This window comes from Phasianus colchicus, chromosome 33, assembly GCF_987193195.1.
Source record: "Phasianus colchicus chromosome 33, bPhaCol1.hap1.1, whole genome shotgun sequence".
Classification (NCBI taxonomy): Eukaryota; Metazoa; Chordata; class Aves; order Galliformes; family Phasianidae; genus Phasianus; species Phasianus colchicus.
This window is the reverse complement of record NC_143468.1, coordinates 1378394-1515791: the sequence shown is the minus strand read 5'-3', so window position 1 is coordinate 1515791 and position 137398 is coordinate 1378394. Positions and strand designations below refer to the sequence as shown.

The following is a 137398-nucleotide window of genomic DNA, read 5'->3' as shown; positions in this document are numbered from 1 at the left end:
GTCAGCGCTGTCCCCACTGTGTCCAGGAGGACCCACGGTGACAGGAGGACCTCACAGTGTCAGCACTGTCCCCAAAGTGACAGGAGGACCTCGGTGACAGGAAGGACCTCACAGTGTCAGCATCGTCCTCAAGGTGACAGGAGGGCCCCACGGTGTCAGCAGGACCTCAGGGTGACAGAAGTGTCCCATGGTGACAGGAGGACCTCACAGTGTGAGGGTTTCACGATGACAAAGGGACTTCACAGTGACCTCATGGTGTCAGGAGGACCTCAGGGTGACAGAATTGTCCCCACGGTGACAGGAGGACCCCATGGTGACAGCACTGTCCTCAAAGTGACAGGAGGGTCCCACCGTGTCAGCGCTGTCCCCACAGTGTCCAGGAGATCCCCATGGTGACATGAGGGTCCCCCCAGTGCCAGGAGGACCTCAGGGTGACAGAAGTGTCTCCATGGTGACAGGAAGATCCCATGGTGTGAGCGCTGTCCCCGTGGTGACAGGAGGACCCACGGTGACAGGAAAGTCCCAATGGTAACAGGAGGACCTCACAGTGTCAGCACTGAACCCATGGTGACAGGGGGACCCCACGGTGACCTCATGGTGACAGGAGGACCTCATGGTGTCAGCGCTGTCCCCAAAGCGACAGGAAGGTCCCATGGTGACAGGAGGACCTCAGGGTGACAGGAAGGTCCCCACAGCAACAGGACGGTCCCAATGGTGGCAGGAGGACCTCAGGGTGACAGAAGTGTCCCCACGGTGACAGGAGGACCCCACGAAGACCTCATGGTGACAGGAGGACCTCATGGTGTCAGCGCTGTCCCCATGATGACCGGAGGACTTCAGGGTGACAGGAGGTCCTCACAGTGACAGGAGGACCCCACGATGACCTCATGGTGACAGGAGGACCTCACGGTGTCAGCGCTGTCCCCGCGGTGTCCGGGAGGACCCCCCAGTGCCAGGAGGTCCCCAGGGTGACACGAAGGTCCCCCCGTCACCCATCGTCTCGCTCGGCCACGCGGCGGAACACAGCTGGGTACGTGACCCCCCCGCTGCGCTGCACCTTGCGGCCCTCCTCAGTGCTGGTGGCCAGCAGGGGAAGCACCGGGTCTGTGGCCTGGGGGGGCACAAGGGGGGGGGCTGTGAGGGGGGAGTGTGGGGAGGGGGTGTTGTTATGGGGGGGGGGGCAGCGTGGGATGAGGTGTTGTTGTGTGTGGGGGGTGGGATAAACAATGGGATGGGGGGTGCTGTTATGGGGTGGGGGGAGAAACAATGGGATGGGGTGTTGTTATGGGGGGGGCACAGCACTGGGGTGCTTTTTTGGGGGGGAGACACAATGGGATGGGGTGTTGTTATGGGGGGGGCACAGCACTGGGGTGCTTTTTTTGGGGGGGAGACACAATGGGATGGGGTGTTGTTATGGGGGGGGCACAGCACTGGGGTGTTTCTGGGGGGGGAGACAATGGGATGCGGTGTTGTTATGGGGGGGGGGGGGGGAAAACAATGGGATGGGGTGTTGTTATGGGGGGGGCACAGCACTGGGGTGTTTTTTTGGGGGGGGGCACAGCACTGGGATGGGATGCTGTGATTGGGGGGGGGAACACTGGGATGGGGAGTTGTTACGGGCAGGGCACAACAATGGAATGGGGTGTTTTTTGGGGGGGAGGAGGGGGGCACAGCACTGGGATGGGGTGTTTTTTTTTGGGGGGGGGGCGGGGGGGGGCAGTGCTCACCATCTCATCCGGCGGCACCTCCTGGAACAGTGGGTGAGCTCTGAAGTGCTGCAGCATCCATTGGTGAACCTCCAGCACGTCTGTGATGGTGTACAGCAAACCCTGCCCAGCACGGAGGTCAGGGGGGGAAACGGGGGGGGGACAAAGGTGGGGGGAGAGAAAGGGGGGAAGAGAAAGGGGGGAGGGATGAACGGGGGGGGACAAAAATGGGGAGGGATAAAAGGGGGTAGAGAAAGGGGGACACGGGAGGGCAAAAGGGGGGAGAAGGGGGGGGCAAAATGGAGAGGGACAAAAGTGGGGGAGAAAAGTGGGGGGGAGAGAAAGGGGGGGAGGGATAAAAGGGGGGGGGCAAAGGGAGGACATGGGGGGGCAAAGGGGGGACAAAGGGGGGAGGGATAAAAGGGGGAGGAGAAAAGGGGGGGAGAAAAGGGGGACACGGGAGGGCAAAAGGGGGGAGAAGGGGGGGACAAAGGGGGGGGCAAAGTGGGAGAGGGAAAAAAGTGGGGGGGAGAGAAAGGGGGGAGGGATAAAAGGGGGGGGCAAAGGGAGGGCATGGGGGGGCAAAAGGGGGGGCAAAGGGGGTGACAAAAGGGGGATGTGGGGCAGGGGGGCAAAGGGGGGGAGAGGAAAGGGAGAGGAACAAAGGGAGGGATGTGGGGGGGGAGGGATAAATGGGGGGGAGAAAAAGGGGATGTGGGCAAAGGGGGGGGACAAGGGGGTATCGTGGGGGGGGCGAGGGGGGAGAGAAAAAGGGGGGAGGGGCAAAGGGGGGGGACATGGGGGGAGGGAGGAGGGGATGGGGGGATGTGGAAGACATGGGGGGGGACAATAGAGAGGGACATGGGGGGACATGGGAGGGAGGTGGGGGGGTCACATTGGGACACGGGGGGAATGTGGGGCGGATGGGGGGGGATACATTGGGACGTGGGGGGGGACATGGAGAGGGACGTGTGGGGATGGGGGGGAACGCAAGGGGGGGTCACAGAAGGGGACAAATGGGGTCCTTGGGGGTATGGGCGGAGGGGATGGGGGGGTGCAGAAGACATGGGGGGGGATGTGGAAGGGAAATGCAGGGGATGGGGGGGGAGAAAGGAGGAGTAAAATGGGGGGGGACACACAGGGGTGAGATGGGGGGTGGGGGGAAGGTGGGACATGGGGGGAATGGGGGGGGGAATGCAGGGGATTCATGGGGGGGGAAGAGGAGGGGATATGGGGGGGTGATGTGGGGGGGGACACAGGGAGGGGATGTGGGGGGGGTGACAGGAGGGGATGTGGGAAGAGAGACACTGGAACATGGGGGGGGTGGGGGGGGGGCTCAAGGGTGGGGACATGGGGGGGGGAAGGGAGGAGAAAGGAGGGGGAGGGGGTGGACATGGGGGGAGTTGTGGGGGGGGCACAGAGGGGGACATGGGAGGGGAATGCGGGGGGGATGTGGGGGATTCACGGGAGGGGGACGTGGGGGGGTGACATGGGGGGACACAAACAGGGGACACGGGGGGTGACATGGGGGGGATGTAGGGGGGACACGGAACGGACATGGGGGGGGATGTGGGGGGGGGAATACAGGGAGGGCGGGGGGCTGACAAGGGGGGGGGCTGACAATGGGGGGGGGGGAACATGGGGGAGACGACGGGGGGGGGGGGGGGATGCAAGCAGGACGTGGGGGTGGACCATGGTTGGGGGGGGGGGGGCGACATACTGGAACACAGAGGGGACACGCGGGGGGGGGTGTGTGTGTGGGGGGGGGGGTGGGTGACACGGGGGGGGCACAGCAGGGCGGGGGGGGGGCAGTGCTCACCCCGGGGCGCAGCACGTAGCCGTAGTCGGCCAGCAGCGCCGTGCTGACGATGCGCCATCGGTGTTTGGTGCGTTTGAAGTGGGGGTCCGGGAACAGGAAGAACATCTTACTCAGCTGGGGGGGGGCACGGGGAAAAGGGGGGGGCACAGGGAGGCGGGGGGGGGGGGCTGCTATCAGCCATGCGGCTCCCTGGAGCCACGAGGGCACCCCTGGCTGCCCCACAGCTGCCCCACGGGACCCCCAGGACCCCCTGCCCTACCCCTGTGCCCCCCCTCTGCTCCCACTCATCTCCCTGCACCCCCCCCCCCGCACCCCTAAAACCCACCCCACAAAAAACTCCCCCCCCAAACCCAAAGACGTCCCACCAAAGACCCCTCCCCAAAACCCCCCAAATCTCCCCCAAAGATCCCCACCCCCCTGAGACCCCCAACCCCAAACTCCCCCCCCAAGCTCCCATCCCAAAGACCCCCCCGCCAAAGAGCCCCCACAAAGACCCCCCCCAATGATCCCAAGCCCCTCCCACCCCCAAAGCCCCCCACCCCCAAATCCCCCTCAAACCCCCCCCCAAAGACCCCCAGCCCCAAACACCCCCCAATGAGTTCCCCCCAAGACCCTCACCCCCAAAGATCCCCCCACAGCCCCTCCCCCCAAAGCCCCCCCAAACACCCCTACCCCCAAAGACCACCAACCCCAAATCCCCCCCCAGAACCCCCCCAAAGCCCCACGCCCCCAAATCCCCCTTAAAGATCCCCAACTCCAAATCCCCTCCAAAGCCCTCCCCCAAAGCCCCCCCCAAACGCTCCCCCAAACACCCCCACACCCAAATCCCCCCCCCAAATTCCCCACCCCTAAAGCCCCCCACCCCCAAAGCCCCCCCAACATCCCCTCCAAGGACTCCCACCCCCAAATCCCCCCAAAGCCCACCCCCAAAAACTCCCCACCCCCAAACCCCCCCAAAAGATCCCCCCCAAGGACTCCCACCTCCAAAAGCCCCCCAAAACCCTTCCCCTGCAAATCCCCCCACCCCCAAATCCCCCACCCCCCAAATCCCCCCCAAAGATCCCCTCTGAGGACTCCCAACCCCAAATCCCCCCAAAGCCCATCCCCAAAATTCCCCACCCCCCAAATCCCCCCCCAATGATCCCCCCCAAGGACTCCCACCCCCAAAAGCCCCCAAAACCCTTTCCCCCCAAATCTCCCCACTCCTAAAGCCCCCCCCCCCCAAATTCCCCAACCCCAAAGATCTCCTCCAAGGACTTCCACCCCCAAATCCCCCCAAAGCCCACCCCCAAAATTCCCCACTCCCAAAGCCTCCCACCCCAAATCCCCCCATGATCCCCTCCAAGGAATCCCACCCTCAAAAGCCACCCCCAAACCCTTCTCCCCAAATCCCCTCATCCCCAAATCCCCCCCCCCAAAATTCCCCACCCCCAAAGCCCCCCCAAAGATCTCCTCCAAGGACTCCCACCCCCAAATCCCCCCTAACGATCCTCCCAAGGACTCCCACCCCCCAAAACCCCCCAAAACCCCCCAAAACCCTTTCCCCCCAACCTCCCCACCCCCAAATCCCCCCCAAAGATCCCCCCCAAGGACTCCCACCCCCCAAAGCCACCCCAAAACTCTTCCCCCCCAAATCCCCTCACCCCCAAATCCCCCCAAAGCCCACCCCCAAAGTCCCCCACCCCAAATCCCCCCTAACGATTCCCCCCAATGACTCCCACCCCCCAAAACCCCCCAAAACCCTTTCCCCCCAAACTCCCCACCCCCAAATGCCCCCAAACATCCTCCCAAGGACTCCCACCCCCCAAATCCCCCCAAAACCCTTCCCCCCAAATCCCCCCACCCCTAAATCCCCCCCCCCAAAACTCCCCACCCCCAAAGATCCCCTCCAAGGACTCCCACCCCCCAAAGCACCCCAAAACCCTTCTCCCCCAAATCCCCTCACCCCCAAATCCCCCCAAAGCCCACCTCCAAACTCCCCCACTCCAAGTCCCCCCTAACGATCCTCCCAATGACTCCCACCCCCCAAAACCCCCCAAAACCCTTCCCCCCCAAATCCCCTCACGCCCAAATGCCCCCAAAGCCCACCCCCAAAATTCCCCACCCCCCCCAAAGCCCCCCCAAAGATCCCCTCCAAAGACTCCCAACCCCAAATCCCCCAAAGCCCACCCCCAAACTCCCCCACCCCAAATCCCCCCTAACGATCCTCCCAAGGACTCCCACCCCCCAAAACCCCCCAAAACCCTTTCCCCCCAACCTCCCCACCCCCAAATGCCCCCAAACATCCCCCCCAAGGACTCCCACCCCCCAAAGCCACCCCAAAACCCTTCCCCCCCAAATCCCCTCACCCCCAAATCCCCCCAAAGCCCACCCCCAAAATTCCCCACCCCCAAATGCCCCCAAAGCCCCCCCCAAACTCCCCCACCCCAAATCCCCCCTAACGATCCTCCCAATGACTCCGACCCCCCAAAACCCTTTCCCCCCAACCTCCCCACCCCCAAATCCCCCCAAACATCCCCCCCAAGGACTCCCACCCCCCAAAGCCACCCCAAAACCCTTCCCCCCCAAATCCCCTCACCCCCAAATCCCCCCCCCGAAATTCCCCACCCCCAAAGCCCCCCCAAAGATCCCCTCCAAGGACTCCCACCCCCAGAAGCCCCCCAAAACCCTTCCCCTCCAAATCCCCCACCCCCAAATCCCCCCCAAAGGTCCCCTCCAAGGACTCCCACCCCCAAATCCCCCCAAAGCCCACCCCCAAAATTCCCCACCCCCAAAGCCCCCCTAACGATCCCCCCCAAGGACTCTCACCCCCAAAACCCCCCAAAACCCTTCCCCCCCAAATCCCATCACCCCCAAATGCCCCCAAAGCCCACCCCCAAAATTCCCCACCCCCAAATCCCCCCCAAAAATCCCCTCCAAGGACTCCCAACCCCAAATCCCCCCAAAGCCCACCCCCAAAGCTCCCCACCCCCAAACATCCCCCCCCAAGGACTCCCACCCCCCAAAGCCACCCCAAAACCCTTCCCCCCCAAATCCCCTCACCCCCAAATCCCCCCAAAGCCCCCCCCAAACTCCCCCACCCCAAATCCCCCCTAACGATCCTCCCAAGGACTCCCACCCCCCAAAACCCCCCAAAACCCTTTCCCCCCAACCTCCCCACCCCCAAATCCCCCCAAACATCCCCCCCAAGGACTCCCACCCCCAAATCCCCCCAAAGCCCACCCCCAAAACTCCCCACCCCCAAGCCCCCCCAAAAGATCCCCCCCAAGGGCTCCCACCCCCAAAAGCCCCCGAAAACCCTTCCCCTCCAAATTCCCCACCCCCCAAATCCCCCCCAAAGATCCCCCCCAAGGACTCCCACCCCCCAAAGCCACCCCAAAACTCTTCCCCCCCAAATCCCCTCACCCCCAAATCCCCCCAAAGCCCACCCCCAAACTCCCCCACCCCAAATCCCCCCTAACGACCCTCCCAATGACTCCCACCCCCCAAAGCCACCCCAAAACCCTTCCCCCCCAAATCCCCTCACCCCCAAATCCCCCCCCCGAAATTCCCCACCCCCAAAGCCCCCCCAAAGATCCCCTCCAAGGACTCCCAACCCCAAATCCCAGCCCCAAACTCCCCCACCCCAAATCCCCCCTAACGATCCTCCCAATGACTCCCACCCCCCAAAACCCCCCAAAACCCTTCCCCCCCCCCCCAGCCCCACCTGCCCCTTGCGGAAGATGTGCGGGAGGTGTTTCATGGCGTTGGCTCTCACGCAGGCCACGTTCCCGAAGCTCCCGGGCTGCGCCGCCCTGAGGGCGCGGATCCGCTGCCGCGTGAAATCCCACACCTTCAGCCGCAGCTCCAGGCCCAGCGACAGCGTGCGGGGGAACAGCGGCGACAGCGCCACTATGGGGGGGGGGGGGGGGTCAGACCGACAACCCCCCCCACCAAGGACCCCACAGTGACCCCCTGGATCCCGCTGCCCCCCCCCCCCCATGCAGAACACAGCCCCACCGATCTGCAACACTCCTCCCCCCCCCATCCCAACCACCTCCATTCACCCCCCAGCCCCCCCCCAGCCCTATGCCCCCCCCACTGTCCCTCGCCCCCCCATTGCCCCCCCCAGGCCTGTGACCCCACACTGTCCTCTCCCCCCATTGCCCACCCCCCCCCCGGGCCGGTGGCTCCCCCACTACCATCCCTTCCCCCCCATTGCCCCCCCCCCAGGCCTGTGGTCCCCCCACTGTCCTCCCCCCCCCCATTGCCCCCCCCCCCCAGCCCTGTGCCCCCCCTTACTGTGCTCTCCCCCCCATTGCCCCCCCCAGCCCTGTGCCCCCCCCTGCTGTCCCCTCTCTCCCCCCATTGCCCCCCTCCCCAGCCCTGTGCCCCCCCCACTGTGCTCTCCCCCCCACTACCCCCCCAGGACTGTTCCTCCCCCCCTCACTGTCCCCTCCCCCCCCCATTGCCCCCCTCCCCAGGCCTGTACCTCCCCCTCACTGTCTGCTCCCCCCCCATTGCCCCCCCCAGCCCTGTGCCCCCCCATTGTCCCCCCCATGCCTGTGCCCCCCCCACTGTCCTCTTCCCCACTGCCCCCCCCAGGACTGTTCCCCCCCCCACTGTCCTCTCACCCCATTGCCCCCCCCCCCCAGCCCTGTGCCCCCCTTACTGTGCTCTCCCCCCCACTGCCCCCCCCCGTGCCTGTGGCCCCCCCCCCCCGTCCTCTCCCCCCCCCCATTGCCACCCCCATTGCCCCCCCCAGCCCTGTGCCCCCCCCATTGTCCTCCTCCCCCCCCATTGTCCCCCCCAGGACTGTGCCCCCCCCACTGTCCCCTCCCCCCCCATTGCCCCCCTCCCCAGGCCTGTGCCCCCCCCCACTGTCTGCTCCCCCCCAGTCCCCATCCCCCATCGCACCCCCCAGCCCTGTGCCCCCCCCCCGCACTGTCACCTCCCCCCCATTGCCCCCCCCCAGGGCCTCTGCCCCCCCCCCACTGTTCCCTCCCACCATCAGCCCCCCCCCCAGGCCTGTGCCCATCCTCCACTGTCCCCACCCCCCATCACCCCCCCAGGCCTGTGCCCCCCCACTACCCCCCCTCTGCCCTATTATTCCCTCCCCCCCCCAAGGCTTGTCCCCCCCCCACTGTCCCTGCCCCCCATCCCCTCCCCCCCATTGCCCCCCCCAGCCCTGTGCCCCCCCCCCCACTGTCCCCTCACCCCTATTGCCCCCCCATCCACTCCCCCCCCATTGTAACCCCCCCCTTCCCAGGCCTGTGCCCCTCCCCACTGCCCCCCTCACCCCCCCAGGCCTGTGCCCCCCCCCCCCAAACCACCCCACAACTCTGTGCCCCCCCACCCCCAGTCCTCCTGTCCAGGGCCATGCCTCCCCAAAAAGCTCCACGACCCCCCCCCACCCCCATTCACCCCCAGCCCCTCCCAGTGTTATGCCCCCCCCAGGTCCTCCCCCCAGCACCCCCCACCTTGAAGCCCCCCCCAGCATAGCAGCCCCCCCCAGGCTGTGCTCCCCATTGCCCCCACTCACACCATTGCCCCCCCAGGGCTGTGCCACCCCCCCCCAGCTCTGTGCCCCTCCCAGTGCTGTGCCCCCTCCCCCCCACAGCCCCCATTCACCCCATAGCACTGTGCCTCCCCCACCCTCACTCAGCCCCCCCAATGCTGTGTTGCCCCCCCCCCCTCCCCAAAGACGCCCAGGGCTGTTTGCCTCCCCTTTCGAGCCCCTCCAGCCCTGTGCCCCCCCCCGACTCCCAACCCCCCCAGCCCTGTGCCCCCCCCCCGACTCCCAACCCCCCCAGCCCTGTGATCCCTCCCCCAGCCCCCCCAGTTCTTTACTCCCCCATTGCCCCCCCCAACTCCAGTGCCCCCCCTTGGAACCCCCCAACCTCTATGCCCCCCACTCACCCAGCAGCCCCCCATAACCGCAGCCCACATCTGCGAACTCCACTTGGGGGGGCGGTTCGGGGGGGCCATCGGGGGGGGTCCCGGTGTCCCGGGGGGGGAAGAAGTCGGGGTACAGCGAGGCCCAATCCATGTCCTGTGGTCGGGGGGGGCTGCGGGCAACGGGGACGGCATCGTTACCCCCCCCCCTTTTCTTCCCGGGGGGGTCCGTCTCACTGCCGGTAACCCCGGGGTGGGGGAGGGGTTCCGGTGTTCCAACCCAGGCAACGGAGGAGGAATGGGGGGGTGGGGTCTCATTCCCGGTACCCCCGGGGTGGGGGGGGGGTCCCGGTGTTCCCATTCCAGATCTTGTGGGGGGGTCACATTCCCGGTGCCCCTGTGTCAGGCGTGGGGTCCCAGTGTTCCAATCCCAGCCATGGTGGGGGGGGGTCTCACCCCCGACGTAACCGGAATGGGGGTCCCGGTGTTCCATCCCTGGCCATGAGGGAGGGGGGCGGCGGGGGGGGTCTGACTCCCGGTAAACCCGGCCATACTGGCGGGGTCCCGGTATCCCCAACCCAGGCCACGCTGGGGGGGAGGGGGGGGCTCCCCTTCCCGGTACCCCCAGGTCGGGCTGTAGATGGGGGAGGGTCCCGGTGTTCCAACCGAGGCCGTAAAGCGGGGGCGGGGGGGTCGTTCCCGGTACCACCGAAGGGGGGGACGGGGGGGCGGCGGTCCCGGTGCCGTCGGACCAGGCCGGGCCTCGTGCGGCTCCCCGTTCCCGGCTTCCCCGGACGGGGCGGAAGGCGCCACCCGTTTCCCAGCCGCACTCACTGCCACAGCGCGCGGTCGGCGAGCGGGTTGGAGTGTGCCCGCTGCCGGTAGAACCGCTTCTGCGGCAGCGCCGCCGCCTCCTCCTCTTCCTCCGCCATGGCGCTACACGTGGGGCGCCGCTCGATGACGTCAGCGCGCGGCGCGGATCGGTGACGTCACTTCCGTCGGCGCGCGGCTTGCTTCCGCCGTGGGCGCCCCCCCCCCCCGTGCCTTCCCAGTGCTCCCAGTGCCCCTCAATGCCTTCCCAGTGCTCCCAGTGCCCTTCAATGTCCCCCCCCGTGCCCTCCCAGTTCCCCCAGTGCTCCCACTGCTCCCAGTGCCTCCTCAGTATCCTTCAATGACCCCCAGTGCCCTCCCAGTTATCCCAGTGCCCCCAGTACCATTCAATGACCCTCAGTGCCCCCCAGCGCTCCCAGTGCCCTCAAAGACCCCCAGTTCTCCCAGTGCCCCCCAGTGCCCTTCAGTGCCCTCCTATGCCCTCCCAGTGCCCCCAGTGCTCCCAGTACCCTTCAATGCCTCCCAGTGCCCCCAGTGCTCCCAGTGCCCTTCAGTGCCTCCCCAGTGCCTTCCCAGTGCTCCCAGTGCCCTTCAGTGCCTTCCCAGTGCTCCCAGTGCCCTTCAGTGCCTCCCCAGTGCTCCCAGTGCTCCCAGTGCCCTTCAATGCCCTCCCAGTGCTCCCAGTGCCCTTCAATGCCTTCCCAGTGCCCCCAGTGCTCCCAGTACCCTTCAATGCCTCCCAGTGCTCCCAGTGTCCCCCAGTGCCCTTCAATGTCCCCCCCCCACGCCCTCCCAATTCCCCCAGTGCTCCCAGTGCCTTCTCAGTATCCCTCTATGACCCCCAGTGCCCTCCCAGTTCTCCCAGTGCTCCCAGTGCCCTTTAGTGGTCCTCAATGCCCCCCAGTGTCCTTCAAAGCCCCCCAGTGCTCCCAGTGCCCTTCAATGCCTTCCCAGTGCTCCCAGTACCCTTCAATGCTCCCCAGTACTCCCGGTGCCGCCCAGTGCCCTTCAATGTCCCCCCCCGTGCCCTCCCAGTTCCCCCAGTGCTCCCACTGCTCCCAGTGCCTCCTCAGTATCCTTCAATGACCCCCAGTACCCTCCCAGTTCTCCCAGTGCCCCCAGTACCATTCAGTGGTCCTCAATGCCCCCCAGTGTCCTTCAAAGCCCCCCAGTTCTCCCAGTGCTCCCAGTGCCCTTCAATGCCTTCCCAGTGCTCCCAGTGCTCCCAGTGCCCTTCAATGCCTTCCCAGTGCTCCCAGTGCTCCCAGTGCCCTTCAATGCCTTCCCAGTGCTCCCAGTGCTGCCAGTGCCCTTCAATGCCTCCCAGTGCTCCCAGTGCCCTTCAGTGCCCTTCAATGCCCTCCCAGTGCTCCCAGTGCTCCCAGTACCCTTCAATGCCTTCCCAGTGTCCCCCAGTGCTCCCAGTGCCCTTCAGTGTCTCGCCAGTGCTCCCAGTACCTTTCAATGCCTTCCCAGTGCTCCCAGTGCCCTTCAATGCCCTCCCAGTGCTCCCAGTGCTCCCGGTGCCCTTCAGTGCCTCCCCAGTGCTCCCAGTGCTCCCAGTACCCTTCAATGCCTCTCCAGTGCTCCCAGTGCCCTCCCAGTGCTCCCAGTTCCCCCTCCATCCACCCCATGATGCCCCCCAATGTTCCCCCCCCATCCACGGTGCCCATCCCCCTCTGTGCCCCCCCCCCTCCCAGTCCATCCCAGTACCCCCCCCAGCCCTTCCTGGCAGTGGGGTCGGAGGGGAATTCGGTGCGGTGCTGAAACTGGAGGTGATTTCTGAGAAGGGCCCCGGGGGGTGTTGAGCAACAGCGGGGCTGCCCGTCCGTCTGTCCTTCCCGTCTGTGTGTCTCATCCATCCGTCCTTCCCAGCCGTCTGTCTCATCTGTGTTTCCCAACCATCTGTTCCCCATCTGTCTGTCTCACCCATCCGTCTGTCTTTTCCACGTCTGCTTTTCCCCGTCCATCTTTCCTATCCCTCTGCCTTCCCCATTCTTCATCTTCCCCATCCGTCTGCCTTTTCCATCTGCCCATCTGTCCATCTGTCCATCTGTCCATCTGTCCTTCTTATCCACCTGCCGTCCCCATCCATCTGCCTTTCCCATCCATCTGTCCGTCTTTCCCATGTTTGCTTTCCCCACCCATTTCTCCCATCTGTCTGCCTGCTTTCCCCATCCATCCGTCTGTCTGTCTTTCCCATTCACCCACCTTCCCCATCTGTCTGTCTGTCTGTCTTTCCCATCCACCCACCTTCCCCACCCCTTTGCTTTTCTCACCCGTCTGCCTTCCCCCGTCTTTCCCACCCGTCTGCCTTTTCCATCTGTCCATCTGTCTTTCTTACCCACCTGCCCTCCCCATCCGTCCATCTTTCCCATCCATCTTTATTCCCCAACCATCTTTTCCATCTGCCTCCCCCATCTGTTTGTCTGTCTTCCCCATCTGTCCGTCTTTCTCATCTTCCTATTTTTCCCATTTCTCTGCCTTTCCCATCCTATCTGTCTTTGTCCATCTGTCCATCTGTCTATCTGTCTATCTGTCTTTCTCATCCATCTGCCTTTGCCATCTGTCTGCTTTCTCCATCCGTCTGTCTGTCTTTCCCATCCACCTCTTTCCCATCCACGTTTTCCATCCCTCTGCCTTCCCCATCCATCCATCCATCCATCCATCCGTCCGTGTTCCCCATCCATCCGTCTGTCCACCTTCCCTATCCATCTGTCTGCCTTTCCCATCCATTTTCCCATCCGTCTGCCTTCCCATCCATCCTTCTGCCTTTCCCTAGCTGTCCATCTGTCTTTCCCATCCATCTTCCCCACCTGTCTGTCTGCCTTTCCCATCCATTTTCCCCATCCAACTACTTTCCCTATCTGTCCATCTGTCTTTCCCATCCATATTCCCCATCCATCCATCCATCCATCCATCCATCCATGTTCTCCATCCATCCGTCCATCTTCCCCATCTGTCTGCCCTTCCCATCAAATTTCCCATCCATCTGCCTTCCCATCCATCCTTCTGCCTTTCCCTAGCTGTCCATCTGTCTTTCCCATCCATCTTCCCCACCTGTCTGCCTGCCTTTCCCATCCATTTTCCCCATCCAACTACTTTCCCTATCTGTCCATCTGTCTTTCCCATCCATATTCCCCATCCATCCATCCATCCATCCATCCATCCATGTTCTCCATCCATCCGTCCATCTTCCCCATCTGTCTGCCCTTCCCATCAAATTTCCCATCCGTCTGCCTTCCCCATCCATCCTTCTGTCTCTCCCTATCTGTCCACCTGTCTTTCCCATCCATGTTCCCCATCCATCCATCCATCCATCCATCCATCCATCCATCCATCCATCCACCCACCCACCCATGTTCTCCATCCCTCCATCCGTCCATCTTCCCCATCCATCTGCCTTCCCCATCCATCCTTCTGTCTTTCCCCATCTGTCCATCTGTCTTTCCCATCCCTTTCCCATCCACCTTTCCCATCCCTCTGCCTTCCCCATCCATCCATCCGTGTTCCCCATCCATCCATCTGTCCATCTTCCCTATCCATCTGCCTTCCCCATCCGTCTGCCTTCCCATCCATCCTTCTGTCTTTCCCTAGCTGTCCATCTGTCTTTCCCGCACATCTTCCCATCCATCCATCCATCCATCCATCTGTCCATCTTCCCCATCTGTCTGCCCTTCCCATCATATTTCCCATCCATCTGCCTTCCCATCCATCCTCTGCCTTTCCCCATCTGTCCATCTGTCTTTCCCACACATCTTCCCATCCATCTGTCCATCTTCCCCATCCATCTGTCTGCCTTTCCCATCCATTTTCCCCATCCAACTGCTTTCCCCATCTGTCCATCTGTCTTTCCCATCCATCTCTTTCCCATCCACCTTAGCCCATCCCTCTGCCTTCCCCATCCATCCATCCATCCATCCATCCATCCATCCATCCATCCATCCATCCATCCATGTTCCCCATCCATCCATCTGTCCATCTTCCCTATCCATCTGTCTGCCTTTCCCATCCATTTTCCCATCCGTCTGCCTTCCCATCCATCCTTCTGCCTTTCCCTAGCTGTCCATCTGTCTTTCCCATCCATCTTCCCCACCTGTCTGTCTGCCTTTCCCATCCATTTTCCCCATCCAACTACTTTCCCCATCTGTCCATCTGTCTTTCCCATCCATATTCCCCATCCATCCATCCATCCATCCATCCATCCATCCATCCATCCCTCCATCCATCCATCCATGTTCTCCATCCATCCGTCCATCTTCCCCATCTGTCTGCTCTTCCCATCAAATTTCCCATCCGTCTGCCTTCCCATCCATCCTTCTGTCTCTCCCTATCTGTCCACCTGTCTTTCCCATCCATGTTCCCCATCCATCCATCCATCCATCCATCCATCCATCCATCCATCCACCCACCCATGTTCTCCATCCCTCCATCCGTCCATCTTCCCCATCTGTCTGCTCTTCCCATCAAATTTCCCATCCGTCTGCCTTCCCCATCCATCCTTCTGTCTTTCCCTAGCTGTCCACCTGTCTTTCCCATCCATGTTCTCCATCCGTCCATCCATCCATCCATCCGTCCATCCATCCATCCATCCATCCATCCATCCATCCATGTTCTCCATCCGTCCATCCATCTGTCCATCCATCCATCCATCCATCCACCCATGTTCCCCATCCCTCCATCCGTCCATCTTCCCCATCCGTCTGCCTTCCCCATCCATCCTTCTGTCTTTCCCCACCTGTCCATCTGTCTTTCCCATCCTTCCCTTTCCCACCCACCTTTCCCATCCCTCTGCCTTCCCCATCCATCCATCTGTCCATCTTCCCCCCATCCATCCGCTCCCCCCCCCCCATGTGAAGCCACAGTGGGGCAGAGCGCAGCACCCAGGAAGTGGCTGAGGGATTGGGGGGGGGGGAAATGGGGGGGTCCTGGGGGGAGCCGTGTCCAACGCAGCCCTCCAGGATCAGCACAGACCCACGGGTGGGGGATGGGGGGGGGGGGGGGGGGCAGGGCTGGGCACCCCAGGGTGCAGGCGGTGACCCGGAGCAGCGCTGGTGACGCAGATGGCCGGGGGGGTCGGCAGGGTCGGGTCGGGCCGGGTTGTTCATTACCATGGGAGCACACGGGGGGGGGGGGGGTTCTGTCCGTCCGTCTGTCCGTCTGTCTGTGGGCTCCGGTTATTGTTTATCCCAACCTCGCCATCACACCGCGCTGTGGGTCAGAGCGGCCCCTGCATGACTGGGGGGGGCATCGTGTGCTGGGACGGCGGGGATGGAGGGGACAAAGGGGACAAAGGGGACAAAGGGGACATTGGAGGTGTTGGGGACTTGGGGGACTTTGGGGACAAAGGAGACTTTGGGGACTTTGGGGACACTGGGGTCTTTGGGGACACTGGGAACAAAGGAGACTTTGGGGACATAGGAGAATTTGGGGACATTGGGGACAAAGGAGACATTGGGGACTTTGGGGACTTTGGGGACAAAGGAGACTTTGGGGACATTGGGGACTTTGGGGACATAGGAGAATTTGGGGACATTGGGGACAAAGGAGACTTTGGGGACTTTGGGGACAAAGGAGACTTTGGGGACACTGGGAACAAAGGAGACTTTGGGGACATAGGAGAATTTGGGGACATTGGGGACAAAGGAGACATTGGGGAATTTGGGGACTTTGGGGACAAAGGAGACTTTGGGGACACTGTGGACATTGGGATCTTTGGGGACACTGGGGACATTGGGAACTTTGGGGACATTGGGGACGTTGGGAACTTTGGGAACAAAAGAGACTTTGGGGACATTGGGGACATTGGGGACTTTGGGGACTTTGGGGACACTGGGAACTTTGGGGACATTGGGGACATCGGGATCTTTGGGGACTCTGGGGACACTGGGAACTTTGGGACTTCAGGGACAAAGGAGAATTTGGGGACATTGGAGACAGAGACATTGGGGACTTTGGGGACGAAGGAGACTTTAGGGACTTTGGGGACGCTGGGGACATTGGGAATTTTGGGGACTTTGAGGACGTTGGGAACTTTGAAGACTTTGGGGACAAATGAGACTTTGGGGACTTTGAGGACATTGGGGACATTGGAGATGGAGACATTGGGGACTTTGGGGACAAAGGAGACCCACCGGGGTGTGGGGTAGGGCCATTGGGGTGGGGACACCGTTACTGGATAGGGGACAGCAGTGGGTGACAGTGGGACGGGTTGGGGGACGCTGTTGGTGGGATGGTAGGGGTGAGATTGGGGCAGGGTGGTGACTGGGACAGGGAATGGGGGGGTGACACTGGGGTGGGACAGGGGATGTTAGGGACCGGGGTAGGGCTGCTGTGTGTGGGTGTGGGGGGGTGACACCGTTACTGGGACGCGATGGGTCCCATTCAGAGGGACCTCGAGAGGCTGGAAAGGTGGGCCTGGGTGAACCTGATGAGGTTCAACACGGCCGAGTGCAAGGTTTGGCACTGGGGCCGGAGGAATGGCAGGCATCCATACGGACTGGGAGCAGCGGGCCTTGAGAGCAGCCCTGCAGAAAAGGACCTGGGGGTCCTGGGGGGTGAAAAGCTGAACACGAGCCAGCAGGGTGTCCTTGCGGCTCGGGAAGCGAATGGGATCCTGGGCTCCATCAGCAGAGGGGTGGCAGCAGGGACAGGGAGGTGATTGTCCCCCTCTGCTCTGCTCTCGTGAGGCCCCAGGGCTGGAGCCCCCAGGACAAGAAGGACAGGGAGCTGCTGGAGAGGGGCCAGAGGAGCCACGAAGATGAGCAGGGCTGCAGCACCTCCCTATGAGGACAGGCTGAGGGAGCTGGGCTCGTTCAGCCTGCAGAAAAGAAGCTGCGGGGTGAATCATTGCAGCCTTCAGCACCTCAAGGGAGCCTGCAGACAGGAGGGGAGTCAGCTCTTGGGAAGGGGAGAGAAGTGCAGGACGAGGGGAAATGGCTGGAGTTGAGGGAGGGCGGATTTCAGCTGGATGTCAGGGGAAGTTGTTTGCTGTGAGAGCGGTGAGGTGCTGGAACAGCTGCCCAGAGAGGCTGTGGATGCCCCGTCCATCCCTGAGGTGTTGGAGGCCAGGTTGGATGGGGCCCTGGGCAGCCTGGGCTGCTGTGAAACGTGGAGGTTGGTGGCTTTGTGGGGTTGGAGCTTCGTGATCCTTGAGCTCCTCCCAACCCAACCATCCGGCGATGCTGTGACGGCAGGGATGGAGGAGGTGACACCAGGGCAGGGGGTGCCAGCATGTGGGGTAGGGCCGCTGTGGTGGGGCAGGGCAGACATTACTGGGAGAGGGGACGCCAAGGATGGAGCGGGTGACACTGAGATGGGACAGGGGATGACGGCACTGGAAGGGGGGGGCGGCAGGGGTGGAGGGGGTGACATTGGGATGGGGCGGGGGGTCAGGGACTGGGGTAGGGCCACTGGGGTGGGACGGGGGGCATCACTGGGGGGGAGGGGGCAGCGGGGGTGGAGCGGTGGGACGGGGCGGTGCGATGCGATGCGGGGCGGTGCGGCAGCTCCGGGAACAGCGGGACGCGTGCGGGGACACGTGAGGGAACACGTGAGGAGACACGTGCGGGGATCCCCGGAAACGCCAGCTCCTGCCTGTGCCACGTGACCGGAAAGTGCGGCTAGCACCGCCCCCTCCCTGACCAATTGGGTCTCACTTCCGCCAAGATGGCGGCGTCCACGGAAGTGAGGCGTGTGAGCTGCGGGACCGGGAGCGGGGAGGAAGAGGAGGAGGACGACGACGAGGATGAAGGGTCCGGCGATGAGGACGCGGCTGAGTCCGGGCCGTTGGCCGCCGTGTTCCCCCGCGACCCCGAGCTTTTTTCCGACACCTTCCTGGAGCTGCGTCGGTTCCGGTTCTGCGGCCACGTCCTCCGCATCGCGCAGCACCACGGGCCGCGGCTCGGGATGGCGGCGGCCGTCTGGGATGGGGTGAGGGGGGGGGCACCCTAAGGGGTGGGGGGTGCTGGAATTGGGGTGAGGGGGGGTTCTATGTGGCACTGGGGGGGGGAATTTGGGGATACTTTGGGGGGGGGTCTGGGGGTTTTGTCGTGGGGGGCGATTTGGAGGCGGCACCCCAAGAGGGTGGGGGGTGTTGGGGGGCGCTGAGTGTGGGGGGAGACCGGAGGGGGCATCCTAAGAGGGTATGGAGGGCATTTTGGGGGGAGGGGGGGGCTGAGGGTGGGAGTCACCCTAAGAGGGTGGGGGGTGTTGGAGTTTGGGGATGTTTGGAGTGGGGGGGGGGGATTTGAGGATGCTTTGGGAGAGGGGTCTGGGGGTTTTGGGGGTGGGGGGCAACTTGGAGGGGGCACCCCAAGAGGGTGGGGGGTGTTGGGGGGCGCTGAGTGTGGGGGAGACCGGAGGGGGCATCCTAAGAGGGTATGGGGGGCATTTTGGGGGGAGGGAGGGGGCTGAGGGTGGGGGCACCCCGAGAGGGTGGGGGGTGTTGGAGTTTGGGGATATTTGGGGTGGGGGGGGGATCTGGGTAGCACTGGGGGGGGGGGGAGGGGGGGATTTGAGGATGCTTTGGGAGGGGAATCTGGGGGGGTTTGGGATGGGTGGCAACTTGGAGGGGGCACCCCAAGAGGGTGGGGGGTGTTGGGGACATTTTGGGGGTCGGGGGGGCCTGGGTGGCACTGAGTGTGGGGGAGACCGGAGGGGGCATCCTAAGAGGGTATGGGGGGCATTTTGGGGAGGTGGGGGGGCTGAGAGTGGGGGGCACCCTAAGAGGGTGGGGGGTGTTGGAGTTTGGGGTGGGGAGGGGAGATGTAGGGGTTTGGGGACACTTTGGGAGGGAGTCTGGGGGACAACTTGGAGGGGGCACCCCAAGAGGGTGGGGGGTGTTGGGGGGCGCTGAGTGTGGGGGGAGACCAGAGGGGGCATCCTAAGAGGGTATGGGAGGCATTTTTGGGGGGGGGGGGGGCTGAGGGTGAGGGGCACCCCAGGAAGGTGGGGTTGTTGGAATTTGGAGACGTTTGGGATGTGGGGGGTACTGGGTGGCACTGTGGGGGGGGGGGGATTGGGGGAGGGATCAGGCATTGGGGTTTGGGGTGGGGGGTTCTGTGGGTTGGGTGGCCAGGGGGGGCACCGGTGGTGGTCTGTGGGGTCTGAGGTGGGGGCAGAAGCAAGGGTTGGGAGCCATCTGGAATAGGGGGAGCCCCAAAAGGAGGGGGGGCACTGGGATCTGGGGGGCATATGGGGGGGATTTGAGGGGGGGTGGACGTCGGGGGGGACAAAGAGAAGACTGGGGGTCTCTGTGGTTGTAGGAGGTGGGGGGTCCTGGGGGTGGGGGTGGAGGTGACCCTGGGGGTGGGGGTGCCTTGGAGGTGGGGGGAGAGTTGAGGGGAGGCACCCGAAGAGGGTGGGGGGCATTGGGGTTTGGGGACATTTGGGGTGGGGGTTGTGGGGGTTGGCCCTGGTGGGCATTGGAGGTGGGGGGGGGCACCCAAATATGGTTTGGGGGTATATTTGGGGTGGGGTCTCTAGGGGTTGAGCCCTGGGGGGCATCAGGGGTGGGGAGAGGGGCACCCCAAGGGGGAGGGGTGTTTGGGGGGGCACCGGGTGGTGGAGGGAGACGGGGGGGGCATTGAGGTTTGGCAGAGGTGGGGGGGGGCAGGTGAGTGTTGGTGGGTTTGGGGGGGGGGGGGGGGGCACGTCATGAGGGTGGGGGAAATTGGGGGGGGGGGGTCCCGAGTGTGTGTGTGTGTGGGGTGGGGGGGTCTGGGGTTACGGGGGGGGACATGGGGTGGTGTGGGGAAGAGGGAGGGTTGAGGATCTCTGGGGTTATCAGGAGGTTGGGGGGGGGGCACCCCAGGAAGATGGCAGGTGTTGGGGTTTGGGGGGGGGAAGTTCTGAGGGGTGGGGGTGACACTGGGGATGGGGGGGTTTGGGGAAGGGGGGGGGGGGGCACAAGAGGTGGGCAGGGGGTGTGCTGTGGGGGACCCCAAAGAACGGGGGGGGAGGAGGGGGAGGAGAGCCCCGGGGGGGATGGGAACAAGGAAGGGGGGGGGTTGTCCCCTCCCCACGTGTCTTCCACCCCAATGCCCCCCCTGCCCCCCCCCAGGCCCTGGCCCTGTGCCGCTACTTTGAGGAGCAGCGCATGGATTTCCGTGGCCAAACCGTCATCGAGTTGGGCGCCGGCACCGGCATCGTCGGCATCCTGGCTGCGCTGCTGGGTGAGCAAATGGGGGGGAGGGGGCACAAAACCTCAAACACCACCACCCCCCACCCTGGGACCCCCGCACTGACGGAGGGGCAGCGAAACGCCGGTGGAGCTGGGAATTTGGGTGGTGTGGGGTGGATTTGGGGCAGGGAGAGCTGGGCTCACTTCCCCCCCCTTTTTATCTCCTCCCTTTTCCCCCTTTTTATCTCCTCCCTTTTCCCCCTTTTTATCTCCTCCCTTTTCCCCCTTTTTATCTCCTCCCTTTTCCCCCTTTTTATCTCCTCCCTTTTCCCCCTTTTTATCTCCTCCCTTTTCCCCCTTTTTATCTCCTCCCTTTTCCCCCTTTTTATCTCCTCCCTTCATTCCCCCCTCCTTTCTTTCTCCTTCCCCCCTCCTTTCTTTCTCCTTCCCCCCTCCTTTCTTTCTCCTTCCCCCCTCCTTTCTTTCTCCTTCCCCCCTCCTTTCTTTCTCCTTCCCCCCTCCTTTCTTTCTCCTTCCCCCCTCCTTTCTTTCTCCTTCCCCCCTCCTTTCTTTCTCCTTCCCCCCTCCTTTCTTTCTCCTTCCCCCCTCCTTTCTTTCTCCTTCCCCCCTCCTTTCTTTCTCCTTCCCCCCTCCTTTCTTTCTCCTTCCCCCCTCCTTTCTTTCTCCTTCCCCCCTCCTTTCTTTCTCCTTCCCCCCTCCTTTCTTTCTCCTTCCCCCCTCCTTTCTTTCTCCTTCCCCCCTCCTTTCTTTCTCCTTCCCCCCTCCTTTCTTTCTCCTTCCCCCCTCCTTTCTTTCTCCTTCCCCCCTCCTTTCTTTCTCCTTCCCCCCTCCTTTCTTTCTCCTTCCCCCCTCCTTTCTTTCTCCTTCCCCCCTCCTTTCTTTCTCCTTCCCCCCTCCTTTCTTTCTCCTTCCCCCCTCCTTTCTTTCTCCTTCCCCCCTCCTTTCTTTCTCCTTCCCCCCTCCTTTCTTTCTCCTTCCCCCCTCCTTTCTTTCTCCTTCCCCCCTCCTTTCTTTCTCCTTCCCCCCTCCTTTCTTTCTCCTTCCCCCCTCCTTTCTTTCTCCTTCCCCCCTCCTTTCTTTCTCCTTCCCCCCTCCTTTCTTTCTCCTTCCCCCCTCCTTTCTTTCTCCTTCCCCCCTCCTTTCTTTCTCCTTCCCCCCTCCTTTCTTTCTCCTTCCCCCCTCCTTTCTTTCTCCTTCCCCCCTCCTTTCTTTCTCCTTCCCCCCTCCTTTCTTTCTCCTTCCCCCCTCCTTTCTTTCTCCTTCCCCCCTCCTTTCTTTCTCCTTCCCCCCTCCTTCCCCCCCAGGAGGTGACGTGACCCTCACCGACCTCCCCCTGGCCGTGGCTCAGCTCCATGACAACATGCAGAGGAACGCAGCGGCGCTGGCCGCGTCTCCGGGCCGCGTTGTTGTCCAGGCGCTGCCGTGGGGCGACGAGCTGAGCCCCGTCCGCCCCGCGTACGACGTGGTGCTGGGTGCTGACGTGGTTTACGACCCGCGCTGCTTCCCTGCCCTGCTGGCCACCCTGCGGCGGCTCTGCGGGCCGCGCTCCGTCGCCTTCCTCAGCTGCGGGATGCGGCGCCAGCTGGGAACTGAGGGCTTCTTCCACGAGCTGCTGCCGCTGCATTTCTGCGTCCGGCTGCTGCGGCACCACGGAGACACCAACGTCAGTCTGTACCGACTGACACTGCGCAGGGGTGGCTCTGACTGTACTGAGTGACAGAACTCAGTGAGAACACCAACGTCAGGTTGTACCGACTGAGAAGTCAATGAGAACACCAGCATCAGTCTGTACCGACTGACACAGCGCAGGGGTGGCTCTGGCTGTACTGAGTGACAGAACTCAGTGAGAACACCAACACGGTACCGACTGACACAGCACAGGGACCATGTCAGGCTGTACTGACTGACAAGTCAACGAGGACACCAACGTCAGTCTGTTCTGATTGATGTAATGGCACGATCACACTGATGGCAGCCTGTACTGACACAGCATGTACTGACACAACGTCAGTCTGTACCGACTGACACAGCGCAGGGACGGCGTCGGGCTGTAACTGACTGACAGAAGTCAATGAAAACACCAGCATCACTCTGTACCGACTGACAGCACAGGGACGACGTCAGGCTGTAGTGCCGTGACACAGCGCAGGGCTGATTCTGGCTGTACCGACTGACAGAAGTCAATGAGAACACCAATGTCAGTCTGTACCGACTGACACTGCGCAGGGATGATTCTGGCTGTACTGAGTGACAGAAGTCAGTGAGAACACCAGCATCAGTCTGTACCGACTGACACTGCGCAGGGATGATTCTGGCTGTACTGACTGACAGAAGTCAGTGAGAACACCAATGTCAGGCTGTACCGACTGAGAAGTCAATGAGAACACCAGCATCAGTCTGTACCGACTGACACTGCGCAGGGGTGGCTCTGGCTGTACCGACTGATAGAAGTCAATGAGAACACCAACGTCAGGCTGTACCGACTGACACAGCACAAAGGCAACAACACCAGTCTGTTCTGATTGATGTAATGGCACAATCACACCGATGGCAGCCTGTACTGACACAGCACAGAGACAACTTCAGGCTGTACCGACTGACAGAAGTCAATGAGAACACCAACGTCAGCCTGTACCACCTGACACAGCACAAAGACAACAACGTCAGTCTGTTCTGATTGACAAAACAGCATGATAACACTGATGGCAGTCTGTACCGCCTGACACAGCACAAAGACCACAACGTCAGTCTGTTCTGATTGACGTAACAGCCGGATCTCACTGATGTCAGTCTGTACCGACTGACGCAGCACAAGGCACCGATTTCCATCTGTTTCAACAGACACAACACCACGACAGCACCAACGTTGGTCCGTTCTGATTGACGTCACAGCACGTCAGCGCCAACAGCAGTCCGTGCTGACTGACATGACACCGGGAGAGACCGACGTCAGCCCTTAATGACCCACATCAGCCCTTAATTGACCCACATCAGCCCTTAATGACCGCCGTAATGGTGCTTGGTGTGGAAGGGTCCTTAAAGATGGCAGATCCAAGGCCGTGCTCCCCGCTCCCGCGCTTCTCGGGGCGGTGACGCCGGGTTCTTCCCCCCCCTTCCTTTGAATAAAGATTATTTTCGTATATTTTAACCCAAATCTTCTATTTTGTTGTGAGGTTCGGGGCCCTTTAAGAGCCACGCCCGCCCGGCTCAAGCCCCGCCCCTCTGCCCGCCCCCTCGTCACCCAACGGCGCCTCAGCCAATCACCGCGCAGCCGGTGTACGCGCGGGGCGCATGCGCACCGCTCCTGCTCTACGCCGGACTGACCACGGTCGGCGCCCGTAGCGCGTGACGTCATTTGTGCGCGCCGCGCTGTGACGTCATAACCGCGCGCCGCTACCGGGCGTGAGACAAGCGGGGATGCAGCGGGCGGCGTGGGTGAGCGGCGGGGCCGGGCGGATAGGCGGAGCCTGGGGGGGTCCTGGGGTTTGTGGCGGGGGGGGGGATCACGGGGCCTCGCAGGGCCCTTCCTCCCACAAAACCGGGGCCCTCCGGGAGCTCCCCGCGCTGCTTCTCCCGCTCCCGGGGCCTGCTGAGGCCTACGCGGCCTGCCTGAGCCTCACGGGCCTTTAATCCCCCCCCCTTCAGGTCGGGTTGCGGCCCACCCTGCGGTGGTTCCGCGCCGCCCCCCCGGCGTTGGCTGCAGACAAACCGGCGCTGCTGAAGCTGCGGAAGAGCACCGGGCTGCCGTTCGTGAAGTGTCAGGAGGCGCTGCGGCAGTGCGAGGGGGACGTGGGGAAGGTGGGGGGCGAACGGAAAGGGGGGGAGGGTGGGGTTGGGGGGGGGCGAAGGGGTTGGGGGGGTGGGGTTTGGAGGGGGTGGGGCTGGGAAGAGGGGGGTGTGGGGGAGTGGGGGGCTGGTGGGAGCTGGAAAAGGGGAGGAAGGGGGGAGGGGTGGGATTTGGGGAGGGGGGTGGGGGGGGAACAGGAAGAACCCAAAGGAAATGGGGTGGGGAGGATGGGGGGGGTAAGGGCTGGGAAAAGGGGGGGTTCCCCAAAAAGTGGGGAAATGGGGGGGCTGGTGGCAGCTGGAAGAGGGGAGGATGGGGGGTGGGAGAAGGGGGGATGGAGATTGGGGGGAGGGGGGTTGGGGGGCGAAAAGGAAACGGGGAGGGGAGGGAGGGGGGCTGAAGAACCGGGGAGGTCTGGTGGGAGATGGAAAAGGGGAAAATGGGGGGTGGGGTTGGGGGCACTGAGGGGGTTGAGTGGGGATGGGATTTAGGGGAGCTGGGGGGGGGCAGGAAAGTGGGGAGGGATGGTTTGGGATAACAGTGGGTGGGAGGGGGCTGGGAAGGGCTTGGATGAGGATTTGGGGAACCCAAAGGGAACAGGGAGGGTAAGGTGGGTAGGAGGGGGGCTGAGGGGAGGGGGCTGAGGAATGGGGGGGGGTGGGGGCAGCTGGAAAAGGGGAAAATGGGGGGGGGGGGACTGGGGATTTGGGGGGGCTGAAGGGATTGAGTGAGTGGGATTTGGGGAGCTGGGGGGGGTAAGAAGGGGGGGATTCAAACGAAACAGGAAGGGTTGAAAAAGGCAGTGGTTGGGGGGGGGTGGGGCAGCTGGATTTGGGGAGGATGAGGGTTGGGGGGGGGGCTTGGGGGCTGGGACAGGAAGGAGAAGCCAAAAGAAAAAAGGGGGAAAGGTTGGTTGGGGATAAGAGTGGGTGGGAGGGGGCTGGGGGGGGGGAGCTGGGATGGATGGGGGAAGGGAGGAGGATGGGGGGGGGGCTGGTGGCATCTGGAAGAAGGAAGGGGGGGAGGGCTGGGATTTTAGGGGGGGGGATGGAGATGGGGGTTGGGGGGGGGACAGGATTTGGGGGACTTGAAGGAAACAGGGAGGGGAGGGAGGATTGGGGATAAGAGTGGGGGGGGGGGTTGAGGAACTTGGGGAGGTTTGATGGCAGGGATTGGGGGGTGGGATTTGGGGGGGCTGAAGAAATTGGGGGTGGGATTTGGGGGGGGGGCTGGGGGAGGGGACAGAAAGGGGAACCCAAAGGGAAAGAGTGGGGAGGGAGAGCTGGGGGGTAACAGTGGGTGGGAGGGGGGGTGGCAGGGGGCTGTGGGAAATTTAGGCTCCCTAGAAAGGAGGGCAGCCCCCCCCTCTCCCCCAGCTGCGTTTTCCCTCCGGTTTGCTGCTGCCCCCCCCTAATTTTGTGCCCCCCCAGGCCGAGGCGTGGCTGTTGGCGCGGGCGCAGGAGGAGGGCTGGCGGCGCGCGGAGCGGCTGCGGGAGCGACGGGCAAAGGAGGGGCTGCTGGGGGCCCTGCAGAGCGGGCACTGCGCCGTGCTGGTCGAGGTGGGTCTGGGGGAGGGCAGGGGGGGTGGCACGGAGCTGTTATTGAGCCCCCCCCCCAAAAAAAATCCAATCCCACAGGTGAACTGCGAGACCGACTTCGTGGCGCGCAACGCTGCCTTCCAGCGGTTGGTTTGTGACGCCGCCATGGCTGCCATGGGGCACTGCCACAGCACGGCCCCCCCCGCCTCCTGCATGAAGGTGGGCGCTGCGTCACCCTGTCGCTGTCACCCCACTGGGGGGTGGGACGGGGTGGCACTCAGCCCCCCCCCCCATCTGCCCCCCTCCCACCTTTTTGTCCCCGCAGCGTTTCCTGAGCGCCGCGGAGCTCTCGCAGCTGCGGATGGAACCCGGGGGGGCTCTGCTCAGTGAGCGCCTCGCGCTGACCATCGGTGAGAAGGCTTGCTGTGTGTCCCCCCCCGTGTCCCCTCTGTGCCCCCCCTGTGTCCCCGTAGCACCGCATCCCTCCCACCCCAAACTTCAGCAGTGTCAGCTCTGTCCCCTATGACCCCAAACCCTGGCAGTGTCCCCTCTGTGTCCCCTCCATTCCTTATGGTGCTGTGTCCTTCTCACCCCAACCTCTGGCAGCATCACAGCGTCACAGAATGGTTGGGTTGGGAGGAGCTCAAGGATCACGAAGCTCCAACCCCACAAAGCCACCAACCTCCACGTTTCACAGCAGCCCAGGCTGCCCAGGGCCCCATCCAACCTGGCCTCCAACACCTCAGGGATGGACGGGGCATCCACAGCCTCTCTGGGCAGCTGTTCCAGCACCTCACCGCTCTCACAGCAAACAACTTCCCCTGACATCCAGCTGAAATCCGCCCTCCCTCAACTCCAGCCATTTCCCCTCGTCCTGCACTTCTCTCCCCTTCCCAAGAGCTGACTCCCCTCCTGTCTGCAGGCTCCCTTGAGGTGCTGAAGGCTGCAATGATTCACCCCGCAGCTTCTTTTCTGCAGGCTGAACGAGCCCAGCTCCCTCAGCCTGTCCTCATAGGGAGGTGCTGCAGCCCTGCTCATCTTCGTGGCTCCTCTGGCCCCTCTCCAGCAGCTCCCTGTCTTTCTGTCAGTGTCCCCTTTGTGTCCCTTTGTCCCCTCCATTCCTCGTGGCACTGTGTCCTTCTCACTCCAATCTGTGGCAGTGTCCCCTCTGTGTCCCCCCCACCCCAAACTCTCAACGTCCCCTCTGTGTCCCCACATCGCTGTGTCCCCATCTCCCCAGTCTGTGGCTCTGTGTCCCCATCGCTCAGCTCTGGCATTGTCCCCTCTGTGTCCCCTCACCCCAAACCCTCTCAGTTGTCCCCCATGCCCCCAATCTCCCCCCATCACCCAAAGTTGTCCCCTCCTTTCCCCATGGCACTGCGTCCCCATGCCCCCAATCTCTGTGTTTGCCTCCCCTGTGCCCCCCATCTGCATCCCCACGACCCCAAACTCTTCCTGTGTCCCCTCTGTGTCCCCATGACCCCAATCTCTGTGTGTGTCCCCTCCATGTCCCCACATCTGTGTCCCCCTGACCCCCGACTCTCTCTGTGTCCCCCCCATGTCCCCCACATCCCTGTGTCCCCACCTCCCCAGTCTGTGGCTCTGTGTCCCCATCACTCAGCTCTGGCATTGTCCCCTCTGTGTCCCCCCATCACCCCAAAGGTGTCCCCTCCTTTCCCCATGGCACTGTGTCCCCATGCCCCCAATCTCTGTGTTTGCCCCCTCCGTGTCCCCCCATGTGTCCCCCTGACCCCCAACTCTCTCAATGTCCCCTCCATGTCCCCCACATCCCTGTGTCCCCACCTCCCCAGTCTGTGGCTCTGTGTCCCCATCGCTCAGTCTGGCATTGTCCCCTTTGTGTCCCCTCACCCCAAACCCTCTCAGTTGTCCCCCATGCCCCCAATCTCCCCCCATCACCCAAAGGTGTCCCCTCCTTTCCCCGTGGCTCTGTGTCCCCATCGCCTCAACCTCTGTGTGTGTCCCCTCTGTGTCCCCACATCTGTGTCCCCCTGACCCCCAACTCTCTCTGTGTCCCCCCCATGTCCCCCACATCCCTGTGTCCCCACCTCCCCAGTCTGTAGCTCTGTGTCCCCATCGCTCAGCTCTGGCATTGTCCCCTCTGTGTTCCCCCATCACCCAAAGTTGTCCCCTCCTTTCCCCATGGCACTGCGTCCCCAAGCCCCCAATCTCTGTGTTTGCCCCCCCCGCGCCCCCCATCTGCGTCCCCACGACCCCCAACTCTCAGTTTCCCCCCCACATCCCCACGTTTCCCCCCCAGGCTCCATGGGTGAGAAGATGGAGCTGCGCCGCGCCGCGTTCCTGGCCGTGCCCCCCGACTGCTTCATCGCTTCCTACACCCACGGACCGCCCCCCGGCGACCCCCCCCCGCCCCACACGGCTCTGGGTCGCTATGGGGCGCTGGTGGCCTGCAGGGTGACGCAGCGGGGGCTCAGCCCCGATCCCACGGCGGTGGGCAGGAAGGTGGCGCAGCACGTGGTGGGAATGGCTCCGCTCAGTGTGGGCGGCGATGGGGACGGGATGGGGGGCGAGAGGGGGGGGAGGAGGAGGAGGAGGATGGGGAGGAAGAGGAGACGCGGCTGTTGGCGCAGAGCTTCGTGCTGCAGCCGTCGCTGACGGTCGCGGAGTTCCTGCGGTCCCACGGGGTGACGGTGCTCGATTTCGTGCGGTTCCGGTGCGGGGAGGAGGAGCGGGGCTGAGGGGGGGGAAGGGGGTGATGTGTGGGGCTGAGGGGCTGTGGGGGGCGGAGGGGATGGAGGTGTGGGGCTGAACGGGGTGGAGGTGGAGGGCTGAGAGGGACGGGGGGGTGGGAAGAGAGCTGTGGGGCTGAGAGGAGTGGAGCTGTGGGGCTGAGAGGAGTGGAGCTGTGGGGCTGAGGGGGATGGAGTTGTGGGGCTGAAAGGAACGGGGAAATGGAGCTGTGGGGCTGAAGAGGGTGGAGGGGATGGAGCTGTGGGGCTGAGATCAGCACTGAGGATGAGGGGGTGGAGCTGTGGGGCTGAGGAGCGGGGGAATGGAGCTGTGGGGCTGAGAGGGGCAGAGCTGTGGGGCTGAGAAGGGCAGGGAAACGGAGCCGTGGGGCTGAAGGGGGTGGAGGGGATGGAGGTGTGGGGCTGAGAGGCACGGGGGAATGGGAAGAGAGCTGTGGGGCTGAGGAGCGGGGGAATGGAGCTGTAGGGGGTGGAGAGGGGCAGAGCTGTGGGGCTGAAAGGAATGGGGAAACGGAACCGTGGGGCTGAAGAGGGTGGAGGGGATGGAGGTGTGGGGCTGAGATGAGTGGAGCTGTGGGGCTGAGATCAGCACTGAGGATGAGGGGATGGAGCTGTGGGGCTGAGAGGGGCGGAGCTGTGGGGCTGAGGGGGATGGGGGGATGGGAAGAGAGCTGTGGGGCTGAGAGGAGTGGAGCTGTGGGGCTGAGAGCAGAGCTGAGGCTGAGGGGGTGGAGCTGTGGGGCTGAGGAGTGGGGGAATGGAGCTGTGGGGGGCTGAGAGGATGGAGCTGTGGGGCTGAGAGGGGATGGAGGTGTGGGGCTGAAAGGAATGGGGAAACGGAGCTGTGGGGCTGAAGAGTGACGGGGGGATGGGAAGAGAGCTGTGGGGCTGAGATCTGAGCTGAGGCTGAGGGGGTGGAGCTGTGGGGCTGAGGAGGATGGAGGTGTGGGGCTGAAGGGGGGTGGAGGGGATGGAGCTGTGGGGCTGAGAGGGGCAGAGCTGTGGGGCTGAGGGGGATGGAGTTGTGGGGCTGAAAGGAACGGGGAAACGGAGCCGTGGGGCTGAAGAGGGTGGAGGGGATGGAGCTGTGGGGCTGAGGAGCAGGGGAATGGAGCTGTGGGGGGCTGAGAGGAGTGGAGCTGTGGGGCTGAGAGGGGCGGAGCTGTGGGGCTGAGGGGGATGGAGTTGTGGGGCTGAAGAGGATGGATGGAGGTGTGGGGCTGAAGGGGGGTGGAGGGGATGGAGGTGTGGGGCTGAGAGGGATGGGAAGAGAGTTGTGGGGCTGAGAGGAGTGGAGCTGTGGGGCTGAGGAGCGGGGAAATGGAGCTGTGGGGGCTGAGAGGGATGGAGTTGTGGGGCTGAGATGAGTGGAGCTGTGGGGCTGAGGGGGATGGATGGAGGTGTGGGGCTGAAGGGGGGTGGAGGGGATGGAGCTGTGGGGCTGAGAGGGGCAGAGCTATGGGGCTGAGGGGGATGGAGTTGTGGGGCTGAGAGGGATGGGGGGATGGGAAGAGAGCTGTGGGGCTGAGGAGCAGGGAAATGGAGCTGTGGGGGGCTGAAAGGGGCAGAGCTGTGGGGCTGAAAGGAACGGGGAAACGGAGCTGTGGGGCTGAAGGGGGTGGAGGGGATGGAGCTGTGGGGCTGAGATCAGCACTGAGGATGAGGGGGTGGAGCTGTGGGGCTGAGGAGCAGGGGAATGGAGCTGTGGGGGGCTGAGAGGATGGAGCTGTGGGGCTGAGAGGGGCGGAGCTGTGGGGCTGAGGGGGATGGAGTTGTGGGGCTGAAAGGAACGGGGAAATGGAGCTGTGGGGCTGAAGAGGGTGGAGGGGATGGAGGTGTGGGGCTGAGAGGGGCAGAGCTGTGGGGCTGAGGGGGATGGGGGGATGGGAAGAGAGCTGTGGGGCTGAGAGGAGTGGAGCTGTGGGGCTGAGGAGCAGGGAAATGGAGCTGTGGGGGGCTGAGAGGGGCAGAGCTGTGGGGCTGAAAGGAATGGGGAAACGGAGCTGTGGGGCTGAAGGGGGTGGAGGGGATGGAGCTGTGGGGCTGAGATCAGCACTGAGGATGAGGGGGTGGAGCTGTGGGGCTGAAGAGGATGGAGGTGTGGGGCTGAGGTCGGAGCTGAGGCTGAAGGAGTGGAGCTGTGGGGCTGAAGGGGGGTGGAGGGGATGCAGGTGTGGGGCTGAGGGGGATGGGAAGAGAGCTGTGGGGCTGAGAGGAGTGGAGCTGTGGGGCTGAGCAGTGGGGGAATGGAGCTGTGGGGGGCTGAGAGGGGCAGAGCTGTGGGGCTGAGAGGGATGGAGTTGTGGGGCTGAGATGAGTGGAGCTGTGGGGCTGGGATCGGAGCTGAGGCTGAGGGGGTGGAGCTGTGGGGCTGAGCAGTGGGGGAATGGAGCTGTGGGGGGCTGAAGGGGTCGGGGGGGGGGTGGAGTTGAGGGGGTGGGGGGGAGGATGGAGCTGTGGGGCTGAGGCTGAATGGGGGTTTGGAGCTGGGGGGCAGATGGGGCGCTGGGGGTGAGGCTGTGAGCCCCCCCCCCACGGGGTGAAGGAATAAAGCAGTGCCGGGGGGGGGGGGGGGTTGCGTTCCCCCCTGCGTGGCTGTGACCCCCCCCCAAATTCCGCCTCCCCCCCCCCACCCAATGCAGCCCGCGTTCACTCATCGTTTTCTGCTCAGTTCTTTAATGCCAGCCCCGCCCCCCCCCCCCAAAAAAACCGCCCCTCCCCTTCTTCCTCCCCCCCCCCCACTTTGGGGGTCGGGGCTCAGAACCCCCCCCCCCCCAGTGTGGCCTTTGGGGGGGGGTGGGGGGTTGGTTGGGTCCTTCCTGAGCTGCTGCTGGGTGATGCTTTGGGGGGGGGGGGCACATTTGGGGACCTCAGTGTTAATGTCCCATGGCTGGGGGGGGGGTTCCACCCCCCCGTGTGGGGCTGAGGGGAGGGGGGGTAGATTTCTGCCCCATAGATCCCCACCCTATGGGCCCCACCCCATAGATCTCCACCCCATAGATCCCCGCCCTATGGGTCCCGCCCCATAGATTATCCTATAGGTCCCCACCCCATAGGTCCCCACCCCATAGATCCCCACCCTATGGGCCCCACCCCATAGGTCCCCACCCCATAGATCCCCACCCTATGGGCCCCACCCCATAGATCTCCACCCCATAGGCCCCCACCCTATAGATTCCCACCCCATGGATCTCCACCCCATAGATCCCCGCCCTATAGATCCCTACTCCATAGATCACCCTGTAGGTCCCGCCCCATAGATCTCCACCCCATAGGGCCCACCCCATAGATCTCCACCCTATAGGTCCCGCCCCATAGATCCCCGCCCCATAGATTCTCACCCCATAGATCACCCTATAGGTCCCGCCCCATAGATCTCCACCCCATAAGTCCCCGCCCCATAGGTCCTCGCCCCATAGATCCCCACCCTATGGGTCCCCACCCTATAGATCCCCACCCTATAGATTCACACCCCATAGATCTCCACCCTATAGGTCCCGCCCCATAGATCCCCACCCCCTAGATCTCCATGCTATAGGTCCCCACCCTATAGATCTGCACCCCATAGGTCCCACCCCATAGATCTCCATCCTATAGGTTCCACCCTATAGATCCCCACCCCATAGATCTCCACCCCATAGATCTCCACCCTATAGGTCCTGCCCCATAGATCTCCACCCCATGGCGCTGAACACGTGGGCACCAAAAGCTGCGGGTTGGCAGCAGACTTAATGAGAAATTTAACGAGTGCAGCGCTGTAATTAGAGACCGAACAGAAGGACCCCAGCGTGGTAATTAACCAAGAGTGAAACGAACCAAAGGAAGCCAAATTAATTGGGAGAGGAACGACTGCGGGGACTGGGGACACGTTGGGGACACACTGAGGATATGTTGGGGACACAGTGGGGACAGGTTGGGGACAGGTTGATGATAATTGGGGACATATTGAGGACACAGTGGGGACACAGTGGGGACATGATGATAATTGGGGACATGCTGAGGAAACAATGGGGACACAGTGGGGACACATTGGGGACACATCAGTAACACATGTGGGACATGTTGGGGACCAAACAGGGACACACTGAGGACAGGTTGGGGACACGTTGAGGACACAATGGGGACACATTGGGGACAGGTTGGGGACCCATCAGTAACACATGTGGGACAGGTTGGGGACACAGCAGGGACACATTGGGGATATGTTCAGGACGTGCTGGGGACACGTTGGGGACACATCGAGGACACGCTGGGGACACAACAGGGACACATTGGGGACTCATCAGGAACACGCTGGGGACACACTGATGATGCACTGGGGACACATTGGGGACATGTTGGGGACACAGTGGGGACACATGGGGGAACACATGCAGGACATGTTGGGGACACAATGGGGACACACTGGTGATGCACTGGGGACACATTGGGCACATGTTGGGGACACAATGGGGATCCATCAGGGACACAGTGGGGATGTGTTGGGGACACACAGAGGACACATTGGGGACACATCAGGAACACATGGGGGACATGTTGGGGACACAATGGGGACACACTGATGATGCTCTGGGGACGTGTTGGGGACACATTGAGGACACACAGGGGACACATAGGGGGCACAATGGGAACGTGCTGGGGATCCATCAGGGACACAATGGGGACACAGTGGGGACATGTAGGGGACACAGTGGGGACATGTTCGGGATCCATCAGGGACACATTGGGGACATGTTGGGGACACATCAAGGACACAATGGGGACAAATGGGGGATGTGTTGGGGACACAGTGGGGACACATTGATGATGCACTGGGGACGTGTTGGGGACACACCAGGGACACACTGAGGACAAACAGGGGACATGTAGGGGACATGCTGGGGATCCATCAGGGACACATTGGGGACATGTTGGGGACACAATGGGGACACACTGATGATGCACTGGGGACACATCGAGGACACACTGGGGACACAACAGGGACACATGGGGGACATGTTGGGGACACACAGAGGACACAGTGAGGATATGCTGGGGACACACCAGGGACACATTGCAGACACATTGGGGACATGTTGGGGACACACAGAGGACGTGATGGGGACACATTGGGGATGTGGTTGGGGACATGTTGGGGACACAATGGGGACACACTGATGATGCACTGGGGACACATAGGGGACATCATGGGGACATGCTGGGGATCCATCAGGGACACACTGGGGATGTGTTGGGGACACTCTGAGGACACAATGGGGACACATGGGGGACATGTTGGGGACATGCTGGGGATCCATCAGGGACTCATCAGGGACATGTTGGGGACACACCAAGGACACAATGGGGACACACTGGGAACACATTGAGGACGTGTTGGGGACACAATGGGGACATGTTGGGGACATGCTGGGGATGTGTTGGGGACACACTAAGGATATGTTGGGGACACAATGGGGACACATTGATGATGCACTGGGGACATGTTGGGGACACATTGGGGACACACTGAGGCACACAGGGGACACGTAGGGGACACAATGGGGACATGTTGGGGATCCATCGGGGACACACTGGGGATGTGTTGGGGACACACCAAGGACACATTGGGGACATGTTGGGGACACACAAGAGGACACACTGGGGACACACTAAGGATATGTTGGGGACACGTTGGGGACACATTGAGAATGCGATGGGGACACGTTGGGGACACACTGGGGACACTGGGGCCATGTTCAGGACACGTTGGGGACATTGGGGACCCATCAGGGACACATTGCAGATTGTTGAGGACGTGTTGGGGACACTTGGGGACACTTGGGGACACGCCAGTCCAGCGCCATCCTGCTTTTGTTACAGTGCCACCCCGCTGTTATTCTGGTGCCACCGCAGTGCCACCCCAATGTCATCATGCTGCCACCCCAATGTCCTCCCAGTGCCACCCCGCTGTAATTCTGGTGCCATCCTGGTGCCATCGCAGTGCCACTGTGGTGCCACCCCAGTGCCATCCTAATGTCATCATGGTGCCATCCCAATGCCATCCCTGTGTTACCCTGGCGCCATTTTGATCCCATTTTGGTGCCATTTTTGTGCCATCCCAGTTCCATCCCAAAGCCATTGTGGTGCCACCCCATTGCCATCCTAATGTCATTGTGGTGCCACCCCATTGCCATCCTAATGTCATCATGGTGCCACCCCAATGCCATCCTAATGTCATCATGGTGCCACCCCAATGCCATCCTTGTGTTATTCTGGCCCCACTTTGATGCCACCCCAGTTCCATCCCATTGCCATTCTGGTGCCATCCCAATACCACCCCAATGCCATCCCAGTTTTGTCCCAGTGCCATTGTGGTGCCACCCCAATGCCATCCCAATGCCACCCCTGTGTCATTCTGGTGCCATCCCAGTTCCATCCCAATTCCACCCCAGTTCCATCCCAACACCATTCTGGTGCCATCCCAGTGCCACCCCTGTGTTATTCTGGTCCCATTTTGGTGCCATCCCAATGCCATCCCAATTCCACCCCACTTCCATCCCAACACCATTCTGGTGCCATCCCAGTGCCACCCCTGTGCCATTTTGGTGCCATCCCAGTTCCATCCCATCCCAGTGCCACCCCAATGCCATCCCTGTGTTATTCTGGTGCCATTCTGGTGCCATTTTGGTACCATCCCAATGCCACTCCTGTGTGATTCTGGTGCCATCCCAGTACCATCCCAATACCATCCCAGTTCCCTCCCAGTGCCATTGTGGTTCCATCCCAGTGCCACCCCTGTGTTATTCTGGTCCCATTCTGGTCCCATTCCGATTCCATCCCATCGCCATTGTGGTGCCACCCCAATGCCACCCCTTTGTTATTCTGGTGCCATCCCAGTTCCATCCCAATTCCACCCCAGTTCCATCCCAACACCATTCTGGTGCCATCCCAGTGCCACCCCTGTGTTATTCTGGTCCCATTTTGGTGCCATTCTGGTGCCATCCCAATGCCACCCCAGTTCCATCCCAACACCATTCTGGTTCCATCCCATCCATCTGTGTCATTCTGGTGCCATTCTGGTGCCATCCCAATACCACCCCAGTTCCATCCCAGTGCCACCCCTGTGTCATTCTGGTCCCATTTTGGTGCCATCCCAATGCCATCCCAGTTCCATCCAAACACCATTCTGGTGCCATCCCAGTTCCATCCCATTGCCATTCTGGTGCCATCCCAGTTCCATCCCATCGCCATTCTGGTGCCATCCCAATACCACCCCAATGCCATCCCTGTGTTATTCTGGTGCCATTTTGGTACCATCCCAATGCCACTCCTGTGTGATTCTGGTGCCATCCCAGTACCATCCCAATACCATCCCAGTTCCCTCCCACTGCCATTCTGGTTCCATCCCAGCGCCACCCCTGTGTCATTCTGGTGCCATTCTGGTGCCATCCCAGTTCCATCCCAATACCATCCCAGTTCCCTCCCAGTGCCATTCTGGTTCCATCCCAGTGCCACCCCTGTGTCATTCTGGTGCCATTCCGGTTCCATCCCAGTTCCATCCCATCGCCATTGTGGTGCCATCCCAATGCCACTCCTGTGTGATTCTGGTGCCATCCCATTTCCATCCCAATTCCATCCCAACACCATTGTGGTGCCATCCCAGTGCCACCCCTGTGTTATTCTGGTGCCATCCCAGTTCCATCCCAATTCCACCCCAGTTCCATCCCAACACCATTCTGGTGCCATCCCAGTGCCACCCCTGTGTTATTCTGATCCCATTCTGGTCCCATTTTGGTGCCATCCCAATGCCATCCCTGTGTTATTGTGATGTCATTCTGGTGCCATCCCAGTACCATCCCAATGCCATCCCAGTTCCATCCCAACACCATTCTGGTTCCATCCCAGTGCCACCCCTGTGTCATTCTGGTGCCATTCTGGTGCCATCCCAATACCATCCCAATGCCATCCCAGTTCCATCCCAACACCATTCTGGTGCCATCCCAGTGCCACCCCTGTGTTATTCTGGTCCCATTTTGGTGCCATTCTGGTGCCATCCCAATGCCACCCCAGTTCCATCCCAACACCATTCTGGTTCCATCCCATCCATCTGTGTCATTCTGGTGCCATTGTGGTGCCATCCCAGTTCCATCCCATCGCCATTGTGGTGCCATCCCAATACCACCCCAGTTCCATCCCAGTGCCACCCCTGTGTCATTCTGGTGCCATTTTGGTGCCATTTTGGTGCCATTCCGGTTCCATCCCAACGCCGCTGTGCTTCCATCCCGGTTCCACGCCAGCTCCTGGCGGTGCCGCCCCATGTCCAGCTGCCATCCCACCATCACCGCGTCACCGCCGCGTCCACGCCGACGTTGTTGAGGAGGAAGAGCTCCGGGCGCGCGGCGAAGGCCCAGCAGCGCTGTGGGGCGAAGGGGAGACCATCAGCACCGCCCCGAAAAGTGCGACCAGAGCAGCAGCGGCACCGTGCTGTGCCCCCTACCCCCAAATCCGGGTGTGTGAGTGTGAGTGTGAGTGTGTGTGTGTGTGTTGTCACACCCAACGTAGCACTGCTGCACCCAGTGCAGCGTTATCACACCCTACACGGTGTTATCACATTCAACACGGTGTTATCACACCCAACGTGTTGTTATCACACCCAACACGGTGTTATCACACTCAGTGTGCTGTTGTCACACCCAACGTAACACTGTTACACCCGGTGCAGTGTTGTCACACCCTACACGGTGTTATCACATTCAACACGGTGTTATCACACCCAACGTGTTGTTGTCACACCCAACATGGTGTTGTCACACTCAACGTAGCACTGTTACACCCGGCACAGTTGTCACACCCAACGTGGTGTTATCACACTCAGTGTGGTGTTGTCACACCCAACGTAGCACTGTTACACCCAGTGCAGTGTTGTCACACCCTACATGGTGTTATCACATTCAACACGGTGTTATCACACCCATCGTGTTGTTGTCACACCTGACACGGTGTTATCACACCCAGTGTGGTGTTGTCACACTCAACGTAGCACTGTTACACCCGGCGCAGTGTTGTTGTCACACCCAACGTTGTCACACCCAACGTAACACTGTTACACCCAGTGCAGTGTTATCACACTCAACACGGTGTTATCACACCCAACGTGTTGTTATCACACCCAGTGTAGCTCTGTTACACCCAGTGCAGTGTTGTTATCACACCCAACGTGTTGTTGTCACACTCAACATGGTGTTATCACACCCAACATGGTGTTATCACACTCAGTGTGGTGTTGTCACACCCAGTGTAGCTCTGTTACACCAGTGCAGTGTTGTCACACCCAATGCAGTGTTGTTATCACACCCAACACAGTGTTATCACACTCAACACGGTGTTATCACACCCACCATGTCATTGTCACACCCACTGTAGCACTATTACACCCAGTGCAGTGTCACTGTCACACCCAACATGATGTTATCACACCCGATGTAGCACTGTTACACCCAATGCATTGTTGTTATCACACCCAATGCTGTGTTATCACACCCACTGTAGCACTATTACACCCAGTGCAGCGTCGTTGTCACACCCAACATGATGTTATCACACCCAGTGTAGCACTGTTACACCCAACACAGCATTATTACAGCCGATGCAACGTTGTCACACCCAACACAGCGCTGTCACACCCAACCTGGTGTTGTCACACCCCATGTAGCACTGTTACAATCAATGCAGTGTCGATACACTCGGTGTGGCACTGTTACACCCAACACGGCGCTGTTACCCTCAGTGTAGTGTTCTTACACCCAACCTGGTGTTGTCACACCCAGCAGTGCTGTCACACCCAACATAGCATGATTACAGCTGATGTAACATTGTCACACCCAACGCAGCGTTGTCACACCCCATGTAGCACTGTTACACCCAACACGGCGTTGTCACACTCAACGTAGCGTTGTCACACCCGACACGGTGTTGTCACAGCTGAGGCAGTGTTGTTACACACAATGTAGGATTGTCACACCTGACACAGTGTTGTCACACCCAACACAGCACTGTTACACCCAACGCAGTGCTGTTACACTCAGTATAGTTTTGCCACACCCAACACGGTGTTGTTACACCCAGCACAGCATTGTTACACCCAACACGATGTTGTCACACCCAGTGTAGCACTGCTACACCCAATACAGTATTGTTGTTACACCCAAAGAAGTGTTGTTACACCCAGCACAGTGTTGTCACACCCAACATAGCATTGTCACACCCAATGGGTTGTTGTCAACCCCAATGTAGCACTGTTACACCCAACATGGTGTTTTCACCCCCAACATAGCATTGTTACACTCAGTGTAGCATTGTCACACCCAACATAGCACTGTTACACCCAACACTGTGTTGTTACACTCAATGTAGCATTGTTACACCCAACATAGTGTCATCACACCCAACACAGTGTTGTTACACCCAAAGAAGTGTTGTCACACCCAGCACAGTGTTGTCACACCCAGCACAGTGTTGTTACACCCAGCACAGTGTTGTCACACCCAACATAACATTGTCACACCCAATGGGTTGCTGTCAACCCCAATGTAGCACTGTTACACCCAACGTGGTGTTTTCACCCCCAACATAGCATTGTTACACTCAGTGTAGCATTGTCACACCCAACAAAGCACTGTTACACCCAACACTGTGTTGTTACACTCAATGTAGCACTGTTACACTCAACATGGTGTCATCACACCCAAAGCAGTGTTGTCACACCCAAAGAAGTGTTGTCACACCCAGCACAGTGTTGTCACACCCAGCACAGTGTTGTCACACCCAACATAGCATTGTCACACTTAATATGTTATCAACCCCAATGTAGCACTGTTACACTCAATGTGTTTTCACCCCCAACACAGCATTGTTACACTCAGTGTAGCATTGTTACACCCAACATAGTGTCATCACACCCAACACAGTGTTGTCACACCCAAAGAAGTGTTGTTACACCCAGCACAGTGTTGTCACACCCAACATAGCATTGTCACACCCAATGGGTTGCTGTCAACCCCAATGTGGCACTGTTACACTCAATGTGTTTTCACACCCAACACAGCGTTGTAACACTCAATGTAGCACTGTTACACCCAACATGGTGTCATCACACCCAACATGGCGTTGTCACACCTGAGGCACCACTGTTACACCCCATGTAGGACTGTCAGACAACGGCACAGCGTTGTCACACCTGACACAGCGTTGTCACAGCCAATGTAGTGTTGTCACACCTGCGTTGTCACACCCAACGCAGTGTTGTTACACCCACCATGGCGTTGTCACACCCAGCAGTGCCATTACACTCAGTGTAGCACTGGAACACCCGACACAGCAGTGTTGTCACAGTGTTGTCACATTGCCACACCTGACACAGTGCCATCACACCCCGTGCAGCGTTGTCACACGCCATGTCGCGTTGATACACCCCAGGTAGGATTGTCACACCCAACACAACACTGTTACACCCAAAGTCTTGTTGTCACACCCAACATGGTGTTTTCCCACCCAACACACCCGACGCAGCACTTACACACCCAATGGAGGTTTGTTACAGTGTTGTTACACACAATTTACACCCAATGCACCACTGTTACACCCAGCGCGGTGTTGCCACACCCAACGTAGCACCGTCACACCCAATGTAGTGTTGTCACCCCACAGACAGCATTGTCACCCCCGACACGGTGTTGTCACACCCAATACAGCGTCATCAAACCCAACACAGCACCGCTACACCCGACACAGTGTCACAGTGTCACACCTGGTGCAGCACTGTTACACCCAGTGGAGGTTTGTCACACCCAACACAGCGTCGTTACATTCAACGCAGCACAGTTACACCAAACATGGTGATATTACACCCAACGTTGCACTGTTACACCCAACGTAGTGTCCTTACACCCAACGGAGCACTGCTACACCCGGTGTAGTGTTGTCACACCCACCGTGGCATTGTTACACCCACCGTGCCATTGTTACACCCAACATGGTGTCCTTACACCCAACATGGCATTGTCACACCCAACACGGCATTGTCACACCCAACATGGCATTGTCACACCCAACATGGCATTGTCACACCCAGCACAGTGTCCTTACACCCAACACAGCATTGTTACACCCAGTGTAGTGTTGTCACACCCAACATGGCATTGTCACACCCAACACGGTGTCCTTACACCCAACATGGCATTGTTACACCCAAAATGGCATTGTTACACCCAACATGGTGTCATTACACCCAACGTGGCATTGTTACACCCAACGTGGTGTCCTTACACCCAACACGGCATTGTTACACCCGTCATAGTGTTGTCACACCCAACACAGTGCCACTCCACCCGGTGTAGTGTTGTCACACCCAGTGTTGTAGCCCTGTCACACCCAAACGAGTGTTGTCACCCCCGACGTCACGTTTCCACACCCACTGTAGCACTGCCACACCCGGCATAGTTTTGCCACACCCAAGACAGTGTTGTCACACCCCACGTAGCACTGTCACCCCCAACGTAACACAGTTACACCCACACAGTGCTGTCACACCTGACACAGTGTAATCACACCCAAGGTAGCACTGTTACATCTGATGTAGTGTTGTCACACCCGACGCAGTGTTGTCACACCCGATGCAAACTCATTACACCCAAACGAGTGTTGTTAGAACCAACGCAGTGTTGTCACACCCGACGTAGCATCGTTACACTCGACGCGGTGTTGTCACACCTGACACAGTGTTGTCACACCCGACGCAGTGTTGTCACACCCGACGCAGTGTTGTCACACCCGACGCAGCATCCTTACACCCGATGGAGCGTTGTTACACCCAACACAGTGCTGTCACACCTGCTGTCACACCCAACACAGCGTTGGTACACCTGAGGTAGCGTTGTCACACCTGATGGAGTGCTGTCACACCCAGTGAGGCAGCGTTGACACACCCGACATGGCACTATCACACCTGATGGAGTGTTGTTACACCTGACGCAGCACTGTCACAGCCCACGTAGTGTTGTCACACTCAGCGTAGTGTTGTCACACTCAGCGTAGTGTTGTCACACCTGATGTAGGATCGTTACACCCGATGGAGCGTTGTCACACCCGACATAGCACTGTCACAGCCCACGTAGTGTTGTCACACCCGATGCAGCGTTGTCACACTCAACGTAGTGTTGTTGTTGTCACACTCAATGTAGTGTTGTTGTTGTCACACCCAGTGTAGTGTTGTTGTCGTCACACCCGACCTCACGTTGTCACAACCAACGCAGCGTCGTCACCCCGCCGTGTCGGCGCCACACAGCAGTGCCACAGTTCAGTGTCACACGTTGGTGTGTGTGCAAATATTGTCACGTTGGTGGTGATCAGTGCCCGGGGAGGGCGCGCACACACACACACACACACAGGGGCACACACATACATGGACACCTGGACACACACACACACACGAGGGGTGTTACACACACACGGGTTGGGGATGCACACACCCAGGGATGTACACACATGAGGATACACGCACATACACACACACACAGGGATTGTGCACACACATGGACACACACGGGGGGGTGTACACACTCAGGAACGTACACACACACGGGGATACACACACATGAACACACACACACACACACACTCAGGAATGTACACGCATGATGACACACACAGAGGGGGAACACACATGGTTGGACACACACACGGGGGCACACACACATGGGGGCACACACACACAGGGATGCAGACACACACAGATGCACACACACACGGGGGGACCACACACACACAGGGATACGCACACACACACAGCTCACACACACACACACACACGGATGCACACACACATGGGGGCACAAACACACTCTCACAGGGATGCACACACACACACAGATGCACACACACACTCACAGGGATGCACACACACAGGGGCACACACACACACACACAGATGCACACACACACACAGGGATGCACACACACGCACACACAAGGATGCACACACACACACAGGGATGTGCATACGTGGGGACACACAGGGATGCGCACACACACAGCTCACACACACACACAGATGCACACACACACACACAGGGGCACAAACACACACACACAAGGATGCACACACACACACACACAGGGATGTGCATACACGGGGACACCCAGGATGCACACACACACAGCTCACACACACGCACACACGCGGGGTGTGACACACTCGCACACGCGCGTGCGCTACTTGCTGTTGTGCTGCGGGCTGTGCTCGGGCAGCAGGCTGCGAGTGACGCTTACCGTGGCTCCGCAGGACAGCGCCGAGGCGCCCAGCGCGATCAGACACAGCCAGGTCTGCAACCACAGCGGGACGGAGCCTCACATCCTTCCTGCCCCACATCTCCTCCTTCCTGCCCCACATCTGTTCCTCCCTGCCCCACGTCTGCTCCTCCCTGCCCCACATCTGCCCCTTCCTGCCCCACGTCTGCCCCTTCCTGACCCGCATCTGCTTCTTCCTGCCCCACATGTTGTTTCCTGCCCCACATCTGCTCCTTCCTGCCCCACATCTGCCCCTTCCTGCCCCACATCTGCCCCTTCCTGCCCCGCATCTGCTCCTTCCTGCCCCACATGTGCCCTTCCTGCCCCACATCTGCTCCTTCCTGCCCCACATCTGCCCCTCCCTGCCCCACGTCTGCCCCTTCCTGCCCCATGTGCCCCTTCCTCCCCCACATGTGCCCATTCCTGCCCCACATCTGCTCCTCCCTGCCCCACATCTGCTCCTCCCTGCCCCACATCTGCTCCTTCCTGCCCCACATGTTGTTTCCTGCCCCACGTCTGCTCCTTCCTGCCCCACGTCTGCCCCTTCCTGACCCGCATCTGCTTCTTCCTGCCCCACATATGCCCTTTCTGCCCCACGTCTGCCCCTTCCTGCCCCACCTCTGCTCCTTCCTGCCCCACATGTTGTTTCCTGCCCCACATCTGCTCCTTTCTGCCCCACGTGTTCCTTTCTGCCCCACATCTGCCCTTCCTGCCCCACGTCTGCCCCTTCCTGCCCCACATGTTGTTTCCTGCCCCACATCTGCTCCTTCCTGCCCCACGTCTGCCCCTTCCTGCCCCACATGTTGTTTCCTGCCCCACATCTGCTCCTTCCTGCCCCACGTCTGCCCCTTCCTGCCCCACATGTTGTTTCCTGCCCCATGTCTGCCCCTTCCTGCCCCACGTCTGCCCCTTCCTGCCCCACGTCTGCTCCTCCCTACCCCATGTGTTGTTTCCTGCCCCACATGTTGTTTCCTGCCCCACGTCTGCCCCTTCCTGCCCCACATCTGCTTCTTCCTGCCCCCTGTGCTCCTTCCTGCCCCACATGTTGTTTCCTGCCCCACATCTGCTCCTTCCTGCCCCACACGTGCCCTTTCTGCCCCCTGTGCTCCTCCCTGCCCCACATCTGCTCCTTCCTGCCCCACACGTGCCCTTCCTGCCCCATGTGCTCCTTCCTGCCCCACATGCGCCCCTTCCTGCCCCACGTGTGCTCCTTCCTGCCCCACATCTCCTTCCTGCCCCATATGTCGGTTCCTGCCCCCCCCCCCCCATGTTGGTCCTGCCCCCCATGTGCTGCTTTCTGCACCCCATCTGGTTTCCTCTGGGCTGCTTCCTGCCCCCCATGTTGATTCCTGCCCCCCATCTTGGTTCCTGCCCCCCACGCTCTGGACGGGCGCTGCAGCCCAGATCCCTTCTCCCCACTGCGGGCGCAGTTTTGGCGGTGCCTCCAAGTGACCCCAAAGGAGGGGGAGCCACCGAACGCCGTGGGGCAGAGCGAGGGCCATGGCAGAGCTCAGGGCCTGGGGGGGTCCGGGAGGTGGCCGGAGGGGGGGGGGGGCAGCCCAGGGCTGCGAGGGCTCTTCCAGCAAACCGGCCTGTGGTTCTCTGACCTTCAAGGACCCTTCCGCCCAATCATCCTTGCTTCCATGACCTTCAAGCTCCCTTCCGACCCACACATTAGATGACCTTTCAGGACCCTTCCGTCCCAACCACCCCTCTGCTCTAAAAGCTTTAAGGACCCCCCCAACCCACCCACCCCATGGTTCTTTGACCTTTCAGGACCCTCTCACCCCAACCACCCCATGGCTCTACAATCTTTCAGGACCCTCCCAACCCAACCATCCTGTAGATTTATGATATTGAAAGACCTTTCCATCCCAACCACTCCATGGCTCTATGACCTTTCAGGACCCTCCCAAACCAACCCAACCCAACCCAACCACCCCATGGCTCTTTGAACTTTCAGGACCCTCCCAACCCAACCCAACCACCCCATGGCTCTTTGAACTTTCAGGACCCTCCCAACCCAACCCCTTATGGCTCTCCAACCTTTCAGGACCCTCCCAACCCAACCCAACCACCCCATGGCTCTCCGACCTTTCAAGACCCCTCCTAACCCAAACACCCCATGGCTCTTTGACCTTTCAGGACCCTCCCAACCCAACCACCCCATGGCTCTCCGACCTTTCAGGACCCTCCCAACCCAACCCAACCCAACCACCCCATGGCTCTCCGACCTTTCAGGACCCTCCCAACCCAACCCAACCCAACCACTCTGTGGCTCTCCAACCTTTCAGGACTCTCCCAACCCAACCCAACCACCCCATGGCTCTCCGACCTTTCAGGACCCTCTCAACCCAACCACTCTGTGGCTCTATGACCTTTCAGGACCCTCCTAACCCAACCACCCCATGGCTCTATGACCTTTCAGGACCCTCCCAACCCATCCCAACCACCCCATGGCTCTCTGACCTTTCAGGACCCTCCCAACCCAACCCAACCGCCCCATGGCTCTCCGACCTTTCAGGACCCTCTCAACCCAACCACTCTGTGGCTCTCCAACCTTTCAGGACCCTCCCAACCCAACCCAACCACCCCATGGCTCTACGACCTCTCAGGACCCTCCCAACCCAACCCAACCACCCCATGGCTTTACGACCTTTCAGGACCCTCTCAACCCAACCACTCTGTGGCTCTACGACCTTTCAGGACCCTCCCAACCCAACCACCCCATGGCTCTTTGACCTTTCAGGACCCTCCCAACCCAACCGCCCCACAGTTCCTATGACCTTTTAGGACCTGCTCACCAGGTAGGCGACGAAGGCCAGGTAGGCGACGCTGAGGATGGCCGCCCCAACGTAGAGCCCCACGTGGTTCAGCGCCATCACGTAGGCCACCACGAAGTACATGTTGATGCTGCACACCAGGAGGATGACGGCGCCGCCGCCGATCTTCCAGAACCTGCCGGCAGCGTGGGCTGAGCACCAGCCCCCCCCCCAGACCCCCCCTCCCCGGGCCCCGCCGGACCCCCACCCACCCCCCATGGTACTCACAGCCCGTTGGCGAAGTCGTTCATGACGCTGGGCAGGCTGGTGAAGGTCAGCACTGGGATGAGGGCAAACGGGAGCTGAGATGGAAGGAGGAGGGATGAGGGGGGATGAGGAGGGATGGGGGGGGATGGGGGGGGATGAAAGGGGATGAGGAGGGATGGGGGGGAATGGGGGGGGATGGGGGGGGATGAGGAGGGATGGGGGGGGATGGGGGGGGATGGGGGGGGATGAAAGGGGATGAGGAGGGATGGGGGGGGATGGGGGGGGATGGGGGGGGATGAGGAGGGATGGGGGGGGATGGGGGGGGATGGGGGGGGATGAAAGGGGATGAGGGGGAATGGGGGGGGATGGGGGGGGATGGGGGGGGATGAGGGGGGACGGGGGGGGATGGGGGGAGATGGGGGAGGATGAGGGGGAATGAGGGGGAATGAGGGGGGATGGGGGGGGATGAGGGGGGTTGGGGGGAGGATGGGGGGAGGATGGGGAGGGATGAGGGGAGACGGGGGGGGACGAGGGGGGATTGAGGGGGGACGAGGGGGGGATGGGGGGGGATTGAGGGGGGATTGAGGGGGGATTGAGGGGGGGAAGTCAGCTCCGTGCGACCCCTGGGGGTGTTGTGACACAGGGAGAGGGATTTCTCCCCCGTGGGAAAAGTGTGGGGCCGTGGGGTGGTGTGGGTTGGGCTGGGGGGACACCATGAGCACGGAGCTCCGTCCCGGCGCAGGGAGCTGACGATCACATCGCCCAGTGCCCCCGTCGTGCTGCCATCACCCCCTGCACACCACCACCACCCCCCTTTGTGCCACTGCCCCCCATCCCATCACTCCGTGTCAGGGTGACAAGTGGATCCCATCCCCCCCCTGCATTACAGCCATTCCCCCCCATCCCATCCCTGTGCTCTCCTGTCCCCTCCTCCGTGTCACAGCTTCTGCCCCTTCTCCCCCCAGGCATTTGCTGATTCCCGTCCCCTCCTTTGCATTACAGCTGTTCCCCTTGGTCCCATCGCTCCACATCTGGCTGACAGGCGGATTCCCACCCCCTCCTCCATGTTACAGCCACTCCTCAACCCACTGTGTGTCCAGCTGGCAGCGGGCTCCCTTCCCCTCCTCTGCCCTCCAGCTGCTCCCCATCACCCCATCACCAGCTGACGAACGGATTCCTGTCCCCTTTTCCACCCTACACCCATTCCCCCCGTTCCCATCGCTCCACGCCCGGGTGACAATCGCACCCCTGCCCCCTCCTCCCTATTACAGCCATTCCTTCTGTCCCATCACTGCCACGTGCCCCACCGTGGGCTCCCATAGGGGCGGAGCAGAGGCAGCCAAACCCCCCCTCCCACCCCACTGGGATGGGGGCAGCCTTCCCTCCCCAGCCCCACTTTGCAGGAAGGAATCCCAAAGGAAGCGACGGGATGGCGGGGGAGGGAAATTTGGGTGTCGGGGAAGTTGTTTGTGAGGTGCTGGAATGGCTGCCCAGAGGGGCTGCGGGGGCCCCGTCCACCCCAAAACCGGGTTGGAGGGCAGCCTGGTCCAATATTAAAGGTGGAGGCTGGTGGCCCTGCATGTGGGTTGCAGCTCCGTGATCCTTGAGCTCCCGTCCAACCCCAGCACCCCGTGATGCTGTGGATGCAGTGCAGATTCCGCCCCCCACCCCCCGCCCCACCTGCAGGCTCATGAGGACGTTGAGGAAGTCGTTCATCCCCGTCAGGTGCTCCACGTCCTGGAAGATGGCCACAAACAGGGTGGGGGTGATGGCGATGGAGCGCGTCAGCAGCACGCGGGCAAAGCGCGACCAGCGCAGGTTGAGGAAACCCTGAGGGAGGAGAAGGTGCTGATAAGGGGGGCAAGGGGGGGGAGGGGGGGGAATGGGGGGTAATGGGGGAGAATGGGGGGTAATGGGGGGTAATGGGGGGAGAGGAGATGTGGGGAGATGGGGAACGGTGAGCAGAGGGGACCATAAGGGGGAGAAGGGTAATGGGGGGCAAGGGGGGGGAAGGGGGAGGAAGGGGGGGAAAGGAGATGTGGGGAGATGGGGAACTGTGAGCAGAGGGGACCATAAGGGGAGAAGGGTAATGGGGGGCAAGGGGGGGACAATGGGGGGTAAGGGGGGGTAAGGGGGGGAGAGGAGGTGGGGAGATGGGGAACGGTGAGCAGAGGGGATCATAAGGGGAGAAGGGTAATGGGGGGCAATTGGGGGGCAAGGGGGGTAATGGGGAGTAATGGGGGGCAAGGAGGGGTAAAGGGGGGTAAAGGGGGGGTGATGGGAGGTAAGGGGGGGAAAGGAGATGTGGGGAGATGGAGAACGGTGAGCAGAGGGGACCATAAGGGGAGAAGGGTAATGGGGGGCAATGGGGGGGTAAGGGGGGTAACGGGGGGGAATGGGGGGTAAGGGGGGGGTAATAGGAGGTAATAGGGGGTAATGGGGGAAGAGGAGATGTGGGGAGATGGGGAACGGTGAGCAGAGGGGACCATAAGGGGAGAAGGGTAATGGAGGGCAAGGGGGGTAATGGGGGGGAATGGGGGACAAGGAGGGGTAAGGGGGGGGAATGGGGGGGAGAGGAGATGTGGGGAGATGGGGAACGGTGAGCAGAGGGGACATAAGGAGAGAAGGGTAATGGGGGCAATGGGGGGCAATGGGGGGAACAATGGGGGGAACAATGGGGGGTAAGGGGGGGTAATGGGAGGAGATGAGATGTGGGGAGATGGAGAACTGTGAGCAAAGGGGACCATAAGGGGAGAAGGGTAATGGGGGGTAACGGGGGGTAAGGGGGGGTAATGGGGGGCAAGGAGGAGGTAATAGGGGGTAATAGGGGGAGAGGAGATGTGGGGAGATGGGGAACGGTGAGCAGAGGGGATCATAAGGAGAGAAGGGTAAGGGGAGGCAATGGGGGGCAAGGGGGGTAATGGGGGTAATGGGGGGTAATGGGGGGCAAGGAGGGGTAAAGGGGGGTAAAGGGGGGGTGATGGGGGGTAAGGGGGGGAAAGGAGATGTGGGGAGATGGAGAACGGTGAGCAAAGGGGACCATAAGGGGAGAAGAGAGCATGGAGGGAAGAACAGAGAGCAGAAGAGAGGAGAAGAGGGGGCAGGAAAGGCAGGAGGGGAGCAGAGCAGAAGAGGAGATAAAAGAGGAGGAGAACTGAGAGCAGGATGAGAAAATAGATGGAGAGAAGAGCAGAAGAGCTGCAGGAGGGGACACACGTGGGGCTGGTGGAGGAGGAGAAGGGGAAGAGAAGGGACACAACCCAGGGAGGAGAGGAGGGGATGCAGGAAGGACCAGGAGCAGGAGAGGGAAAGAAGGGATGGAACCCTTATATTGGAGCAGTGGGAGAGCAGGAGAGCTGAGAGGAAGATGAGGAGATGCAGATGGAGAGGAGAGCAGCAGAGGAGGACACATGGGGCAGGAGGAGGAGGAGGAGAGCAGAAGGGGAAAAGAAGGGACACAACCCAGAGAGAAGTGAGGATGCAGGAAGGACCAGGAGCAGAAGAGGAAAAGAGGATAAAGGAAATACGGAAGAGGAGGGGAGGAGGTGACAGGAGGATGGGGAGATAAAGAAGAGCAGCAGAGGAGATGTGTGGCTGAAGGAGGGGAACAGGAAAAGAAGAGAAAGGAAATAACCCAGAAAGAGGAGGAGAGGACAGGAGACAGAAGAGGAGGAGGAGAGCAGCGCAGGAGGACGTGGGGCAGATGAAGGAGAAGGAAAAGAAAAGATGCAGGAAGGAGAGAAGGGGAGCAGAGTGGAAGAGGAGGAGAGAGAAGGAAGAAGAGGAGGAGAGCTGAGAGGAAGATGAGGAGAAACAGGGAAGAGCTACAGGGCAGCAGAAGAGGACACAATTTGGGCAGATGGAGGAGAAAAGAAATAATGAAAGTAAGAAAGAGCAGAAGGGAAGAGAGGATGCAGGAAAAAAGGAGTGGAAGAGGAGGAGATGAGGAGCTACAGACGGAGAGGAGGAGCAGCAGAGGAGGACAGACATGGGGCAGATGAGGGAGGAGAGCAGAAGGGGAAAAGAAGGGACACCACCCAGATTGAGGAGAGGAAGAGGAGAGAAGAGGACAGAAGAGGAGCAGAGTGGAGAGGAGTCACTCCAGGACGGACAGCAGGGAGGAGAAAGAGAGAGGAAGAGGTTCAGAGGGAAAAGCAGAGGGCAGCAGGCAGACCTCCATGACGAACTGCCCTGAGTACGTCCCGGTCATGGTGGAGCTCTGCCCAGCCGCCAGGATCCCGATGGCCCAAATGTACAGAGCTGCTGGGCCGAAGTAACAGCCCAGCACTGCGCCCTGCAACACACGGACAGCAGGCTGCTGACATGGGGCCTTCCAGGACCCTCCATCCCGACCATCACGCAGCTCTGTGACCTTCCAGGACCCTCCATCCCAGCCATCCCATGGCTCTGTGACCTTCCAGGACCTTTCCATCCCAGCCATCCCATGGTTCTGTGACCTTCCAGGACCCTCCATCCCAGCCATCCCATGGTTCTGTGACCTTCCAGGACCTTTCCATCCCGACCATCCCATGGCTCTGTGATCTTCCAGGACCCTCCATCCCAGCCATCCCATGGCTCTGTGACCTTCCAGGACCCTTCCATCCCGACCATCCCATGGTTCTGTGACCTTCCAGGACCTTCCCATCCCAACCGTCCCATGCCTCTGTGATCTTCCAGGACCCTTCCATCCCAACTATCCCACGGCTCTGTGATCTTCCAGGACCTTTCCATCCCGACCATCCCATGGTTCTGTGATCTTCAAGGACCCTTCCATCCCAGCCATCCCATGGTTCTGTGATCTTCAAGGACCCTTCCATCCCAGCCATCCCATGGCTCTGTGACCTTCCAGGACCCTCCATCCCAACCGTCCCACAGCTCTGTGATCTTCCAGGACCTTTCCATCCCGACCATCCCATGACTCTGTGACCTTCCAGGACCCTTCCATCCCAGCCATCCCATGGTTCTGTGACCTTCCAGGACCCTTTCATTCCAACCATCCTACAGCTCTATGATCTGCAAGGACCCTCCAAACCCAACCACCTCATGGTGCTATGACCTTCCAGGACCCTTCCATCCCAACCGTCCCACAGCTCTGTGACCTTCCAGGACCCTTCCATCCCAACAAGCTCCTCAATCTTTTAGCACCCTTCCAACCCAACCATCCCACAGCTCTGTGATCTTCAAAGACCCGTCCAGCTATCAGCACTGGGGGTTGTTATCAGCTGGGGGCTGTTATCAGCTGGGGGCTGTGCTATCAGAACTGGGGGCTGTTATCAAAACTGGGGGCTGTGTTATCACCTGGGGGCTGTTATCAGAATTGGGGGCTGTTATCAGCACTGGGGGCTGTGCTATCAGAGCTGGGGGCTGTGTTATCACCTGGGGGCTGCTATCAGCGCTGGGGCTGCTATCAGAGCTGGGGGCTGTTATCACCTGGGGGTTGTTATCAGAGCTGGGGGCTGTGTTATCAGCTAGGGGCTGTGCTATCAGAATTGGGGGCTCTGCTATCAGCGCTGGGGCTGTGTTATCAGCTGGGGGATGTGCTATCAGAATTGTGGGCTGTGCTATCAGCACTGGAGGCTGTGTTATCACCTGGGGGCTGCTATCAGAACTGGGGGCTGCTATCAGAACTGGGGGCTGCTATCAGCGCTGGGGGCTGTTATCACCTGGGGGTTGTTATCAGAGCTGGGGGCTGTGTTATCAGCTAGGGGCTGTGCTATCAGAATTGGGGGCTGTGCTATCAGAGCTGGGGCTGCTATCAGAGCTGGGGGCTGTGCTATCAGCGCTGGGGCTGCTATCAGCAGCACGGCCCTTATCAGCAGTGCTCACCCCTTTGTAGATGTCCACCTCCAGCGTGGCGTTGTCGCTGGGGAACAGCCCTGCGTGGGCACTGCTGGCGTTGGCACAAACCTCGTGCTGCAACGAGATGCCAGGCGCTGCTGGGGGCACCCAGACCCCCGCCGCGTCCTCCCAGCTCAGCCCGGTGCCCCCCTCCCCCCCCCCCCCCAAAAAACCCCCCCCCCAGCTCACCACATCCATGTTGGTTTTCCCATAAAAAGCCTCGGCGAAGACGGAGACGACGAAGACGTTGATGATGAAGGAGACGAAGAGCGCGATGCACGACTCGGCAAAGAAATATTTGTTGGCCTCACGCACCTCCCGGGGGTTGGAGCGATTCACCTGGCGAGACTGCGGGGGGGGGGCAAGGGGAATGCACCCATGGGTGCACGGAGGGGGGTGTGTGTGTGGGGGGGGGGGTGCAGAGCGTGGGGGTGCAGAGTGAGGGCGCACGGGGTGGGTGCACAAAGCGTGGGTGCAAAGAGCGGGGGTGCACAAAGTGTGGGTGCACAGAGTGGGGGTGCAAAGTGGGGGGGGTGCAGAGTGAGGGTGTGCAGAGAGTGGGGGTGCAAAGTGTGGGGGTGCACAGAGTTGGGGTGCAAAGTGGGGGGGGTGCACAGAGTGTGAGTGCAAAGAGTGAGAGGGTGCAAAGTGGGGGGCTTCAGAATGAGAGTGCAAAGTGTGGGGGTGCACAGAGTGTGGGTGCAAAGTGGGGGGGGTGCACAGAGTGTGAGTGCACACGGGGGGGGCAGAGTGATGGTGTGCAAAGTGTGGGGGTGCACAGAGTGAGGGTGCAAAGAGTGGGGGTGCACAGAGTTGGGGGTGTAAAGCGTGGGGGTGCAGAATGAGGGTGCACAGGGTGGGGGATGCACAGAGTGAGGGTGCAAAGTGGGGGGGTGCAAAGAGTGGGGGTGCAGAATGAGGGTGCAAAGTGTGGGGTGCTGAATGAGGGTGCAAAGTGTGGGGGTGCAAAGTGCGGGGGTGCACAGAGTGAGGGTGCAAAGTGGGGAGGTGCACAGAGTTGGGGGTGCAAAGTGTGGGGGTGCAGAATGAGGGTGCACAGGGTGGGGGATGCACAGAGTGTGGGTGCAAAGTGGGGGAGTGCACAGAGCGGGGCGTGCAAAGTGTGGGTGCACAGAGTTGGGGGTGCAAAGTGGAGGGGTGCACAGAGTGTGGGTGCACAGAGTGAGGGTGCAAAGTGGGGAGGTGCACAGAGTTGGGGTTGCAAAGTGTGGGGGTGCACAGAGTGTGAGTACACACGGGGGGGCAGAGTGATGGTGTGCAGAGGGGGGCGTGCAAAGTGTGGGGGTGCACAGAGTGGTGGTGCAGAGTGTGAGGGTGCAAAGTGTGGGGGTGCAGAATGAGGGTGCACAGAGTGGGGGGTGCAAAGTGGGGGGGGTGCAGAGTGATGGTGTGCAGAGAGTTGGGGGTGCAAAGTGTGGGGGTGCACAGAGTTGGGGGTGCAAAGTGTGGGGGTGCAGAATGAGGGTGCACAGAGTGAGGGTGAACAGGGTGGAGGTGCACAGAGAGGGGGTGCAAAGTGTGGGGGTGCACAGAGTTGGGGTATAAAGTGCGGGGGTGCACAGAGTGAGGGTGCAAAGTGGGGGGGTGCACAGAGTGTGGGTGCAAAGAGTGAGGGTGCAAGGAGTGGGGGTGCACAGAGTGGGGGGTGCAAAGTGTGGGGGTGCAGAATGAGAGTGCACAGAGTGAGGGTGAACAGGGTGGAGGTGCACAGAGCGGGGGTGCAAAGTGTGGGGGTGCACAGAGTGAGAGTGCAAAGTGGGGGGGTGCAGAATGAGGGTGCACAGGGTGGGGGATGCACAGAGTGTGGGTGCAAAGTGGGGGGGGTGCACGGAGTGTGGGTGCACACGGGGGGGCTGCAGAGTGATGGTGTGCAAGAGTGGGGTTGCAAAGTGTGGGGGTGCAGAATGAGGGTGCACAGGGTGGGGGTGCACAGAGTGAGGGTGCAAAGTGTGGGGGTGCACAGAGTGGGGGTGCAGAATGAGGGTGCACAGAGTGAGGGTGAAGAGGGTGGATGTGCACAGAGAGGGGGTGCAAAGTGTGGGGGTGCACAGAGTTGGGGTATAAAGTGGGGGGGTGCACAGAGTGAGGGTGCAAAGTGGGGGGGTGCACAGAGTGTGGGTGCAAGGAGTGGGGGATGCACAGAGTGTGGGTGCAAAGTGGGGGGGGTGCACAGAGCGTGGGTGCACAGAGTGAGGGTGTAAAGTGTGGGGGGTGCACAGAGTTGGGGGTGCAGAATGAGGGTGCACAGAGTGAGGGTGAACAGGGTGGAGGTGCACAGAGAGGGGGTGCAAAGTGTGGGGGTGCACAGAGTTGGGGTATAAAGTGGGGGGGTGCACAGAGTGAGGGTGCAAAGTGGGGGGGTGCACAGAGTGGGGGTGCAAAGTGTGGGGGTGCAGAATGAGGGTCCACAGGGTGGGGGTGCACAGAGTGAAGGTGCAAAGTGTGGGGGTGCACAGAGTGGGGGTGCACACAGGGAGGTGCAGAGTGATGGTGTGCACAGAGTTGGGGGTGCACAGAGTTGGGGGTGCAAAGTGTGGGGGTGCACAGGGAGCCCTGCCCCCATGCATGCGGCTGCTGCCTGGTGCAGCTGCAGCTTTGCTTGCACGGACCCCACTGCCACGGGGAAAAGCTGCACACAGTGCTGACCTGCAGAGCTCACAGCTGCGAGCTCCCATCCCTGCTGCAGCCCATGGCTGCTCACTGCACTGCTGCTCACTGCACTGCTCACTGTGCTCCTCATTGCACTGCTCCTTACTGCACTGCTTCTTACTGCACTGCTCCTAACTGCACTGCTGCTCATTGAACTGCTGCTCTTTATTGCACTGCTGCTTACTGTGCTGCTCCTCATTGCTCTGCTCCTCATTGCGCTGCTCCTTACTGCACTGCTCCTTATTGCACTGCTTACTGCACTGCTCCTCACTGTGCTGCTGCTCATTGCACTGCTGCTTACTGCTCTGCTCCTTATTGCACTGCTCCTCATTCCACTGCCCCTTATTGCACTGCTCATTGCGCTGCTGCTTTACTGCACTGCTGCTCATTGCACTGCTCCTCATTGCACTGCTGCTTACTGCACTCCTCCTCACTGCACTGCTCCTTATTGCATTGCTCACTGCTCTGCTCCTCACTGCTCTGCTCCTCACTGCTCTGCTCCTCATTGCTCTGCTCCTCATTGCACTGCTGCTCATTGCACTGCTTACTGCACTGCTCCTCATGCTGCTGCTTACTGCACTGCTCCTTACTGCACTGCTCATTGTGCTGCTCATTGCACTGTTGCTCATTGCACTGCCCCTTACTGCACTGCCCCTTACTGCACTGCTCCTTATTGCGCTGCTTATTGCGCTGCTCATTGCACTGCTCCTTACTGCAATGCTCATTGCACTGCTGCTCATTGTACTGCTGCTCATTGCACTGCTTACTGCACTGCTGCTCACTGCACTGCTCCTTACTGCACTGCTCCTTACTGCACTGCTCACTGCACTGCTCCTTACTGCACTGCTCCTTATTGCACTGCTTACTGCACTGCTCCTTACTGCACTGCTCACTGCACTGCTCACTGCACTGCTCACTGCACTGCTCCTTACTGCACTGCTCATTGCACTGCTCCTTATTGCACTGCTCACTGCACTGCTCACTGCACTGCTCCTTACTGCACTGCTCATTGCACTGCTCCTTATTGCACTGCTCACTGCACTGCTCATTGCACTGCTCCTCACTGCACTGCTCACTGCGCTGCTCCTTACCGCGCTGCCCCCTATTGCACGGCTCACCTTGACGAGCGCGGAGTGCAGGTACATGTTGTGGGGCATGATGACGGCCCCCACGATGCCCACAGCCTGCTCCAGCTGTGGGGTGCCGCAGCCCGGGCACTCGGGGACAAACAGCCCCCGCAGCAGCTGCTTCTGGTTCGGCTTCACCGTCACGTACTGCGGGCAGAAAGCAACGCTGCGCTCAGCCCTGTGCCCAGTGCCCAGCCCTGTGCCCAGTTCCGTGCCCAGCTCTGTGCTCAGCTCCATGCCCAGCCCTGTGCCCAGTCCTGTGCCCAGCTCTATGCCCAGCCCCATGCCCAGCTCTGTGCCCAGCCCTGTGCTCAGCCCTGTGCCCAGCCCTGTGCCCAGCTCTCTGCTCAGCTCTCTGCTCAGCTCTGTGCCCAGCTCTATGCCCAGCCCTGTGCCCAGCCCTGTGCCCAGCCCTGTGCTCAGCCCTGTGCCCAGCTCCGTGCCCAGCCCTGTGCCCTGCTCTTTGCCCAGCTCTGTGCTCAGCTTTCTGCTCAGCTCTGTGCCCAGCCCAGTGCCCAGCCCTGTGTTCAGCTTTCTGCCCAGCCCTGTGCCCACCTCTGTGCCCACCTCTGTGCCCAGCCCTGTGCCCAGTTCTGTGCCCAGCCCTGTGCCCAGCTCTGTGCTCAGCTCCATGCTCAGTTCCATGCCCAGCCCTGTCCCCAGCTCCGTGCCCAGCCCTGTGCCCAGCTCAGTGCCCAGCACTGCTCAGCTCTGTGCCCAGTGCCCACCTCTGTGCCCACCTCTGTGCCCAGCCCTGTGCCCAGTTCCATGCCCAGCTCTGTGCCCAGCGCTGTGCCCTGCTCTTTGCCCTGCTCTTTGCCCAGCTCTGTGCTCAGCTCTGTGCTCAGTTCCATGCTCAGTTCCATGCCCAGCCCTGTGCCCAGCTCCGTGCCCAGCACTGCCCAGCTCAGTGCCCAGCACTGCTCAGTTCCATGCCCAGCCCTGTGCCCAGCCCTGTGCCCAGCTCCGTGCCCAGCCCTGCCCAGCTCTGTGCCCAGCTCTATGCTCAGCCCTGTGCCCAGCTCTATGCCCAGCCCTGTGCCCAGCTTTGTGCCCAGCTCAGTGCCCAGCCCTGCTCAGCACCGCACAGCCGCTGCCCTTTGGGACGGAGGGACTCTCCATGCCATGCTCTCCCATCCCAGCTCGGTGGGCTCTGCGGCTGCCCACGCACCACCCACCAGCACCCAGTACCTCGTATCCGAAGGTCAGCGCCATGATGGTGATCAGGAAACCAAAGAAAGCCTCCAGCTTCCTCAAACCTGCATGGACAGCACCAGGCTCGGTGTGCTGCTCACTGCAGGACCCCAGCATCCACCTCCAGACCCCAGCATCCACTCCCAGACCCCAGCATCTCCCATCCCCAGACCCCCAGATCCACTTCCAGATCCCAGTATCCCCCACCAGACCCCAGTATCCACTTCCAGACCCCAATATCCATTCTCAGACCCCAGCAACCCCCATCCCCAGACCCCAGTATCCATCCCCAGATCCCACCATCCATCTTCAGACCCCAGTACCCCCCCTCACCAGACCCCGGCATCCCTCCCCATACCCAAGTAGCCATCCCCATACTCCAGTATCCCCCCACCAGACCCCCCCCATCCACTTCCAAACCCCACCATCCACCCCCAGACCCCATTACCCACCCCCAGACCCCACTATCCCCCACCAGACCCCCCCACCCACTCCCAAACTCCTCCATCCACCCCCAGACCCCATTACCCACCCCCAGACCCCAGTCTCCCCCATCAGACCTTAGCATCCCCCACAGGACCCCACTATCCCCCACCAGACCCCCCACCCACTCCCAAACTCCACCATCCACCCCCAGACCCCATTACCTCTCCCCAGACCCCACTATCCACTCCCAGACCCCACTATCCCCCACCAGACCTCAGCATCCCCCACCAGCCCCCAGTACCCACCCCCACACCCCGGTATCCACCCTCCGACCCCAATATCCACCCCCCCAGCCCCCAGTATCACCCCCCAAAACCCCACAATCCCCCCCCACACCCCACAATCCCCCCCCCAGCCCCCACTAACCGTATTTGTCCAGGAAGAGGAAGACGAAGGTGTCGGCGATGGTGATGAGCACTCCGCCCCACAGTGGGATCCTGAGGGTGGGGGTGGGTGTCAGCAGAGGTGCCAACCCCCCCGGAATCAGCCCCATCTCCCCCCCCCCACGACGAGGAGCCCCCTCCCCACTCACTTCCCCACCGACAGCAGGTTGATGGCGATGGCTGAGCCGATGACCTCCTGCATGTCGGAGCCGATGATGGCGAGCTCCACCATCAGCCACAGGATGATCCGCGGCACCTGGGGGGGGGCAGGGGGGAAAAAGTGCTGCTGAGGATGGGGAGAAGGTGGGGGGGAGAGGGGTGAGCTGGGCCGTGCAGCACTGGGGTGGGGGGGGGGGTGAAGGGCGGTGAGTGGTGCCACGCAGCCCTGGGAAGGGGAGAAGATGAGGGGTGCTGTGAGCAGTGCCCTGCAGAGCTGGGGAAGGGGAGGAGAGAGGGACAAGTGTCAAATGGGGACGTTGGTGGCCCTGCATGTGGCGGGGGGGTCGGAGATTCAGGATCATTGAGGTCCCTTCCAACCCTGGCCATTCTGTGATTCGGAGAGGGGTGGGCTGTGCGCTTCCATGCAGCCCTGGGGGGGAGGAGATGGTGAGGGGTGGGCAGTGGGGGGTGCCCTGCAGCCATGAGATGGGGGGATGGTTGAAAGGTGGGCTATGAGAGGTGCCCTGCAGCCATGGGGAGGGGGGGGAGATGAGGGGTGGGCTGTGAGCAGAGCCCTGAAGTCATGGGGAGGGAGAGAAGTGGGCTATGAGCAATGCCATGCAGCCATGTGAACAGGGAGAAGGTGAGGGGTGGGCAGTGGGGGGTGCCGTGCAGCCATGGGGAGGGGAGAACACGTGGGGTGGGCTGTGAGCAGAGCCTTGCAGCTATGGGGAGGGGGAGAAGGAAAGGGGTGGGCTGTGAGCAGTGCCATGCAGTCCTGGGGAGGGGGGGGAGAAGGTGAGGGGTGGACACTGGGGGGTGCCCTGCAGCCATGGGGGGGGGGGGGAGATGAGGGGTGGGCTGTGAGCAGAGCCATGCAGCCATGGGGAGAAGGTGATGGGTGGGTGGTGAGTGGTGCCATGCAGTCCTGGGGGGGGGGAAGAAGGTGAGGGGTGGGAGTTGGGTGGTGCCATGCAGACATGGGCAGGGGGGAACATGTGGGGTGGGCTGTGAGCAGAGCCTTGCAGCCATGGGGGGGGAGAAGATGGTGAAGGGTGGGTGGTGAGGGGTGCCATGCAGCCATGGGGAGGGGGAGAAGGAAAGGGGTGGGCAGTGGGGGGTGCCCTGCAGCCATGGGGATGGGGGAACACATGGGGTGGGCTGTGAGCAGAGCCTTGCAGCTGTGGGTGGGGGGGGAAGATGAGGGGTGGGCTGTGAGGGGTGCCCTGCAGTCCTGGGGGGGGGAAGAAGGTGAGGGGTGGGAGTTGGGTGGCGCCATGCAGCCATGGGTGGGGGGTGGTAGGACGAAGGGTGGGCCGTGAGCAGCGCCCTGCAGATCTGGGGAGGGGGAGGAGAGGGCTGGGCTGTGATCAGAGCCCTGCGGCCATGGGGGGGGGGGGACAGGAGGTCAGAGCAGTGCCCCCCCCCCGCTCACCCTGCGGTACTGGCGATGGCAGACCTCCGCCAGGTGCAGCCCCGTCACCACGCCGAGCCGCGCCGCCAGGCGCTGCAGCAGCAGCCCGATGACCGTGGCCAACAGCAGCACCCAGAGCAGCTGCAGGGACGGGGGGGGCGGGGGGGGGAAGTGCTGAGCGCGGAGCAGAAGGAGCTCCTGGGGCAGCCCTGGGTCACAGAGCCCCTCGGCAGCACGGCTCTGCACTGCTCATCACCCAGCATCCGCACAGCCCAACCCCAAACCCAACCTAAAGCCTCCTGTCCCAACCCCAACCCTGACCCCAACCCCAACCCTGACCCCAAACCCTCCTGTTCAACCCCAACCCCAACCCTGACCCCAAATCCAACCCCAACCCCTCCTGTCCCAACCCCAACCCCAACCCCAACCCCAACCCTGACCCCAAACCCAACCCCAACCCCTCTTGTCCCAACCCCAGCTCTCTTACCCTGACCCCAAATCCAACCCCAACTCCTCCTGTCCCAACCCCAAACCCTCCTGTCCCAACCCCAACTCTCTTACCCTGACCCCAACCCCAACCCCAACCCCAAACCCTCCTGTCCCAAACCCAGCTCTCTTACCCTGACCCCAAACCCAACCCCTCCTACCCTTCCTGCCCCAACCCCAACCCCAACCCCTCCTGTCCCAACCCCAAACCCAACCCCAACCCTAACCCCAACCCCAGCCCCAAACCCTCCTGTCCCAACCCCAACTCTCTTACTCTGACCCCAGACCCCAACCCCAACCTCAACCCCAACCCCTCCTGTCCCAACCCCAACCCCAAGCTCTCCTGTCCCAATCCCAACCACAACCCCAAATCCAACCCCAAACCCCCCTGTCCCAACCCCAACTCTTACCCTGATCCCAACCCCAACCCCAACCCCTCCTGTCCCAACCCCAAACCCAACCTCAACCACAACCCCAAACCCAACCCCAATCCCTTCTGTCCCAACCCCAAACCCAGCCCGAACCCCAAACCCTCCTGTCCCAACCCAACTCTTACCCTGACCCCAAACCCCAACCCCAACCCCTCCTGTCCCAACCCCAACCCCAACCCTGACCCCAAATCCAACCCCAACTCCTCCTGTCCCAACCCCAACCCCAACCCTGACCCCAAATCCAACCCCAACCCCTCCCACCCCTCCTGTCCCAACCCCAACCCCAACCCCAACCCCAAGCCCTCCTGTCCCAATCCCAACTCTCTTACCCTGACCCCAGACCCCAACCCCAACCCCTTCTGTCCCAACCCCAACCCTGACCCCAAACCCAACCCCAAACCCAACCCCAACCCCAAACCCCCCTGTCCCAACCCCAACTCTCTTACCCTGACCCCAACCCCTCCTTCCTTGACCCCACACCTTTCCGCTCCGACCCCAAACCTTCCTCCCCTGACCCCAAACCCTTCTCCTCCTCCCTGACCCCAAACCTTCCTCCCCTGACCCCAAACCTTCCTCCCCTGACCCCAAACCTTCCTCCCCTGACCCCCAAACCTTCCTCCCCCCAAACCTAACCCAAACCCTTCTCCTCCTCCCTGACCCCAAACCTTCCTCCCCCGACCCCAAACCCTTCTCCTCCTCCCAACCCCTCCTCCCCTGACCGAAGTCCTCCTTCCCCCCCAGCCCCCCCAGACCTTGAACCCCGCCACGGCTCCGGACTGCAGGTCGGACTCGATGTTGCCGGGGTCGAGGTAAGCGATGCTCATCAGGAACCCCGGCCCCGTGAACGCCCACAGCTTGCGGAAACTGAAGCACGAGTGCTGGGGGGGGGGGAAACCTCAGCCCCAGGGGCAGCGCAGACCCCCAGGGGCAGCTGGAGCCCCGGGAGCAACGAGGACCCCAGGAGAACAGAGCCACGGACCCCCAGGAGCACCAAGGACCCAAAGGAACAGCATGGACCCCCAGGAGCACTGCAGATCAGGAGCAATGAAGACCCCCAGGAGCAGCACAGACCCCTGGGAGCAGTGCACACCTCTGGGGAACCACCCCAGACCCTCAGGGTGGGGGTCCCTGCACCCTGGGAGCAGCATGGACCCCCAGGAACAGCATGGACCCCCAGGACCACTGCAGACCCCCAGGAGCAGCACAGGCCCCTGAGAATAGTGCAGACCCCCACCCAGCACAGACCCAAAGGAGCAGCATGGACCCTGAAGAGCAATGAAGACCCCCAGGAGCACAGAACCATGGACCCCCAGAAGCAGTTTGGACCCCCAGGAGCAATGAGGACCCCCAGGAGCAGCACAGATCCAAAGCAGCACAGACCCCCAGGAGCAATGAAGACCCCCAGGAGCACAGAACCATGGACCCCCAGGAGCAGCACAGATCCCAGACCCTCAGGGTGGGGGTCCCTGCACCCTGGGAGCAGCACGGACCCCCAGGAGCACCAAGGACCCAAAGGAACAGCATGGACCCCCAGGAGCACTGCTGACCCCCAGGAGCAATGAAGACCCCCAGGAACAGCACAGACCCCCAGGAATACTGCAGACCCCCAGGAGCAACAAGGACCCCCAGCAGCAGCACAGACCCCCAGGAACAGCGCACAGATCCCAGACCCTCAGGGTGGGGGTCCCTGAACCTGGGAGCAGCATGGATCCCTGAGAATAGTGCAGACCCTCAGGAGCATCACAGACCCAAAGGAGCAGCATGGACCCCCAAGGGCAATGAGGACCCCCAGGAGCACCATGGAACCATGGACCCCCAGGAGCAATGAAGACCCCCAGGAACAGCACAGACCCCCAGGAATACAGCAGACCCCCAGGAGCACAGAACCATGGACCCCTGGGAGCACCGTGGACCCCCAGGAGCACTGCAGACCCCCAGGAGCAGCACAGAGCCCCGGAAGCAGTGCAGACCCTCAGGAGCACCAAGGTCCCAAAGGAACAGCATGGACCCCCAGGAGCACAGAACCGTGGACCCTCAGGAGCAATGAGGACCCCCAGGAGCAGCACAGACCCAAAGCAGCACAGACCCCCAGGAGCAATGAAGACCCCCAGGAGCACCATGGAACCATGGACCCCCAGGAGCAACGAGGACCCCCAGGAGCAGCACAGACCCCCGGGAACAGCGCACAGACCCCAGACCCTCAGGGTGGGGGCCCCTGCACCCTGGGAGCAGCACGGACCCCAGGAGCAGCACAGACCCCTGAGAATAGTGCAGACCCCCACCCAGCACAGACCCAAAGGAGCAGCATGGACCCCGAAGAGCAATGAAGACCCCCAGGAGCACAGAACCATGGACCCCCAGAAGCAGTTTGGACCCCCAGGAGCAATGAGGACCCCCAGGAGCAGCACAGACCCAAAGCAGCACAGACCCCCAGGAGCACCACGGTCCCAAAGGAACAGCACAGACCCCCAGGAGAACCACAGACCCCCAGGAGCAACGAGGTCCCCCAGGAGCAGCACAGACCCCCAGGAACAGCACACAGACCCCAGACCCTCAGGGTGGGGGTCCCTGCACCCCAGGAGCAGCACGGACCCCTGAGAATAGTGCAGATCCCCAAAGCAGCACAGACCCAAAGGAGCAGCATGGACCCCCAAGGGCAACGAGGACCCCCAGGAGCACAGAACCGTGGACCCCCAGGAGCAGTTTGGACCCCCAGCACCACTGCAGACCCCCAGGAGCAGCACGGACCCCTGGGAGCAATGAAGACCCCCAGGAGCACAGAACCATGGACCCCTTGGAGCACCGTGGACCCCCAGGACCACTGCAGACCAGGAGCAGCACAGACCCCTAAGAATAGTGCAGACCCCCAAAGCAGTACAGACCCAAAGGAGCAGCATGGACCCCCAGGAGCAACGAGGACCCCCAGGAGCAGCACAGACCCCTGGGAACAGTGCCCAGATCCCAGACCCTCAGGGTGGGGGTCCCTGCACCCTGGGAGCAGCACGGATCCCTGAGAATAGTGCAGACCCTCAGGAGCAATGAGGACCCCCAGGAGCACAGAACCATGGACCCCCGGGAGCAGTGTGGACCCCCAGCACCACTGCAGACCCCCAGGAGCAGCACAGACCCCTAAGAATAGTGCAGACTCCCAAAGCAGCACAGACTCAAAGGAACAGCATGGACCCCCAGGAGCAATGAAGACCCCCAGGAACAGCACAGACGCCCAGGAATACAGCAGACCCCCAGGAGCACAGAACCATGGACCCCTGGGAGCACCGTGGACCCCCAGGAGCACTGCAGACCCCCAGGAGCAGCACAGACCCCCGGGAACAGTGCACAGACCCCAGACCCTCAGGGTGGGGGCCCCTGCACCCTGGGAGCAGCACGGACCCCCAGGAGCAGCACAGACCCCTGAGAATAGTGCAGACCCCCACCCAGCACAGACCCAAAGGAGCAGCATGGACCCCGAAAAGCAATGAAGACCCCCAAGGAGCACAGAACCATGGACCCCCAGAAGCAGTTTGGACCCCCAGGAGCAATGAAGACCCCCAGGAGCACCATGGAACCATGGACCCCCCGGAGCAGCACAGACCCCCAGGAGCACCATGGTCCCAAAGGAACAGCATGGACCCCCAGGAGCAACGAGGACCCCCAGGAGCAGCACAGACCCCCGGGAACAGCGCACAGACCCCGGACCCTCAGGGTGGGGGTCCCTGCACCCTGGGAGCAGCACGGACCCCCAGGAGCACTGCAGACCCCCAGGAACAGCATGGACCCCCCAGGAGCAGTGCACATCTCTGGGAAACCACCCCAGACACTCAGGATGGGGGTCCCTGCATCCTGGGAGCAGCACGGACCCCCAGGAGCACCAAGGACCCAAAGGAACAGCATGGACCCTCAAGAGCACTGCAGACCCCCAGGAGCAATGAAGACCCCCAGGAACAGCACAGACCCCCAGGAATACTGCAGACCCCCAGGAGCACAGAACCATGGACCCCTGGGAGCACTGCAGACCCCCAGGAGCAGCACAGACCCCCGGGAACAGCGCACAGACCCCAGACCCTCAGGGTGGGGGCCCCTGCACCCTGGGAGCAGCACGGACCCCAGGAGCAGCACAGACCCCTGAGAATAGTGCAGACCCCCACCCAGCACAGACCCAAAGGAGCAGCATGGACCCCCAGGAGCAATGAGGACCCCCAGGAGCAGCACAGACCCCTGGGAACAGTGCACAGATCCCAGACCCTCAGGGTGGGGGTCCCTGCACCCCGGGAGCAGCACGGATCCCTGAGAATAGTGCAGACCCCCACCCAGCACAGACCCAAAGGAGCAGCATGGACCCCTAAGGGCAATGAAGACCCCCAGGAGCACAGAACCATGGACCCCCAGGAGCACTGCAGACCCCCAGGAGCAGCACAGACCCCCGGGAACAGCGCACAGACCCCGGACCCTCAGGGTGGGGGTCCCTGCACCCTGGGAACATCACAGACCCCTGAGCGCAGCGCAGCCCCCACCCTGGGTGTTGGGACAGGGAGGAGGAGGAGGAGGGGGGGATGTTTGGTGGTTTTGGGGTTGGGGGGGGGAGGGGGCGGCGCACCCACCGTCTCATCGTCGGGGATGGGGATTTTGCTGTCGAAGTAAGTGGTGAAGGCTTCCTCCTCCTCCTCCTCCCCCTGCAGCGGCTGCAGCGCGTTCCTGCTGCCCGACGCCGAGCCGATGCTCTCCGCGGGGCCGCGCTCTGCTGGGGGCACAGGGAGGAGTGAGGACGGCACGGAAAGCGGCGGCGGGGCGGATCGGGACCCCTGAGACCCCCATCAACCCCCCCCCCCACCCTCGACCCCCGACCCCCCCCCACCACTCACTGCTCTCCGCCATCGCGCTGTGAGCGGCGGGGCGGCACGGGGCGCTTTTCCATTCCGCTCTTGCATCATCGGAGCGGCGGCGCTCCGCCCGCCCCAAAGCAAAACCTCCCCCCTCCACCCCCCCCCCGCCCCCCACCGCCCAGAGATTTGCACAACGGGGGCACGGAGGAGCCGGTCCGGCTGGTCCGGCAGGGATGGGTGGGCTGCGCTCCCCCCCCGGGATGTGTGGGGCAGAGCTGTGGGGCAGAGCTGTGGGGCAGGGAGAAACAGGGCAGAGACATGGGACAGAGATGTGGGGCAGAGAGAAACAGGGCAGAGCTGTGGGGCAGAGCTGTGGGGCGGAGATGTGGGGTGGAGATGTGGGGCAGAGATGTGGGGCAGGGAGAAACAGGGCAGAGCTGTGGGGTGGAGATGTGGGGCAGACATATGGAGCAGAAACGTGGGGCAGAGATGTGGGGCAGGGAGAAACAGGACAGAGCTGTGGGGCGGAGATGTGGGGCAGAGCTGTGGGGTGGAGATGTGGGGCAGAGAGAAACAGGGCAGAGACATGGGGCAGAGATGTGGGGCAGATATATGGAGTAGAAACGTGGGGCAGAGATGTGAGGCAGAGAGAAACAAGGCAGAGATGTGGGGCAGAGCTGTGGGGTGGAGATGTGGGGCAGATATATGGAGCAGAAACGTGGGGCCAAGAGAAACAGGGCAGAGACATGGGACAGAGATGTGGGGCAGAGACGTGGGGCAGTGCTGTGGGGCAGAGCTGTGTGTAGATCTGTGGGGCAGAGCTGTGTGCAGTGCTGTGGGGCAGAGCCCCATTTCTCCCTCCTGGACGATGTCAGGCTGAGCTCCACTCACCCTCGGATGCTCGGAGGTTGCTGTAGGGCGGCCCCATGGCTGAGCGCTGCTCTGGGCCCGGGCCGGGCTCTAAAGGGGCTCCGTTGGCTGCAATGAGAGGGGGGAGATCGGTTATGGGGCAGCGGGGGGAGGAGGGGGGCTATGGGGCAGTGAGGGGGGGGTTATGGGGCAGTGGGGGGGCGGGGAGCAGCACCCGGCTGTGGCACGAGGTTGTGAAAGCAGGGCTGGAATTTGCTGCGGTGCAAAACACCGCGCCCTTATGGGGCATGTGGGGCTGTGCCAGGAGGGCAGCGTCGCAGCGGGAGGCCAACATCACCAGCAACACCGCGACCAACACAGCAACCAACACTGCCAGCAACACCGCGACCAACACTGCGACTAACATCGCCAGCAACACCGCGACCAGCACCACAACCAACACTGCCAACTACACCACAACCAACACTGTGACCAACATCGCAACCAACACCTCCACCAACACCACCAACGCTGCCACCAACACCACATCCAACACCTCCACCAACACCACCACCAATGCTGCAACCAACACATCCAACACCTGCACCAACACCGCAACCAACACCGTGACCAACACCGCAACCACCACAACCAACACCACAACCAACACTGTGACCAACACTGCAACCAACACCGCAACCAACACCGCAACCAATACCACCAACACCACAACCAACACCGCAACCAACACCACCAACACTGTGACCAACACCACAACCAACACTGTGACCAACACTGCAACCAACACTGTGACCAACACCACAACCAACACCACCAACACCGCAACCAACACCACCAACACCGCAACCAACACCGTGACCAACACTGCAACCAACACCACCAACACCGCAACCACCACAACCAACACCACCACCACCACCGCCGTCCACCCCCAGCACAGCACCCCACAGCGCAGCCCACGTTAAAAACCGACGGCCAAACATCCACTGGTAATTAACGCCATCGCCACCGCTAATTAACACCTAGACATCGGAACCAATTAAGAGGCACACCAACACACCGAGCGGCCCCCGCAGTGACCCGGGGGCCGCCATGGCGGGACGGACGGCAGGACGGCAGGACGGACGGCAGGACGGCACCGCCGCCCATCAGAGCAAACACGGCGCTGACCTTGGGCGGGACGAGGAGCTCAGCAAACAGCCCTGGGGCTTTGGCTGCCACGTGGAATGCAGCCGGGCTGCCAGCACCCACCGCAGCCCCAGCCTGGGGCACAGAGCCCCCCCGTGCCCCCCACTGCCCCTCCAGTGCCCCCCATTGCCTCTCATTGCCCCGCGGTGCCCTCCAGTGTCTCCCACTGCCCTCCATTGCCCCCCAAGGCCCCCCATTGCCTCTCATTTCCCCCCAGTGCCCCCCATTGCCCCCATTGCCTCGCATTGTCTCCCACTGACCCCCATTGCCCCCATTGCCCCCCGGTGCTTCCCATTGCTTCCCAGTGCCCCCCATTGCCTCTCATTGCCCCCTGGTGCCCTCCATTGCCCCCCAATGCCTCTCATTGCCTCTCATTGCCCCCCAGTGCTTTCCATTGCCCCCATTGCCCCCCATTGCCCCCAGTGCCTCACATTGTCTCCCACTGCCCCCCACTGCCCCCCATTGCTCCCATTGCCCCCCGGTGCCTCCTATTGCCTCTCATTGCCCCCCAGTGTCTCCCACTGCCCTCCATTGCTCCCACTGCCCCCCAGTGCCCCCCATTGCCTCTCATTGCCTCCCATTGCCCCCCAGTGCTTTCTGTTGCCCCCATTGCCCCCCATTGCTTCCCACTGCCCCCCCGGTGCCTCCCACTGACCCCCCCACTGCCTCCCATTGCCTCTCATTGCCCCCCGGTGCCCCCCAAGGCCCCCCATTGCCTCCCGCTGCCCCCCATTGCCTCTCATTGCCTCGCATTGTCTCCCAGTGCTTTCCATTGCTCCCACTGCCCACCAGTGCTTTCCATTGCCCCCATTGCCCCCCATTGCCTTCCAGTGTCTCTCATTGCCTCCCACTGCCCCCCACCGCCCCCCAATGCCCCCCATTGCCTCTCATTGCCCCCTGGTGCCCTTCATTGCCCCCCACTGCCCTCCATTGCCTTCCATTGCCCCCCAGTGCCCCCCATTGCCTCCCAGTGCCTCCCACTGCCCCCCAATGCCCCCCATTGCCTCTCATTGCCCCCTGGTGCCCTTCATTGCCCCCCACTGCCCTCCATTGCCTTCCATTGCCCCCCAGTGCTTTCCTTTGCCCCCATTGCCCCCCATTGCCCCCCAGTGCCCCCATTGCCCCCCAGTGCCTCTCAGTGCCCCCCATTTCCTCCCAGTCCCTCCCACTGCTTCCCAGTGTCTCTGGCTGCGTTCTGCGCAGTGCCCCCCAGGGAACCACTGGCCATCGTGGCCACCAGGGCACACTGCTGCCTCCTGGTCACCCTGTTGTCAGTCCATTGGCCACCACTGGCCTTCGTGGCCATCAGGGCACATTGCTGCCTCATGGCCAACTTCTGTTCACCCCTTGGTCACCCTGTTGGTCAGCCCTTGGTCAACCCATTGGCCACCACTTGTCCTTGTGGCCACCAAGACACATTGCTGCCTCCTGGTCACTCTGTTGTCCAACTCTTTGGCCACCACTGGCCTTTGTGGCCACCAAGGCTCACTTCTGCCTCATGGCCAACCTCCGTTCACCCCTTGGTCACCCTGTTGGTCAACCCTTGGTCAACCCATTGGCCACCACTTGTCCTTGTGGCCACCAGGGCACATTGCTGCCTCCTGGTCACTTTGTTGGCCAACTCTTTGGCCACCATTGGTCTTTGTGACCACCAAGGCTCACTACTTCCTCATGGTCACCCTGCTGTCAACCCATTGACCACCACTGGCCTACATGGCCACCAGGACACACTGCTAACTGGTGGTCACCCTGTTGGCCAACTCTTTGGCCACCACTGGCCTTTGTGACCACCAAGGCTCACTTCTGCCTCATGGCCAACCTCCGTTCACCCCTTGGTCACCCTGTTGGTCAACCCTTGGTCAACCCATTGGCTACCACTTGTCCTAGTGGCCACCAGGACACATTGCTGCCTCCTGGTCACTCTGTTGGCCAACTCATTGGCCACCACTGGCCTTTGTGACCACCAAGGCTCACTTCTGCCTCGCAGTCCCCCTGTTGGACCCCCACGCCCTCCTCCCCACAGCTCCTTCCCCACAGCTCAGCCCCCGATCCTCACATTCCCTGTGTTTCCTGATAGCCCTCAGCCACTTCTGAGTGCCACCACCCATCACGAGTGCTGCAGGCCCGGGGGGGGCACAGGGCGGGCACCCAGTGAGAACAATTCCGGGCATTGATGGCGCAGGGCTGCGTGCTGGGCTTTGATGTCAGCGCTTCCTTCCTGCCCCCGGCACAGTCAGCAATGCTGGCACAGCCACGCGGCCCCACGCAGCCCGACATGATGAGGATGGGGGGCAGCGCTGGGGGTGACATCGGGGTCGGGGTGACACCACGGTTGGGGTGACATCGGGGTCGGGGTGACATCGGGGTCGGGGTGACAACAGGGTTGGGGTGACATCGGGGTCGGGGTGACAACAGGGTTGGGGTGACATCGGGGTTGGGGTGACATCGGGGTCGGGGTGACAACAGGGTTGGGGTGACATCGGGGTTGGGGTGACATCGGGGTTGGGGTGACAACAGGGTTGGGGTGACATCGGGGTTGGGGTGACGCCGGGGTCGTGGTGATGTTGGGGTGGCAGGGACACGATGGTCATGGTGACATCGGGGTCACGGTGACATCGGGGTTGTGGAGACAGCGGGGTCACGGTGCAATTGGGGTCGTGGTGATGTTGGGGTGGCAGGGACACTATGGTCACGGTGAATCAGGGTCATGTTAACATTGGGGTCACGGTGACATCGGGGTCGTGGTGACACCGGGGTTGGGGTGACACTGGGGTCATGGTGATGTTGGGGTGGCAGGGACACTATGGTGAATCAGGGTCATGTTAACATTGGGGTCGTGGTGACATTGGGGTCGTGGTGACATTGGGCTCACATTAACATTGGGGTCGTGGTGACATCAGGGTCATGGTGACACTGGGGTCATGGTGATGTTGGGGTGGCAGGGACACTATGGTCATGGTGACATCGGGGTCATGGTGACATCGGGGTCATGGAGACAGCGGGGTCACGGTGAAATTGGGGTCGTGGTGATGTTGGGGTGGCAGGGACACTATGGTCACAGTGAATCAGGGTCACGTTAACATTGGGGTCACGGTGACATCGGGGTCGTGGTGACACCGGGGTTGGGGTGACGCCGGGGTTGTGGTGATGTTGGGGTGGCAGGGACACTATGGTGAATCAGGGTCATGTTAACATTGGGGTCATGGTGACATCGGGGTTGTGGAGACTGCGGGGTCATTGTGAAATTGGGGTCGTGGTGACATCAGGGTCATGGTGATGTTGGGGTGGCAGGGACACTATGGTCATGGTGACATCGGGGTCACGGTGACATTGGGGTCATGGTGACATCGGGGTCATGGAGACAGCAGGGTCACGGTGAAATTGGGGTCGTGGTGATGTTGGGGTGGCAGGGACACTACAGTCACGGTGAATCAGGGTCACATTAACATTGGGGTCGTGGTGACATTGGGCTCACATTAACATTGGGGTCACGGTGACATCGGGGTTATGGTGATGTTGGGGTGGCAGGGACACTATGGTCACGGTGACATTGGGGTCACATTAATATTGGGGTCACAGTGACATCGGGGTCACGGTGACAATGGGGTCACATTAACATTGGGGTCATGGTGACATTGGGGTCGTGGTGATGTTGGGGTGACAGGGACACTATGGTCACGGTGACATCAGGGTCACGGTGACATTGGGGTCACAGAGACATCGGGGCTGTGGGTGACATTGGGGTCACAGATACATTGGGGTCACGGCTCTATAGGGGTCATGGTGCCATTGGGGTCGTGGTGCCATTGGGGTTGTGGTGCCATTGGGGTCGTGGTGCCATTGGGGCCACAGTGACATCGGGGCTGTGGGTGCCATTGGGGGCATGGATACATTGGGGTCACGGCTCTATAGGGATCGTGGTGCCATTGGGGGTCAGGGTGCCATTGGAGCACAGTGATATTAGGGCTGTGGGTGCCATTGGGGTCACAGCCATATAGGGGTTGTGGTGCCATTGGGGTCGTGGTGCCATTGGGGTCAGAGTGCTATTGGGGTCACAGTGATATTAGGGCTGTGGGTGCCATTGGGGTCACAGCTCTATAGGGGTCGTGGTGCCATTGGGGTCAGGGTGCCATTGAGGTCACAGAGACATCAGGGCTGTGGGTGACACTGGGGTCACAGATAGATTGGGGTCGCGGTGCCATTGGGGTCACAGCTCTATAGGGGTCGTGGTGCTATTGGGGTCACAGCGACATCAGGGCTGTGGGTGACACTGGGGTCACAGATACATTGGGGTCACGGATATATAGGGGTCAGGGTGCCATTGGGGTCGTGGTGCCATTGGGGTCAGAGTGCTATTGGGGTCACAGTGACATTGGGGCTGTGGGTGCCACTGGGGGCATGGATACATTGGGGTCACGGCTCTATAGGGATCGCGGTGCCATTGGGGTCACAGTGACATCAGGGCTGTGCGTGACACTAGGGGCATGGATACATTGGGGTCACGGCTCTATAGGGATCATGGTGCTATTGTGGGTCAGGGTGCCATTGGGGTCACAGTGATATTAGGGCTGTGGGTGCCATTGGGGTCACAGCTCTATAGGGGTCGTGGTGCCATTGGGGTCAGGGTGCCATTGAGGTCACAGAGACATCAGGGCTGTGGGTGACATTGGGGTCACAGATACATTGGGGTCACAGCTCTATAGGGGTCAGGGTGCCATTGGGGTCAGAGTGCTATTGGGGTCACAGTGACATTGGGGCTGTGGGTGCCATTGGGGGCATGGATACATTGGGGTCACAGCTCTATAGGGGTCACGGCTCTATAGGGATCGCGGTGCCATTGGGGGTCAGGGTGCCATTGGGGTCATAGTGATATTAGGGCTGTGGGTGCCATTGGGGTCACAGCTCTATAGGGGTCGTGGTGCTATTGGGGTCACAGCGACATCGGGGCTGTGGGTGACACTGGGGTCACAGATACATTGGGGTCACGGCTCTATAGGGGTCAGGGTGCCATTGGGATCACAGTGACATTGGGGCTGTGGGTGCCATTGGGGTCACGACTATATAGGGGTCATGGTGCCATTGGGGTCGTGGTGCCATTGGGGTCAGAGTGCTATTGGGGTTACAGTGACATCGGGGCTGTGGGTGCCACTGGGGGCATGGATACATTGGGGTCACAGCTCTATAGGGATCGTGGTGCCATTGGGGTCAGGGTGCCATTGGGGTCACAGCGACATCAGGGCTGTGGGTGACATTGGGGTCACAGATACATTGGGGTCACAGCTCTATAGGGGTCATGGTGCCATTGGGGTCGTGGTGCTATTGGGGTCAGGGTGCCATTGGGGTTACAGTGACATCGGGGCTGTGGGTGCCATTGGGGGCATGGATACATTGGGGTCACGGCTCTATAGGGGTCGTGGTGCCATTGGGGTCAGGGTGCCATTGGGGTCACAGCGACATCAGGGCTGTGGGTGACATTGGGGTCACAAATACATTGGGGTCACGGCTCTATAGGGGTCAGGGTGCCATTGGGATCACAGTGACATCGGGGCTGTGGGTGACATCGGGGGCATGGATACATTGGGGTCACAGCTCTATAGGGGCCACGGCTCTATAGGGATCGCGGTGCCATTGGGGGTCAGGGTGCCATTGGGGTCACAGTGACACCGGGGCTGTGGGTGCCATTGGGGTCACGACTATATAGGGGTCATGGTGCCATTGGGGTCGTGGTGCCGTTGGGGCCACAGCGACATCAGGGCTGTGGGTGACACTGGGGGCATGGATACATTGGGGTCACAGCTCTATAGGGGTCAGCTCTATAGGGGTCGCGGTGCCATCGGGGCAGTGGGTGCCATTGTGTCACGTCTCTATCGGGGTCGCGATGCCTGGGGGCAGCGGCTCCCTGCTGTCCGCACCCGGAGCCCCCCGGACCCGCCGCCCTCGTAACGACCCCGCGGAGCCCCCCGCCCCTCCGCAACTCCCACGGACCGCCGCCCCCTCCCCCCCCCGCCGCCTCGCAGCCCCCCTCAGCCCCGAGGACCCACAGCCCTCCGGGGACCCACAGCCCTCCGGGTTCCCCCGCCGCCCCCCCCCCCGTGTCCGCTCACCGCCGCCCCCGCTCCCGCCCAACGCCGCCGCCGCCGCCGCATTCCACGCGCCGGCCCGACTGCGCTCGGCTGCGCTCGGAGCGCTTCGGCTACCGGAACTCCATTCGGGAGCGCTCGGCAGCGCTCGGGTCTATTCGGACCCGCTCGGGTTCACTCGGCGCCGCTCGGCTCGGGAGCGCTCGGAGCCGTTCGGAGCCGTTCGGCTCAAGATCGCTCGCGTCCGTTCGGCGCCGCTCGGCTGGGAAGAGCTCGGGTCCATTCGGACCCACTCGGGTTCACTCAGCGCCTCTCGGCTCCGGACCGCTCGGGTCCCTTCGGCGCCGCTCGGCTCGGGAGAGCTCGGGTCCATTCGGACCCACTCGGGTTCACTCAGTGCCGCTCGGCTCGGGACCGCTCGGCACCTCTCGGCTCGGGACCGCTCGGGTCCGTTCGGCACCTCTCGGCTCGGGACCGCTCGGGTCCGTTCGGCACCACTCGGCTCTGAGCCGCTCGGGTCCGTTCGGACCCACTCGGCTCGGGACAGCTCGGGTCCGTTCGGACCCACTCGGCTCTGAGCCGCTCGGGTCCGTTCGGACCCACTCGGCTCGGGACAGCTCGGGTCCGTTCGGCACCACTCGGCTCTGAGCCGCTCGGGTCCGTTCGGCACCACTCGGCTCTGAGCCGCTCGGGTCCGTTCGGCACCACTCGGCTCTGAGCCGCTCGGGTCCGTTCGGCACCACTCGGCTCTGAGCCGCTCGGGTCCGTTCGGACCCACTCGGCTCGGGACAGCTCGGGTCCGTTCGGCACCACTCGGCTCTGAGCCGCTCGGGTCCGTTCGGCACCACTCGGCTCTGAGCCGCTCGGGTCCGTTCGGCACCACTCGGCTCTGAGCCGCTCGGGTCCGTTCGGCGCCGCTCGGCTCGGGACCGCTGGGGAGTCGGCGCGGAGCCGCCTCTGCTCGCCGCGCAGCGCGGTTCTTTTGGGGCAAAATGCCTTTTTTTGCGGGTCCTGCTACAATTCCGGCTCTTTTCCAGCAGGAAAACATTGGTTTTCCATCACCTCAGCGCCTCCCGTGAGAACTGGAGCTGACACTTCGTGAGAGCTCAGACCGGAGAACCACCACCACCCCAGAAAAAAACCCAAAAAGAGCCGAAGAGGATTCCCCCAAAACGCCCCAAACTCCCAAAACCGCCCCCAAAGCCCAGCCGGCAGCGCGGGGCTCTCACCCATCTCCGGGGCGCTGCGGGGCTCCGTGCGCTGCTCCCCAGCCATGCTGCTCCGCGTCCCCGCCGTCCCCACCGCCCTATAAGTGCGGTCCCCACCCGTGGGCAGAGTCCCCAGTGGGGCACGGGGCCACCTGCCGCCCCCCGAACGGCTTTGATGTGCGTCCCGATGGCTCCCGGCCCCTTATCGCGGCCGTCCTCATTAACAGTGCAGCCGTAATTAGCGCGGGGTCTGGACTCTGCTCCTCCGCACCGTTCCCCCGATTACCCCAAACGGGCACCGCTGCACGCGGCGCTGATAATGCCTTATCGGGATCAATGGGGCGGCTATCGGCGACCTGAACCCTACGGCTGTGGGGCTGATAACCCTCGGCTCCGGGACGGGCCGAAAAGCCGCGGTGCCGTTTGATAAAGGAGAGCTGAACGCCCGCCCGCAGGCGGCGGGCACGTATGGGGAGCGGAGTGCGTGACCGTCCCCATGTGCTGGACGGGGTTGGCATCGGGCGGGGAGCCGCGGTGTGGGGCAGGGTGGGGCTGGAGGGGGGGTGGGGGGGTCAGGGGTGGCTGGTGGAGGAGGAGGTCATGGGGCAACGGTGCGTCGTGGTGGATTAAAGCATCACGGCGTCGCGGCTGACTGCTGGTGGTCAGCGGTTCGCCATGAGCCAGCAGTGTCACCTGGCGGCCAAGGTGGACAATGGGGTTTCCATTGGCCAATGGTTGAGCAAGGGGGTGACAATGTGTCTTCGTGGCCAAGAGGGCCAATAGGGGTCCTGGTTGGTCAATGGTTGGCTAAAAGGGTGACAATGAGCCAGCAGTGTGAGCTGGTGACCAAAAGGGCCAGCAGGGTCCTGGTTGGCCAATGGTTGACCAAAAGGGTGACAATGAGCCCGCAGTGTGAGCTGGCAACCAAGAGGGTCAAACAGGGTCTTGGTTGGCCAATGGTTGGTCAAGAGGGTGACAATGAGCCAGCAGTGTGAGCTGGTGACCAAGAGGGCCAGCAGGGTCCTGGTTGGTCGATGGTTGGTCAAGAAGGGGGCAATGAGCCAGCAGTGTGAGCTGGTGAACCAATGGTGACCAAGAGTTGACCAAGGGTTGAGCACAGGGTGTTTGTGAGCCAGCAGCGTGCCCTCGTGGCCAAACTGGCCAATGGTGACCCGGTTGGCCAATGGCTGACCACAGGCTGACCGGTGACTGACCAGCAGTTGGCCAGTGGCTGAGCACAGCCCACGAGGCAGCACTGCGCCCCGCTGGCCGAAGGCTCCCTGTGGGGCACCGCACGGAGCACAGCCAGCAGGCAGGGAGCAGCTCCCCGCTCTGTGCTGGGAGCCCCATCCGGAGCGCTGGGCCCGGTGCTAGGCTCTCTCCCCAGTTTGGGGCAGACTGGGAGGTGCTGGGAGCCCCTCCTGGTGGAGATGGGCTGAGAGCCCCGGGGAGAAAAGGAGAGCGGGGCTCCGCGCAGCGCTGATCCACTCCTGGCGGGGGATGAGGCCGCGCTCCGCCGGGAGCCCCGCTCGGAACAGCCGCTCCGTTCGGGGCTCCATTCCAAGATGGCGCCCGCCACGTCTTCCGGCGCCGCTTCCGCCCTCTTTCACGTGACCGCAACACAACCGTTTCCTTTTCCGGTCACGTGCCCCCTCCCCCGCCGCCGCCAAGATGGCGCTGTGCAGGGCGGGCCGCTGCGGGGCGGTGCGGCTGTGGGGTTCCGCTCCTCCCCTCCTGGCGGCGCTCAGGTGAGCGGGGCCGGGCCGGGGGTGGCCGCGGGGTCGGATGCGGGGCGTTGGGTTTCCCCCGGAGCGCCGGTGCCGATCGTGGAGCCCCGCGGTTGTCGGGCCCGCAGCCCACGGGGATCCCCGGCGCGGTTGTGGGGCCCTCTGAGATCTCCTCCCCCTCCTCCGGTGGTCGTGGGCCGCCGCGCGCGCTCCCGGTGCCGCCCCCGGCCCTCAGCGCCACAGTGCTGTTATCCATAGACCCCCCCAGACCCCAAGTAACGGCCCTGCGGTCCCCCAGACCCGCTGCCCCAGGCACGGAGCTCTTGGGTAGAAGCCATGGACAAACCTCCCCCCAGACCCCCAGTATCGGCTGAGATCTCCAGGCGGGGGCTGCGGACCCCCCTCAGACCCCCCACGTACCAGATGTAGATCTCCAGTTATGCCTGTGGATCCCCTTAACACCTCCCAGGCCCCCCAAGTACCAGATGTGGACCCCTGAGTATTGGCTTAGGCCTCCAGATATTGGCCACCGACCCCCCTCAGACCCCCAGGTTCAGTTGTGCCCCCCCAAATACCAGATGTAGACCCCCCCAGTAATTGGTGAGACCTCCAGGCGTTGCCCCTCAGACCCCCAGGTATCAGCTAGGCCCCCCCACGTATTGGTTATGCCCCACCAGACCCCCCAGGTACCAGATGTGGAGCCCCAGTTATTGGCTGAGAGCTGCAGGTATTGCATGTGGACCCCCCCAGACCCTCAGATATCAGTTAGGACCCCCCCCCCAGCCCCTCAGGATTGGTTATGCCTTCCCAGCCCCTAGCTGCAGACCCCCTGGGACCCCATTTGCAATTCACACATCTCTCCATAATCCTGAATATCAGACCGCGACCCTCCTTGGAAAAAGCAGAGCTGAGAAACCTCATTAATAAACACCTAATTGACTTCATTAACCCCCCCCCTTCCCCCTCAGGCCGCCCCCGGTGCTCTCCCTGCCCACCAAGGCGAGCTCCCGCTGGGCTCTGGGCGCTCGGTGGCTCCGCAGCCGCTACGAACGTTTCCTGCAGCGCAGCTTCCCCCGCCTCTACGCTCTGCACTCTGCCTTCACCACAGGTAACGATGCTTTGTGGGGAGGGGGCTTCGAGGGGAGGGGGCTCTGAGATTCCCAGGTGTCAGCTAGACCCCCCCCTGGTATTGGTTAGACCCCACCAGACCCCCCAGGTACCAGATGTGGACCCTCAGTTATTCACTGAGTCCTGCAGGTATTGCATGTGGACCCCCTCCAGACCCCCAGATATCCATTGCTCTGAGGGGAGGGGGCTTTGAGACTCCCAGGTGTCAGCTCGGCCCCCCAGGTATTAGTTAGGCCCCACCACACCCCCCAGATATGAAATGAGGACCCCCCAGTTATTGGCTGAGAGCTGCAGGTATTGCGTGTGGACCGTGTCCAGAACCCCAGGTATCAGTTGTGCCTCCCCAGACCCCCAGGTTTTGGTTGTTCTGAGTGGAGGGGGCTCTGAGACCCCCGGGTATCTGTTGCTCTGAGGGGAGGGGGCTCTGAGAACCCCAGGTATTGGTTATGCCCCACCAGACCCCCAAGGGACCAGTTGTGGAACCCAAATTATTGGCTGAGACCTGCAGGTGTTGCATGTGGACCCCTTCCAGAACCCCAGGTATCAGTTGGGCCTCCCCAGACCCCCAGGTTTTGGTTGTTCTGAGTGGAGGAGGCTCTGAGACCTCCAGCTATGCATTGCTCTGAGGGGAGGGGGCTCTGAGACCCCTAGGTGTCAGCTAGGTCCCCCCAGGTATTGGTTAGACCCCACCAGACACCCCCAGCTATGAGAAATGGACCCCAAATTATTGGCTGAGAGCTGCAGGTATTGCGTGTGGACCCCTTCCAGAACCCCAGGTATCAGTTAGGCCTCCCCAGACCCCAGATATGCATTGCTCCGAGGGGAGGGGGCTCTGAGACCCCCAGGTATTGGTTATGCCCCACCAGACCCCCAAGGGACCAGATGTGAACCCCAAATTATTGGCTGAGACCTGCAGGTGTTGCATGTGGACCCCTTCCAGAACCCCAGGTATCAGTTGGGCCTCCCCAGACCCCCAGGTTTTGGTTGTTCTGAGTGGAGGGGGCTCCGAGACCCCCAGCTCTGCATTGCTCTGAGGGGAGGGGGCTGTGCTGGTGCCATGTGTGTCTCTCAGGTGTCGAGTTGCTGCTGGCCGACGCCAGGGAGGTGCGACGGATCCGACAGGCGATGTCCCGCGAGGGGCTGAGCGCAGCACAGCTGAACTACAGGGACATGGAGCGGCTGCGGCAGGTGAGTGCTGCTCCAGGGGGCTGGGAGGGGAGGGGGGGGGGGGGTCCTTGGGTGTTGTGGTGTCTGTGTGTGTGTTGGGGGGGGGGCAGCTTGGATTCCTGTTGGTTTGTGTCCCTCTGATGGCACTCTGCAGTTCCGCAGGGATGTCCTCAAGGCCGTCCCCGTCGCTCTCATCGCCATTCCGCCCTTCGCCAACTTCCTGGTCCTGCTGCTGATGTGAGTTGTGTCTCTCAACCCCCTCTGCCTTCTCCCCCCCACTCCTCTACCAGGAGCATCCAAACTGGTCCCCCCCTCCTCTTCCCCCCTCCTCAGGATCTGTGTGCTGACGGCGCTCCTTCCAATTGTGGACAATTGGTTCTGGAGCTGTAATTACAACCAGAGAGTTTAATGGGCCCCCCTGTGCCCCTCCTGTGCCCCCTCACTGCCCCCTGTGTCCTCCATGCCCCTCTTGTGCCCCTCCCTGCTTCTTCTGTGATCTCTGTACCCCCTCCTGTGCCCCTCCTGTCCATGCTGTGTTCCCACTGCCCCCCCATGCTCCTCCTGCCTCTCCTGTGCCCCTCCTGTCCATGCTGTGTTTCTCCTGCTCCCCTCCTGTCTGTGCTGTGCCCCCTCCTGTCTGTGCTGTGCCCCCTCCTGTCTGTGCTGTGCCCCTCCTGTCCGTGCTGTGCCCCTCCCCATTCCCCATGTCCCTTCCTGTCCGTGCTGTGTCCCCTCTTGTCCATCCTGTGACCCCCATGTCCCCTCCTGTCCATCCTGTGCCCTCCTTCCCTCCCCTGTGCCCCTCCTGTGTCCCCCCTACCCCTTACTGTATCCCTCCCGTACCCCTCCCTGCTCCCCCCACCCCTCTTGTGCCCCTCCTGCAACCCGCCCCCGACTCCCCCTGCCCCTCCTGCCCCCCTCCTCCCCCCCCCTCAGGTACTTCTTCCCACGGCAGCTCCTCATCCGCCACTTCTGGACGCCGCAGCAGCAGCAGGAGTTCAGTGAGGAGAACCACAGCGCCCGCCGTGCTGCCTACCCTGCTGTGCTCAGCTGCCTGGACACGGCTGTGCAGTCCCTGCCTCAGCAACGGCTGCAGCACCGCCTGCGGGAGCTCTGCGTCGAGGTGGGGTCTGCACCCCGTTCTGCATCCCACCCCCACCCCCAGCCCGTCCCATCCCCACCCTCATTTCCATCCCTCCCCGTCCTATTATCAATCCCCCTCCACATCCCATCCCTGTTCCCATCCCTGTTCCCATCCCTGTTCCCATCCCTGTTCCCATCCCTGTTCCCATCCCTGTTCCCATCCCTGTTCCCATCCCTTCCCCATTATCATTCCCTACTTTCATCCCGTTCCCATCCCTTTCCCCATTCCTGTCCCGTTATCAATTCTCATCCTCAGCCCATTCCCACCCTCATTTCCATCCCATCCCCATTCCACCTCCATCACCTTCCCTCTCCCCTTCCCCACCCACATCCCACTTCCACCCCCTCCCCACCTCCATCCCCTTCCTCATCCTTGTCTCATTATCAATCCCCACCCCACACCCATCCCATCCCATCTCCACGGCCCCCATCCCATTTCCACGGCCCATCCTCCATGCCCCATCCTTTTCCCCATGCCATTACCAGTCCACATCCCACTTCCATCCCCTTTTCATCCCTTTCTCCATCCTCATCCTATCTCCTATCCCCATCCCAATCTCATCCCCAGCCCCATTCCCATCCCATTATCAGTTCCCATCCTACTCCATCCCTATCCTGACCCCCATGCTCATCCCACCCCCATCCCATTATTGATCCCCATCCTGCCTCCATCCCCACCCCACCCCACCCCATCCCCCACCCCACCCCTCCCGTTGTGGCACTGCTGACCTCCTGGTGCTGCGCAGGTGCAGCGCGGCCGCCATCCCCTCGTGGCTGAGCTCTGTGCTGTGCAGTCGCTGTTCTCAGGTCCGGCCCTGCGCCTGGGGGAGCTGCGGGCAGCCCACCTGGTGAGTGCTGTGTGCCCCACACCGTGCCCCACTGCCTTCCCTTCTCCGTGCCCCAATCCATGCCCTGCATCTCATTCCACCGCCACCCCGTGCCCCAGTCTGTGCTCCGTGCCCCATCCCATGTCCCTCTCTGTGCACTCTGTGCCATGCTCTGTGCCCCATCCCATGTCCCACTCCATTCCGTGGCCCATGTCTCACCCCCATGCCCCATATTGTGCCCTATTCCATGCCCTGTGCCCGACTCCATGCCATGCCCCATGCCCTATTCCTTTCCATGACCCATGTCCCACTGTGTGCCCCATTCCATGCCCTGTGCGCCATCCCATGTTCCACTCCATGTCCCTCTCTGTGCCCCATGTCTCATTCTGTCCCCACCCCGTGCCCAGCTCTGTGCCCCACTCCGTGCCCCTCTGTGCCATGCCCCATGTCCCACTCCGTGTCCCAGTCTATGCCCTGTGACCCGCCCTGTGCCATGCCCCATGTCCCAGTCCATCCCCATCCATGCTGTGCTCCAGTGTCCCACTGTGCCCCATCCCATGTCCCACTCCACGTCCTGCTCTGTGCCTCATTCCATGCCCCTCCCTGTGCCCCACATCCCCGCTCCATGCCATGCCCCATCTCCCACCTCGTGCCCCACACCGTGTCCCCATTCCGTGCTCTGTGTCCCTCCCTGTGCCATGCAATGTCCCATCCCGTGTCCTGCTCCATGCCAAGCCCCATGTCCCTCTCTGTGCCCCATTGCATGCCCTGTGCCCCTTTCCATGCCCCTCTGAGTGCCGTGCCCCACGTTCCATCCCATGTCCTGCTCCATGCCCCACTCTGTGCTGTGCCATGTCCCATTCCATCCCCACCCCGTGCCATGCCCCATGTCCTGCTCCATGCCTCACTCTGTGCCATTCCCTGTCCAGTTCTATCCCCACTCTGTGCCATGCCCCATGTCCCAGTCAGTCCCTGCTCCATGCCATGTCCGTCCTGTGCCCCTCTCCATGCCCCACATCCCCACTCCATGCCATGCCCCATGTCCCAGTCAGTCCCATTCCATGCCATGCTCTGTGTCCCATTCCAAGTCACACCCCGTGTCCCATTCCATCCCCATCCCATGCCATGTCCTGTACCCCTCTCCATGCCCCACATCCCTACTCCATGCCATGCCCCGTGTCCCAGTCAGTCCCTGCTCCATGCCATGCCATGCCCCATTCCATGCCATGCTCTGTGTCCCATTCCATCCCCACCCCATGCCATGCCCCACATCTCAGTCAGTCCCTGCTCCATGCCGTGTCCTATGCCCCTCTCCATGCCCCACATCCCTACTCCATGCCATGCTGTGTCCCATTCAGTCCCTGCTCCATGCCATGCTCTGTGTCCCATTCCATCCTTAGTCCGTGCCATGCCCCAAGTCTCAGTCAGTCCCTGCTCCATGCTGTGCTGTGTCCCATTCCATCCCCACCCCATGCCCCCTGTCTCAGTCAGTCCCTGTGCCCCTCTCCATGCCCCACATCCCCACTCCATGCCATGCCCCGTGTCCCAGTCAGTCCCTGCTCCATGCCACGGTGTCCCATTCCATGCCATGTCCCATTCCATGCCATGCTCTGTGTCCCATTCCATCCCCACTCCATGCCATGCCCCCTGTCTCAGTCAGTCCCTGTGCCCTCTCTATGCCCCACATTCCCATTCCATGCCATGCTCTGTGTTCCTGTCCATCCCCATCCCATGCCATGCCCTGTCTCAGTCAGTCCCTGTGCCCCTCTCCATGCCCCACATCCCCGCTCCATGCCATGCTCTGTGTCCCATTCCATGCCATGTCCCATTCCATGCCATGCTCTGTGTCCCATTCCATCCCCACCCCCTGCCATGCCCCACGTCCCAGTCAGTCCCTGCTCCATGCCATGCCCCGTGTCCCATCCCATGTACCACCCCATGCCATGCCTCCTGTCTCATTCAGTCCCTGCGCCCCTCTCCATGCCCCACATCCCCCCCCTGCCACGCCCCGTGTCCCATTCCCCCCCCGCCATGCCCGGTGCCCGTCCCCACGCCGTGCCATCCCGCAGCGGGCGCTGAGCCGTGTGCTGTTCCTGACTCCCCTGCTGCCCGCTGTCCTGGTGCGGCGCCGCCTGCGTTCCCACCTCCTGGAGATCCGGCACCTGGACCGCGCGCTGGCACGCCTGGGCCTGGCACAGCTGTCTGAGGAGGAGCTCAGAGCGGTGAGAGACCCCCCTGCTGGGGGTTGGCGGGGGTCCCGGCCTCCTCCCCCGTCCCGCAGTTGTGAATTTTGGGTGCTGAGCTCCCCCCCACCCTTGGTGCTCTGCAGGCCTGCTACCTGCGGGGGCTGAACCCCGCGCAGCTGAGCGCGGCGCAGTGCAGAGCGTGGCTGGAGCAGTGGCTGAGGCTGTCCTGCGTGCTGCAAGGTGGGTGGGGGGGGGATGGGGGGCGACCCTGTGCCACCAGGGGGTGGGGGGAGAAGGGGAGGGCGTTGTGTGTGTGGAGGCAGTGAGTCCCAGCACTGCTGCGTGGGGAGGTGGGGGTGCCCCAGCCCTGGAGGGGCTCAGGGCCGTGAATGGGGCCCAGGGTGGCTGCTGGGGAGGTGGGAGCAGCCCAGGGTGGGAGTTGGGACTGGAGGGGGGGCTGTGAGGACCCTTCCATCCCAACCATCCCCTGCTTCTGTGATCTTTCAGGACCCTTCCAACTCAATCACCCTGTGGTTCTGTGATCTTTCAGGGTCCTCCCAACCCAACCATCCCATGGCTTTCTGATCTTTCAGGACCCTTCCAACCCTATCTATGGCTTTGGGACCTTTCAGGACCCTTCCAACCCTATCTATGGTTTTGGGACCTTTCAGCACCCTTCCAACCCTATTTATGGTTTTGGGACCTTTCAGGACCCTTCCAACCCTATCTATGGTTTTGGGGTCTTTAAGGACCCTTCCAACCCAACCATCCTGTGGTTCTAAGATCTTTCAGGACCCTCCCATCCCAGTCATCCCATGGAATTCAGCCTTTGTCCCCCCCACCCACCCACTCAGAGGGGGGGGATCCCTGTGGGTACAGACTGAGCCCCCCCCAACACAAGGGGAAACCAAACAGACCCGAGGGGCTCAATGGGGGGGGCACAGGACCCCCCTCAGCCTCCACCTCCCTCTCTCCCATTGCAGCCTCTGAGGCGTCCCTGCTGGCCAACAGCATGGTGCTGCTGTCCCTCAACTACGCAGGAGCGAAGAAATGAGCACCGCTGATCCCTTTGCTGTGGCACCGTGTGCTCTGTGCCCCCCACCCCTGGGGGGGGGTCTGCAGGAGCAGGGCAGGAGGCACTGAAGAGTGGTGAATGTCAGCTCTTTGTCCTATCAGGGCGATGCCACTGCGGCTCTGTCCATTCCCCCGTGGCCACTGTAGCACTTTATATGTATATATGGGGGGGGAACAGGTGTCCCCCTACCCTACAACCCCCCCAAAAGGGACTCAGCTCAGCTCTGCGTGTCGGGTTGGATTGGGGAGGGGTCCCTGTGCTCCGCTCCACGTGGGATCCGCGGGGTCACCCCTTCCCTGTGCCCCACTGCGGTGGGGGGGACGCACAAATGTCCCCATTCGGGATGCGGAGCCCACTGAGCGCTGGTGTCACTGAGTTCTGTGCTGGTGTCACTGAGTTCTGTGCTGGTGTCACTGAGTTCTGCGTTGGTGTCATTGGGTTTTGATGTGATGTCATCGAGTTCTGCGTTGCTGTTGAGTTTTCATGCGATGTCATCGAGTTTTGACTTGATGGCACTGCGTTCTGCATTAACCACTGAGTTCTGTGGTGCTGTCATCGAGTTCTTTGGGTGTTGCTGAGTTCTGACGTGATGTCATCGAGTTCTGCGTTGATGTCATTGAATTTTGACTCGTTCAGCCCTACGTGAGCATTGAGTTTGATGTCATCAATTCTGCCGTGCTGTCGTTGAGTTCTGCGTCGGCGTCGTTGAGTTTTGCCTTGCTATCATTGGGTTTTGCATTGGTGCCATTGAGTTCTGCGTTGCAGTCATTGAGTTTTGACCCGATGTCATTGAGGTCTGCGTGACTGTCATCGAGATTTGACTTGCTGTCATCAAGTTCTGCTTAATTAATTAATTGACTTCTCCGTTGGTGTTATTGAGTTCTGCATTAGTTTCATTGAGTTTTGCATTGGTGTTACTGGGCTTTGACCTGATGTCATTGAGTTCTGCGTTGGTGTTGAGCTTTGAGTTGATGTCATTGAGTTCTGTATCGGTGCCATCAAGTTCTGCATTGGGGTCATTGAGTTTTGACTTAATGTCATCAAGTTTTCCATAGTAGACTTTTCTGTTGGGGTCACTGAGTTCTGCATTGGGGTCATTGAGTTTTGAGTCACCATCCAGTTCTGCGTCCGTCACCGAGTTCCGTGTTGGTGTAGTTGAGTTTTGATGCCATGACGTTGAGTTTCGTGTAAGCACTGAGTTCTGCCCCTCTGTCATTAAGCTGTGCCTCGTTAAGCTCCGTGCTCCTCTGGAAGGAGTGGAGCAGCAGTGTGGGCTCAGCCTGTTGTGACACCACCTCCGGAGCGCTCCCCATCCCCATCCCCAACCCCATCCCATCCCCATCTCCAACCCCATCCCATCCCCATCTCCAACTCCAACCCCATCCCCATCTCCAACCCCATCCCATCCTATCCTATCCCCGTCTCCATCCTCATCTCCAACCCCAACCCCATCCCCGTCTCCAACCCCATCCCGTCTCCATCTCCAATCCCATCCCATCCCCATCCCTGTCTCCAACCCCATCCCATCCCCGTCTCCAACCCCAACCCCATCCCCATCCCCGTCTCCAACCCCATCCCATCCTATCCCCGTCTCCAACCCCATCCCCGTCTCCAACCCCATCCCGTCTCCATCTCCAATCCCATCCCATCCCCATCCCCGTCTCCAACCCCATCCCATCCTATCCCCGTCTCCAACCCCATCCCCGTCTCCAACCCCATCCCCATCCCCAACCCCATCCCCATCCCCATCTCCAACCCCGTCTCCAACCCCGTCTCCAATTCACCCCCGTCTCCAACCCCGTCTCCAACCTCATCCCATCCCCACCCCCATCTCCCACCCCACCCCATTCTGCTGCGTTTCATTAAAGGCTTCCAGCACGGCCCCACGTGTTTGTGGCTGAGGGCGGTGACCCCATCCCCTCCCCGGCTGCGCCTCCCATCGCCGCTGCGGCTCGGAGCCTTCCTTTTATTTGTTACTCTTTAAATATTCTCTTTTTAAATACAGCATTCTCACCATGAGGGGAAAAAAAAACACAAAGAAACAAAACAAAACCGTTAAAAAAAACCAAACAAACAAACATAATAATAATAATAGGGAGGACCCAACACAGCTTTGGATTCACAGTGGAATAGAAATGAAAACCGCCGGCGGTGTGCGTGGGACAGGCGGAGCACCCACTGCGCCCGGGGGGGCACAGAGCAGAGGGGGGGGGAAGGGGGAACGTTTAGAGCTCTGACGGGGACCAAAGCGTGGGGACAAAGCGGTGCTGGGTGGCACCGGGCGGCCGCTGCCCCAGCGCAGCCCCTCGGTGGGTCGGAGCCCTTCAGCAACGGAGCGTGGAAGCAAAACGAAGCCGAGGGTGAAAGCGCTGCTGTGCCGAGTTGGTCCCAGTCCCGTCTCTGGGGGTCTCAGCTTTGGGGGGGAGGATGGCAGAGCCCGAAACTCCAGCGCTGGGACCGCAGGGCAGGGCAGCAGTCCTGGGATGGACGGACGGACAGATGTGTGTCCTAGGGGTAAAAGCGGCGACCGAAGGGGGTGGGAGTGGGGCCAGGAGCGTCCGTGTCTGTTCTCACCCCTCTCTGTGCAACGAGCGGCTGTGGGGATCCCTGGTGGGGAGGGGCGCTGGGCTGCGGTGCGGCCCCGTAAACATTCAGCACGTTAAAAAAGAATAATTAAAAAAAAAACAAAACCAAAAAACCACCAACCCGAAGTCTTCTTCTGCGTCCGAGGCAAAAAGGAGGAGGGGCCCCGGCTGGGCAGCGGGGAGAAGCGGGCACTGATGAGCACAGGGTGCCCCAAGCGGCTCTGCGGGGACACGGCCCACGCTGTCCGTGTGTCTGTCCGTCTCTCGGTGCCCCAAGCAGGACTGCAGCCCGTGGGCTCCGTGTCTGTGTGTCTGTCCGTCTGTCCCCTTGGCGCTCCGTGTGCCACCATCTGTACAAACTGCCCCCGCTCCTCTCCCTTCCCCCCTCCCCACTCAATGCCTCGGGGCAGCGCTGCGCCGCGGAATATCCTCAATAAATAAGGGCTGGGGGGGCTCACACCCCCTGGGGGGGCTCCTCAGGGCCGAGCGGAGCAGCGCAGCTCTGCGCGCCCTCCATCCCCGCGCCCTTCGCCCCCTCCCCTTTGCTCGGGGCGGGGGCAGCTCGGCCGCAGGGCACCGTGGGGGCGGTCGCGGTGTCCTTCGGTCGCTCCTCAGCGCCGTTCTCGCCCTTGGGGCTCAGCACGGAGCGCGGCTCCACCTGGTAATACAGCAGCGGAGCGGCGTTCAAGTAGGGCTGCGCGGCTGCGGGCTGCTCGGCGCCGTCGGCGAAGCAAAGCACGGAGGATCCCGGCGGCAGCTGCGCTTGGATGAGGATGGGTGCCGCCAACCCCGGGCACAGCGCCTCCGGCACGGCCAGCGGCTCCTCCAGGATGCAGACGCCGACGCTCTCCACGCCGGAGCCGCCGCTGGAGTCTTCCTCAGCCTTCAGCCTCTCCAACTCCTCGGCGGTCTGCAGGTGCATGACGGCCGTCTCGTTTTCGGCCATGAACTCCTGGAAGTCCTGCGTTTCGGGGGGCTGCGCGCCGGGGGGCCACGAGCTGCCCGAACCCTGCAGCTCCTCGTCGCCGGGCCGCGCGCTTTGCCGCTTGTTCTCCAGCTCCAGCTTCATGATGGTGTGGAGGTAGTGAGTCCGCACGCGGATGGGGTTGAACTCGATGCGGCCGGCCATGTTCCCGCAGCCGTCCCGCGAGCAGCCGCAGGGGAAGGACATGCGGTCCACCTGTGGGCACAGCGAGGAAAGGCTGCTCTGCCGCCAGCCCGACGCGGCACCACGAGTGGAAAAGGAGCTCCAGAATCACAGAATGGTTGGGTTGGAAGGGAGCTCAAGGATCACGAAGCTCCAACCCCACAAAGCCACCAACCTCCACGTTTCACAGCAGCCCAGGCTGCCCAGGGCCCCATCCAACCTGGCCTCCAACACCTCAGGGATGGACGGGGCATCACAGCCTCTCTGGGCAGCTGTTCCAGCACCTCACCGCTCTCACAGCAAACAACTTCCCCTGACATCCAGCTGAAATCCGCCCTCCCTCAACTCCAGCCATTTCCCCTCGTCCTGCACTTCTCTCCCCTTCCCAAGAGCTGACTCCCCTCCTGTCTGCAGGCTCCCTTGAGGTGCTGAAGGCTGCAATGATTCACCCCGCAGCTTCTTTTCTGCAGGCTGAACAAGCCCAGCTCCCTCAGCCTGTCCTCATAGGGAGGTGCTGCAGCCCTGCTCATCTTCGTGGCTCCTCTGGCCCCTCTCCAGCAGCTCCCTGTCCTTCTTGTCCTGGGGGCTCCAGCCCTGGGGCCTCACGAGAGCAGAGCAGAGGGGGACAATCACCTCCCTGTCCCTGCTGCCACCCCTCTGCTGATGGAGCCCAGGATCCCATTTGCTTCCCGAGCCGCAAGGACACCCTGCTGGCTCGTGTTCAGCTTTTCACCCCCCAGGACCCCCAGGTCCTTTTCTGCAGGGCTGCTCTCAAGGACTGCTCCAAGAAGGTCTCAGAGGCCAACAGGGTGACCATGAGCCAGCAGTGTGTCCTGCTGGCCAAGATGGCCAATGGTGGCCAACAGATTGAGCAAAAGTTGATCGTGAGCCTGCGGTGCGCCCTGGTGGCCAAGAACACCGATGGTATCCTGCTTGGCCAGTGGGTGATCAGTGGTTGACCAATGGTTGACTCTAAGCCATCAGTGTGCACTCGTGGCCAAGAACACCAGTGGTCTACTGGTTGGCCAATGGTTGACCATGAACCAGCAAGTGTACCCCAGGGGCCAAAAACGCCAATGGATTTCTGGTTGGCCAACAGTTCACAGAATCACAGAATGGTTGGATTGGAAGGGAGCTCAAGGATCAGGAAGCTCCAACCCCCTGCCACATGCAGGGCCACCAACCTCCACGTTTCACAGCAGCCCAGGCTGCCCAGGGCCCCATCCAACCTGGCCTCCAACACCTCAGGGATGGACGGGGCATCCACAGCCTCTCTGGGCAGCTGTTCCAGCACCTCACCGCTCTCACAGCAAACAACTTCCCCTGACACCCAGCTGAAATCTGCCCTCCAGTTGCCCACAAGCCATCAGTGTGCCCTCATGGCCAAGAACACCAGTGCTGTACTGGTTGGCCACAGAGTGACCACGAGCCAGCAGCGTGTCCTGGTGGCCAAGAAGGCCAATGGCATCCTGGTTGTCCAACAACTGACCACAAGCCAGTAGCGTGCCTTCACAGCCAAGAAGGCCCATGCTGTACCAGTTGGCCAGCTGCACAAGCCAGCAGCGTGCCCTGGTGGCCAAGAAAGCCAAAGGTTCCTCGGGGGGCACCGCAGCACACGGCCAGCAGATGCTCCTTTCTGGAAAGATCCAAACCTTCCTGGCCACAGTCCTGCGCCCCTTCTCTGGGCGTTGGACCCCGGAGGTCCCTTCCAGCCCTTCCGCTCTGTCTCTCGCCACTCACCTGGCACTTGATGCCCGCCTGGCTGCAGGCGCAGGCCTCGGGGTCGCAGTACAGGCGGCAGTCACAGCCGCACTCCTCCCGCGACAGGCGGATGGCGCGCAGCTCCTGCTTCTCCTCGGCGTCGATGCGGTGCACGCCGGAGGCACGGAGCAGCGCCCGCCGCTGCTTGGTGGGCAGGGGCTGCAGGAAGAAGTAGTCGTCCACCTCCACGTTCTCCACGTCGATGTCGTCGTCCGAGATGTCCTCCAGCGTCAGCCCTTCCGCCTCCTCCGACTCCACCGTGCCGTTTTTGGTGAGCTGCGGGGTCAGGACGGCGCTCAGCGCGGTGCTGGGAGGCTGCGGAGCCCCGGTACGGCGCAAGGGGACTCCACGGGGGTCCCTCATATCACAGAAGTTTGGAACACACCTCTGAGATCACCCAGTCCAACCCCAACCCAGCCCAGACGCAGCGGGATGGAGCTCGCCGTCCCTGTGGGACTCCACGTCTAGAATAAAGGCAGGAAACCGACGCTGCAGCGTTCAGAGGAGGGCACCTCGCCTCCTTCCCTCCGTGCTGCAAACAGCTCCAGGAAAGGAGGTCACTGCTTCCCAAAATATCGGGGCTTGGAGAGAGCTGAGAGGCAGCTGCAGGGTTTGGGATCGGAATGAAGCTAGAAATCACAACGGAAACGTTTCAAGGAGGGGGGAAGCAGCAAGAACCCCCGTGAGAAACGTGGGGACTGATCCCCATCACCACCCCATCCGTAATGCGGCTCCCCATCGACAGCTCAAGTGGCAGAAGAAGTTCAATTTAACAAAAACACTTAAAAAAAGAAGTGTTGGCTCTGCATCTCTTCACCAAATGTTGTCATGGCAGCAGCAGCCTGATTAATCCCAGGGTCAAGTCACATTAAATGAAGCCCAACCCCAGACAATGCCTGAGGGAACCCATAATGAGGTCAGGATGGGAAAAGGGCTGAGCTGGGATTTGATCTCAGGTACCACAACCTTCCAGACTGGAATTTCCAGCAGAGAAGTTTGGAAGGGAAACTCTGTGGAGAAGGACCAGGGTGACCACGAGCCAGCAGTGTGCCCTGGTGGCCAAGATGGCCAACAGTGGTCTGGGTGGCCAGTGGTTAAGGAACAGCTGACCAATGGTTGACAAGTGGTTGACCAACTGTTGACCAACAGTGGACAATCAGTTGACTAACAGCTGACCACGAGCCAGCAGGGTGTCGTCACTGACCAACAGCTGACCAACGGTTGACAAGTGGTTGACCAATGGTTGACAAGTGGTTCATCATGAACCAGAAGCGTGTTCTCATTGACCAACTGTTGATCAACAGCAGATCAATGGTTGACCAGCGGTTGACAAGTGCTTGACCAACAGCAGATCAACGGTGAGCCAACAGTGTGCCCTGGTTGACCAACTTGACCAACAGTGGACAATCAGTTGACTAACAGTTGACCACAAGCCAGCAGGGTGTCCTCACTGACCAACAGCTGACCAACGGTTGACAAGTGCTTGACCTACAGCTGACAAGTGATTGATCATGAACCAGAAGCCTGTTCTCATTGACCAACTGTTGACCAACAGCAGATCAACGGTTGACCAACGGTTGACAAGTGGTTGACCAACAGCAGATCAACGGTGAGCCAAGACTATGTCCTGGTTGACCAACAGTTGACAAGTGGTTGACCAACTGCTGACCAACAGTGGACAATCAGTTGCCTAACAGCTGACCACGAGCCAGCAGGGTGTCCTCACTGACCAACAGCTGACCAACGGTTGACAAGTGGTTGACCAATGGTTGACAAGTGGTTGATCATGAACCATAAGCGTGTTCTCATTGACCAACTGTTGACCAACAGCAGATCAACGGTTGACCAGTGGTTGACAAGTGGTTGGCAAACAGCAGATCAACATTGAGCCAACAGTGTGCCCTGGTTGACCAACAGTTGACAAGTGGTTGACCAACTGTTGACCAACAGTGGACAATAAGTTGACTAACAGTTGACCACGAGCCAGCAGGGCGTCCTCACTGACCAACAGCTGACCAACGGTTGACAAGTGGTTGACCAATGGTTGACAAGTGGTTCATCATGAACCAGAAGCGTGTTCTCATTGACCAACTGTTGACCAACAGCAGATCAACGGTTGCCCAGCGGTTGACAAGTGGTTGGCCAACAGCAGATCAACACTGAGCCAACAGTGTGCCCTGGTTGACCAACAGTTGACCAGTGGATGACCAACAGCAGATCAACGGTGAGCCAACAGTGTGCCCTGGCTGACCAACTTGACCAACAGTGGACAATAAGTTGACTAACAGTTGACCACAAGCCAGCAGGGTGTCCTCACTGACCAACAGCTGACCAACGGTTGACAAGTGCTTAACCTACAGCTGACAAGTGATTGATCATGAACCAGAAGCGTGTTCTCATTGACCAACTGTTGACCAACAGCAGATCAACGGTTGCCCAGCGGTTGACAAGTGGTTGACCAACAGCAGATCAACATTGAGCCAACAGTGTGCCCTGGTTGACCAACAGTTGACAAGTGGTTGACCAACTGTTGACCAACAGTGGACAGTAAGTTGACTAACAGTTGACCACGAGCCAGCAGGGCGTCCTCACTTACCAACAGCTGACCAACGGTTGACAAGTGGTTGACCTACAGCTGACAAGTCGTTGATCATGAACCAGAAGCGTGTTCTCATTGACCAACTGTTGACCAACAGCAGATCAACGGTTGACCAACGGTTGACAAGTGGTTGACCAACTGTTGACCAACAGTGGACAATCAGCTGACTAACAGTTGACCACAAGCCAGCAGGGTGTCCTCACTGACCAACAGCTGACCAACGGTTGACAAGTGGTTGACCAATGGTTGACAAGTGGTTGATCATGAACCAGAAGCGTGTTCTCATTGACCAACTGTTGAGCAACAGCAGATCAACGGTTGACCAACAGTTGACAAATGGTTGACCAACTGCTGACCAACAAACAGTGGACAATCAGCTGACTAACAGTTGACCATGAGCCAGCAGGGTGTCCTCACTGACCAACAGCTGACCAACGGTTGACAAGTGGTTGACCAACGGTTGACAAGTGGTTGACCACAAAGCAGCAAAACTCCAGGAAGGGCGATGCCCGATCATACCTTCATCTTCTTGGCGTGCAGCTTCTCCTCCTTGAGGTGCTCACGCAGGATCTCACGGTGGTTCACCTCCTGCTCCTGTGCAAACTCGCACAGCGTGTAGCTGCGCACCGAGTTGTGCCGCGGGGCCATGCCAAGTGAGCTGCCACCCTGGCTGGGCACGCTGGTGAAGCCCTGGCGCCGGGCAAAGTAATACACCGTCACCTGGTCGAAGCGCACATTCTTCCTGCGCAGCTGCTTCTGCCTCTTCAGGATGGAGGTGGCTGCAAGGAGGGAGAATGAGGGAATGGGAATGGGAACAGGAGCCCCACCACCTCCCGGTGGAACGGGTTGGGGTGGAAGGGAGCTTTGCTGCAGCCCTGAGCACGCGTCGGTGACTGAGCCGTGCCCACGTGGGCTACATGCTTCTTTCTGATACTGTCAGGACAAACCCCATTAATTGCAATGCCTCGTTAATTCCGTTATCATGAGGTATTTCAGTAGAGGAGGTGCCAGCGGGACTTTGGTTTGAGGATGAATGCGTGCAATTGTGAGGGGTGTGCATGGGGGTGAGCAAGGCCAGCCCACCTCACAGCCAGGGTCTGTCCCCATCCTTGTCCCCATGCCTTGTCCCCCTAGTCTGTCCCCATCCCCTATGCTCCGCCCCCTTGCTGTCACTATTTCCTGTCCCACGTCCTGTCCCCTCACTGTTCACTGTCTCCACGTTCCATCCCCATCCTTGTCCCCACACTTTGTCACCATGCTCTGTCCCCTTCACTTTGACACTCTTTCTTGTCCCTATACCCTGTCCTATACCCTGTCCCCTCTCCGTCACCATTTGCTGTCCCCATGTCTTATCCCTATCCCATGTCCCCACCCAAGTCCCCTCACTCTGCCACTCTTTGCTGTCCCCATCCCCACTCTTGTCCCCTCACTGTCACTGTTCAGTCCCCACACTCCATCCCCTCACTCTGTCACTGATTGCTGTCCACATTCCCAGGTGCCACACTCAGGGAAGAAGCCACTGCCCCCATCCCCATAACCCATCCCTGTCTCCATCCCACTCATGGATGAAGCCACTGCCTTCATCCCTTTAACCCACACCCCATTCCAATCCCCACGCCCCATCCCCATAACCCACACCCCATCCCCATCCCCACATCCCATCCCCATCTCCACACCCCATCCCCATAACCCACATCCCATCCCCATCCCCATCCCCATCACCCATCCCTGTCCCCATCCCACTCACGGATGAAACCACTGCCCCCATCCCCATAACCCATACCTCATCCCCATCCCCACACCCCATCCCTATCTCCACACCCCATCCCCATTCCCATTCTCATCTCCACACCCCATCCCCATTCCCATCCTCACACCCCATCTCCAGACCCCATCCCCATCCCCACACCTCATCCCCATAACCTACACCCCATCCCCATCCCCATAACCCATCCCTGTCCCCGTCCCACTCACAGATGAAACCACTGCCCTCATCCTCATAATCCACACCCCATTCCCATCCCCACACCCCATCTCCACACCCCATCCCCACATCCCATCCCCATCTCCAGACCTCATCCCCCTCCCCATCCCCCTCCCCATCCCCATCCCCATAACCCACATCCCATTCCCATCCCCATAACCCATCTCTGTCCCCGTCCCACTCACGGATGAAGCCACTGCCCCCATACCCACACTCCATCCCCACACCCCATACCCATAACCTACACCCCATCCCTATCTCCACACCCCATCCCCATCCCCACATCCCATCCCCATCCCCATCCCCACACCCCATCTGCATCTCCAGACCCCATCCCCATAACCCACACCCCATCCGCATCCCCATAACCCATCCCTGTCCCCATCCCACTCATGGATGAAGCCAGTGCCCCCATCCCCCATCCCCATAACCAACACCCCATCCTCATCCCCACACCCCATCCCCACACTCCATACCCATAACCTCATCCCCATAACCCGTCCCCATCTCCACACCCCACCCCCACCCCCATCCCCACATCCCATCCCCATTTCCACACCCCATCCCCATCCCCATCCCCACATCCCATCCCCATCTCCAGACTTCATCCCCCTCCCCAGACCCCATCCCCATAACCCATCCCCACACCCCATCTCCATCCCCACACCCCATCCCCATCCCTGTCCCCATCCCACTCATGGATGAAGCCAGTGCCCCCATCCCCATAACCAACACCCCATCCTCATCCCCACACCCCATCCCCATCCCCACATCCCATCCCCATCCCCATAACCCATCTCTGTCTCTGTCCCACTCACGGATGAAGCCACTGCCCCTATCCCCATCCCCACACCCCATACCCATAACCTACACCCCATCCCTATCTCCACACCCCGTCCCCATCCCCATTCTCATCTCCACATCCCATCCCCATCCCCACACCCCATCCCCCATAACCCCACCCCATCCCCACCCCCATAACCCACCCCTGTCCCCGTCCCACTCATGGATGAAGGCACTGCCCCTATCCCCATAACCAACACCCCACCCCCACCCCCATAACCCACCCCTGTCCCCGTCCCACTCACGGATGAACCCGCTGGAGCTGGAGGGGTTGACGCTGTCGCAGCTGTCGGCGCTGTCGCTGTTGGAGATCTCATCATCCGAGTTGGACGCTGGGGATCCCACGTCTGCATCCTCAAACTTCCTCTTGAGGCGGCCGCTCGCGATCGCATCCATCGGGATCGCATGGAGCTCCAGCACGCGGTGCGTGGGGGGGGGGGGGGGGAACGGCCACTCGGGTCAGCAGGGACCTGTGGGATGGGGGACCGTGGTGGTGCTGGGGGTCCGGAGGTGCCCCCTACCCAGAGCAACATCACTTGGCAGTGCCAGGCCCACGGTGCAGGGATGGGCAAAGCCGCCGAGCTCGCCGCTCTCCGCATCTCCTTCGCCAAAGTGCGGAAGCGTGGGATGTCCTCAGAGCGCAGCACTGCTCACCCACCAGCACAGCTGTGCCCGGGGGGTGCAGGGATGCTGCTGGGTTGGGGGGATTTGGGGAGGGGGGGGATGGCAGAGCTGAAGGTGAGGTGCTCAGCCCCGCTCCGCTTTGTGCCGTCGCCGCAGCCGCACCGGTTCTCATGGCAACGGAACAAACGGCTCCGGGGAAAGCTGTCAGCATCCGTCTGTCTGTCCGTCATCCACCCCCTCCAGCTCTCAGCCTCCTGTCCATCCATCAGCTGTTCATCTGTCCTCCCTTCCATCATCCCACCCGCTCTCCATTCACCCTTCTGTCCATCCATCCCCCTGTCTGTCCATCCCTCCATCATCCTATTCATCCATCCATCACCTGTCTGTCTGTCCATCCCTCCATCATCCCATTCATCCACCCATCACCCGTCTGTCTGTCCATCCCTCCATCATCCTAGTCCTCCACCCTTCTGTCCGTCCAACATTCACCCGTCTGTTCCTCCATCATCCCATTCATCCATCCTTCTGTCCACCCATCGCCTGTCCATTTGTCCATCCCTCCATCATTCCATCCGTCATCCATCTGTCCATCCCTCCATCCGTCTGTCCATCCATTATCTGCCTCTCTGTCCATCCTTCCATCAGCCCATCTGTCCCCCCATCCTCCTGTCCATCTATCCCTCCCCCCATTCTTCATCCATCCTTCTGTCCATCCATCCCTCCATCATCCCATTCACCCTCCATCCATCCATCCATCCGTCTGTCCATCCCTCATCTCCCTGTGCACCTCCTCGTGCTGTCACCTCCAACCCAGGTGTGACACGGGGGGGGGTGGGGGCACAATTGGCACCGCGCTCTGACTGCAGCTCCTCTCCCAAAATGCGAAAGCTCCCAAAATGAGAGAGCTTGGGAAAGCATTCCAGGCACTGAGGTGTAACACTGCCAGCAATGCAACAGTGCCTGGGTCTGCAGGAACAATTCAGCTGGGAGATGGGCTGGTGGCATCAACCCCGGTGGCACCGAAGGCTCTGTTCTGTTTTCAGTGAGAGGGAATTGGATCAAAGAGGGAAAACAGTTCCTCTCCTTCTGAAGCAGCACAGCTTTCAGCGCTGAGCTCCACGAGAAGCTGCCACCCGACAGTAATTCTCCTCCTTCCCTCTGTTAAACCGCACTGAAAGGAGCTCAACTGAAAAGATTCCTTCTTCCACATCAGCGCGGCTGCAGCTGCCTTTGGGAACAGGAGCAGGGGACACAGGAACAGGGCTGGCAGGATGAGGGATGCTCTATGTGGAGCCCTGGGGAGAAGGACCTGGGGGTCCTGGGGGGTGAAAAGCTGAACACGAGCCAGCAGGGTGTCCTTGTGGCTCGGGAAGCAAATGGGATCCTGGGCTCCATCAGCAGAGGGGTGGCAGCAGGGACAGGGAGGTTTGTCCCCCTCTGCTCTGCTCTCGTGAGGCCCCAGGGCTGGAGCCCCCAGGACAAGAAGGACAGGGAGCTGCTGGAGAGGGGCCAGAGGAGCCACGAAGATGAGCAGGGCTGCAGCACCTCCCTATGAGGACAGGCTGAGGGAGCTGGGCTCGTTCAGCCTGCAGAAAAGAAGCTGCGGGGTGAATCATTGCAGCCTTCAGCACCTCAAGGGAGCCTGCAGACAGGAGGGGAGTCAGCTCTTGGGAAGGGGAGAGAAGTGCAGGACGAGGGGAAATGGCTGGAGTTGAGGGAGGGCGGATTTCAGCTGGGTGTCAGGGGAAGTTGTTTGCTGTGAGAGCGGTGAGGTGCTGGAACAGCTGCCCAGAGAGGCTGTGGATGCCCCGTCCATCCCTGAGGTGTTGGAGGCCAGGTTGGATGGGGCCCTGGGCAGCCTGGGCTGCTGTGAAACGTGGAGGTTGGTGGCTTTGTGGGGTTGGAGCTTCGTGATCCTTGAGCTCCCTTCCAACCCAACCATTCTGTGATGTGAGGCTCCAAACCTCACCCTCCTGTCAGCAGAGCTGCTTGGTGAGCCTGGGTTTGTTCTGCTGACTGCAAGCCGGCAGTGTGCACCATTGGCCAAGAAAGCAAGCGGTGTCCTAGTTGGTCAGTGGCTGACCATGAGCCAGCAGTGTGTCCAGGTGGCCAAGAAGACCAATGATAGCCTGGTTGACCAGTGGTTGGCCAATGGTTGACCATGAGCTGGAAGTTATGTCTCCGTGGCCAAGCTGGCCAGTTGATCAATAGTTGACCACGAGCCAGCAGTGTGCTCTGGTGGCCAAGAACACCAGTGGTGTCCTGGTTAACCAACAGTTGGCCAATGGTTGACCAAAAGCTGACCACAAGCTAGCAGCGGCCAAGAAGGCCAATGGTGGCCAACTGGTTGACCAAGAGTTGCCCAACAGTGTGACCATGAGCCAGCCGTGTGCTCTGGTGGCCAGGATTGCCAATGGTGGCCAACAGGTTGATCAAGAGTTGACTACAGGGTGACCATGAGCCAGCAGTGTGCTTTGGTAGCCAGGATTGCCAATGGTGGCCAACAGGTTGATCAAGAGTTGACCGGTCGTTGACTACATGGTGACCATGAGCCAGCAGTGTGCTTTGGTAGCCAGGATTGCCAATGGTGGCCAACAGGTTGATCAAGAGTTGACTACAGGGTGACCATGAGCCAGCAGTGTGCCCTGCTGGCCAATGGTTCCCTGGGGGGCCACTGCACAGAGCAGAGCCAGCAGGGCAGGCTGTGCCCCCCACCCCTGCTGTGCACTGGGGAGGCCCCATCTGGAACACCGGGCACAGTGCTGGGCTCTCCAGTTTAGGGCAGACTGGGAAGTGCTGGAGGGCTGGATGAGGACCTGAAGATGCCCCTTCCAGCTGCTGCAGCTCTGGGAGTTTTGGGATCTGATCCCCAAAGCACTGCAGAACATCCCAGGGCTATTGGGGAAGGCAAGGGGGGAAAGACAGAGCGAGCAGCAACTCCAAATCCTACAAATAAGGCGAAAAGAAGCAGGGGGTGACCACTTATAGGGCTACAGGACACAGCTCTGCTCCTCTACCCTGCAGGATTCGCCTGTTATCTTCACAGCTGAGGATTTAAGAACTGCACCACTGGAGGATGCTGAGCGGGGCAGATTCCTACTTGGGGGTCAGGGCTGCCTTTTTTGGGATTGCTGTTCCTACAGCTGAGCCCCGTGGATGTTCTGGGCTGCAGCTCACACAGCAGCAGCAGTACTTACACAACATGCATTGCAATGAGCAGCGGAGCCTGGCCCCGAATTGCAGCGCTGCCGGCAGGTGTGGGGAGATCATGCAGCCCCAAAAAGCAGGGGGGAGTAAGGAAAGGGTCCTAAAAAGCTGGGGGTAAAAAACAAGGAGATCCTGAAAAGCTGGAGACTAAAAGGAGGGGGTCCTAAAAAGCTGGAGACTAAAGGAAGGGGGTCCCAAAATGGAAGGGGGTCCTAAAAAGCTGGAGACTAAAGGAAGGGGGTCCCAAAATGGAAGGGGGTCCCAAAATGGAAGGGGGTCCCAAAATGGAAGGGGGTCCCAAAATGGAAGGGGGTCCCAAAATGGAAGGGGGTCCCAAAATGGAAGGGGGTCCCAAAATGGAAGGGGGTCCCAAAATGGAGAAGCCCTGAAGGTGGGGGGCACGGAGGGGGGGATGCTAAAGGAGGCAGGGTCCTAAAAAGCAGAGGTCTAAAGGAAGGAGGAGCAAAAAGGGAGCCCCCCAAAAAGGAGAATAAAGGAAGGGGAGCCCAAAACAATAGCAGCAAAATGGCGGTCCCAAAAAACAGGGGGCTGAAGGAAGGAGCAAAGATGGGGGGGGCAAAAGGGGAGGTGCCCCCACAGCGGGTCACACCAGGCCCTGCAGTGTGGGGGGGCTGTAGGGGGGATGATCTCAGAACGTGTCAGAGCTCAGACCCCACCAGGATCCCCATCCCCCAGCAGGGCCCCCGAGGACCCCCGCCCCCCAGGAGGCACCCCCCGATTGTCCCTCACTCAGGGTCTCCTCCGTTCCCTTCCCACCTGAGACACTTCTTTGGGGTCACCCCTCACCCCATGGGCACCCCAACAGCCATGGTGCCCCCACACAGCCCCATCGTTAGCACCCCCCCATCCCTTAGAGACCCCCCCCATAACCCCCAAAGACCCCACTTTCAAGGCTCCCATCCCCTGCATGGCTACCACAGCCCCATAGGCCTCCTATCTCCCCACAGAACCCCATTTTAAGACCCCCCCCCCCCCCACAAGCCTCTGATATCCCCTGCAGGCCCCACACTTCCTATAGGCCTCCCATAACCCCTACAGGTTCCCAACTGCAAGGCTCCCATTCCCTATAGGCCCCCTACATCCCCCATGGCCCCCCCACATCCCCTATAAGCTTCCATTCTTAAGGACCCCCCTTACCCCCCCCACTGCAGCCCCTATCAGCTTCCTACAGACCTTCATTTTTAAGGCCCCCTATACTCTCTACAAACCTCCTATTGCCCCTATATATTTCCACCTCTACTACCACCCCCTAAAGATCTCCTACAGCCCCACAGGCCTCCATCTCCCCCCCCCCCCCACGTCCCTTATAGGCTCCTATTTTTAAGGACCCCATCCCCCTACAGTCCTCCTATGCCCCATATAAGCTGCCACCTCAAAGACCTCCCTCACCCATCAACCTACAGGCCTCCTACATCCCCCACAGACCCCCATTTCAAGGCCCCTCACCCCCCACAGGCCTCTTGTTGCTGCCATGGGCCCCCCATCCCCTATAGGTGCCCATCTTTAAGGCCATCACCTCCTCTAGCCCCTATAGGCTCTGTACGTACCCCCCCACCCCACAGGCCTCTTATGGCTTCTATCTTTCCCTCTTTAACCCCCTCCCAACTGAACCCCCCCCATCCCCTACACACTCCCATATTTAAGGTCTCCTATGTTATCTGTAAGCCCCCATATGTACCCTATAGGCTTCTTATATTCTCCATAGCCCCCCTATCCTCAAGACCCCAACCCTACACGTCTCCTACAGGCCTCCATCTTCAAGGCCTTCATCCCCTACATCCCTCCATCCTCACGGCCCCCCCCTCTTACAGACCTCCTACAGCCCCTATAGACTCCCATCCTCCAGGCCCCCCATCCCCTATGGGCCCCCTACGCTCCCTATAGGCCTCCATCTTCAAGGCCATCATCCCCCCACCCCTTACATCCCTCCATCTTTAAGACCCTCACCTCTTACAGACTTCCTATGGCCCCTAGAGGCTCCCATTTTCCAGGCCCACCAACCCCTATATGCCCCCTACAACCCCTATAAGCCCCCTGCATCCCCAATACCCCCCCCAATCCCTTATGCCCCTCCACCTTTAAGGCCCTCACCTCTTACAGACCTCCTATGGCCCCTAGAGGCTCCCATACTCCAGGCCCCAAATCCCCTACAGACCTCCTGCATCCCCTATAGGCCCCATTACACCCTTCCATCTTCAAGGCCATCATCCCCCTATATCCCTCCATCTTTTAGGCCCTCACCTTACAGACCACCTATAGGCTCCCATTTTCCAGGCCCCCCATCCCCTACAGGCCCCCTACAACCCCTATAAGCCCCCCCCCATCCCCAATACCCCTCCACCATTAAGGCCCTCACCTCTTACAGACCTCCTATGGCCCCTAGACGCTCCCATTTTCCAGGCTCCTTATCCCCCACAGGCCTCCATCTTCAAAGCTCCATCCCCTATAGACCCCCCCCACCCCCCTAGGGACTCCCACCTCCAGGGCCCCGACCCCCTATCGATCCCCTATAGATCCGCTATAGACCCCCTATAGACCCTTACAGACCCCCCCCCTCAGGCCCGGCCCCACACTGCCCCCCCCTCCCCCTCCGCAGCCCCCAGGCCCGGCCCCACCGCCCCCCACCCCCCATTTCCCCACTCACCGCTCGGCGCTGCGGGCGGGGGGCGGCCCGGGGCGCCGGTTCGAAGCCCGAGTGCGGCCGCGCGGACCGCCCCGCCGCCGTCTGCCGACAACAATGGGGCCGCGCCTTATATACCCCCCAATCACGTGACGGCAGGCCCCGCCCCCCTCCTCCCCTCCCCACGCACACTTCGCTCGCGGGGGGTGTCGGGAAAGCGAGTCCGAGCGGGGCGTGATGGGAAACGGAGTGCGGAAGTGGGCGCGGGGCACGTGGGGGAGGGGAGGGAGGAGGAGGAGGAGGAGGAGGAGGAGGAGGAAGGCCCGAGCCACCGCCGGAGTCTAGACGGAGATTAACGCGGCGGGGAGCGGCAAAAAGCGCCTTAAAGGGAAAATAATGGGACAGATGCGGGGCAGAGCGCACCGCGCCCTGCAGACCACCAGCGCCCTCCCCTCGGCTTAGCTCGTTAACCAATCAATTAACGAATGAGCGGGCTGACACGTTCCGTGCAGGCACCAAGGGGTGACCGCCCCCACCCCCCATCCTCAGCCCGCTGCTCCCCCCGTTCCCACCCGCAGCTCCGTGCCCCACACACACCTGCAGCGTCCGTACAAAACTTTACCTGCTGCCCCACGGCTCCGTTACAGAACAGCATGGAACGCACAGCAGCCCCCCCACCTCCACCCCTCGGAGTTACCAAACCACCCTACAGGGGAGCACCGAGCGCCCCGAGCGAGGGAGGCAGCTCCGGTTCCTTCCCAAGGAGCTGAGTGTCCAGTGAGCTCAGCCTCCATTGAGCTGAGCTGAGCCTCACTTGAGGCTTCTGTGGGGTTGAACTGACCCAGTCCGAGTCCCTCGCTGAGCTGAGCTGCCCTTGAGCTGAGCTGAGTGTCCCTCTGAGTCGAGGTGAGTCTTCACTGAGCTGAGCATCACATTGAGTCGAGTCTCCACTGAGCTGAGCCTCCATTGAGCTGAGCTGAGCCTCACGATGAGCCTTCTGTTGAATTAAGCTGTGCCCCATTGAATTGACCCAGTCCCTCACTGAGCTGCCTTTGAGCTGAGCTGAGTCTCCACTGAGCTGAGCCTCACGATGAGCTGAGCCTCACATTGAGCCTTCTGTTGAGTCGAGCTGAGTGCCTCACTGAACTGACCCAGTCCCAGTCCCTCATTGAGCTGAGCTGCCTTTGAGCTGAGCTAAGCGTCCCTCTGAATTGAAGTGAGTCTTCACTGAGCTGAGCATCACATTGAGTTGAGTCTCCACTGAGCTGAGCCTCCATTGAGCTGAGCTGAGCCTCACGACGAGCCTTGAGTCGAGCTGAGTGCCCCATTGAATTGACCCAGTCCCTCACTGAGCTGAGCTGCCTTTGAGCTGAGCTGAGTGTCCCTCTGAGTCGAGGTGAGTCTCCATTGAGCTGAGCTGAGCTGAGCCTCACGACGAGCATTCTGTTGAATTAAGCTGAGTGCCCCATTGAATTGACCCAGTCCCAGTCCTTCACTGAGCTGAGCTGCCTCTGAGCTGAGCTGAGCGTCCCTCTGAGACAAGGTGAGTCTTCATTCAGCTGAGCCTCCTCTTGAATTGAGCTGAGAACCCCACTGAGCTGAGCCTCCACCGAGTCCTGAGTCTCTCACTGAGCTGAGCTTCACGCTGAGCTCAGCTGAGTCTCCTATTGAGTGTTCCACTGAATCCAGCTGAGTCTCCCTCAAACTCATCTCACTCCTCCCCACCTCCATCTTCAGAGATGAGGCAGGAGGATGCAAAGGTAGCAAACAGCTCAGCACGTAGATACAGCTTCAGATTTCCAACCAAGACACCTGAATCTTTCTCCCTTTCACTTGACAGCACAAAAATGTGCAGAAAAGAATCCTCCAGGCAAACCACGTGAGCTGCTTTTCTCTCCAGCTCCATTTCGTTCCACATTCTGCTCCAGCTTTACACACCTGTGCCAACTAATGCTGATGAGGGAGGGAAAGGAGCGTGAGAAGCAGCGGAGGTTGCTTTTGGGTAAGTCCTGTGTGGGGTCAGGAGTTGGACTCAATGATCCTTGTGGGTCCCTTCCAACTCAGGATGCTGTGATTCTGAGGGATGGCAGCACACCTGCACACAGCAGCAGCTCTTCCATGGTGGTGGATAGGAGAAAAAGCCTAAGGGATCAACTTCCATTCAAAATCACAGCACACCAAAGTCCTGAAGAAAATCCCTCCCAGCCCTCTCCTACCACCACTCCACGTGTGCGTTCCAGACCCGCTCAGCTCCACGGGGCTGGGAGCACTGGGCTGGTTTCCTTCACATCCACTCACCAGTCCAAATCTCAAAGGAGCTGCTGCCTTCTGGTAAAACAGAGCCACGAAAAGCCCTCGTGCAGCTCTGAGGTCCCAAAGGTGAACTCTGCTCACTGCCACGTGAGAGCACAACATGGAGACGTCAGCAGAGCATCACCCGTGGGTGGTTTGCAGCTGTAAGGGTGAGGAAGGGGCTGAGAACCAACAGCTCTGGGGCTTTGAAAAGGCCAGTGGGAGCTTCTGGATCTCTGCTCTCATGTCCTGGTGCTGGAAGTGAGGGGGATTCACACACAATGAGAGGACTGTGGCTGTTCCTCATCCCGTCCCCTCCTACTTCAGGATGATGTGGTAGCTGTCATTGGTTTCAGCTGCAAAAAGAAGGGAAGTGGATGAGACACTGCTGGCACAGATCTGGCACAGAGGATGGGCAGAGCATCGCTTACGCACCTTTCATGGTGTCCAGAACAAAGCAGGATTCATCCTGGAAGTTCTGAATCATCTGAAAGAAGCCACAACATAGCTGAGTCCAGGGCTGCACCTGAACACGGGGCTACACTGCACAGACAGGGCTCGGAGCAGGAAGGGCACCCACATAATACTTATCCCTTCCTCCACTTCAGAACCACAAATCTGAACCAGCAAGCCAAGGGAAAGTGCTCCAACCCTGCAGCGTGGTCTGAAAGCAAAGCCCTTTCCCAGCAGCTCCCCTCCTGCTCCCAGCAAAGCACAGCAGGAACAGCTGTGCCCTTACAATTCCACCCCCCACTCCAGATCTATGTGAGTGCTGCCAGCATCCCCTGTGCTGTATGACATCCTCAGCTCCCACAGCTTCATCAATTAACTCTTTGGAAGCAGCAGCAAATGAGAGGAGCCCACCCTGAGGTCGTGCTTTGGAGGCTGGACATGAAGTGGTGTGAAAGGCAGAAAAAAGGAGCAGTGAGGGACTGTTACCTCGTCGCTGATCAGCACGTGTATCCCCGTCGGACCCTGCTTGTAAATCTGGCTGATCTGCTGTGAGGAGATGCTGAAGAGCTGAGCCAGCTTCTCTGTCAGCTCCACCGCCGTCAGCTCCTCCAGATAGATCGCGTGGTACACTGCAAGGACAAGGAGTGCTGCAGTGGTGTGCCAGGAGCCTGCAGAGCAGCCATGCTGAGCAGAGCAGCTCTGAAAGCAGTGTGCACTGGCTTGGGCTGGAAGGGACCTTAAAGGTCATAGAACTGTGGGATGGTTGGGATGGTAAGGTCCTGGAAGACCACAGAACTCTAGGATGTTTTGATTGGAAGGGACCTTGAAGATCATAAAGCCGTAAGGTGGTTGGGTTGGAAGGGTCCTTAAAGATCACAGAACTGTAGGATGGTTGGGCTGGAAAGGACCTCACAGCTCCACCCCCTGCCCTGGGCTTTCCCACCCCCCATCAGCTGCCCAGGGCCTCATCCACAGCCATAAGTCCCTCCACGGATGGAGCACCCACTGCTTCTCATCCAGCAAAACCCCCAAGAGCTCCTCCTTCCCTGCAGGGCTGCTCTCAGTTCTGCACTCCATCCCCACACCTGGGATTGGCCCAGACATTTGTGTAAACCCCCATGCAACACGCAGCTTCTCTCCTGCACTGCTTTTGCTCCATGGCTGTACAACACCCTGAGCTACAAAAGCACCAACGCCGCAGTAACGTGGCCACCAACGTCCTGAAATGCTCCATTTGCATTTAAGCAACTCTCGCCCCTAAAAGCTCCCATCCTGACCATCACTCTGTCCCATTCCTGGCATTTTTACATCAGGCCCTCCATTCCCCCAGCCCTGCAGTGGGAAGGACACACAATCTGCTTTTGCCTTCGCTCTGAGCACAGAGCGACACCTGGCTGCTGCACAAATGTAGGTCACCCATTGTCTGGGCAGCTCTGCATTCACACAGGAGCCACTGTTGGTCAGCTCAAAGCAAACAGCACGCCGTGGGTCAGGATCTGCAGCCACCCCTCTGGCCAACAAGGGGAAGATCTGCAGGGTGAGGAACGGGGCAGACAAAATGCTTGCTGCAGCTCTGTGCCCAAGAGAGTGTGCACAGCTCTTTGGTTTGCCTGGAGCCTGCGTGAGCTGCAGGAGAAAGCAGCCCAAAGGAGGCACAGCAGCTGGAAAGCAAAGCCACCGTGCTTCCAGCTGCTACGCACCCACAGCCCCGAGGTCCATCAGGTGATGGGTGCTGGGAGACCCAGACCTGAGCACCTGGGAGCAGTTCCACTGCTCCTGTGTGATTTCTGTTGGCTGAGCCCACTGCTGCTCCCCCTGCTCTCCTCCAGGCCCTTACCAAAGAAGGTGCTGGTGACTGCATCGCCGTCCTCGTGCTTCTGCTGCAGCTCCTGCAGCTGCTGGGACTCCTGGCACACGTAGATGGTCAGCCTGGGCCGCACCATCCTGCAGACAAAGCACAGGGGTTGGCTCCAGGGCCCCGAGACAGCACTCAGCATCCTCCCAAGGAACAGAGCAGGTGGAGGAATTCACCCAAAAGCAAAGGGGCAGAGGCTGATGCCACCCCCAGGGATGTGTCGGTGTCGGTCCCCACTGAGGGATGTGGGCTCCCTGCATCACTCCATGTGCCCTGCATGGATTCTCACTCCATGCACCCACACCCTGAGCCCACACCTCTGCGCAGTGCTGTCCCTCTGCCCTCCAACAGGAGGATTTGTTCTAACGCTCCTCACCCACATGGATTTCCCTTCTTCCCAGAGCAGCTTCCCCACAATCCCAGCTGCCAAACTGGAAGGTCCACACCACATCCTGCCCAATCCAGAGGCACATCTCGATCAAGCAGCCCCAAACCCACCGTCCTTTCAGTGCGTTGAAGAGCCTGATGCCATCTGCAGGGCCGCAGATCTGGATGACATCTTCCCTGGTCAGCTTCAGCAAGTCTGCACCTGCAGGAGTGACAGCACAGGAAGAGCCTGGAGCAACGCTCAGCCCCTGGGGCAGAGCCCACCTCCCTACAGCTCCCCCCACACCTCAGGAAATGAACCACGCAGCTCTCAGGCAGTTTTACCATGTTCCAAGTACAAATTTCCAACCATCTGTGCCAGGTAATGGGAGTGGGGGGAGGCAGAGGGATCTGATGGTACCTGAGAAGTTCCGGAACAGACGGGAGAATGTGGAGAAACGATTCCGGTGCAGCCACTGCTGGGCCTCCTGGGGAGTGCTGGTGGGCAGGAGGTTCTGTGGGGTGGGAGAATATGGTCACAGTCCCAGAGGGGACAGAGCACCGAGCGTGGCTTTGGCATTATAATCACCCTCACAGCGAGACCAGAGGGCACTGGGCTCAGTGGGCACAGAACAGCAGCTGTAGCTGGGGTGGGTTTGGGTTTCAAAGGCTCCACAGGGACAGGGAAAGGGGAAGGAAGCAACAGGGAAGACATGAGAGAAGAGAGCACGATCAGTACAGGCAGCCTGCTATCAAATAGAACCACAGGATGCTTGGGCTAGAGGGGACTTTAGGGCTCATCCAGCTCCTACCCCCCACCCTGGGCTGCTTTCACCCCCCAGCAGTCACCCAGCACCCCAACCACGGCCCTGAGCCCCTCCAGGGATGGGGCACCCTCACTTCCCCAGGCAGCAGCGCTGGGTCTCCCTGCCCTCTGTGCACAGTTCCCTTCCCACACCTCACCTCCACCCTCTTTGTGAATTTAAAACCGTTAGGAACGAAAAAGAAGAGTTCCTAAGGATGTTAAACCCCAGTAGCATCTTACCAAGCAAAGCGCCGAGCGCAGCACCCAAACCCCCACCACCCCCATGCACCCCCACTTCCGACACACACGCCATCCTTACCCCAAGCATAAGCTCTGAAGTGTGACTTACATCTGCGATCGGAGGGGGGGGCTCAGGCTGGTGGTTTGGAGACCCATTCCTGGATGGGGGCAGAGAGAGGCAGACAGAGCAGAGCCCACAGTCAGCTCCGCACCAGTGCCGCCCCAACACCACTGGGACGCGGGGTCACAGAATGGCAGTGTGTGCCCTGGTGGCCAAAATGGCCAATGTTGGCCAACAGGTTGACCACTGCAGTGCAATTCTGTGACCACGGTGAGTATGGATGCACTGATCCCTCATGTGGGGCAGGAACCCCCCTCCAGACTCACCCTTCTCCGATGGAGAAGCTGCTGTGGGAGCTGTTGAAGCCGGGGGACGGCGCGTTGTTGACGTAGGTGATCTCAGGCCATGGAGAGCACTGGAAAGGAAAAACCCAGAGGAGTGATGGAGCTCGGAACAGACCTGCACCCCACCCTGAGTAACAGCCATTTGCCACCTGTTTACTACAAAAAAGAATTAAGTAATGATTGTGAAGCCGTGCCAGCTCCACAAAGCCTCCCAACAAACACCAGCCCAGAGCAGGGCTCTCTGCTGCCAGCACTGGGCTGACGCAGCCCACAGAGCCCACATTCCCCAGGGAAGGATGAGGACTCCATCCCCAGCACTTCTAGAGGCTCAAAGTCCCACATTCCCATGAGCAAAGGCAGGGAATGACGGGGTTTTGTGCTGACAGCCTCGGCAGCTCATTGCTGCCACACGGGCACAGTGAAGCTGGCAGCAGAGGTGCCATCTCTCATGACAGCTCAGGTCTGGGAGGACGCAGCTCCTCAGCCCACTTGTTTTGTCCACCCTGCAGCTGTGGGCCCAGCCAGGCGTTGTGCTGCAGAGCTGCAGGGCCCACCTCAGTGAGGATGGTGGTCTCATAGGAGGGCTGGTACTTCTCCTTCTCGTGCGGGGTGCGCTTCTCCATCTTCTCACGGTCAGTCTTCTGCTTCCGATCGGCTCCTTTGGGCTGGGAAGGAGAAACACTCCTTAGAGGAGCAGTGCAGGATGGGGGTAACGGAGGGGTGGGCAGGCATGCAGGCATCTCCTCCTGCTCAGCCTCGTGCTGCTCACAAAGGGCTGGGGATGCCCCTGCATGGCACCAGCAGCAGTGGCTCCCCAGCACACCTCACCCTCCTGAACAAGGGGCCAAGTGGGTTTGGAGAAAGCCACAGCGCTGAGCTGGCACCGAGGGAACCAAGGGCTCTGCTGTCCTCCAGCCACACTGCAGCTCTGATAGCATCCGTGATGCCAGCAGTGCAATTCTGTGACCACAGCACCCCACGGAGCACAGCCCTGCTGCACCGAGCTCCAATTAAAGCATTTCCCACCTGGTTCCTTTACAACCAAGCAAGGCACAGAGCCACGTCTCATGGCCTTCCTCTTACACCCTCCCCTTTCTGCTTTCTCTTTTAACCCACAAGGTCACGCCGGCATAACCAACACGAGGACTGGCAGCATCCCCCCAGCAACCCCATGTTGCTTCCACTGTGGGCAAGGAAATCATGCTTCAACACCGTGGCTGCGCCTGTGGGCGCTGCAGCTTCAGTGCTGGGTTTTCCTGGGATAGAGCCAGAAGTGGAAAAATTCCATCCCCAGGACACATCCACAGAGTGACCACGGGGGTGACTGTGAGCCAGGTGTGCCCTGGTGGCCAAGATGGCCAATGTTGGCTAACAGGCTGATCAAGAATTGATCAGAGGTCAACCACAAGGGTGACTGTGAGCCAGCAGTGTGCCTCGGTGGGCAGGATGGCCAATGCTGGCCAACAGGTTGACCAGGAGTTGACCAACTATTGAACATAGGGTGACTGTGAGCCAGCAGTGTGCCCCAGTGGCCAAGGTAGCTAACAGTGGCCAACAGGTTGACCAAGAGTTGACCAACAGGTTGACCAGCTCCCAGAGGTCCCTTCCAGCCCCAGCAGCTCTGTGATTGTGTTTCTGTCAGTGTGGGAGCTCTCAGAGAGCAGCAGCATGACCCACGTGCTCCCCAGCACGTCATTCTAAAAGGACCCAGAGCTTGCAAGCTCAGCCACAGCCCTGCAGCTGCAACACTCAGCCAGGCCACAGTGGGACAAGACTGAGCTCCGCTTCACGTCCTATGGGGCAGGGACGTGGGCTGGTTACTGCATTACCTTGAACACCTTGATCTGGCAGCTGGCTGAGTGCAGGTGCTCTGTGTACTCCCCATTCTCATTCTCCTTGAAGGTGTCGATCTGCACCCGGAATGGCACTCCCTTCTCCCCGCCGTGCTTCCGCATGGTGAACTCGGTGCTGATGCAGTGCACCTGGGGAGGCAAGGAGAGCTGCTGTCAGTGCTCACACGGGACCATGTTGTGTAACAGCAGCACCAAGGAGCCAGGAGCACGCAGCAGAGCTGCAGCCCATTCCTTCCCATGAGTTTTGCAGCTCCGTGATGCTGCCACCAAGCCCTCGCGCACCGCAGATCACTTTGTTCCAGGCAGCACAAGAGATCTGCAAAAGGCCTAAATCACCAGGAGCACAAACAAAACGACCCACAGGTGGTCAGCTGAGCTGCTGATGCATGGCTGCCATCCTCCTGCATCGCCTGCAGCAGGAGGAGAGCTGCAGCTTAGTTCACATCATCTCCCCTTGAGGCGCACAGCGGCTGCTCGGAGCTCTGAGCCACAGAAGCTCCATCCTGTGCTCTTGGAAACTCCCAGCTGCTCTCCTGGGGCCCTGCATGAGGAGCTCCCATTCCCCGCAGTACCTGGATGAACACCGACGTCCTCTTTGAAGGATCCCATAGAAACTCCACGGTGTTGAGCTGAGTGGGATTGGCTCTTGGGTCAATGATGCCCACAGACATGGGGATATCTGCACAGAGACCAAGCTGTGATGTTTGTCAGGAGAAGCAAAAGATTCCCAGGGGACACAGGCCTGCACATCAGTGACAGAACTGCCCCTCAGAGCCCAGGGATGCTCCAATCTCCCTGAAGGACCTCACCTATGTCCAGGATCCTGTCCCCAGGCCGGTTCCAGCGCCAGCCCTCCAGCTGCTGGTGCTCCGTGTACTGCAGCCGTCGGTCGTGGAAAACCACCCGGAAAATGCTCTGAGGAAAGGGGGGGACAGGAAGTCAGGAGCCCCCCAGGTAAACCCCCAACCTGCGTCCAGGGGGTGAGAACAGGAGCAGAGGGACATGAAGGGGGGGAGTGTCAGAAAAGCAGCAAAGGAAGTGCCATAGATGCACTGTGCTCACCTTCACCAGCTTCCCATTGATCTCAGGCAGCTCCCCAATTTTCCTATTGTCCAGCATGCGGATCTCATAGGACTGCCCTGCAGGGAAGAAGAGAGGTCACACAGGGAGGAACATCCCCTGCTGCTCCTCTCCAGCACTCAAACCCTTCTGCTGTCACAGGACGTGTTGCTATCGAGCTTCAGCACCGTGCACCACTGCTGTGCAGCACTTGCTGCAAAGCAACAGATGTAGCTGGGATCTGCAACAGCCCCACTGCCAAGCAGCAGCCAGGAGCTACAAGACCCCCACTGCATAGCTGGAGAATTGCAACAGCTCCACTGCAAAGCTGCAGCTGGGAGCTGCAAAGTGAGACTGCAAAACCGCAGCTGGGAGCTGCTTTCCTTTACCCACAGGACAAATGCATGGATGTTAGGGCAGCGTTAGCAGACAGTTCCCACCTTGGTTGAGGTAGGTGAGTGTTTCGTCGTGCAGCTTCACAGCAGGCGACGTGGCTGCACACAGCACGTACTGAAAGGGCAGAATTTTGTTCTCGTTCTCTGGAGGCAAGCTGGACTCCTCCTGCTTGAAGATGGGCAGCGCCAGGACGTCGCTGCAAGAGAGGTGGCACACAGGGTCACTTCAGCTCTGCTGCAGACGCACGGAGCTGCTGGGTGCAAGCAGGAGCACTGCTGAGCACAGACATGCGGTGCATTGGGTTGGAATGGCTGCAGACCCGACGTGCAGCAGCTGCCTCCAGCTGCAATGATGGCCTCAGAGCCCCTCTGCAGCCAGCACAGCTCCAGCCTCGGCATGCTGCGTGAGTTCACTAGATCCTCATAGGTTCAGCTGGGTTTCCTTCCTTTAGTTGAACATTAAAAACTTCTCAGAGGGAAAACTGGGCTGCTTTGGGTAGAGCGCAGCTCCCACCCCGACAGCGCTTTAGTCTCCAGCAATCACAAACCCACTCCTGATCCAAAGCTGTGTGAGCAATGCTCACGATGGCTGCACAAACCTGGGGATGGGAGGAGCTGCTGGCAGCCCTCCCCATATTGCACAGCCTCCATCCTCCCCCTGAACCCCACTGCCTTCCTCCCATCCCCTTCCACACAGGTGAGGGCAATAGAAACGTCCTCCTCACTCCGATCCCAGCCCTCAGCCTGTCCCATCCAGGAGGGGCTCCAGGCCCCCACAAGCTCTGCACCCTCCATGGGGCTCTCCCAGCACTTCCCAGTCTGTCCTGACCTGGGGAGCCCAGCACTGGGCCCTGTGCTCTGGATGAGGCCTCCCCAGTGCAGAACAGAGGGGGATGCACCTCCCTGCCCTGTTGGCAGCACTCTGTGCAGTGCCCCACAGGGCCATCGGGGGGCACTGCTGGCTTCTGGTCACCCTCTGTCAAGCTTTGGTCAAGTCTTAGTCAACCTGTTGGCTACCAGTAGTCACCTTGGCCACCCTGTTGACTCACAGTCACCCTATGGCTAACTGTTGGTCAACTCTTGGTCTACCTGTTGGCCACCAGTAGCCATCTTGGCCACCAGGGCATACTGATAGCTTGCTGTCACCCTGTACTCAACTGTTGGTCAAGTCTTGGTCAATCTATTGGCCACCGTTGGCCATTTCAGCCTCCAGGGCACACTGCTGGCTCATGGTCTCGCTGTGGTCAACCACTGGTCAACTCTTGCTCAACCTGTTGGTCACCACCGGCCACCAGGGCATACTGTTGGCTCACAGTCACCCAGTGCTCAACCACTGGTCAACCTATTGGCCACCAGTAGCCATTTTGGCCACCAGGGCATGCTGCTGGCTCACTGTCACCCTGTGCTCAACTGTTGGTCAACCTGATGATCACCATTGGCCATCTTGACCACCAGGGCATGCTGCTGGCTCACGGCCACCCTGTTGGCCAACTGGGACACCACTGGCCTTCCTGGCCACAAGAGCACACTGCTGGCTTATGGTCAACCTCTTGTCAACTGCTGGCCAACCAGAACACCACTCCTGGCCACCAGGGCACTCTGTCAGCTCATGGTCACCCTACAGCCACCAGGACAGACCCCAAGGTCCCCCTCTGCAGACCTCCATTGCAGGAGCTCCGACCCTGACCTGCACTGACAGACACAGCTGCTCCTCTCTGGGTGCAGGACACGTAATGAACCTCACCAGGTTTGCTCCACTGTCGCTTTGCCCTCCAAATGCTGCTACCTGGAGCCCCAGCATACGTTGCACACACCCTCAGCTCAGCACAGGGAATGGTGCCAGCAGGGCACAATCAAAAAGTTAAAGATTTAGAGGGGTAGGATGTTTAAAAAGCAGCAAGGGCTTAAGGAGCAGCAGTTCTTTAAGACAGGGGGATGCCAGGGCACCTCCACAGGAAGCAAAATGGCAGCCATCTTCCAAAGGTGAGGCCATAACACAAGTGGTGGTGCTGGATGAATTTAATATTAAATTTTAGTAACATCTCATGATATTTTATCAATTATTATTAAAACAAGCCTCTTCCTTGTTGCAGGGCACTGGGTGATGCTCAGCACGTGCAGAGTTGGGACAGCCCAACTGAGATCATAGAACCATGGGACAGTTGGGTTGGAAGGGTCCTGAAAGATCACGGAACCATGGGATGGTTGGGTTGGAAGGGTCCTGAAAGCTGACAGAACCATGGGATGGTTGGGTTGGAAGGGTCCTGAAAGCTGACAGAACCATGGGATGGTTGGGTTGGAAGGGTCCTGAAAGCTGACAGAACCATGGGATGGTTGGGTTGGAAGGGTCCTGAAAGATCACAGAACCATGGGATGGTTGGGTTGGAAGGGTCCTGAAAGATCACAGAACCATGGGATGGTTGGGTTGGAAGGGTCCTGAAAGGTCATGGAACCATGGGATGGCTGGGTTGGAAGGGTCCTGAAAGATCACAGAACCATGGGATGGTTGGGTTGGAAGGGTCCTGAAAGGTCATGGAACCATGGGATGGCTGGGTTGGAAGGGTCCTGAAAGATCACAGAACCATGGGATGGCTGGGTAGGAAGGGTCCTGAATGATCACAGAACCACGGGATGGTTGGGTTGAAAGGGTCCTGAAAGATCATAGAACCATGGGGTGGTTCGGTTGGAAGGGCCCTCAAAGATCATGGAACCATGGGATGGTTGGGTAGGAAGGGTCCTGAAAGACCATAGAACCATGGGATGGTTGGGTTGGAAGGGCCTCACAGCCCCCTCAGCCCCACCCCCTGCCCTGGGCTGCTCCCACCCTCCCAGCAGCCACCCATGGCCATAAGAACCTCCAGGGATGGGGCACCCACACTTCTCCAGGCAGCAGTGTCAGAACTCACCACCCTCAGAGTACAGAACTCCCTGCCCACACCTCACCCCAACTCTCCCGTGCCGTAGGGCCGCCCCCAGCCACAGCCAACCCCAACCCCTCCTACCTCATGCTGTAGGCTCCCGCTCCCAGCTCCTGCCCGATGCCCGACAGGCTGGCATCAAAGTCCTGCACCAGCCCCGACTCGATCACCTCGTCTGCCAGCGGCAGCTTCAGCGCCCAGGCCATGCTCCCCCCGCAGGGCCCGGGGCCACGTTCCCAGCACGGGAGGGCCAGGCGGGGTCCCCTGGTGCGTCACCCCCTGCAGGGAGTGCAGCCTGGGGCTCCTCGAGGGGCTCTGCAGCTCCGCTCCCTTCCCTCCTTATGGGGACCTCCCCTTGGGGGCCCAACGTGGAGGACCCTCCTCCCCCCCCCCTCAAAGCTTTCAGTCCTCTCCCAAAGGGCTGCACCCACAGACACCCCAAATGGCCTCAGCCCCCTCGCAGGCCCCACAGCCCTTCTCCCCTAATGCCTGCACCCTGCAGAGAACCTCCCAGGCCCTACAGGCACTGCTGAGCCCCCAGGGAGCCCCCCTCAAAGACGCTATAGGCGCTGCCTGAAGGGCTGTACCCTCTGGGTAAACCCCCCCCAAAGGGCCGCACAGCTGGGCACCCCCAGGCCCTACAGACACCCCATTGAGGGGCTGCACGCTGCAGGCACCCCAAGGCCCTACAGGCACCCCTAAAAGCCCTCCTAAGGCCCTACAGGTCCTCACAGGCCCTATAGGCACTCTCAGGCCCTCCTAAGGGCCCATAAATACCCCCAAGCCCTCCTGAGGCCTTATAGGGTCCTCCTAAGGCCCTATAGACAACTCCAGGCCCTATAGGCACCCCTAAGGCCCTACAGATGCCCCCAGGCCCTCCTGAGGCCCTACAGGTCCTCCCAGGCCCTATAGACACCCTCAGTGCCTCCTAAGGCCCTATAAACACCCCTAGGCCCTCCTGAGGCCTTATAGGCATCCCAGGCCCTACAGGCACCCCCAGGCCCTATAGGAATTCCCCAGGCCCCCCTAAGGCCTTACAGCCGCCCCCAGGCCCTACGGGCGCCCCCAGCCCCGCTGCTCCCGACCCCCTCCTGAGGCTGCACGCTCCCCAGCCCCCTTACGGCTTTGCGGGAGCCCCCAGCCCCGCCCCGAGCCCCGCCCCGCCCCGCAAAGGGCTCCGGGCCGCGGCCCCCGCAAAATGGAGGCGGTGGCGCCTGGAGCCCCCGCGCAGCCCCAACGGGAAGCACGCCCCGCCTCTTTCCGTCGCGATCAGCCAATAGGAACCCGGCGCGGTAGAATGACGCAAGTAGGACGCAGCCAATGGTGGAGCCCGAGCGCGGCTCTGAGCATTGGGATTGGTTGATGGGGGAAGTGGGCGGGGCGCGATGAGCGGCGTGGTGCGCTCGGGTCCCACCGCCCGGAGAGGTTCGCGGCCGCGCGGGGATTGAGAGACCGCGGGTTCGAGGCCCGGGTCGGGATCGTGAGTGCGCTGAGTTGCGCGGTCTCAGCCGGAGTTGGGCTGGCTCGCGGCGGCGAGCAGAGCCGTGCCCTCCTCCTCCACATCGCCAGGATTTGGGAACGTGCACGGTGAAGGGAGAGCAGCCCGCTCACTGGAAAGAACGGGAAAAAGGAAAAGAAAAAAGAAAAATACTGTTTATTTCACACCACTACATCAAGTGCATCATGTCTCCCACGTCCCCGGCGTGGCCGCCACCACCGCGCTCCATCTGTCCGTCTGTCTGTCCATCCCTTGTCCGTCTATCCCTATTCATCCATCCCCATCACTCCCCAGGCTCGGGGGGGGGGGGGGGGTGGTCCCACTCCCCAAACCCTCTCCCCTCGCTCTCAGCCTTGCCCATCCCCCCTTAGTGCAGCATCCATGTGGGACCGGGGGGGACACAGCGCTGGGTGGGGAGAACCCCCAGACCTCAGTGCTGTTACACCTTCATTTCGGGGTACACGAGGTTCTATAGTCCTTCAGAGGGCTGAGCACCTGGGGAGGGGGCGAAATAAAGGGCTGAAACCCAACCGGGGCCTTAACGCTATCCGGAAACACAGAAAAGTCACAGAAGAAAGGAGAAAACAGGCGAAAAAAGAAAAAAAAAAAAAAAAAAAAGAACAAAAAAAAAGAACATCGTTCTGGGATGGGAGAACAGACACAGAATGGGGCCCTTCCTCCCCAGGGGGACACGGGGTGCAGGAGGGGTCCGGCACCACGCACAGAACGGGGCGACGAGGCACACGTGTGACACGGGGAGCAAACATGGCTGGGGGGGGGGTGAAGGGGGGCACAGAACGGTGAGGAGGGAACCCCACACCCCCACGGAGCCGAGTGAGGGCTGGGGTGGGGGCAGCGGGTCACAAAGTGCTGATCGATGGCAGAGGCTGCGGGTGAGGGGGTGGGGGGTCGGGTCGGGGGGGGGTCGGAGGGGGGACCCCCATCCTTAGGGGATCTGAAAGACGTTGAGTTTGCTCGTGTTCTTCAGCGTCTGGCGGCGGTTGCAGAACCACACGCGGACGACCTCGCGGTCGTAGTTGAGCTCCTTGGCGATCTCGGTGATCTCCTGGCCCGTGGGCAGCGCGTTCTTCTCGAAGTAGGCGTTGAGCGCCTCGATGGCCTGCGGGGTGAAGGACGTGCGGCGCTTGCGTTTCTTGGACGGCTCCCCGCCAACGAACTCCATCAGGTTCTGCTGGCCCTCCTGGTTGCGCAGCTCCGCTTCGCTCAGCCATTTCTCCAGCACCGGCTTCAGCTTCTGAGCGCTTTTAGGGGTGATGTCGAGCTTCTCGAACCTGCGGGGCCACCAACCCAACCATCCCATGGTTCTGTGATCTTTCAGGACCCTTCCAACGCAACCATCCCATGGTTCTATGATCTTTCAGGACCCTTCCAACGCAACCATTCCATGGTTCTGTGATCTTTCAGGACCCTTCCAACCCAACCATCCCATGGTTCTGTGATCTTTCAAGACCCATCTAACCCAACCATCCCATGGTTCTGTGATCTTTCAGGACCCTTCCTACCCAGCCATCCCATGGTTCCATGACCTTTCAGGACCCTTCCAACCCAACCATCCCATGGTTCTGTGATCTTTCAGGACCCTTCCAACCCAACCATCCCATGGTTCTGTGATCTTTCAGGACCCTTCCAACCCAACCATCCCATGGTTCTGTGATCTTTCAGGACCCTTCCAACCCAACCATCTTATGGCACTATGACCTTTAAGGACCCTTCCAACCCAACTATCCCATAGTTCTGTGATCTTTCAGGACTCCTACAACCCATGAATCCTATCATCTTCAAGGTCCTTACCAACTGAACCATCCCATGGTTCTGTGATTTTTCAGGACCCTTCCAACTCAACAATCTTACATTTCTGTGATTTTAAAGGACCCTTCCAACCCAACCATCCTGTGGTTCTGTGATCTTTAAGGAACTTCCCAAATCCAACCATCCCATGCTTCTGGTTCTGTAACCTTTCAGGACCATTCCAAATCAACCATCCCATGGCTCTGTGCTCCTCCAGGACCATTCCAACTCAACCATCCCATGCCTCTATGACCTTTCAGGACCCCTCCCGACCCAACCATCCCATGGCTCTACAACCTTTCAGGACCCCTCTTAACCCAACCACCCCATGGCTCTACGACCTTTCAGGACCCCTCCTCATCCAACCACCCCATGGCTCTGTGACCTTCCAGGACCCCTCCCAGCCCAACCACCCCATGGCTCTACAACCTTTCAGGACCCCTCTTAACCCAACCACCCCATGGCTCTATGACCTTTCAGGACCCCTCCTAACCCAACCACCCCATGGCTCTACGACCTTTCAGGACCCCTCCTAACCCAACCACCCCATGGCTCTACGACCTGTCAGGAAGCCTCCTAACCCAACCATGTAATGGCTCTGTGACCTTTCAGGACCCTCCCAACCCAACCACCCCATGGCTCTGTGACCTGCCAGGACCCCTCCGAACCCAACCATCCCATGGCTCTACGACCTTTCAGGACCCCTCCGAACCCAACCACCCCATGGCTCTACGACCTTTCAGGACCCCTCCTAACCCAACCATCCCATGGCTCTACGACCTTTCAGGACCCCTCTTAACCCAACCATCCCATGGCTCTACGACCTTTCAGGACCCCTCCCAGCCCAACCACCCCATGGCTCTACAACCTTTCAGGACCCCTCTTAACCCAACCACCCCATGGCTCTACGACCTTTCAGGACCCCTCTTAACCCAACCACCCCATGGCTCTACGACCTTTCAGGACCCCTCCTAACCCAACCACCCCATGGCTCTATGACCTTTCAGGACCCCTCCTAACCCAACCACCCCATGGCTCTACGACCTTTCAGGACCCCTCCCAACTCAGCCATCCCATGCCTCTACGACCTGTCAGGAAGCCTCCTAACCCAACCATGTAATGGCTCTGTGACCTTTCAGGACCCCTCCTAATCCAACCATCCCATGGCTCTACGACCTTTCAGGACCCCTCCCAAACCAGCCATCTCATGGCTCTGTGACCTTTCAGGACCCTCCTAACCCAACCACCCCATGGCTCTACGACCTTTCAGGACCCACACGGGGAGGCTGTAGGGGCTGCCCCATCCCCACGCCGCACCTGCAGATGGCAGACTGGCTGTATGCCGGTCCCTCGGTGGCCGTCAGCGCCTGCCCCACCTGCGTCTGCGTCAGCCCCAGGGACAGACGCCGGATCTTGAAGTTCTTGGCGAATTCCCTGATCTCCTCCAGGTTGATGCCGTCCTCCTCGGCGCTGCTGTTGGGCGCCGCGGGCTCTGCAGGTGGACACACGGCGTGAGCGGCGACGGATCCCACCACACCTCCCCACCCCAAAGGGGAAACACCCCCCACCCCCCCATCCGCCCCTCAGCACCACATGGGAGTGGAGCGACTCACTGGACACCAGCTGGCTGACGGTGGGGGTCTCCGAGCAGGTGATGGGGATGGGGGCCGGGGTCGCCTTGGCTGCTGGGGCTGGGCTGGTGATGACCACGGCTGGCTGGGACAGCGCTGGGGCCGGCTGGATGGGCTGCACCTGGGGGTCAGAGCTGTGTCCCCAACCCAGCCCCACAGCATTGCTATGGGGTGACTGGCACTCTACTGGGACCAGGAACACATAGGAGAACAGTAATGCCCCCAGCCCAGCACCACAGCATCCTTATGGGGTGATTGTCACCCTACTGAGATCAGGGACACATGTGGACAGCAGTGTCCCCAGCCCAGCCCCACAGCATCCCTATGGGGTGACTGTCACCCTACTGAGACCAGGAACACATGTGGATAGCAGTGTCCCCAACCCAGCCCCACAGCATTGCTATGGGGTGACTGGCACTCTACTGGGACCAGGAACACATGGAAGAACAGCAGTGCCCCCAGCCCAGCCCCACAGCATCCTTATGGGGTGACTGTCACCCTACTGGGACCCAGAACAAATGGGAGGACAGCAGTGCCCCCAACCCAGCCCCACAGCATCCCTATGGGGTGACTGGCACCCTGCAGGTACCAGGGACACACGTGGACAGTGGTGTCCCGAGCCCAGCCCCACAGAACCCCTGTAGGGTGACTGTCACCCTACTGGGACCAGGAACACATGGGAGGACAGCAGTGCCCCCAGCCCAGCCCCACAGCATCCTTATGGGGTGATTGTCACCCTACTGAGATCAGGGACACATGTGGACAGCAGTGTCCCCAGCCCAGCCCCACAGAACCCCTATGGGGTGACTGTCACCCTACTGGGACCAGGAACACATGGGAGGACAGCACTGCCCCCAACCCAGCACCACAGTATCCTTATGGGGTGACTGTCACCCTACTGGGACCCAGAACAAATGGGAGGACAGCAGTGCCCCCAGCCCAGTCCCACAGCATCCCTATGGGATAACTGTCACCCTGCAGGTACCAGGGACACATGTGGATAGCGGTGTCCCCAGCCCAGCCCCACAGAATCTGTATGGGGTGACTGTCACCCTACTGGGACCAGGAACACATGGGAGTACAGCAGTGCCCCCAACCCAGCACCACAGCATCTCTATGGGGTGGCTGTCACCCTGCAGGTACCAGGAACACATGGGAGAACAGCACTGCCCCCAGCCCAGCCCCACAGCATCCTTATGGGGTGACTGTCACCCTGCAGGTACCAGGGACACATGGGAGAACAGCAGTGTCCCCAGCCCAGCCCCACAGAACCCCTATGGGGTGACCATCACCCTGCTGCTACGAGGGACACACGGGGGCAGCAGTGCCCCCAACCCAGCCCCCCCTATGGGGTGAGTCGGTGGGGCCGAGCCGATCCACACCCCAAGGATGCTCTCACCCCTCCCCATGCCCGGCGCTCACCTCGCTCTTGCTGGGGGTCTCGGGGGGGCCGCTCTTTTTGCCCGTGGCCGCCTGGATGGTTCCGCTGGCCAACGTGGCGATCACCTGGCCCTGGGCATTGAGCAGCAGCTGCGGGGTCACCGCCTGCACCTGCAGGCTGGGGGTGGGAGCCGGGCTGGCCGCCGCGATGCCGGGGGGGTTCACAACCCAGGGGAGGGTCCCGATCACCTGGGGAGTGGGAGACAGCGTGAGCTGCGGGCGGCCATCCCCCAAAGACCAGCCCACCGCGCCGACCCCTCCCCTACCCCCGCCCACCCCCCCCCGTCCCCCCGGTTAGCGGTACCTGTCCCTGCGCGTTGGTCAGGAGCTGCCCCGCGATGCTCTGCACGCTGGGGATGGTGTTGGCGATCACGGGGGCGGCCGCCAGAGAACCGAGGAGCTGCGTCTGACCCCCCAGGGAAGCGGCACCGATCTGCGGGGAGCGACAGGAGCTGTCACCCCATCGACCCACGGCCAATGTGGGTCGTCCCCCCCCCTCCGTGCCCGCACGGGACAGCAGAGAGGGCTCAGCATCCCACGGAGATGGGGAAACTGAGGCAGGGGAGGGACGCCGGAGGGGCACAGAGCCCTTCGCCCGCGGCACACGGGGTGGCAAACGTTGGGGGGGGGTTGTGGGGGCCGCCCGGCTCCTTACTATGCCCGGGTTAAAGGCGAATCCGGCTGGCTGCACCGCGATCTGGGGCTGCGTCTCCAGCGGTTTCGCTGCGGGAGCGGCGTTGGGTTGCGGTAGGATGGGGGGGGGCTGGGAGGGGTACGAGCTCTGCGGTTGCGGGGGGGGCCGGGGCTGAGCGGGGGGCAGCGGGGCCGGGATGGCCGTGTTGAGGACGGCGGCGGCGGCTGCGGGGAAAGAGACGGAAAGATCGTGAGAGGGGCAGGAGGGGACGCAAAGCCGCCTGCGGGTTCGGCTCCGTCCGTCCCACCCCGAGGACGCTGCGGGTCAGCCGGCAGCTCGGCAACCCCCCCCTCCGTCCCACCTCCTCCCTCGCCCCCCACCAACCCAGGGATGGATCCCTCCGCCCCGCTCTGCACCCACAGAGCCCACGATGCTGACCCCGGGAGGTGAGGGGGGGGGGGAGGGGGTTCCCAGCCCTGAGCCCCGAACCCCGAACCGGACCGCGATCCCACGGCTGCCCCCGGCCCCGAACCCCGCGCCGGTCCTCGTCTCACCCCACCGCCATCCTCCGTCCTGCCCGCCCCTCTCCCGCTCTCCCAGCACCTTTCGGACGCGGGGGGGTCCCGACAAACCCTGCTTCTTCCAACGCCCGCCATTAACCACCGGTGCAGACCCCTCCGGGAGAGGACGGCCGCGGTTCGGCGCAAGCCGGGGAGGAGCAGCGTGCAATTAAGGATGCTGCAAAGCAGAAGAGCACCGGTTACCTTGCAGATTGGCTATAGGCGGTTTGAAAATTCCCCCTGTAGGAGAAGCAGCCGTCAGTCCGGGAAGGGCAGCGACCGTTGCTGTAGGAAATGTCCACACAGCCAGCCCCTGCTGACCTGCCACTTGACCTGCAATACTGATGGGGATAAGAAGAGGTTGAGTAACTGTCCCTGCCGGAACCATTACTCCTGTCACAACTGTTGCTAAGTTTTCCTGAGTCAAGACCTGCAAAAGCAAACAAGATTTAAAAAAGAACAAAAATCAACTCCACTGCACACAGCATCAGCGAGGCAAGAGCGAGCGCGGCCGGTGCTCCCTCCCATCTCACAGCTGGGATCCCAGCTCCACCGACCCCCTCCCTTCCCCTCCCCCTCTCCCCCCCCACCCCCAAAAAGGGGGTGATGCTCCCCCCCCCCCATCCCGGCCCACCCCCACGCGTCGCTCTCTGGCAGCACCTCGGGGGGGAGGGCGCAGAGCGGGGGATGCAGCGGTGGTCCGGGGGGCGGCTCCACACCCTGTGCCACCGCTGCGCTGCGTGCCCCCGACCCGCGGCCCCGTGTGTGTGTGTGTGTGTCCCCATATCCAAGCTGCCCCCCCCGAAATCCCCCCCGTAGTTACCTGCGGGGCTGCTTGCACGGCCAGCGGGGCCAGGGGCTGCGGCTGTTGGCTGCTGGAGGGGCTCACGGTGCCCGTTGTGCCGGCGGGGGCTCCGGTTGGAGGCTTGGCTTTGCCTGGGGAGGGGGAGGAGAGGGGATGAGCGGGAGGATGGGGTGGGGGTGTTGTGTTAAAAAGGGTTGGCAGAGATAACCTCCGGTGTTCCTGTGTGTCCCAGTAGTGGGGTGCCCGGACTGGCACTGTCAGACCCATTGCATTCAATATCTGAACTCTGGATTCCACCCTGGTTCCTCCCCGGAGTGCAGAGCAGCTCCGTCTCAGTGACCCACCGGCCCCATGGGGGGCTGGGCTGTGCTCAGTGAGAACAACGGGACGGGGGGGTGATGGGTGACACTGCGCTGGGGGGGTCAGGTTGGACATCAGGAACAATTTCTCCTCTGGAAGAGAGGTGATGCATCAGCATGGGCTGCTCCTTGGGAGGGACAGGGGGGTCCCCGTCCCCAAGTGATGCTGAGGAACAGAGGAGATGCGGCGCATGGAGATGCATCAGTGGGCACAGGGGGGGGTGGGGTTGGGCCTGGGGGGGATCTCAGAGGTGTTTTCTGATCCCAACGCTTCTGCATCGGGGGGACAGTGATTGGAGCAGTGGGTTCTTCTGGATGGTGGCCATGGAGTGCACTGTGTGCAGGGCGCACGCGAGGACCAACAGTATGAGCAGTGCAAGCAGCCAAACTGTGGGCTGACTCAGCGAGGTTTCTGAGCTGAGCTTCAACAAATCACAGAGTCACAGAATGGTTGGGTTGGGAGGGAGCTCAAGGATCACGAAGCTCCAACCCCACAAAGCCACCAACCTCCACGTTTCACAGCAGCCCAGGCTGCCCAGGGCCCCATCCAACCTGGCCTCCAACACCTCAGGGATGGACGGGGCATCCACAGCCTCTCTGGGCAGCTGTTCCAGCACCTCACCGCTCTCACAGCAAACAACTTCCCCTGACATCCAGCTGAAATCTGCCCTCCCTCAATTCCAGCCATTTCCCCTCGTCCTGCACTTCTCTCCCCTTCCCAAGAGCTGACTCCCCTCCTGTCTGCAGGCTCCCTTGAGGTGCTGAAGGCTGCAATGATTCACCCCGCAGCTTCTTTTCTGCAGGCTGAACGAGCCCAGCTCCCTCAGCCTGTCCTCATAGGGAGGTGCTGCAGCCCTGCTCATCTTCGTGGCTCCTCTGGCCCCTCTCCAGCAGCTCCCTGTCCTTCTTGTCCTGGGACCCCCAGACCTGAACGCAGTGCTGCGGACGGGGCCTCGCGAGAGCAGAGCAGAGGGGGACAATCACCTCCCTGTCCCTGCTGCCTCCCCTCTGCTGATGGAGCCCAGGATCCCATTCGCTTCCCGAGCCACAAGGACACCCTGCTGACTCGTGTTCAGCTTTTCACCCCCCAGGACCCCCAGGTCCTTTTCTGCAGGGCTGCTCTCAAGGCCCGCTGCTCCCAGTCCGTATGGATGCCTGCCATTCCTCCAGTGCCAAACCTTGCACTCGGCCGTGTTGAACCTCATCAGGTTCACCCAGGCCCACCTTTCCAGCCTCTCGAGGTCCCTCTGATGGCACCCCTTCCTCCCACAATCCAATCACAACCCCTCACACCCAAATCGGGGTAACCCTCCCCACCAACACAACACATGGGCACGGAGCCGCGCTGTCTGCGATGCCTTATGCTCTGCATAAAGGATGAGGAGGGCTGGCTTTGCTACCCGAGCGAGGAGCTTTGGTTTGCTTCCAAAAGCCAACCTGCCGTCTCTGTGCCGCGCTGCGTTTCGGTGCCGGGCTGCCCATCCTCGGTGCCGGCATCCCGTGCCGGGGATTCCTGCAGGTCGCTGCCTCCTGGTGGCACCGCCGCTGCTCTGTGCTCCTCCTCGCCTTGAGGTGCCGCGTCCACACCGACCTCCAGCACACGGATGGTTTCATGGCCGGACATGACGATGACCTGAGGACACCCAAAATGACTCAGCTCCGGGATGGGGGGGGGGATTCCATAATCACAGAATGACAGGATGGTTGGGTTGGAAGGGAGCTCAAGGATCACGGAGCTCCAACCCCCTGCCACATGCAGGGCCACCAACCTCCACATTTCACAGCAGCCCGGGCTGCCAGGACCCCATCCAACCTGGCCTCGAACACCTCCAGGGACGGGGCAAATCCTTCCCCACATCCCCAAGGGGAGCTCAAAACCCCCGAGGACAGCGGGGCCCATCTCCCTGCTCTCTTAATGAGCAGCCAAAGGGCTCGGCTGTCATTAACCACAGCACTGGGGGGGGTGATGCCTTCAGCAGTGCCCCCCCCTCCCTGCAGGGCAGCAAGCCTTGCGATGGGATCAAACAGCACCAAGCAAATGCTGAGCACCAACCTCAGAGCCGGAGTGACCCCCATGGGACACACAGAGCCGACCCAAGAGCACTTCCACCACATTTCCCACGGAACTTTGCTTCTCTGGATGATGGAGTGACCAACCGTGGGGTTGCCCACCTCCCTCAACCCCCCCCCTCCCCCCCCCTGGGGACCCATACCTGCTCATTGACCGTCAGCGGGGCATCCTGGCTCCGCACGGCCGCAGCGTCCATTGCTTTGTCCCCGGGAGGTGGCGGAGGGTGGGGGTCCGGCTCAGACCTTCCTCATGCTGCAAAGAAGGGATGCAGCCCCCATCACCCCCCGCCCACCCGGAGCATCGCTCCTTGGGCTGAATTTTCCCCAGCATTGGAGGTGCAATGAGGCGTTCCCAAGGGGGAAAGGCTCACACACCTCTTGGTGGGGGGCTCACACATCATTTGGGGGGGTCACATACTCACCCAGGGGCTCACACACCCACTGGGGTCTCACACACCCACTGGGGGTCTCACACACCCACTGGGGGGCTCACACACCCATCTGGGGTCTCACACACTCATTGGGGGTCTCACACACCTACTGGGGGCTCACACATCATTTGGGGGTCTCACACACCCATCTGGGGTCTCACACACCCATTGGGGGTCTCACACACCCACTGGGAGCTCACACACTCATTGGGGGTCTCACACACCCACTGGGAGCTCACACACCCATTGGGGGCCTCACACACCCACTGGGGGTCTCACACACCCATCTGGGGTCTCACACACTCATTGGGGGTCTCACACACCCACTGGGGTCTCACACCCATTTGGGGTCTCACACACCCATCTGGGGTCTCACACACTCATTGGGGGTCTCACACACCCACTGGGGTCTCACACACCCATCTGGGGTCTCACACACTCATTGGGGGTCTCACACACCCACTGGGGGTCTCACACACCCATCTGGGGTCTCACACACTCATTGGGGGTCTCACACACTCATTGTGGGTACAACTTTCCTGTTGGGGTCTCACACACTCATTGGGGGTCCCACTTTCCTGTCGGGGTCTCACACACCCACCAGGGGGCTCACACACCCATTGGGGGTCTCACATTTTACTGGGGGCTCACACTCTTATTGGGGGGGCTCGAATACCCACCAGGGGGCTCACACTCCTGCTGGGGGTCTCACATACTTACTGGGGTCCCTCTTTCCTGTTGGGGTCTCATACACCCATTTAGGGTCTCACATATTCATTTGGGGTCTCACACACCCATGGGGATTTCACACACCCATTTGGGGTGTCACACACTCATGGGGATCTCACACACCCATCTGGGGTTTCACACATTCATTTGGGGTCTCACACATTCATTTGGGGTCTCACACACCCATGGGGTCTCACAAATTAATTTGGGGTCTCACACACCTATTTGGGGTCTCACACACCCATGGGGTCTCACACACCCATTTGGGGTCTCACACACCCATGGGGTCTCACACATTAATTTGGGGTCTCACACACCCACTTGGGGGTCTCACACCCATTTGGGGTCTCACACACCCATGGGGTCTCACACATTAATTTGGGATCTCACACACCTATTTGGGGTCTCACACACCCACTTGGGGGTCTCACACCCATTTGGGGTCTCACACACCCATGGGGTCTCACACCTTCATTTGGGCTCTTACAGACCCACTGGGGGTCTCACACACTCATTTGGGGTCTCACGCACCCATGGGGCCTCACAAACACACTGGGGGTCTCACACCCATTTGGGGTCTCACACACTCATGGGGTCTCACACATCCATTTGGGGTCTCACACACTCATGGGGTCTCACACATCCATTTGGGGTCTCACACACCCATTTGGGATCCCACACTCCCATTTGGGGTCTCACACACTCATGGGGTCTCACTCACCCATTTGGGATCTCACATGCCCATGGGGGTCTCACACCCATTTGGGGTCTCACACACCCATGGGGGTTTCACACTCCCATTTGGGGTCTCACACACCCATTTTGGGTTTCACACACCCATTTGGGGTCTCACACTCATGGGGGTTTCACACACCCATTTGGGGTCTCACACTCATGGGGGTTTCACACACCCATTTGGGATCTCACATGCCCATGGGGGTCTCACACCCATTTGGGGTCTCACACTGCCGTTGGGGGCTGCACTCCCCCTCCTCCCTCCCCCATTCATCCTTTGGTCCCCCCACTGCACCCCATTAGCAAAGTGCCTCCACAAGAGGTGAGGATGAGCATTTGATGAGGGACGCCTGGGGGACGCGTTTCACCCCGCAGAGGGGTGACGTCCACCATCGTCACCACGTCCTGGTGGCCATCACTGCCACCACTGCTGCCCCGGGACAGAAAGAGAACTGCAGGTTCAAAAAGAACCTCAGAAGGAGTTCTTCTACGCCAAGGGTGGAGGAATGGTGCCTGGAGAGGTGGTGGGTCATCAACCATGGGGTCCTCAATAAATGGGACTTTTCCTGGGCACCCTGATCCTACACACAACCCAGGGGCTGCACCAGGTGGGTATATCCTGATAGGAACATCCATATGGGAACACCATGATGGGAACATCGTGATGGGAACAGCCACATGGGAACATCATGATGGGAACACCCACATGGGAACATCCACATGGGAACATCCATATGGGAACATCATGATGGGAACATCCACATGGGAACCTCCAGATGGGAACATCCATATGGGAACATCATGATGGGAACACCCACATGGGAACATCCACATAGGAACACCATGATGGGAACATCCAGATGGGAACACCCACATGGGAACATCCATATGGGAACACCTGGATGAGAACATCTGGATGAGAAGATCTATATGGGAACATCCACATGGGAACACCATGGTGGGAAGATCCATATGGGAACATGCAAATGGGAACATTTGTATGGGAACACTTGGATGGGAAAATCCATACGGGAATACCCAAATAGAAATGCCTCAATGGGAACGCTTGGATGGGAACATCCAGATGGGAATATCCTGATAGGAACATCCATATGGGAACACCATGATGGGAACATCCTGATAGGAACATCCATATGGGAACACCATGATGGGAGCACCCACATGGGAACATCCATATGGGAACACCTGGATGAGAACACCTGGATGAGAACACCTGGATGAGAAGATCCATATGGGAACATCCACATGGGAACACCATGGGGGAAGTTCCATATGGGAACATGCACATGGGAACATTTGTATGGGAACATTTGTATGGGAAAATCCATACGGGAACACACAAATGGAAATATCTCAATGGGAACACCTGGATGGGAACATCCTGATGGGAATATCCTGATAAGAACATCCATATGGGAACACCATGATGGGTACATCCACATGGGAACACCTGGATGGGAAGACCTGGATGGGAGAACCGTGATGAGAAGATCCATATGGGAACACCTGGATGGGAACATCTGGATGGGAATATCCTGATAAGAACATCCATATGGGAACACCAGGATGGGAACATCCACATGAGAACACCTGGATGGGAAGACCTGGATGAGAACAACCATAAGACATCATCCATATGGGAGCACCTGGATGGGAATACCCAGATGGGAAGACCATGATGGGAAGATCCATATGGGAACATCTGTATGGGAACACCCAAATGGAAACACCCTGATGGAAAAGCCTGGATGGGAATGTCCTGGTGGCAACATCGTGATGGGAAGATCCATGTGGGAACACCCAAAAGGGAACACGTGGATGGGAAAATCCATATGGGAAAAGTCCTGGATGGAAACACCTGGATGGGACATTCATATGGGAACCCATGTATAGGAATGCCTGGATGAGAAGGTCCATATAGGAACACCCAAATGGGAACATCCATATGGGAACACCCTGATGGGAAGGTCCATATGGGAACACCCAAAAGGGAACACGTGGATGGGAAAATCCATATGGGAAAAGTCCTGGATGGAAACACCTGGATGGGACATCCATAAGGGAACCCATGTATAGGAATGCCTGGATGAGAAGGTCCATATGGGAACATCCATATGGGAACACCCTGATGAGAACACCATGAGGGGAAGGAGCAAGGAGAGGAGCAAGGAGACCTGAACTGACTGCATAGGGTAGGAGTGGAGGGAAATGTGGGTGGGGAGGGTGGGAAGAGAGGAACAGTGGTGGGTTGTGTTAGAAGGGTCCTTAAAGATCACAGAACAATGGTTGGGTTGGAAGGGTCCAGAAAGAACACAGAAGCATCGGATGGTTGTGTTGGAAAGGTCCTGAAAGATCATAAAGCCATGGGATGGTTGGATTGGAAAGGACCTTCAAGATGATAGAAGCAGGGGATGGTTGGGTTGGAAGGGACCTTAATGGTCACAGAACCATAGGATGGCTGAGCTGAAAGGGTTCTGAAAGATCATAGAACCATGGGATGGTTGGGTTGGAAGGATTCTTGAAGATCACAGAACCATGGGATGGTTGGGTTGGAAGGGTCCTGAAAGATCACGGAACCATGGGATGGATGGGTTGGAAGGGTCCTGAAAGGTCACATAACCGTGGGATGATTGGGTTGGAAGCGTCCTGGAAGATCATAGAACCATGGGATGATTGAATTGGAAGGGCCCTTAAAGATCACAGAACCATGGGATGCTTGGGTTGGAAGGGTCCTGAAAGATCATAGGACCATTGTACAGTCAGGCTGAAAGGGTCCTGGAAGATCATAGAACCATGGGATGGTTGGGTTGGAAGGGTCCTGAAAGGTCACAGAACCATGGGATGATTGGGTTGGAAGGGACCTTGAAGATTATAGAACCATGGGATGATTGGGTTGGAAGAGTCCTTGAAGCTCACCCAATTTGACCCCCCCCCCACTCCCACCCCAGGGTGCTCTGGGGGCACCCACTGCTCACTCACAGTTTGCTCTGGGGACCGCAGACTGCAGTTGGGTTGGGGATGTCCCAGTCCTTGGGTGGCACCTGGGGTCACGCCGTCAGCTGTGGGGAAAGAGAAAGCAGAGCTGAGGCCATGGGGCTGAGAATCATCCCCATCCCATCCCATCCCATCCCATCCCCATCCCCATCCCCATCCCCATCCCCATCCCCATCCCCATCCCCATCCCCACATCCACTCCATCCCATCCCATCCCCATGGATTCAGCAGCCAACACATTCAGCTCAGCAAAATGCATCGATCCATTGAGGAAAGCAATGGAGAGCAATTAGGGCCGGGCGATTAAGGGGACGTTGGTCCCATCAGCTCCGAGCTGTTTGGTGGCACAATTCGGATCCGGGAGCTCCCCTGGATGCAGTGCTACGTTTGAGCTTCTTCACACTTTTTTTTTTTTTTTTTTTGCAATTAATGGGACAATTAATTGGTGCAGATGGCGGCGCACAGCGCGTGGTGAGCAGAGCCGTTCGGCAACAGATGGTGGCCAGAACCAAAATGCACAAAATAATAATATTAAAAAAAAGAGGGGAGGGGGGGGAGAAGGAAGGGATGGAGAGGACCACCGGAGCTGCTCCAAGTGATTACAGCCCCGTGTTAATTACGGCACTGATGAGTCACACGCGGATCCCACGTGGGCGGATCTCTCCGTCAGTGAGGGATCCGATGGGGTTAATTGGGGCCGGGTCATATGGGGACAATGGGGACGTGGGGATGGGGATGAGGGGATGGGGTGCTAAGTAATGGCCTCATTATCCCAGTTTCAGTCCTTTGCAATTCCCATCCCAGGGAATGCACGCCGCTGCGTCTCCCAGTTCATAGAGTCTCCCATGTTGGAAGGGATCCATTGGGATCGATGAGGTCATCAAATATGGGAAGCACCCACTGGGATCAATGAGTACATGAAGCATGCGTTGGGTTCAGTGAGGTCACTGAATGGAGGAAGGGATCCATTGGGATCAGTGAGGTGATCAAATATGGGACGGGACTCATTGGGATCAGCGAGGTCATTGAGTATGGGAAGGGATCCATAGGGATGAATGAGGTCATTGAATGCAGGAAGGGACCCATTGGGATCAATGAGGTGATTAAATATGGGAAGGGACCCATTGGGATCAAATATGGGAAGCACCCATTGGGATCAAGGAGGTTACTGAATATGGGAAGGGTCCCATTGGGATCAATGGGGTGATCAAATATGAGAGGAGACCCATTGGGATCAAACATGGGAAGCACCATTGGGATCAATAAGGTCATTGAATATGGGAAGGGTCCCATTGGGATCAATGAGTTCATTTGAATACAGGAAGGGACCCATTGGGTTCAATGAGGTGATCAAATATGGGAAGAGACCCTTTGGGATCAAATATGGGAAGCACCCATTGTGATCAAGGAGGTCACTGAATATGGGAAGGGTCCCACTGGCATCAATGGGGTGATCAAATATGGGAAGGGACCCATTGGGATCAATAAGGTGATCAAATATGAGAGGAGACCCATTGGGATCAAATATGGGAAGCACCCATTGGGATCAAGGAGGTCATTGAATACGGGAAAGATCCCACTGGGGTCAATGAGGTGATCAAATATGGGAAGAGACCCATTGGGATCAAGTATGGGAAGCACCATTGGGATCAATAAGGTCATTGAATATGGGAAGGGTCCCACTGGGATCAATGAGTTCATTTGAATACAGGAAGGGACCCATTGGGTTCAATGAGGTCACTGAATATGGGAAGAGACCCATTGGGATCAAATATGGGAAGAGACCCACTGGGATCAAATAGGGGAAGCACAATTGGGATCAGTGGGGTCATCAAATACAGGAAGGGACCCATTGGGATCAATGAGGTGATCAAATATGGGAAGGGACCCATTGGGATCAAATATGGGAAGCACCCATTGGGATCAGTGGGGTCATCAAATACAGGAAGGGACCCACTGGGATCACCAAACCCAATCCAACGTGTGGAGAAAAGTGGGAAAACGCGACCTGAATTCCCCTACCACCCCAAATCCGTCTGCTCCCCCCTCAGACAGGGTGGGGGGGTTATGGGGTCAGGGAGATGCGCATGGAGACAAAATGGGGGGGAAGAAGGGGGGGTGAGTAGGGCACATCATAGGGGCACTAAGGGGGATTTGGGGAGCCTCCAAACCCCCAATGCTTTCACCACACACACGCAGTGCCCCCAGTGCCCCCCCCTGCAGCGATCCCACATCTACCAGTGGGGAAACTGAGGCACGGGACAGAGCCCCCCCCCCCACCATGCACCCTATGGGCCCCTCGGGCTGCCCTACGATCCCATGATCCCCACCGCCCCACATTGGGGGAAGTGAAAGGGGGGGGGAGGGGGGCAGCCCCCCATTGCTCCTCCCCGGGACCCCCTGAGGGGTTCTTCCCTTCGGAGCTGTTTTCATGTCTGTGGGGGGGGATATGGGGGGGCTTGTGGGAGGTTGGGGGGGTTTGGGGGGGGTTGGCTGCCACGTGGGGCTTTAACTCCGCTATCCCCCAAATCCTCTTTGCGCCACCGAACGCAGCTGCTCTGCTCTATCAGCCGTGCCCGCTTTTACCACTGTCAGCCCCCAAACCCCACATCCCTTAAAGGGTTTCGGGGGGGAGGGGGGGGCAGACCCCCGCCCTGACCCCAAACCAGACCCTCGGGGAACGCAGGATCCCCTCCTCCTGCATCGTAACCCCCCCCTCCCCAGCAATGCCCTCGCATGGGGTAAGGATCCCCCACCCCCAAGGTAACAACAGAGCGGAGCCGACACCCCCAAATCCCCCCCACCCCTTTCCCCGTGGGGGGGGGCACAGTCATCCCCCCCCAAAGCACTCCAGTGTCCCCCCACGGCCCCCCCCATCTCCTATCCGCACCCTAAATCCTGCATGACCCCCATCCCGGGGTGCTGCCCCCCCCCAAATCCCACCTAAACCTCAATGCCCCCACCTCGCTCTCCCCATAACCCCCCCCACCCTGCAAATCACAAAGCTCCCAGCTCGTGCCCCCCACAACCCCCCCCGTCCCCCTAAATCTCAGTGTCCCCAACTCACGACCTCCACCTCAATGCCCCCAACTCACCCCATTACCCCCCTGCTCTGTGCCCCCCCCCCCCCAAACCTCAAAGCCCACAGGTCGTGATCCCCATAAAGCCCCACATCCTACAACCCACTAAACCCCACTGCCCCCCAACGTGCTCACCCCATAACCCCCCACCCTGTGCCCCCAATCCCCCAGTGCCCCTACATTATTTCCTGTCTGCCCCCCCATTCTATGTCCCCCTAAATCTGCGTTCCCAAATCGTGCCCCCCCCCACATCTCCATGCCCACCTCACTCACCCCATAACCCCCCCCACCCTGTGCCCCCACAAACCCCAATGCCCCAAAGTTACGCCCCCCATAAACCCCCCCATCCTGTCCCTAAACCTCAAAGCCCCCACTCTGCACCCCCCCACATCTCAATGCCCTCAACTCACCCCATAACCCCCCCGAACCCAACAAACCCCACTGCCCCAAAGTTGTGCCCCCCATAACCTCCCCCACCCTCTGACCCCTAAACCTCACTGCCCCCACGCTGTGCCCCCACAACTCACCCCATAACCCCACAACTCTGCAACCCCTTCACCTCACTGCCCCCACAACGCCCCCCACCCTGTGCCCCCCAAACATCCAGCTCCCCAAATCGTGCCCCCCCCACATCTCCGTGCCCACCTCACTCACCCCATAACCCCCCACCCCGTGCCCCCACAAACCCCAATGCCCCAGTCACGCCCCCCATAAGCCCCCCATCCTGTCCCTAAACCTCAAAGCCCCCACTCTGCGCCCCCCCACTCACCCCATAACCCCAAATATCCCACAAACCACAATGCCCCAAAGTTGTGCCCCCATAAACCCCCCCACCCTCTGACCCCGAAACTTCACTGCCCCCACGCTGTGCCCCCACAACTCACCCCATAACCCCCAAACTCTGCAACCCCTAAACCTCACTGCCCCCACAACTCCCCCCCACCGTGTGCCCCCACAAACCCCAATGCCCCAATCTAATGCCCCCCATAACCCCCCCCATCCTGTCCCTAAACCTCAAAGCCCCCACTCTGCGCCCCCCCACTCACCCCATAACCCCAAATATCCCACAAACCCCACTGCCCCAAAGTTGTGCCCCCATAAACCCCCCCACCCTCTGACCCCTAAACCTCACTGCCCCCACGCTGTGCCCCCACAACTCACCCCATAACCCCACAACTCTGCAACCCCTAAACCTCACTGCCCCCACAACGCCCCCCACCCTGTGTCCCCCAAACATCCAGCTCCCCAAATCGTGCCCCCCCCACATCTCCGTGCCCACCTCACTGACCCCATAACCCCCCACCCCGTGCCCCCACAAACCCCAATGCCCCAAAGTTACGCCCCTCATAAGCCCCCCCATCCTGTCCCTAAACCTCAAAGCCCCCACTCTGCTCCCCCCCACATCTCAATGCCCTCAACTCACCCCATAACCCCCCCGAACCCAACAAACCCCACTGCCCCAAAGTTGTGCCCCCATAACCCCCCCCACCCTCTGACCCCTAAACCTCACTGCCCCCACGCTGTGCCCCCACAACTCACCCCATAACCCCCAAACTCTGCAACCCCTTCACCTCCATGCCCCCACAACGCCCCCCACCCGTGCCCCCCAAATCGTGCCCCCCCACATCTCCATGCCCACCTCACTGACCTCACAACCCCCCACCCCATGCCCCCACAAACCCCAATGCCCCAAAGTTACGCCCCCCATAAGCCCCTCCATCCTGTCCCTAAACCTCAAAGCCCCCACTCTGCGCCCCCCCACTCACCCCATAACCCCAAATATCCCACAAACCACAATGCCCCAAAGTTGTGCCCCCATAAACCCCCCCCACCCTCTGATCCCGAAACCTCACTGCCCCCACGCTGTGCCCCCACAACTCACCCCATAACCCCACAACTCTGCAACCCCTAAACCTCACTGCCCCCACAACGCCCCCCACCCGTGCCCCCCAAACATCCAGCTCCCCAAATCGTGCCCCCCCACATCTCCATGCTCACCTCACTGACCCCATAACCCCCCACCCCGTGCCCCCACAAACCCCAATGCCCCAGTCACGCCCCCCATAAGCCCCCCATCCTGTCCCTAAACCTCAAAGCCCCCACTTGGCACCCCCACATCTCACCCCATAACCCCCAAACTCTGCAACCCCTAAACCTCATTGCCCCCACAACGCCCCCCACCCTGTGCCCCCACAAACCCCAATGCCCCAAAGTCACATCCCCCATAAGCCCCCCCATCCTGTCGCTAAACCTCAAAGCCCCCACTCTGCGCCCCCCCACTCACCCCATAACCCCATGTATCCCACAAACCCCAATGCCCCAAAGTTGTGCCCCCCCACCCTCTGACCCCGAAACCTCACTGCCCCCACGCTGTGCCCCCACAACTCACCCCATAACCCCACAACTCTGCAACCCCTTCACCTCACTGCCCCCACAACGCCCCCCACCCGTGCCCCCCAAACATCCCTAAATCGTGCCTTTCCAACGACCCCCCCGCCGCGCAGCCCAGCTCCCCATTTCCCCAAACCCCCCCCGCGCCCCCCAAATCTCCGTGCCCCCAAATCTCCGTGCCCCCACGCTGCGCCCCACATCTCAACACCCCCAACTCGCCCACCCCCACCGCGTGCCCCCCAAACCCCAAAGTCCTCCCTCCCCCCCCCGCCCCCCAGCAGCAGCCGCCGCCCGACCCCCCCCCCCCCCAAATCCACCCCGCAAACCCCCCGCAACCGATCCCCCGCACCGCTCTCTCTCTCTTTATCATAAATATATAAATTATGCTAATTACCGCATTGCATATTCACCGCGCCGGGCCCCACCGCCCCCCGCCCGGCCCCCGCGCGGCCCCGCAGCGCCCCGCACTCACCGCACCGCACCGCACCGCGGTCACCGCTGCACCGCGCGGCGGCGGCGGCGGCGGCACAAAGGGGCGGGGGGGGGGGGGGCGGGGGGGGGGGGAGTGGGGAGTGATGAGGGGTGGGGGGGGAGGGGGGGGGGGGGCGGCCCCGGAGCGTTGCGGGGTGAGAAAAGAGAGGAGATGCGGGGGGGGGGGTTGGAGGGAGAGCTGAGGTTTTGGGGCCGTTTGGGGCGAATCGGTGGATTTTTGGGGTGGGTTTTTTTTTTTTGTTGTTTTCTCGGCTTGGGGATTTTTTTTTTTTTTTTTTTTTTCCTCCCTTTTGCTGCTGCGTCATGAACATAATTTATGCGCGCGGCCTTTGCCGCAGCCGCGGGGCTGCACCGCGCACAGCGGCCGCCGGGGGCGCGCGGAGACCCCCCCCCCCCACCCCCCCCCTTCAGTCTCCTCTCCCCCCCCGACCCCGGAGTGAGACCTCAAAGCGGAGCCCAGCCCCGACCCCCCCCCCCCCCCCCCAATCCCCCCAGCCCCGAAGTCAAAGCGTCAGAACACTGAGACCCCCCCCAAAAGCACAGCCCCCCCCCTCTCTCCTCCCCCCACCGACGCCGAGACCCCCGAAGTCACAGCTTCTCGACTCCCGACACCCCCGTCCGTGAATCCTCCCAGCACCGAGACCCCCAAAATGAGAGCTCCACAAAACCGCCGCCGCCCCTCCAACCCTGAGACCCCCAGAGTCGGGGTTTCTCAAGTCCCGACACCCCCCCCCCCCCCCCCACATGAATCCCCCAAACCGGAGCCCCCCCCGAGACCCCCCAAACTGAGAGCTTCCCACATCCAGAACCCCCCCAAAGCCCGATAGTCAGAGGTCTGAAACACCAAAGTCCTCAGAACCCCAAATTGGAGACACCCCCCCCCTCCCCCCCCGGGACCCCTGAAATGAGAAATCCCCACAACCGCAGCCCCAACCGAAATCAGAGCTTCTCAAGTCCCGAGAGACCCCCATTCATTAATCCTCCCCCCAAACCGGAGCCCCCCCCCCCCCCGAGAATCCCCAAAGCGAGAGATCCTCACAACCAGAGCCCCCTCCCCAAGCTCGGAGACCCCCCAAAACGGATCCCCCCCCCCGTCTACAGTCCTGAGACCCCCAAACCAGACCCTCTCCAGACTCCTAAAGTCTCTCCAGCCCCGAGACCCCCAAACTCAGAGCTCCCCACAACCAGAGCCCCCTCCCCACGCCCTAAGAACCCCCCCAGCTCCAACAACTCCCCCCCCAGCTGACCTCTCCCCAAAACCAGAGCCCCCCCCCAACCCCCCAGCTCTGAGCCCCCTCAAATCCAGAGCTCCCCAACACTGACCGCCCCCCCCCCACACAACAGAGCCCCCCAAACCCCACACCCCCATGAAACCCACAGCCCCCCCAACCCGTGCTCCCACTCCTATCCCACCCCAAACCACGTCCCCCACACCCTGACCCCACACCCCCACCCCAGACATCCCCAAACCAACCCCCAGCCCCCCCTAGACCCCAACCCCAAACCTCAGCCCCATTGAATCCCACCTCCCCCCCCCCCCCAAGACCCCCTCAGCCCCATTGAACCGCCACGTTGCCCCCCCGCGCCCTCTTCGCCCTATTCCCAGCCACCTCCCCCCACTTTAGGTTCACACTTTGCAGTCTAACCCCCATAGCAATGGGGTGGGACCCCCAGTCTGTGCCCCCCCCCCCCCATCCCAACATTTCACCACCATCAATTAATTCGTCCATCACAGCATTAAGGCGAAGCAATGGGGGGGTGAGGGGGGGGAGGACGGCACGACAACCAAAGGGATTCCAAACGTTTCCCCCCCCACCTCCCCCAAAATTATCCACTACAATTGGGGACGGAGCCCCAGGGCCGAACCCCAGGACCGGGGGGGCTTCGCTTAAAGTCATAAAACCGCCCCCAAAAGCCCCCAAAAGCCCCGAAAAGTGAAAACGGGAGGAGCGGCCGGGAGCCGCGCAGTAATAATTCAGGACCGCTCCATTTTCCTGCATAGCATTACCCGCAGGTCCAACCCCCCCGCATAATATGCAGAGGGAGGAGCCGGGGGTGGGCGCTGCTCCGGCGGCCCCACAGCACCGAGGGGAGGGGGCTGCAAAAAGGGGCTGGGGGCTGCGGGGGGCGGGAGGGGAGCGGGGGGTTCCCATCCTATAAAGGCTGCAGGAGGGTTGGGGGTCTGATCCTATAAAGGCTGTGGGGGGGGGGAGGCTCAGGTCCTATAAAGGCTGCAGGAGGGTTGGGGGTCTGATCCTATAAAGGCTGCGTGGGGGGGGGGAGGTTCAGGTCCTATAAAGG

At 60.7% G+C, this 137398-nt stretch overlaps 8 protein-coding genes across 19 annotated transcripts in view; 3 read left to right on the top strand and 5 right to left on the bottom strand.

Annotated features, from left to right (window-relative positions):
- The window catches only part of METTL1 (methyltransferase 1, tRNA methylguanosine), a 10744-nt gene extending 350 nt beyond the window's left edge, over window positions 1–10394 (bottom strand). Inside the window, exons 1-7 of the mRNA XM_090128483.1 lie at window positions 10234–10394; window positions 9424–9572; window positions 7232–7416; window positions 3526–3639; window positions 1728–1829; window positions 669–1111; window positions 1–610 (exon numbers count right to left, since the gene is read on the bottom strand). The exon at window positions 1–610 is cut by the window's left edge and continues 350 nt beyond it. Of these exons, the coding sequence (XP_089984609.1) occupies window positions 989–1111; window positions 1728–1829; window positions 3526–3639; window positions 7232–7416; window positions 9424–9572; window positions 10234–10331 (771 nt within the window). The 5' untranslated portion in view covers window positions 10332–10394 and the 3' untranslated portion in view covers window positions 1–610; window positions 669–988. The remainder of the gene's footprint in view (window positions 611–668; window positions 1112–1727; window positions 1830–3525; window positions 3640–7231; window positions 7417–9423; window positions 9573–10233) is intronic.
- A 7326-nt stretch (window positions 10395–17720) lies between these two features.
- EEF1AKMT3 (EEF1A lysine methyltransferase 3) lies at window positions 17721–22283 on the top strand. The gene is made up of 3 exons (XM_090128482.1): window positions 17721–18162; window positions 20294–20405; window positions 21679–22283. Exons 1-3 carry the CDS (start codon window positions 17899–17901, stop codon window positions 22089–22091), a joined length of 789 nt encoding a protein of 262 aa, XP_089984608.1. The 5' UTR covers window positions 17721–17898; the 3' UTR covers window positions 22092–22283.
- Window positions 22284–23680: 1397 nt separating this feature from the next.
- Window positions 23681–28432, top strand: TSFM (Ts translation elongation factor, mitochondrial). The gene is made up of 6 exons (XM_090128408.1): window positions 23681–23809; window positions 24020–24172; window positions 25592–25720; window positions 25799–25918; window positions 26025–26109; window positions 27978–28432. Exons 1-6 carry the CDS (start codon window positions 23792–23794, stop codon window positions 28331–28333), a joined length of 861 nt encoding a protein of 286 aa, XP_089984534.1. The 5' UTR covers window positions 23681–23791; the 3' UTR covers window positions 28334–28432.
- Window positions 28433–33687: 5255 nt separating this feature from the next.
- Window positions 33688–74174, bottom strand: SLC11A2 (solute carrier family 11 member 2). Of its 6 annotated transcripts, none has more exons than XM_090128387.1 (17): window positions 74155–74174; window positions 65679–65765; window positions 64566–64705; window positions 60720–60845; window positions 59072–59191; window positions 57627–57733; window positions 57461–57531; window positions 56606–56673; window positions 55406–55561; window positions 51807–51965; window positions 51606–51692; window positions 49954–50073; window positions 47460–47609; window positions 45801–45874; window positions 45555–45708; window positions 42733–42786; window positions 33688–36823 (listed from the first exon to the last, which is right to left on the bottom strand). In XM_090128387.1, exons 1-17 carry the CDS (start codon window positions 74156–74158, stop codon window positions 36746–36748), a joined length of 1755 nt encoding a protein of 584 aa, XP_089984513.1. In that variant the 5' UTR covers window positions 74159–74174; the 3' UTR covers window positions 33688–36745. The 6 variants fall into 6 exon arrangements, with proteins under 6 accessions (XP_089984513.1, XP_089984514.1, XP_089984516.1 ...); XM_090128388.1 differs by having other exon boundaries at window positions 64566–64702; XM_090128390.1 differs by lacking the exon at window positions 74155–74174 and adding an exon at window positions 72950–73075.
- Window positions 74175–74710: 536 nt separating this feature from the next.
- LETMD1 (LETM1 domain containing 1) lies at window positions 74711–84265 on the top strand. 3 transcript variants are annotated; one of them, XM_090128394.1, is made up of 9 exons: window positions 74711–75881; window positions 76829–76968; window positions 78061–78176; window positions 78310–78392; window positions 79111–79278; window positions 80045–80146; window positions 82195–82347; window positions 82455–82551; window positions 83295–84265. In XM_090128394.1, the coding sequence occupies exons 1-9, from the start codon at window positions 75699–75701 to the stop codon at window positions 83363–83365; spliced, it is 1113 nt and encodes a 370-aa protein (XP_089984520.1). In that variant the 5' UTR covers window positions 74711–75698; the 3' UTR covers window positions 83366–84265. The 3 variants fall into 3 exon arrangements, with proteins under 3 accessions (XP_089984520.1, XP_089984522.1, XP_089984521.1); XM_090128396.1 differs by having other exon boundaries at window positions 75766–75881; window positions 78318–78392; XM_090128395.1 differs by having other exon boundaries at window positions 75766–75881; window positions 79092–79278.
- A 1177-nt stretch (window positions 84266–85442) lies between these two features.
- CSRNP2 (cysteine and serine rich nuclear protein 2) lies at window positions 85443–101281 on the bottom strand. 2 transcript variants are annotated; one of them, XM_031603270.2, is made up of 5 exons: window positions 100802–101281; window positions 94551–94775; window positions 91998–92257; window positions 88859–89155; window positions 85443–87151 (listed from the first exon to the last, which is right to left on the bottom strand). In XM_031603270.2, exons 2-5 carry the CDS (start codon window positions 94699–94701, stop codon window positions 86426–86428), a joined length of 1434 nt encoding a protein of 477 aa, XP_031459130.1. In that variant the 5' UTR covers window positions 94702–94775; window positions 100802–101281; the 3' UTR covers window positions 85443–86425. The 2 variants fall into 2 exon arrangements, with proteins under 2 accessions (XP_031459130.1, XP_031459127.2); XM_031603267.2 differs by lacking the exon at window positions 100802–101281 and adding an exon at window positions 98127–100658.
- Window positions 101282–101377: 96 nt separating this feature from the next.
- Window positions 101378–114613, bottom strand: TFCP2 (transcription factor CP2). Of its 2 annotated transcripts, none has more exons than XM_031603265.2 (15): window positions 113503–114613; window positions 110546–110697; window positions 110109–110185; window positions 109856–109961; window positions 109619–109725; window positions 109023–109175; window positions 107748–107858; window positions 107176–107264; window positions 106868–106946; window positions 106165–106258; window positions 105876–105966; window positions 105360–105466; window positions 104009–104151; window positions 103505–103556; window positions 101378–103425 (listed from the first exon to the last, which is right to left on the bottom strand). In XM_031603265.2, exons 1-15 carry the CDS (start codon window positions 113622–113624, stop codon window positions 103388–103390), a joined length of 1521 nt encoding a protein of 506 aa, XP_031459125.1. In that variant the 5' UTR covers window positions 113625–114613; the 3' UTR covers window positions 101378–103387. The 2 variants fall into 2 exon arrangements, with proteins under 2 accessions (XP_031459125.1, XP_031459126.1); XM_031603266.2 differs by having other exon boundaries at window positions 106898–106946; window positions 113503–114612.
- A 444-nt stretch (window positions 114614–115057) lies between these two features.
- Window positions 115058–135018, bottom strand: POU6F1 (POU class 6 homeobox 1). Of its 3 annotated transcripts, none has more exons than XM_090128399.1 (12): window positions 135000–135018; window positions 129120–129199; window positions 124368–124477; window positions 123592–123787; window positions 121814–121926; window positions 121195–121420; window positions 120452–120654; window positions 120101–120229; window positions 119779–119985; window positions 118339–118477; window positions 118043–118217; window positions 115058–116208 (listed from the first exon to the last, which is right to left on the bottom strand). In XM_090128399.1, the coding sequence occupies exons 3-12, from the start codon at window positions 124419–124421 to the stop codon at window positions 115863–115865; spliced, it is 1788 nt and encodes a 595-aa protein (XP_089984525.1). In that variant the 5' UTR covers window positions 124422–124477; window positions 129120–129199; window positions 135000–135018; the 3' UTR covers window positions 115058–115862. The 3 variants fall into 3 exon arrangements, with proteins under 3 accessions (XP_089984525.1, XP_089984526.1, XP_089984527.1); XM_090128400.1 differs by lacking the exon at window positions 135000–135018 and having other exon boundaries at window positions 121195–121230; window positions 121312–121420; window positions 129120–131565; XM_090128401.1 differs by lacking the exons at window positions 115058–116208; window positions 135000–135018 and adding an exon at window positions 116225–117769 and having other exon boundaries at window positions 117989–118217; window positions 129120–131568.
- Between the last annotated feature and the right edge of the window lie 2380 nt (window positions 135019–137398).

What these genes read in the sequence shown, in the direction of transcription:
- TFCP2 (XM_031603265.2), bottom strand. Translation starts at nt 113,624, where the DNA reads ATGGCCTGGGCGCTGAAGCTGCCGCTGGCAGACGAGGTGATCGAGTCG. An exon ending in TCAATGGGAAGCTGGTGAAG is followed by an intron (nt 109,962 to 110,108) that starts GTGAGCACAGTG and finishes CCCTTTCCTCAG; the next exon opens with AGCATTTTCCGGGTGGTTTT. An exon ending in GGACGTCGGTGTTCATCCAG is followed by an intron (nt 109,176 to 109,618) that starts GTACTGCGGGGA and finishes TTGCCTCCCCAG; the next exon opens with GTGCACTGCATCAGCACCGA.
- TSFM (XM_090128408.1), top strand. An exon ending in ACTGCGCCGTGCTGGTCGAG is followed by an intron (nt 25,721 to 25,798) that starts GTGGGTCTGGGG and finishes CCAATCCCACAG; the next exon opens with GTGAACTGCGAGACCGACTT. An exon ending in CCCCCGCCTCCTGCATGAAG is followed by an intron (nt 25,919 to 26,024) that starts GTGGGCGCTGCG and finishes TTGTCCCCGCAG; the next exon opens with CGTTTCCTGAGCGCCGCGGA.
- CSRNP2 (XM_031603270.2), bottom strand. Translation starts at nt 94,701, where the DNA reads ATGGATGCGATCGCGAGCGGCCGCCTCAAGAGGAAGTTTGAGGATGCA. An exon ending in CAGCTCCAGCGGGTTCATCC is followed by an intron (nt 92,258 to 94,550) that starts GTGAGTGGGACG and finishes CCCTCCTTGCAG; the next exon opens with CCACCTCCATCCTGAAGAGG. An exon ending in TGCACGCCAAGAAGATGAAG is followed by an intron (nt 89,156 to 91,997) that starts GTATGATCGGGC and finishes CTGACCCCGCAG; the next exon opens with CTCACCAAAAACGGCACGGT.
- LETMD1 (XM_090128394.1), top strand. Translation starts at nt 75,699, where the DNA reads ATGGCGCCCGCCACGTCTTCCGGCGCCGCTTCCGCCCTCTTTCACGTG. An exon ending in ACATGGAGCGGCTGCGGCAG is followed by an intron (nt 78,177 to 78,309) that starts GTGAGTGCTGCT and finishes GGCACTCTGCAG; the next exon opens with TTCCGCAGGGATGTCCTCAA. An exon ending in CTGAGGAGGAGCTCAGAGCG is followed by an intron (nt 82,348 to 82,454) that starts GTGAGAGACCCC and finishes GGTGCTCTGCAG; the next exon opens with GCCTGCTACCTGCGGGGGCT.
- SLC11A2 (XM_090128387.1), bottom strand. An exon ending in AACCTGCTGTCGGTGGGGAA is followed by an intron (nt 57,532 to 57,626) that starts GTGAGTGGGGAG and finishes CCCCACCCTCAG; the next exon opens with GATCCCACTGTGGGGCGGAG. An exon ending in CGCTGTCCTGCGGAGCCACG is followed by an intron (nt 36,824 to 42,732) that starts GTAAGCGTCACT and finishes TTCGCCCCACAG; the next exon opens with CGCTGCTGGGCCTTCGCCGC.
- EEF1AKMT3 (XM_090128482.1), top strand. Translation starts at nt 17,899, where the DNA reads ATGGCGGCGTCCACGGAAGTGAGGCGTGTGAGCTGCGGGACCGGGAGC. An exon ending in CGGCGGCCGTCTGGGATGGG is followed by an intron (nt 18,163 to 20,293) that starts GTGAGGGGGGGG and finishes GCCCCCCCCCAG; the next exon opens with GCCCTGGCCCTGTGCCGCTA. An exon ending in CATCCTGGCTGCGCTGCTGG is followed by an intron (nt 20,406 to 21,678) that starts GTGAGCAAATGG and finishes CTTCCCCCCCAG; the next exon opens with GAGGTGACGTGACCCTCACC.
- POU6F1 (XM_090128399.1), bottom strand. Translation starts at nt 124,421, where the DNA reads ATGGACGCTGCGGCCGTGCGGAGCCAGGATGCCCCGCTGACGGTCAAT. An exon ending in CGCTGACGGTCAATGAGCAG is followed by an intron (nt 123,788 to 124,367) that starts GTATGGGTCCCC and finishes GGGTGTCCTCAG; the next exon opens with GTCATCGTCATGTCCGGCCA. An exon ending in GCCTATAGCCAATCTGCAAG is followed by an intron (nt 120,655 to 121,194) that starts GTAACCGGTGCT and finishes CTTTCCCCGCAG; the next exon opens with CCGCCGCCGCCGTCCTCAAC.